The sequence below is a fragment of the Porites lutea genome, chromosome 4 (assembly GCF_958299795.1).
Source record: "Porites lutea chromosome 4, jaPorLute2.1, whole genome shotgun sequence".
Taxonomy (NCBI): Eukaryota; Metazoa; Cnidaria; class Anthozoa; order Scleractinia; family Poritidae; genus Porites; species Porites lutea.
In genome coordinates this window covers 14,819,242-14,948,280 of record NC_133204.1, presented here as the reverse complement: position 1 = coordinate 14,948,280, position 129,039 = coordinate 14,819,242, and the positions used below count along the sequence as shown (strand labels likewise).

General features: G+C 39.0%; 6 protein-coding genes and 1 long non-coding RNA gene across 13 annotated transcripts in view; 5 read left to right on the top strand and 2 right to left on the bottom strand.

Moving 5' to 3' along the window:
- LOC140932621 (ADP-ribosylhydrolase ARH3-like) overlaps positions 1-3,058 on the top strand; it is an 8,601-nt gene extending 5,543 nt beyond the window's left edge. The window contains exons 2-3 of the mRNA XM_073382136.1: positions 457-638; positions 2,016-3,058. Of these exons, the coding sequence (XP_073238237.1) occupies positions 457-638; positions 2,016-2,421 (588 nt within the window). The 3' untranslated portion in view covers positions 2,422-3,058. The remainder of the gene's footprint in view (positions 1-456; positions 639-2,015) is intronic.
- Positions 3,059-12,283: 9,225 nt separating this feature from the next.
- Positions 12,284-33,282, top strand: LOC140932619 (fibroblast growth factor receptor-like 1). 2 transcript variants are annotated; one of them, XM_073382134.1, is made up of 8 exons: positions 12,284-12,378; positions 18,936-19,075; positions 22,331-22,624; positions 23,389-23,433; positions 23,954-24,028; positions 26,872-27,153; positions 28,008-28,397; positions 30,401-33,282. In XM_073382134.1, exons 2-8 carry the CDS (start codon positions 19,006-19,008, stop codon positions 30,964-30,966), a joined length of 1,722 nt encoding a protein of 573 aa, XP_073238235.1. In that variant the 5' UTR covers positions 12,284-12,378; positions 18,936-19,005; the 3' UTR covers positions 30,967-33,282. The 2 variants fall into 2 exon arrangements, with proteins under 2 accessions (XP_073238235.1, XP_073238233.1); XM_073382132.1 differs by lacking the exon at positions 12,284-12,378 and adding an exon at positions 16,893-17,695.
- A 19,573-nt stretch (positions 33,283-52,855) lies between these two features.
- On the top strand, positions 52,856-60,458 carry LOC140932624 (fibroblast growth factor receptor 2-like). The gene is made up of 5 exons (XM_073382139.1): positions 52,856-52,965; positions 53,673-53,960; positions 55,788-56,162; positions 57,787-57,873; positions 58,981-60,458. Exons 2-5 carry the CDS (start codon positions 53,702-53,704, stop codon positions 59,142-59,144), a joined length of 885 nt encoding a protein of 294 aa, XP_073238240.1. The 5' UTR covers positions 52,856-52,965; positions 53,673-53,701; the 3' UTR covers positions 59,145-60,458.
- A 3,015-nt stretch (positions 60,459-63,473) lies between these two features.
- On the top strand, positions 63,474-91,537 carry LOC140932617 (fibroblast growth factor receptor 2-like). 5 transcript variants are annotated; one of them, XM_073382129.1, is made up of 16 exons: positions 63,474-63,566; positions 75,873-75,926; positions 77,040-77,184; positions 80,048-80,362; positions 81,520-81,582; positions 82,446-82,733; positions 84,001-84,375; positions 85,157-85,612; positions 86,676-86,840; positions 87,392-87,502; positions 88,246-88,430; positions 88,800-88,922; positions 89,336-89,447; positions 89,787-89,883; positions 90,029-90,134; positions 90,561-91,537. In XM_073382129.1, exons 3-16 carry the CDS (start codon positions 77,118-77,120, stop codon positions 90,672-90,674), a joined length of 2,577 nt encoding a protein of 858 aa, XP_073238230.1. In that variant the 5' UTR covers positions 63,474-63,566; positions 75,873-75,926; positions 77,040-77,117; the 3' UTR covers positions 90,675-91,537. The 5 variants fall into 5 exon arrangements, with proteins under 5 accessions (XP_073238230.1, XP_073238232.1, XP_073238229.1 ...); XM_073382131.1 differs by lacking the exon at positions 63,474-63,566 and adding an exon at positions 68,757-68,778; XM_073382128.1 differs by lacking the exon at positions 63,474-63,566 and adding an exon at positions 70,716-70,973.
- LOC140932630 (uncharacterized) lies at positions 66,383-88,604 on the bottom strand. 2 transcript variants are annotated; one of them, XR_012164972.1, is made up of 3 exons: positions 88,222-88,604; positions 68,535-68,701; positions 66,383-66,963 (listed from the first exon to the last, which is right to left on the bottom strand). It is a non-coding gene; the product is annotated as an uncharacterized lncRNA (long non-coding RNA). The 2 variants fall into 2 exon arrangements; XR_012164971.1 differs by lacking the exon at positions 88,222-88,604 and adding an exon at positions 74,452-74,576.
- Positions 91,538-94,413: 2,876 nt separating the features above from the next.
- LOC140934263 (uncharacterized) lies at positions 94,414-99,744 on the bottom strand. The gene is made up of 2 exons (XM_073383923.1): positions 98,015-99,744; positions 94,414-94,456 (listed from the first exon to the last, which is right to left on the bottom strand). The coding sequence occupies exons 1-2, from the start codon at positions 99,742-99,744 to the stop codon at positions 94,414-94,416; spliced, it is 1,773 nt and encodes a 590-aa protein (XP_073240024.1).
- Positions 99,745-100,395: 651 nt separating this feature from the next.
- Positions 100,396-121,137, top strand: LOC140932614 (fibroblast growth factor receptor 1-like). The gene is made up of 15 exons (XM_073382123.1): positions 100,396-100,700; positions 101,299-101,648; positions 101,871-101,966; positions 104,446-104,808; positions 106,114-106,173; positions 107,080-107,430; positions 107,865-108,029; positions 110,825-110,935; positions 111,865-112,037; positions 112,820-112,942; positions 114,601-114,671; positions 114,799-114,839; positions 115,419-115,515; positions 116,162-116,267; positions 117,664-121,137. Exons 2-15 carry the CDS (start codon positions 101,567-101,569, stop codon positions 117,787-117,789), a joined length of 1,965 nt encoding a protein of 654 aa, XP_073238224.1. The 5' UTR covers positions 100,396-100,700; positions 101,299-101,566; the 3' UTR covers positions 117,790-121,137.
- The last annotated feature ends 7,902 nt before the right edge of the window (positions 121,138-129,039 follow it).

Sequence of the window (129,039 nt, the reverse complement as noted above, 5' to 3'; positions counted from 1 at the left end):
CACGCTATCACTAGTACATGTATGTGTCAATAACTTACTTGTAATACTACCTTAGGCATTGGATGAGGTAATTTATTTCTGGAAGAATCAACCTCAGCCTCTGTTTTTGTCCTAGACTGATAATACTTACCAGAACATTGATTGTCCTGGATATCACAAAAACCAAATTTAAAGATTGCTCAATCATACATTGTTTTGAGCTGACGACAAATTACACACTGTTGCACGGAACAAAGTTTGAACTTGCTCTTGGAAATCACACAACTTGCATCCTACCTACAGATTAGTTGGTATCAGTCTACTAGCAGATAAGTAACTAATCTGAAGGTTGTGCTTATTTCCAAAATTAACTGTACCCTTTTAGCCAAAGAGAAGGCGGATAGTAAGTACAATGTAAAGTAACATTTATTGTATTGATCAAGCTTAAATACTAATTTTTCTTCTTTGCAACTACAGATTGCCAGGAAAAATGCCCTTATTACACATGCTCACATTAATGGTATAAATGGTGCTATAATGCAAGCAATGGCAGTGCATACAGCACTGTGTATTGAACCTCCAAATCTTGAACCCAGCAGCTTTATTGATCAGCTCACTGAAGTGGCAGAAAAACTAGAACAGTCAACTACTGAAGAAAGGTAAGGATCTGCTTCCAAACAACAACAACAACAAACGTTATTAATAAACAGATAATATTACAGAAGCATTGCCCGCAGCTAGCAAAGCTTTTTTGGGCGGGACAATGCGTACAAAGTATGAAATTAGGACTGATGCTAATTAAGGAAAGTTTACAGTTTACAAATTAATGAAATAAAAATCGTAATATGGATGAGGACTAGATAACACAATAAAAAAGGAAGAATTAAACAAACAAATTCTAAAAGTAGCAACTAATAATCAAGAATTTATTTTTCAACATTTTTGGCTAATTTTACCTTAATTTGTAATTAAGGTGGGCGTATCAATATAGTCATCGTCTGAATTCAAAATACCAAAAAGTAATTGGCGAAGAGTTTTTTTAAATTTATTCTTGGGGAAATGTCGGATGTGACAGGGTATCTCATTCCACAGCTTAGCCCAAAGCTAGTATTACATGTACAGTACCCCACTAAAACCAAGAGGAAACACCATTCAGCTCTCAACTACTACTGGGGGCACTTCCACTTTAAAGGATTGTATGTCACACTAATTTTTTAGAAAGCTAAAACGTTTTTCGTATCAATTGAATTCCAAACATAATGGTCCAGTGTTGTTATTTAAGACCATAGTTAAGCACTGAAACTGTTTACTGTCATCTGTTTTAATGGATGGAAGTGGATTGAAACTTGGAAAAAGCTGAGCCAACCTTTTTTAGTTTCAATCGTAGAGACTACAAGCAGTCTCTCTTTTTTCTTAGCCCGTCGAGCGAAACGCGCGAGACACGAAAATGACCACGCGTGTGACTGAAGGCACGAGTATTTTCTTCTCGGGCTGCCTCCCTCGCTTCTAGCGCCGCTCGATGCTCGCTCGCGCATGTAGTCCCCTTCCCCTAAATCTGAAGAAAAAGAGCCAGACTGCTTGAAGTCTACCATCGTATGCCTGCAATGATCGCCAAATCAATTATTATGGTTAGTGGCCCCCTGATGAAATTTGTCTGATATCACCTTTGTAGCTCCAGACTACAGGAGCATTTTGTCTATAGGAAAAGGCACTCCAGTAATGACATCAGTACAAAAGTGTCCTAAAACATCAACATTTGTGACATAGCTCCTTTAAAAATGATTGGCTGGAGTTCCCCTTCAACAATTTTGAAAACACCCTCCAAGTCTATTCAATCTCTAAGAGGTACCAGTGATTGGTACCTCTTAAAAAGTTATTTTTTTAGCGCCCAGGAAAGTGTGATACCAATCCAGAATTTTATCCCCCCTTAAGGTACAACGATTGTTGCTGCTGGGTTGAATCTAATTTGAAATAATTGTTATTTTTTGTTAAGCCTGTCGACTTTCAATGATTCAAATCATTATTTCTTTTGCCAGTGACGGAAAAGTCAGTTCTTCAACAACCACTTTCTCATATGTCAAGAAAATCAAAGAAATGGAAGAATTGCTCAGTAAAGGCGAAGCACTGGAACCAGAGACTGTGGTAGATACGTTCGGTAATGGAATAAAAGCACAGGAAGCCGTTCCCGCTGCAATATTTGCATTCCTTCACAAAGGCAAAGTATCATTCGAGGAGTCCATAAACTATGCTATATCCTTAGGGGGCGATACAGACACAATCGCCAGCATGACAGGAGCGATCAGTGGGGCATACTGGGGATTGGAGACGATTCCTTCATTGTGGCAGGATAAATGCGAGGCTGTAGATGAAGGTATTGTGTACGCAGACAGAATCTACGAACTACAACAAGAAAGAAATGAAACAGATACTAAGGAAATGTGATTAGGAAGGAATGCTTTTTCAACGCTGTGCTATGCTACCCTTCAGTATAGCACTGGCCCTGATAAAGAATAGCCGTACTAGTACTAGTTGTACCAGTTTATTTAGCTAGATCCAGCTATCCACTTCAATCAGCAAGGATTGCTTGATTAGATTAGTACCATTGATGGTGAATGCGCAATATGCGTACCTTCGGAGGAAAACCTCGTTTTGCTGCCGATTGGCCACGGAAGTCACATCGCCTGATCCTTGAGTTATGACCGGGGGTAGTCACAAACATAAGCTATTTCAGAAGCAAATAAGCTATATACGTCAGTGTGCTGCACCAAATGGAGCGGTTTTTAGCCCTTTTGGTTTAAGGAGTAAGGAATTAAAAGTATCAAGAAACGAAACAGTTGCCTCTGCTGACTGTTCTTGCTATGTTTTTTAGGCAGTAGTTCGGCTATTTCTTTTTTGTAAAACGTGTTAAATTTTCCGCCATTTTCTCTGTCACTACCAATACAGCTGTATGAACGCAACTTTTTCTCCAGGGCTTCTCGGTTACCTTGTCTATTTCTTTTGTTACCCTGCACCCTTGATGTCATTATAGAGAGCTTAAGCAACAACTACGGCGACGGCTACGAAAACGTCAGTTAAGAACTGAATTCGCGCTGCCTCATAAATATCGGATATCGCAAACTTCTCCCAGATTTGGTGAACGCTAGCTGGTTATGAATGAATAGTCTGGGAAATTGAGCTAATCAGAAACGGAAAATATTTTGAATGAATAATTATTGCTCTTTCTAGTCAGATGAATGCATCTGCTGTTGAGAGCAGCCGAGTCTTTCTTTACGGAGATATCTTCGTGATATCTTCGTGTTTCAGAGTTTCTTGACTTTGTTTTTAAGAGAACTTGGCTACTTTAGTTAAGCGTTTGCGAGTGCCCGATAGGCATGTGACGGGGATGATCGAATAATTTTTTGGGGTTTTTTAGAAAATAAGGGACTATCAGGTCATTTGTGCGGTCAGTAAAACCCAAGGCAAATGTAAGTTTTCAGTTAAATTTTAGGCTATTTACCAGTTGTCATTTTTCCCCATCCATGCCCTCTTGACACGGACAGAACAGCCGGGGCAGGAACCCATAGACTCCTGCTCTGATCCACTGCATTTGTCAGACCATAGCCCTATTACTACTTGGCTGAATATTAACAAAAGGACGAGTTACAATCACACATACTTGAAGGAGATACTTTAACGCGTTTACCGAAATAGTTTCCGTGGGAAAACGACTCCGCTCAAAAATTCAAGGATGCTCTGAGGTCTCCTCGTATACAAACACTAATACGCGATAATATTGCTGGCGACACATTCAATGAAAATACTGAGCTATCCCTCGAAAAGGTTGAAAACATTTTAATCACAACGGCTAAGTGTTGTTTAAAGATACGAGCAGGTAAAACGCGTAAGCGTATCAAATCATTATCAAACAAAAAATGGTTCGATAAAGAATGTCGTTTGAAAAGGCATGAATTACGAAAACTAGCAAACAAGAAACATCAAGACCCTTTGAATACTATCATACGTGAGCAATACCATGATACTCTGGCCCAGTACAAGAAATTACTTAATTCTAAAAAGAATGATTATTACAATGCCAAGATTTCTGAGCTAGAAAAAACTGCAGACAATTCAGACGCGAAAACTCTCTGACAATGCCTCAAATCGATGGACGACACTAGAAAAAGAGAGGATGTTCCATCAATCTCGAAAGAAAATTGGCTACAATATTTCCACAATCTTCATTCAAATGAACCTCTTAACCCAACGCAGCAAAACATTTGCAATGAGCTACGACAAAATGAATGCTATGGTCAACACTCTCGTCCTTTAGATTTTATGATAACTGAAAGAGAAATACGTAAAGCTGCGGAAAAGTTAAAGAGTTAAATAAATCACCATTTTCCAATAAAATTAGGAATGAAATGATAAAAGCTGGTGTTGATACACTGACGCCCGTATATGAAAAATTATTTAATTCAATTCTTAACCAAGGGACGATGCCACAGACTTGGTGTGGTTCGCCTGCGTAGCATGGCGGTTTTGTCGAGCCGGGCGCAAGTTGCTCCCGCCCCAATGTCCTCGCGGTTTCTCTGCCCTCGCCCGCCTTTATTACTTGGCGCGCCTAACCAAAACCGCTAAGCTACGCAGGCTAGGTGTGGTGGTCTTATTACTCCCACTTATAAATCGGCCGGACGAAGCGATCCGGCAAACTACCGGGGTGTCTGTGTCTCCAGCTGCCTGGGAAAACTATTTTGTTCTATCTTAAACCAACGACTTCTCGAGTATATCGTTTCTTTGAATATACTCCACAAATCTCAAATTGGCTTTTTACCAAATAACCGCACAGCAGACCACGTCTTCACTCTCCGAACCTTGCTAGATTAGTACGTTCATAATCACAACGAAAAGATCTATGCTTTTTTTGTAGATTTCAAAAAAGCTTTTGACTCGGTCTGGCATGACGGGCTCTTGAATAAGCTGCTGCAAATTGATGTTGGTGGTTCTTTTTATGACTTAATTAAAAGCTTATATCACAACTCTTCCTGCGCAATTATAATTGCCCAAAAACAAACGCGATCATTCCGTTATGCAGAGGTGTGCGGCAAGGCTGTATCTTAAGTCCACTGCTTTTTAATCTTTATATTAAGGACCTACCTTTTGCATTTGAAAACACATTATCTGATCCTTTTGTTTTGCCACAATGGTGCAAAACTAAATTCTCTATTATATGCAGACGATTTAATCATTTTATCACGATCCAAAACAGGACTACAAAATTGTCTCGATAAACTATCTTCATTTTGTTCTGTACTTTATGAATGATGAAAATCAATCCCAAGAAAACAAAAGTTATGGTTTTTCAGAAACGTGCGAGAAAAAATGCCGATTTTCACTTTCTTATAGATAGTCAAATAGTTGTACAAGAGTACACTTACTCAGGAACTCGAACGTTCTCATCGGAAAATTTTTCAGTGTCACGTGAACATCTCAAGGAGAAAGCTCTTCATGCCCTCTTCAGCTTGAGACGATACACGAATCTTAGCAAACTAAAAGCAGCTCTCGCCTGTAAAATATTTGATACTATGATCTCCCCTATTCTAACATATAACAGTGAAATTTGGGGTGTGTATGTCAAACCAGATTTTAAGATCTGGGACGGCTCACAAATCGAGAAGCTACACCTTCAATTTTGTAAACGATACTTGGAGTTAAACAACAAAGCTTCTAATATAGCTTGCAGAGCAGAGCTTGGTCGTTTTCCTTTAAATATCACAATCAATCAAAAAATTGTCAAATACATTTTGCATATACAGTCTAAAGGTGAGGAATCTCTCGTCAAACAAACTTTTTTAGTGTCATTCGACTTACATTGTAATGGCAAAAATAGCTTCCACTCTTACTTAATGAATATGTCAGAATACTTTAAGCTTCCTGACTTTAACCCCGATTTATTAGATGTAGCCATGGTAAAAAGCTATGTAAGTTCAATGAAACAGGAATATATCTCATATTAGCAAAACACCGTTCAACATTCTCAAAAACATGAATTTTATAGATCTTTTAAAACCGATCATACCTCCTCTAGTTACCAGCGCCGTAGCTAGTATGAGGCCAACCGAGGCACTCGCCTCGGTAAAATTTTGACGAATTTCGCCGATCATTTTTATTTTACATAAGCGATCATCGGATATTTTTAACGCATCATGATATTACAAAGAATTCAGCAATTCAGTCAATATACTATGAAAAAATTACCATATCATCGATCTCAAGGGGCTACGTACGTTAACCCAAATTTTTTTTGAACAAATACTGATCAAAACCATTGGTGAGGTTAACGGTCACCCAGATTATGTAGCTTGTTTCTGATTATTGCTTTTTAAATTCCACTTAAATTAACTCGAAAAAAAGTTACCGAAAGGCCCAGAAAACGCTGCAAATCGCATTTCCGAGAGACTAAAGTTCAAAATTTCTCGGGGGGGGGGGGGGGGGGGGGCATGCCCCCGAACCCCCCTAGCAACTCCCGCCTGCCTCCGTTGGCCGTTTGGTATGGCTACGGCACTGGTTACTCAGACTTAACATGCGAGAGGAACAGCTGAGAGAAGGGCTTTAGTAAAACTACGAATAAGCAATCACAAACTAATGATAGAAATAGGCAGATACAATCAAACTACGAAGGAAAATAGGCATTGCCCTTTTTGTGGATGCAATGTAATAGAAGACGAAGTTCACTTTCTTTTTCAATGTCCTACATACTCTATGATTTATTTAGGAACAAATTTTACTATAAAGTCAAGACTCTGATTCCAAATATTACCCAGTTACCTATAAACGTTTTGATCAATGAACTGATGAACTCTTCTAATTACTTTATCAATGTACATAAAATATATTTTAGCTTGTTTTGATGTTCGTGACAAATTATTATCAAAGTAACGTAATTGCCCTGTGTTGTAACTGTGATTCCTAAACATAGCTTTTGCAATACTGTATGTGTTTGTATGGTCATGCAAATAAAGCTCGTTGTTGTTGCTCTCAGCTACTCCCTGCCGCACACCCAGGTACCCCTTCATGAAGCAGAGAGAGCTGTTCACGCGCAGGCCCGGGAGAACAGCTCCTATTGTCCTTACCTCTCTTTAGGGAGTCCACCTTAGCCGTGATAAAGACGTGAGGCTGCCGAATTTCTCTCTCTGATGGTTGGTTGGAAATGTTGGACTGCGGCCAGCAAACTGAAACGTCCAGGGAGTGGAGGAGAATAACGGAAGACTTGAAAAATGGCGGGCCACTTGAAATCAGTTTTAATTTCGAATTTAAAGTTTAGTGTGAATTCATGTGCCTTTTAAGCAGTAAATTTGGCATCAAAAATATACAAATAACTGGAAATACGTGTATCGCAGAACCTAGCGAACCAAGGCGGGGGGGGGGGGGGGGGAGGAGACGCCCATAAAATGTCAGGGATGAAATGGGGAGAGGATTGGAGTAAATTGTGTAGCTTGGGAGGGCGAGTTTCAACACTGGCTTTCCGAGCGAAGAGAGTTTATAATCTCGTCACACGGGAATCTGTTATAGAGAGATTTAGAGCAAACCGGTTCCAATAACACCCATTAAATGGCCATAAATCGGTTCGGAAACCACACAGGAAAGAAGAAACATAAGTTTTAAGGTTAGCCGATTTTTATTTAATCCTTTTACATTCGTAGGCTACAGAAACAATTGTTTTTCTCCCATACAAATCCTTATGTTTTGAACGTTGTGCCACCTGTGGTATAAGTCAGGGAAAATTTAACTCTTTCAAAGAAGTAAGATGGAAGTAACATATTCCTGCACGTTCACCGAAGTTAAATGTGTTTCACTGGCAGGATATTGTTTCAAGAAATTAAACGACAAGCAGATGATAGGGTTTCCTATAAGATCAATCCATTCTGCACTTTACATTCACGATAAATTCTTGTAATAAATGAGTGGAGAGGATGGGAGTTTGGGCATTTATTTAAATTGTCTAGCGGGCACAGATGACAGAAAGCAACAGAACAAAAACCATGAAGATTTCCCCTGAACAGAAAACAAAGTAGTCTTTTGTTTTAAGTCATCTTTGTCCAGTATACGAAGTTTTGACTGGAATTTGGACTCCTTAAATATCTGGACAACTTGTGAATTCATTTGGTTAGGGAAAGTGTACATTTGACTGTCAGTCTGGGAATTTCAAAAACTATGCCTCTGGCAACCATGTCTCAACATTCTCATGCATGTTGAGAATTGAGAAACTGTTCACCTTCAACATGAATTGTAACAGTTGTTGACTAATGCATCGGTTTGACAATCAGTTAAACTGCCACTCAGACATGTGGCCAATAATGCCAACACTCGAGTGGTTCTCTGTCTGTTGTATTGTATCAGAACAATAGCGTGACTTCAATGAGAGCTCCCTAAGTTACTTTTAGGGTATCGGCATGAATACATTGATGGCAACAGAATCGAAAGGGTCACAGTTTATAAAGCTGCTTGGAATTGATGTTAGCAATGATCTGAAGTAGACCCATAACTGACCCATCATGTAGACTATACATAATTAAAAGGGAAATGACAGGCATGAGTCTCTCAGAGTTCTCAAGCAGTGTGACGATCTACCGGTTGAAACCCTCTCAACGCTTGAAACCCTCGCAACACTTGAAACCCTTGCAACCCTTAAAATCCATGAAAACCCTCTAGAATGCTGGTCTAAGGAAAACTAAATTAACTTATTTTAAAACGTGTGACCAGTTTACTTTGATAACTTAGCGCTCTCTCCACACGCACGAAAATTATGAAGGAAGCGGAACGAACGTGACACCATATGAACAATATTATTGGTTTGAAACTCTCGCAACCCTTCACACTCTGTGAGCCAATCACAGTAGACCTTAAGATAGCTGCTACAGTACTGCTCAAACCCGCAGGACGATCATTTTCAGCTTAAGATTTAATATTTGATGTAAATTTGCCTGACCCCGTCAAAAATCTGCATATTTCCACAGCAATCGAGATCTAACACGAGAGAATCAGCAATTCATCACGAAAGACTTACGTATTTCCATACTTATCTAAAAGTTCTTTACACAAGAGTTGCATAATTTAATTCTTTACATGAATAATTAGTTTCTTTAATCTTATAACCCTCATGAGAATACACAGCCGGTGAACATCTATTCTTTGTTCGCACCTCTGCTATTTTGAAAAAGGTTTGCTAGTGGGTTAATAGCTTATAGTTTAACTAATTTATGCACGTGACTCTGTTAACAATGACTAAGTTTTAAACTGTTGATGCGAGTGCTAGCGCGCTATTCATTAAGTTTCCTGACTCGTTCTTCGTGTCAAGGGAGTTGTATGCCGGCCACAAGCCAAGGTAGTATGTTCAATTCGACGCGCTGATAAAAGATCTCTTGTTCGGGCGAATCTTTTCGTTGGTTTGGTTCATTTAACAGCCATAAGTTGAACGAGGAGAGCAAAGACCGCGAGAGGTAACTTCACTACTTTAAAACGGTGAACTGTGTCGCAAGCTGCGCAGTAGAATTTCAGCAGTATTACAAGGGCATGTTGTAAAATGTATAAAGTTCCCTTACTTTAAAAAAAATAATAATAATAAGTAGTTAAAACGAGCCAGGGGTAACAGGCCCTAAGGTTTTCAAACATTGTCTAAGGATTTGACAGCTATCAAATTGTAATCCGTCACAATTACACCTCGACAAAAGATGGGTGTTTTTCCTTTTCCGATTTATTCTTTGTATAGTTTGAACAAACCGTTTTATCTTAGATAACCGAGTCACTCTCAGCACTGATCGCTTTGTGTTAATTCATCGATCTGATCCCAACGGCTCAGTTTGTTCTCCAGTTCAAGTTTTCTTTTGTTTTTATATGCGAACCGAAAAGACCTCACGTTTTGAGAGCTTCTATTTTGTTGTTTGATTTTAGCTCGTGATGCCCTCGGGCATTTTTATAGCTCGCATTTCAAATGAAGCTTAAAAGAGTGTTATTTGTCTGCTGATAAAACTCATTTTGTTGTATGTTATAGCCAACTGAAAGTGACGACTATCCTGATGGATTTCACCTGCACATAAACGTAGATATAAGCTGATGAGGGAGGTCAACAAGGATTAAACGACCAAGTGACTCGAATGAAGTAAGTGGCCATATGTGTCCGTTTGTTGAAAAACTGGCTTTGCTCATTTCGTCTTTGTTGATTCTTCGATGAAATCGAACTATATTCAACCGCAGGTAAATCAATTCAGAGTTCTTAACGTCGTATTTTGTTTATTCGTTTTCTTTGCTTTTAATTTAGCAGGCCGTTAAGTATTTCATATTTGCTTTTATTCTTTCAATTATACTAGTTCACCTTGAACAGCCTATAAAATGCAGAAATAATGGACCGTCTCTTAGCATAAAATACCAATTCGCTGCTAGACATTTTTCCCATAAAAATGAATCCAGAATTGACTTTACGCCGGTTTGAGCAATAGGCTATTGTTTATAACCTCCTAGTTCGCAACTCGTTCGCCTCAAATTCGGGCGCAAATTACTTTGTGTAAACCATTGTAAAATAATCCTTAATCCAACTAGAAAAAAATTTTTTTATATATTTTGCGTTGTATTAAGCCTGGTCCTTCGAAGGTACAATTTTTGGACTCTGTTAATATAGCATCGACCCTGATATGTCAACAGGTAGCGAACTCGAACTAGGCGATTTTGACAAGTAGCGAAACCGGTTAACAAACTAAAAAATTATACATACTACTACGGACACTGTGGAAAACCGTCTACATAAAGCATAACGAAACTGCAGAGCACCAGTGTTGTGTCTCAAACAAGTAGCACTGTTAGGGCCTGTTTACATGGAGTTTGGGCGCCCCAGTTACTTGAGGCAACCCGCTTTGGCGAGGTAACCGGCCTGCCTGTGCTTATAATCCTTCATTTTCAGGTGAGAGTGGAAGAGGATTAACCGCCAAAACGTGTCGGTTTTTTGGGATGGTGGGGTTGTAAGATTGCATGTAAACGCAGGTTACTTTTCTACTCCACTTAAGCTGGTTACCTCACCTGCCCCAGCACCCCCCCCCCCCCCCCCCCCACTCAATGTAAACAGGCCCTTAGTCTTCTAAGAAATTTGTTATAGATGAAGCTTTTAACAAGTTCATGCGCAGGTGTTTCTGTGTGTGTGTGTGTGTGTGTGTGTGTGTGTGTGTGTTTTTTTTTAACGTAATTAACTTTTGTACTATTTCAACTTAAAGGGGTTATGTCACGCTATTAATTTGTAGCTATATTTTGAAAAGCTCCTGAATAAGTCTTCGCATCGACTGAATTCTTAAGATAATGGTCCAGTTTTGTTAATTAAGGCTATATTTAGGCATTGTTACTGTTTCCCGTCATCTGTTGCAAAGGATGGCAAGGATGGAGATGGATTGAAACTTGAAACAGTTGGGCCAACTTTTTCGAGTTTTAATGCCATTTCTGCAAAACTCACCCCCCAAAATATCATGTTTCATGGTCCCTGATGAGATTTGTTTGATTACCTTCTTCACAACTCTACAGGAGAATCAAGTACCCGTCGCCGTCGTTTTTACTCAAGCTCCCTATTATTCGCCACACTGCTCCCACCAAAAAACCAAAAAACAAAACAAAACAAAGAAACAAACAAAAAAGATAAATTTTCATTTTCAGGTTTGTTGGGGGCATTATGAGGGGGAACGGATTTCCGGACCCTCCCTACTTCTAGACCTCGTCCCCAGTTCTCTTCACTTCCCCTCTCGCTGAGCAATAACCTGCGAACGAGGTTGTAATCAAGTTTTTCAACAGGTTTTATTGTGACTACTCCATTATGTTTTTTAAAATGCAAGAGAATATATCATATGATAAAACTAGTTCCTTGGTGATTCAGGAGCTCATAAATATGCACTTTTGTGGATTACGTGTTTAAATTGTTAATGTCAACAGATCCATTTGAATGACCTGTCGCATGGCCTAAAAGTGTTTCTTTTAATTCCAAGCTATCTGTCACTTCTTCAACAAAGGATTATTCTGTCATTCACGAAAGCCCATTCTTCCCTATACACACTAGTAATGAGTCTAATTTTGCCTCCTACAGAAGTCTGAATCACTTTGACGATGCTGCACTCACATCACAAAGTTTTTAGGGGGAATTGTTATGTCCTACGTTTTTGCAAAATATTCTTTGGATCGTTTAGTATTTGGGAAAAGGTCAGAGAGCATTTTTCTAAGTACTTACTTTCCGTCAAATAAATTATGCACTGTTTATTTTACTAATGGAAAGTGTGCTAGTTTCTAATCATAACAATGTTCTGTACCGCTGCAAAGCACGCTACGAAATAAGAACTGGAGGATGAGTCCTTGAATAGTTGGCATAAAAACGTCTTGTATTCCAAGGAAAAAGAAGTAAGTTGAACGAATATTTATTCATTGATTACCTCGATTTCTTTTAATGAGAATTCAACGAATGATCAAAGCGAGTACCAAATCCTCTTACAGCTACTCAATGGAACTCTTTGTTGCTACAGGCTATTAAAGATGTGTTGAAACCAACCATTCTTATATATACCGCTTAATCCAGCGATCACTGTAGCAATTGCCAGAAACTTGGATTAATATATCCGGTGAACTGACTGATTACTGGGACCTGTTTAGTTGTATTTATTCACCCGTTAACGTTAAAAAAAGATGGCCGCACAGCGCCAGTTAGCGTAGGGTGGTGTTTTTCTTCCCACCAAGGGACTGCGAAACGACAACAAATCAGTTGCTTGTTTATAGAGGTTGTTTCTAGGCGTGCTTTCGGGATTCAGCAACTGTAAATTGTTAGCTGGTTAATTATGAGTGCCTTTTTATAATCAAAAAGTAATAACAAAAAAGGAACAGAAATTCAAAGTGTCTGAGTATTTTCAGTTTATTGCCCGTTGCGTCATTATGTTGCTCCTCTATGAAGAACTTATTGTATCGGGCGTATATTAATCGATCGAGTTCGAATCACCTGTCGACAGCTGGATATAATCAGTTCTTTAGTTGTCGAATGAACACCAGGAAAAATCATTGATCAAAATTCATCTCGTCTTAAAACTGATCACTGTACAAATTTAATTTGGCTTGTACGTGAACTATTTTGCATTTTTGAAGTGAAGTAATAAATCAATCGAGTGCGCCAGATTGTTGCTTAAACCAAGATTTGTATTTAAGTGTCAAGTAAGATTCTTCACTGACTTAAAATTAGGAGAGTCGGTGATGGCAATGCTTTCATAAGTCCTTTAGTTTAATTTTATTTTTTTGGCAAATGGGCGATATTTCAGTGACACGATAAGTTCTGAGTTGTACACACTGAAACAGAAAGGGAGAGAGGGAGAGAAGGAAGAGAAATAGAGTGAGTGAAAAACTCACCGGAAGGAAACAGAGAGAAAGGAAACGTGAAAGAAAGTAAAACGAAATATTAAGAACTTAAAGAACGTGAGGAGAGAACTTTGTTTTGGGAGTAATGGATGTACTTTTCCTTACAAACAACTGCATGCTTAAAAACCATGAAGAAGTCTGCCATTTGGTGTGTGGCCTATGTTGGAGAACAAAAGATCTCACCTCCTATCTATTTTTTTCTCGAAAATGTTACCTAGCCTGTTAACAAGACCTTCCTCTTGGTTATCTAGTTTTATTCTATTGCTACAATAGTCCGTGAGCTCTGATTGGCTGTTTTCTTGTAATGACCGGGCATTATAAGATGTTTCACTTGATACTGGATTTTCTCATGGACATCTATGTTATGGTTAATAGCCCTTATGCATGTTTTACGTCACACAAGCAAATTTCACCACCAAGACTCGTTATGAAATTAAAAATTAGCGAGTCCCGGGCAGAGTTTCACAGAAATGAATTCCCAATGCGGTAGAATTGAAAAGAACACCCACGCACAAAAAGTGCAAATGCAAAAAAAATAGTTCACAAACGATGCTGGGTCATAAAACACCTTACGAGCAGCTTCTACCAAGGTCTACAATACTCACTCGGCACTAGGCTTGGTGGTGAAATTTACTCGTCTGACGTGATCATGCATAAGGGATATTGACAGCTATGAAAAACAGCATCCGCTGACCAGTGCACCTGACTGATTTGCGGGCTCAAGCGTACAACTCATTAAAGCGACGTGTTTTTGAAAGTTATCCGCTGATCAGTTGTTGGTTTTAATTGATCGCATGGCTCAGGTCGGTAATGAAAAGGCCATATAATAAAAAAACTTATTAACCTCGTCCGTTCGGTCATTACAAGGAAATCTCAGACCGAGGCCTTGATGTATTGTAATGACCTCACTGTCGGTAAATAAGTGGTGTATAACGCTAAAAAGGGATCAAGCAAGGGGGAATAGGACTCTCCAGGTGTCGGTTACCCAATCGGCTCCTACGCCCCTTCTCCCACCTTTACTATCCCATTCCTCCCTACCTTTTTCCCTGTGTTTTCTCTCTTCGTTGTCTTTGCCTTATCTTTTCACACATGAGCTTACTTTGCAGGATCAGTTCTCAGGGGCATCCAATGAGAATATAGTTCAAAACCACTTAAACATAGCATTGTTGAACGTATTTTAGTATTTAGATATAGGCATATTTTTGATCCTCTAAAAATTTTTCATCTGTTCGGATTTCCTAGCTGAAAGTCTAGTGATCCGAAAATTATAGCGATCAAAACTTACCTTTTCGAACATTTCAGCCAGAAAATAGGCTCCCGAAAATTCTAGGTGACCTTTTTAGGGTAAAATCCGTTAAAAATGGGCTATTATACCATTATACCATTTTTTAGATGTGCGAAAATCCTAGGACAGGCAGGCAAGCAAGAATTGAATTTTACAACAAATGTTCCGAAAATTCTAGATGTCAGAACATCTTTCGAACAGATATTTTCCAAAAATTGACGTTGGGTGCCCCTGAATTCTGAGCTGCAGTCATTACTTAGAGCCTTTTCCCATACATAAAATGCTTTTGTACAGTTATGAGGGAGATATCACTCAAAATTTCATCAGGGAGCGCTTTATACCATATATTTTGTGGTGATTACTGCAGGGATAGCATTGAAAAGCAAGTTATTCAAGTTGTAGTCTATGTCCACCCTTGGCATCCTTTGCAACAGACGACAGGAAACAGTTCAAGGACTAAATATAGTCTTGAATAACAAATTTGGACCATAATGATTATTTTTAGTTAATTGATTCGAGCAATACCGCGACATAGCATCTTTATTGTTAGAGAGGTTAAGCATCACGCTTACGTCTCAGACGGCAAACGCGAATTTGTACTATGTGGCTAAGTTTCCCCTTAAGATGTCGTTTACTGTTCGTTATTTCAACACATAAATGAGTAGTTTCACGCAATTTTTTACCCATAAGAATTGTTTTGAGCTGTTTTTATCTGCTCATTTTCTATTTTGAAAAATTCTCGACTTGAATCTGACGTTTGCCGTATAAGTGATGCGTAAACTATCTATTAACTGTTCCTATGGCTTCTCACGCAGATGAAAAATCTGATTTTTAGGGAGAAAGTCTGCCTGGTCACAGTTTACAAAGTAGAATCGCTCTAGCGCTCACAATGCAAGCTCTGTGTGGCAGCTAAGGCTTGGAGAAATGCTACGCAGGGAAAAAATGTGAAGCATGTCACGAGAGTTTCTGAGAAATAGACTGGGTTCATACCTGGGGGCGGAAGGCTTCCAGTATACCCGTCGGAAAATTAGAATTAAACCCCCAAGGGAGACCAATTTAGGTGTAGTCTCCTTCGCAGCCCTTATAAGGGTCGTCACGCAATGCTCATACCTACTAACGGCCGTTAGTGGAGAGGAGCGTTGCGTGACGACCCTAATAACGGCTGCGAAGGAGACTAATTTAGGTGTGGCTCCAGCTTAAACTGACTCTAAATGAGATTTCTGTGCGGTCAGTGTCACGACATTTTTTCGTAAATTTCCTTACGCACAGCCCTAAGCGATATCTGAATGAGCAAAATATAGTGACAAACGCCCTGAGTGAGAAAAAAATCTGCAATTTACCCCCTTAGCAAGACGACGAGTATTTCCGTCACTTTTTTTATTATGGGAGTCCCTTTGGGGTTCATACGGGGTTCGTTATTGAATATTCCTTTTTGAGATCGAAGACTAAAATGAGTGTTTTCGTAGTTTTGGTATTACATTCAGTTTTATTCATTTCTAATCTAACACAGCTTTCAATGATTCGTAATTTGGTCATTTCTTTCTGTGTGTTACCTTAAAATTTTACTGAGCCAGTCATGAGTTAATACTCTTTTTTCTTTTTAACAAGAATATATTTTATAAGAATATACAGGCTGAAATTTGCGAAATTTTAAGAATATTTTAAGAATAAACCCGAGGCTGAGAGATTTTGAAAAGGGTATAATTTTGTGCGTTGAAAATTTGTAAATACAATGCAATCACTGGCAATGTATATGGTTTTAACTTAACGGTAAAAAAATAATTATTCCTTTCTCTGAACGGCAAAAGACGCCAACAATGCGAAAAAACCCTGCAGATCTGTTCTGTGATACGGTACCCCCATAAATTCTAAAACGGGGAATCATACAAGAGTATTTTTATCCTAAAATCGGCAGAAAAATAAGAATGTTCAGCCTAGGCCGAAAAACAACATTCTGAAAAAGGAAAGAGATTACTGCGCTTCGATGAAAAAAAAAGGGCAACCCGTGATGTACAAATTTTAAAGCGCAATAAACCCGTTTGAAGTTGATCACTTGTTTAGACCCACCCCCGCCTCGCTAACAATTCTAAATGAAATAACGTCAAGCTAAATGACCAACTTGCCAATGAACGAGTTTTGAACATGTCCTTTGAATTTTGGGGGGCTGAACCTTTCAAAATTGTGTTGATAATATCATAGTAATCTTCAACTGTGTCGCGATAAAAATCGGCGCGATGTTTATCGCTGTGCGAGTGCGGTACCTCAGAGAAAGCGATTTGCTCGTTGTGGACATTTGTAATTACGTTAATAAATTCGCACCTGGTTTTAGCTGCACCTGATTGGCTGTAGACTGTCTAAGTATTTTCTAATTCACATCAAATATTTGCGTATACACGAACAGAAAAATTCTAGCGGATTCGATTACAGTCAACAATGGCTCATTTTACATTTTGACGCACCGCTCAATTGCTTGGTGGAAAATTCTACTCACGCTAATCCGTGCGATCGACACTTTCGTTATCGATGCATGTTCTCTTTATGTAATTCATTTTCGCCACATCAGCTATTCGGCATCTGATCTGACCTCCAGACTAGCAGTGGAAAGGCTGAGCGATATTGGTCGGCCGTGTATGAGGCTTCCGCTGTCTATGTGACATTTAGACCACCACTCAATATGTGGCCACGAATGCTTCAGAATCTCTCTGCTGGATCTTTTCATTTGCGTCGATGCTCGAAGTCTCATTAAACCGCTCTCCTTGTTTATTTACACACTGTATCCAAGAACGCAAGGAAAGAGAAGTGTAGGGAGGGAAAACACGTTGGATAAAGGAACAATTTGAGAACAATAGGTTATCTTTGTGTTGTAATCGGTAACTTGACAGACAGTAATTGTCGAAATGATTGGCGTGTGCACTGCCTTTGAGTAGCGAGCAAGATGTGCTCCTGTCTGCGATCGAGAAGTGCAAACCTGGGGGACAAGACCTTTTATTTTAGCTCTAACAGTTGACTCAAGAACTCTTTGCAGGCGACCGAGTGAGTATTAACGCTATTTGCTTGATACGGATTTCCGTGCTGCAGGCGGTACTGTGTGAGGAGTCGGCTAAATAACACATAAAGCGCAGCTCGAATTTGTAGTCGAGCGCCGGCGCTTTGTATGCATCAGTTGCCCGATACTTTCTTAAGGATCGCTTGAAGTTGCTCAGCTGTGCAGGTGAAAGTGTGTTCCAACCGAGCGAGAGTGCTTAGCATGACTAAATACAAGTCAGAATTTCATCAGGACATTTTTCATGTGTATATGTGAGAGCTTTTCGAAAGTGCCATGAAGTCATGTACTTATGATTGATGGCATTCCTTGATTACCGACCAAGCACTTGTTGTTAATGTTACAAATATGCAATATATCTGAGTTAAGCTTCTCTAATTTACAACGATAACATTTGCTTTGAAGTTGCAATGTATTTTTTTTCTCATTCCTTGTCTTACGACTTCGGCATTCAGACACCGTGGAGGTTTGCATTTCCATGCAATCTGTGACCTATTAGGCCATGTTGAAAGCATGGGTTAACTTGATTTATTACACTGGCCTCCGTCCTGTCATTGAATTACATCTTACATGCTTTGTATTTGTCAGAATTTCCTCATTCTGGAGGCTAAAGTTATTGTGTACCTGTTGGCCAACCGAAAGCGGAACAAACCTTGAAACTATTAGCAAGGAAAATGGTTTGCATGCAGAAATTGATGGGAACTACAGTTAACTTTCTCTTTCAACGCGAATCTTTTTTTCAGGAAACAGGATTAATTTCATCGGCGTTTTGAAAATAGAGTATAAATTCCCTAGCAAAATGGTTTTAGATTTCTTCTCTGTAGAATTTTGAGCCGTATTATCTGAGCAAGCGTTTATAATGAAAAAGCTCATGGAGCTTTAATCATTTGTTCAAATACTCATTTGTAGCTCTGATTAAATTAATAAATTTGGAAAAGGACGGTCGATCTCTTGCTTCCATGAAAATATGCGACCGCATCCAGGTGGTATAATATGCTAAGCCGTGCTATTGATCTGACCTTGCGAAAACAAATGTTAAATTTCTCTTTGGTATGACTTAATTGGCAGGGTTCATTGGACCGAAATGTTACCTATTCTCAGTTGACGAATATGCCTTGCTGCATACGCCCAGCTGTGAGAACGATCAGTGTCGTCAGTGAAGCGAGCGATATCTCTACTCAGCCATAACTGTATATTTTAAACCAACTTTGTTTCTTTGTTCTTTATCAGTCAACAGAGTTTCATCTGAGACGGACCGCAGCTTTGCTTGACGGCCGACAGAAACCTCCTTTTTGGAAGAATGTTACTTATCAAGACTGTCTCCCTGGAATTTGTTTTTGTATTCCTTTTTATGGCTGTTCATTGTCAAGGTATGCAATTTTTAAACCACCAACTATATTAAGAGAATTTTATACACGTTGTGACGTTAACCAGTAAGCGGATGCTTTTTTCTAGTGCTCGCCTTTCATTTATTAGTAAGTAAGGTTGATCGACTGATGGCGTGCAAGCTCTACTTTGGTTACCTTTTTTGTAGGTAGTTGCTTCAGCTTTTGTTAAAAGTTAACTTGTACTGGAAGGGGTTACCCTATCGCACAATTAAATCGGAAACACGTAACAGAGGCTAATTTCTCTCTGTGGAATTCTGTTAATTAGCGACCAAATGGGAGGACAGATAACATAATTTAATCCACTAGTTTTCCCTTCAATTTCTGACTCGTTAGTTGTTGCTGTCAAGCCACGTTGCCATCAAGAAAACACAAAAATGATGATTTATGAAGTTACAAGCATGCAATAAAGTTAACATTTGTTATTATTGTCCCAGTCAAGATCATACTTAACTTAACACGGCTGATAAGCATTGCGATAAGAAGTGTTGTACTGTTAAGTACCAGCTATTAAATTTGCAATTTGTTCGGGAGGGAAAAAACATTTAGAAACATCAAGTTGGAGTTCAACTGGAAAACATGCGCGTGAGGATTTATTGAAGATGAAACAGAAGTGGAATCTTCGCTTTGCAATCCAATTTGCACCTTAAACACCCTGGGTGTCGGGGCAGATTGCTAATTGTTTTTGAATCTATTTCATATAGCTCAAACGTTCAGGGTGGGCGTACCAGTCGATTGTTACTTTAAATAGCCTTCTTTTATGCACATTCAGTACTGGAACTCTTAACCTGAACACAGATTACTCCATGACTATACAACTAATTGCTACGATTTCATTTCTCTTTTTTTTTGTTATTTTATAACAGCCAAACGGTTTCTTTCCTTGACGGTTGGCCAAAGAATTATTTCAGTTGATATTTTATTAAAAAAAAAAATAGTCCCGATAACACAAATTGCACTCATTTGCCCTGAAAAACGCGCACCTTTTGAATTCAAATTCGCCTACAGGTCATTGTTTTGAACTGAGTCTCTTTCTTGTTGTTTTTATAAGACAAAACTTTGGATTCTGTTTACTGCCAAGGTTAATTTTTTATTTCGTCTACCCACGGCTGGGGATGACACTTCAAAAATATTGTGTATGTATGGAATCTTAGTTTCCGTTTTCCCCTTTGTTCCATCAAATGAAACGAAAGAGCCCTCTTTTGATTGCTTCCAATATGAAACCATATTTTGAAGTTTGGATTAGATAACTGAGCTGTTTTGAAACTCTTGAAACTGAAAGCCCCTTTGCTATTTTGCGTCACGCTGAGAAGCGGTAACAAACATTTTAACAACGTTGCTTTTCTTATGAAAAATGTTTTCTTTTTCAACTTCTTTTTAAAAGTACTCATGCGCATATTTCTGACAGTCTGTTTCATTGATACTGTTTTGGTAGTAAATTGGACAATAATCCCGTTGTCTTCAGGTTGTGTTTCAGTGAGGGTTTGAAGCGCTGACTCTTTGACAGAGCAGATAATCTCTCAGGCGTGTAAACCTTTCGTGGCTTTCAAGTATTTTAATACGCGTCGTGGTTACCTATACTTATTCGCTGCTCTTTAAATCCTAATTCAAGTTTTTATTACTTTCAAGTGACTGCTAAAATTTTGTTACCGACATCGAATTTTTTTTTTTTTTTGACATGGAGGCCAGCTCGACCCGTTTGCTTGTACCTCGTCTTAGTATCCCACTGTTTGTGCTTTGAAACAGAGTTCCGTTGTATGAGATCCGACAAAACATTCATTAGATTTATTCTCTGTAAAAAGTTGGTCGAAGAGTTCAAACCATTAAAATTGGTTTAGCTTTCTTATAACTGATACTAGTGATGCTTCTTTTTATGGCATTGCTACAAGTAACAGAAATAACATCACTGTACCGTCACTCAAACAACTACAGTTGATGATCACTGAGTTAATACTTCTTCTATTGTGATTCGATATGATTGCTTTTAAACATAAAAGCTGTAGATCAATTACCTCCCTGCCCCCAACTTTGCTGCTGCCCTAAGGTCATTGTGGAAAGCAATTATGTCTAAATGCTTTTATCTTTCACAACTCTTAATTAAATTCATTGTTGACCATTTTTGATATTGTTTTCGAGAAACATTCATAGGCTTTTCTATTTTTTTTATCTTTAGAACTCTGAAAATCCGTTCGCTACGGAGTTTTGAGTCTTTTTCCCTTGCGATGCATGTGCTAAATTGGCGCTTCACTATTGACATGGGCAACGTTTCAAATCCCAATGAAGCAGACAGATGAAAACTGAATCTTTTAGGATATTGCTCTCTAAGCATAGAGTAGCTTCTCGTGCCTTCTAAAAAACGATTGTCGGCCAAGTTTTCCCATTCCCAGTTCCGTTTGTCTGGCGCAGGGTCGGCTTAATAATACAGGTTTCGTTTCGAAAAAGTGAAAAACTCTTAGATCTGAGAGATCGTTTTTGTAATACGTGGTACTCTAAAAGAAAGATATCAAATGATTATATGAAGGAGAGAACAACACGTGATCGGTTTTTGATAAATTTTTTTTCTGACAACAGAGGAGTCCAATTCCTTTTTCAAATAGCAATCCTCATTTACATCTTAAATATCAAGAGCCAAAGACTCTTATAGTTGAAGTATAGGATAGGTTTAAATAAATCTGGGCCATAATTTCAAGTTCTTCTTCGATACGAATGTGTTGTTAGTGTTTCAAAGTGAGACCATAAAATCGTGATAGCTCCTTCAAAACTAACTCGTTTCTGTTTCGCTTGAATGTATGTATTAAAAAGTACTTAGGGAATTGAAGATTCCAAGACGGCGACGGCCGCGAAAACGTCGCTTAAATAGTGAATTTACCTTCTTTCAATCTCTACCCCGATTACTCCAACTCATTACCTTTGTCAAATGCAAGCGAACTCTTTTTGAGCCGAATTTCTAAGAACCATATTCAAGTTCAGAAAGAGAAGGAAAATTTAGTCGTTGCTTGTTTACATCCTCTATAAAAAGTGAAATTAGGCATTTTACACGTCCTAGTCTTGCAGTGACGGTAATGAAATTTACAAAAAAACGTGATGCACGTTCAGAGTTTCTTGTTTGCTGATTCAACCTATTACTTTTTTGAAGTTCTCGTTGTGGTCGCGTCACACGCGTTGTGGCATCTTAAAGTCCCTATCGATAAAGGTAGCGCTACGACACTCAGAATTCGCATTATCTGCCCTTAATTTCAGATCCTCCGGTAATAATTGGGACAATAAAGCCTGAATACACCGTTAGAGAGGGAAGAACAGTCAAGCTATGGTGCAAGGTTTCCGGTACAAAAGGGTCTTTGGTTAACAGAACACTTACAGCCTGGATAAAACCAACAAACGTCGTTATCACTGAAAAATTCCCGAGATTTAAGATGAAGATGGGAAAATTCCTGAAAATCACGAGGGTGAAGCTTGCAGACCAGGGAACGTACTATTGTACAGCTTACAATCCTTACGGGGAAATAAGACGACAAATAAGGCTTGTAGTTCAAGGTAAGCAGTTTCGCAAAGGACTATTGATTTACTGTAGCAGGGCACATAAGTACAGTCGAACCTCCACTAACGCGGCCACCTCTACACAACGGCCACTTTCTTCTGTCCCCAAGGTTTCTCTTGAACTTTTAACAAGTCAAATCTAATGGTCATAGTCATCCTCGTCCTAACTAGTGCCTTCCCAACGGAACTGGAGAAAGGCAAACAACTTCACTCGGGTCCATGTACACTGTTTTTTTTCGTAAGGGCTCTTCTCACGCCCCCTTTGAATTGATAAGGAAGGATAAAGGATATAAGGCCAACAGCTTAACGTTACCAGGCAATGAAATGAATCAATAGATTGGAAAAGCGTTTGGACTCTAAATCCCCTCAAATTCACGGCGCGATACCAAAAATATAGAGTTCTCGTTGTTTCGCGGGAAATATAGGGACAAGACACTTAGAAATTGATTGGGCATTGCTGTAGATTTTAAGTATAAAACGCTTAAAGAGACGGTGTTTCAGAGTTTACTCTAGTTAATTTTATTGCAATATCATTCAAATTCGTCGAATGATCTTCGACCCCTCTTCGTGAAAGTGATCTGCGCGATGCGACCTTAAACTTTAACCAGGTGGATACATCGACCCTCGTCCTAATTAGCTTAGTGGCTTGAATTTCCTGACACTGACCTTCTCAAGCCACCCTGGTCATCTCAAGATAAGAGGTGTGTGCATCAAACCCTAAAGCTACTTAACTTCTTGTGGCTAATTTGATTTATTCACAGCTTCAAACAACAGAGTTCCGACACAAACGACAACCTCAACTACAGGTAAAAACCAGATACAAAGGATACTTATACTATTTACATGGAAAAACCGGAATTTCCGGTTGGGAAATCAAATTTTCGCGCCATTCCGTTTGTATTTGGGCTGTGACTTGAGGCGATACAATTTTTGTGCTCTTTTCAGTTTGTTCAGCTGATTTGGCTATACTTTGCAGCGGGTTTTCCAAATGCACCCGGGTTGTGTGTGTAAGTAGTAAGCGCCCAAAGACTCCTATTTTTGGGTAATAAAAATCACTGTAGATCCGTTAATCTTTCCCTTGTTATTCTTTGCACCTGCCACTGTTTTCCGTTTAATTCTTACACACACTGACTCCATCTCTATATAGTTTCTTTAAGAACAGAGCCCTATTTAACCCAGTTTAACTAAAATGCAGAAGGAAAGGTACAAAAAGACGTTACTTACCAACAGTTAATTGTCTTTTAGGAAAGAATAAAAATTTTACTACATTTTACTTTTCTTAATTACGAATTTAACCATTTGGCTGTGTCCCTTTTTTTCCGACAGGTTTGAGCTCAAGCCCAAGGTTTGTTAGCAGAAGTACCGAGAAACCACCAAAGCCTTCAAAATGGCCATTAATAGGTTTGTTGCCGGATTCCATTCCTTTAATCCTGAATATTACTTAATATCTGTCATATTCAATTTAGGTCTTTTCGCCATAGACCTTTCCGCGCATTCGTGTGAGCAAAGGCACCATCTCGAGGCTTGGGATGACAAATACAGTTTTTTGTTTAGGAAATTATTCATCCAAGATTCGACCTTGCCTGTCCACCTTTCATTCTTTGCGAGTAATTTAGCAAGTGCGGAGCAAGAGAACGCTCATTAACCCACCCTCACTCTGTTGTGCTTGTGGCCAATAATTCGATTCCCCCGCGGTTTTAATTTCATACCCGCGCTCAACGATCTCTAAATAGAAAATGGAAGGTCTGCGGACAGGCTATCTTCGACCTCTTTTCACAGTGTGGCTCGCTGGAGTGGAATGCGGGAAAGGTCCATACCTGTTTAGTTTCATCGTAAGTAATCGTCTTCGGACGCGCGGTGGGGGTAACATACTTCGATCAGATATTAAATTTTAAGCCCTTGAGCATGTTATAGCGCCCAAGTGTTGTGTGTTGTTTCCCTGGTTTGGAAATTCCGTTCTCTTCACCCAGTTTATTATTATTATTATTATTATTATTATTATTATTATTATTATTATTATTATTATTATTATTATTATTATTATTATTATTGTTATTATGATCGTCATCATCATATATTGTACTCATTGTCTGCCTTATCTGTTTTCTTGTTTGCTAAAGGCGTACAATTAATTTTTGACCTCTGCGCATCCTCGGGTACAGGGCTGGCAGATAACTGGCTAGTCTGTAAGTTGCGCCCGTAATGCATGATTTCCAAGCACAATTCCGTGCGAGGGTGTTTGTGTCGATATTTTCTTCAAAACAAAGCATAATCAAACAATTTTTAGATTCGGTTTTTCGTGATATCCAGAATGATCAAGGTCTCGCTTAGTTTATCAGCACTTGGATTTCGGCCTCGGCAAAAAACACCCACCTCAACCTTGATTATTGCGGATATCACAAAATCCTCATCCAATAATTGTTTTAAACTGGTAATAGACAGAAGGTGTACGATTTGGAAGAACTGTAGTGCTGCTGCTTAAATGACTAGAAAAACCTTTAAGTTTTGGCCTTACGGACTCTCAATGACTCCTGTTTATTTCCGTTTGTCATTTTAAGAAATTGAAATCCTGCTTAGCCCAAAATTGTCATCATACTCAATTTAATCGAGTGCCTAGAAGTCTTCGGGCTCCTTAGTTAGCGTTAGGACTCCGGAAATAATGGGCAAAATGTGCCTTTTTAAACTCGCTCTTGAGATGAAAGTATAAGCCGAGCATGATTAGTAGTGGAAACGAGAACCACCCAATCCAGCTGTAACATTCCATTTCTTTAAGTGACACCGATAACCTGAGAGCTCTGGCTGGTTAATTCACGTTCTATACGAGTTTCTCTTTTTAATGGTGAAAAGCGGTTTCAGTTTTTAGTGTGTATTTGTCAGACCCTGTTCTTGAATGTATTACCCAATGAAACAGAGAGACCACTACTGCAACCCTTGACGCAAAGTGTGATTCCACAAAACATCCATACCAAGCTAAGATATGGAAGGTCATTCAGGCCCGTAGCCAGAAAAATTTTCCATCCGGGGCACTCTGCGCTAGAATCGAATTTTACAATCGAATTTGTGGTTCTCACAATAGCCAACACTGCGCTGTCAATCAAATATTTGACATGTAAATTATCTTTTTTAATCGGATTGTAATGGAGGCAGCGATTACTTTCAGGGTCGTTATTTCGAGTGAAAAAACTGCCGATTTGACGCTGCATTTTCGAAGTGAACCGAATAGAAGACTGCCACGTGCAACTCCTGAGAATTGAGTTTGTTTCACTTAGAGAGAACCACTAGCACTTTATCATGCGGGCTCTAAAATTGTAGTATAGCTTTTTCGTGGAATTCAAAACGTAGAATGCGTTTCAATAGATTCATTTACCTTTTTTTGTTATTATTGTGGCTGCTTGCTACTAAATCTACTATATACATAGGCGAAAAAAAAAAAAACAGGAAATTTCAACCAAGGCGAGAGCCTCGATTCGCCTCATACTAGCTACGGGCCTGTCATTGGAAATTTCGAGGAGCGAGCAGGGGAGGGGCGGGGGGGATCTCAAAGGACACATAATCCTAAACTAGAATTTCCAGGGGAGTTGGTAAGGAGTGAGGGTTTAAACCAATAAACCTTCCAATACAGTAGTATGGATATTTTCTGGAGTAATCCATTGAAACATTTTTACGTTACAGAAAATAAACCCAAACACTTTCTTTGTGAAAGGAGAAACTCGTGTTAGTCTAAACACAAAGGAAAGCATAAGGTTACACCTCCGTTTTCAAGGGCGGGAAGCATATGCTTGTGGTAAGTGCGACCGCGCAAGAAGAGGCATTAACACCAGAAATCCACGAGCACCAGGCGCGGTCTGACGACAGCAAAAGCGCGTTGTAACGTAGACGTCGCAAGGGAACAAAAACACAGCACTGGTCACGAAACGCCTCTTTATCGCCACACTGGATTCCCGTGTTTTTCTTGTTTTTTGTGTTTTTAATGTTTTTGCGCCATCTTAAGAAGCGTCAAAATTTGATCATCCTGCGCCTTGGTGTTACGCTTTTGTAAGTGTAAAATCCGTGTACTTTTGCTTGTGCTGGCTTGGTAGGTGTAAACCAGGTCAAGCGTGCTCTCATTACATGGAATTTCCATCCACGCGCGTTTCATTATCTTTTAATAGGAACTCGAAACAGGTGTTTTGCATCCATAAGGCACTAAAATACACCTTTTTCTTCGAGTCCTGATTATCACTAAGCGCAGTTTAACTTTTCAGGCGGCCGTCCACCAACGTTCACAAACCCTAAGAATCGTTCTTCTGAATATGCTGCTGGTTCGCCGATCAGGCTTAAATGCCATGCAGATGGAGAAGCTCCTCTTAACATCACCTGGCAAAAGGATGGCAAGAGACTGGACAGAAGTTATCGAAAGTTCATAAAGCGCGATGGCTGGGTCTTACATTTTCGCCACCTGTCTTCTAAGAACGCTGGAACCTACTCTTGCTTGGTGAAAAATGCATTTGGTAGCAGCGTAAAGACTTTCGATATCAAAGTTGTTGGTAAGATTTTTAGCCTTTTTGTCCATTCTTTCCTCATTCACCACTTAACGGTAATGCACGCATTTTTACTTTGAAGAAGCTTAGCGTGTATCATTTGGGTCAAACAATTTTGATCTTTCAAGCCAACGTTTCTGGTCTTTGAAAAGTTGCTTTCCAAGTCCGCCTCAGTTAGTGATACCCACGCGCTAGTGTCTCGTAGTAAACATCAATCTAGTTATGCAATACATGTGGTTTTTGCTAACTGAATGAGAGCAAACAAGGGGCCGCCCGCCAAAGACGGTGCCAAGGTTATTTTGACTTAAGAAGATATACCTGACTGTAAACACCAAGGTTTTGTTTATTTGTGGTAGTTTAGAACAAAGCAGTTGTGCGCTATGTTTGCTTACAGTCACGTTGTCCCTCCAAACCACCCCGAGAAGCCCTATGGTCGCAAATCGTTCATGCAATCCTAGACAAAAGTCCTTGGGATAGTAATGCATTATTCAAAATTTTCTGTCACTTTAGGGTGTCCTCAGAAAACAGTGCGTCCTTTTCGAAATTTTCTTGCAGTTCTCCCTTCCCCCACCCTACACTATTTAGAAACTTGAAAAATTGGTTGATACAGTCCAACGTTATTTGTGGGGTGGGAGAACGGGTTAGGCATGTGTGAATTGAAAACAGCCCCATAAGTGCAAAAGTGTCCCAAGACTTTTGTCCATGACCTTAGATTACCATTCGTTTGGAACATACCGATTTGCCTTTGAGGGTGAAAGGGTTGAAGGGGTAAATTTGTTTTGCCTTCTTGAACATGATTGTAGCGAAAATTTGTTGAGCTGACCTGGTCTTGCTTATTTATCTGATGTTTTCTATCGCAGATCGTGTTGGAGACTCCAACCGTTTTCCACCAGCAGCCAAACCTGTCATTCTAGAAGGAGTTTTAAAGAATCAAACGGTGGTGATTGGTGGAAACGTCACATTTGCGTGTTCGGCCCGTGGCAGAAGCTATCCAAAGTTTCACCTTCTGAAATGGAAATCACCTAAAGCCGGTTCAAGTAATCCGGATCCATTTGAATTTGTTGACTTTCGGAATCCAAAGTATGAAGAGATTCGCAAGGCGCCCAAGCCACACCTTGGCAACCGTCAAGTTTATACTCATTACTTTCTAATTCGCAACGTGACACTAGCAGATGAGGCTAAGTACACATGCGTGGTGGGTAATTCCGCTGGATGGGTTTCCGCACACGCAATGCTCAGTGTGCGACAAGGTAAGCTCGGTGTTTAAATCCTTACAAAGCGTCATCGTCATAAGTGCAAACATTTTAACAGTGTCTCAGTGACATTATTGTTTCTTCAAGAACTTGATCATCTTGAGTCTCACTTAAGGCAATGGAAATCTCTTACTATTTGTATGGGAAACCCCGTAATTCCGGTGAGAATAATAATTGAACTGTTCCGCATCCTGGTGAAAATTTTTCGAAAAATAGGAGCGCTTACCATTTGTATCGAAAACGGAAAAATTCATCCCGGTAGAATGTTTTCGGGGAAACGGCACCTTAACGCCCTTTTACCGCAATTCCCGTAAATCTCTGTGCGATTTGTCCATAATTACCAGTACCAGGCTATGTCCGAGAGGACAGTTATGCCGGCCCAAGATGGCAGAATCAAGTAATAGTACTATGCCAAGCCGTTTATGACGTTTTATTCTCGTCGCCATGGTAAACAAACTTCCTACAACACAACTGTAGCTATAGCATTCTAGCTGAAAGAGATTGAAGTTTTGGTGGTCGGTACTTCTGTTTTACTTATGCTTTCATGAATCGTGCTATGGGCCATGTCACAAGGATATTGGTGTCTTAGGTCAATTCTGCGCTGTTGTTAGTTACTGCCTCTAATATAATAATATAATATATTATTTATGGATTTGTATTGCGCAAATGTCAGTTGAGGGAAAGAAATTTTCGTCTGCGCATTACATTGACTCAACAAAATCCTAAAATCCTAGTACATATTCCAATTAAAAAAAAATTCTAAAAACAATGACTAATTATTCTTTTAAAATCCTATTTACAAATCCTTCTTTATAAAAAAAGAATAAAAACAATAAGTTAGCTGGGAAACGCCTTCTGAAATAAATGAGTTTTAAGAGTCTCCTTGAAAGCATTAACTGAAGATATATTTCTCATAAAAAGGGGAAGATCGTTCCATAATTTAGGGGCAGCCATATAAAAAGATCGATCACCAAGCGTGGAAAGAGACTTGCATGATGGAATTTTACCCATACACAAAATGCTCCTGTAGAGTGCAGAAGAAGAGTTAAGAAGTAAATTCCATCAGGAAGCACAGACCATAATAACATTTTTGACCACTTTTGCAGACATAGCAATAAAACTCGAAAGCGTGATCCCAACTTTTTCAAGTTTTAATCCATGTCCATCCTTTTCATCCTTTGCAACAGTCGACAGGAATCTGTTTCAATGTCTAAATACAGTCTCAAATAACAAAACTAGACCATTAATTTTTTATGTTCAATCGACAAGAAAAAGTCATAGCTTTTGCAAGTAGCGTGACATAATTGGCCCCTTTAATGAAGCGAGGAAAACCTGCATCCGAAACTTCGGATCAGATGAAATGGCTGGGTGACAAAAAGTGAAGTTCCATTTGTCCAAAAAAATCCATTGAAATTCCATTCAATTGGTAAGCGGTCAAGGTAATATAATACCTTCCAAGGTCATGATAGCATATATTACTTTGGATCAATTTAAGTTTTTGGGAAACTGACCAGCTACCTCTCCCCTATGCTAACATTAACACTTACTTCTCACTTAGGGCAAATGTTGGCTTAGGGGAGGGTTAGGTGGGCAGTTTCCCAGAAACCTAAAGTGATCCATTACTTTTTTCCTGCTTTTACCGAAAAGACCCAAATTTTCTGTTCCATTTGTTTGGATTAACAGTGCCAGGCTTCCTCTTGCGAGAAAGCGAAAAACTGACCGTTATTTTGTAAATGGTATATTTCAATCCCATCACTGTTTTCAGTACGAAAAAAAGTTACACCTGTACCACTTGTCGGAAATGTTCACCGAAATTTCCGTACAAATGGTAAGCGTTCCGAGACATCACACATTCTTCCACAGAAGTCAAAACCCTGAGATCAAGCGCAATCAACGGGCTTTCTAATTAATTAGGCCATCTGATGTTTAGCTGTTTTGTTTGTTTGTTTGTTTGTTAGTTTTGTTTTGGGCGTATGTTTATGCTAATGTTTTTGTTGCAGTTGAGGAGAATGGTGGCAGCACAGAGCGGAATCGTACAGAACTGACTTGGTTTACCGTAACAAATGCACCGAGTGATGCCAAAGCTCGGCAAGAAAAGCTTGATGAAGCAACGGTAGACGAATTTCCTTTGCCTGTTCTTATTGGTATCCCCATTGCGGTTCTTATACTTTTAATTGGGACAATCGTGTGGTGTTATTTTATGACAAGAAAACACTATTGTACACCACATCAATTCAAGCAATCTTCACCTCAAAACGAGCCAAATACAGATTTATCTTTACAGTATTACTCACCCAGAAGGAACGAAACTAGAAATGTTAGTTTTAATGTGTATTTTGACTGTCCCAGTGAAACGAGGGGTCAGTCTGAACAGTCGTCGCCGCGGACGACACAAGACAAGTTAGACTCTCCATTAGAAACAGATCCGCCATTAGACGGGTTAGTAGTACATCAGGAGCTCCCATGGATTCGCTCAAACAGAACTAACCATCGCAAACGCGTTGAGAGGGAAGGAATTGAACTTAGTGAGTCGAGTGGATCCGAAACGAAATGTTTGAAGGTGTAAGAAAGGCTCCAGCTATCAGATACAATGGAAACACGGTTCTCGGACAACCAGCTATTTCGACACCCTCTCAGTTATTAGCACCACTCTGTTTGAGTCAGAAACACGTGACCACCAGGTTATACCCGCGGAATAAGCTAAGCTGCGGTAGCCGTCGTTCTATATACCTCTGAGTGATACAAAGGAACGTTACCATCAAAGGCCACACTGTCGTGCGTTGGCTTGTTGACAGTGGAAGTGAGAAATGAGAATACTAAGTGGTAAGCAGTCCATGGTGAAGGTTTCTCGGAGACCTTTGGCTCAAGTTTTAGAGAGACTTTCTATCAACTCAGTGTACAAACCGCCAGTTATTGTTTGGTTTAGATATTTAATTTTATAAGGGTTTTCTTCGACTTGCCTATTCCTGATCATAAGTACACGAATAAAGCAGAGAGTCAATCAATAACTGCTTAAATCAATAGCACGTAACAGTCTCGTAGCGCCAAAAAAGTTGCCAGGTAAAAGCCACTCTGGACTAGGTTAGCGGAGTTTTAGTTACATCACTCTTGTTTGAAGAGGAATGAGGTTTCATTTCAAATTGATTGAAATAGTCTACTTCCAGGAGATACCGCGTGGCAATATATTTGTTTTTTGCATGCAACATTTTGCTGTTTATTTTAAAATACGAGTAAGACAATATCAAATGTTAAACACTTTGTACTTAGTCTCATTAACGCTACTACAGACTTCGAGCTACTACCATGCCGAATTCAAATTAATGGGATCCGGCAGTAGCACGACTATAACACGGCAGTGGTTGCAGATGTGGAGGTAATTCATCGGTACAAAATTCACAAAATATCGAAACAGCAAGGCTTCCAGTAGGCGGTTCTTACAAGTAAATAACTCGAAATAAATTGAGTTCGGCATGACAAGAGCAAGCTGTTTCAAACCAAGTCGCGCGACTGCCCTGCGATGAGATTGGGCGTTGCCTTGCAAAACAGACGTGCCCTGGTTACAAACCTCGTGCTACTGCCATGGTTAAGGCAAATTTAATTCACGACGTTTGCTGTATTGCCACGTTTTGCGCCGGTATCCCACTTGTCCTTAGCTTGCGGCGCAGACGTTATCTAGCCCCGGTTAGTAACGTCTTAACTTTGTTCCCCTGAAAAGGATGGGCTTATTAGAGAGCGAAGGGGCCAAGTAGAAGATTTACGGTAGCCAGAAGTTTAGTTTCTTATGTGTTTCAGGCATGCAAACAACAACAACACAAGAAGTAACCCTGCAAAACTATAGTGCAACGAGGTAGTCTTCCAGGTGGCTGTTGCTTGGTTAATACATTACTACGCCGCTCCGACCCAATTTACTTTGTGTTGTAGCTGAAAAATTATTCTAGAGGTGGCGGTTTCTGTTTTTACATTCCGTGGTACAGATCGAGTTTTGGGTAAACTATACTAGAACTTTATGCGCAATGACCTTAAACTGGCGGCTGGATGTTTTCGGGCTTTAGGTCACTTTACTTGTAATCAACCTGTTTGAATAGTTTTCATGTGTTAGTATGAGAGACCTTTAGATTCTAAGACGAGGACGTCTACGAGAACGGGATATCTCGATGCTAAGTAGTGCGCGCGTGAACTAGTGTCATTTTGGCGGGAAAAAAGCGATAGTCGTCGTCATTCTTTTACGGGTTTTAGTGAGAATGTCACAGTGGCGGAAACAAGCTGTCAAATGTTAGAAGTTTTATCATTTTGCGCTCGGGTTGAAGGCTTAACCTCTTTCAATAAGAATTACCTAACTTATTGGTGAAAAAAAAGTACAATTAAGCTTTCCCGGGTGTCGAGTTTTTTGAGAATACGCGAAAAAAACGTTTAGTCAAATCCCGGGCCTCATAGTTGTCCTCGTCCTCGAATCTAAAGATTTTATTGTATATTGTAACTTAAAGGAAAACCAGGCCACATTAAGTGGATTTCCATTGATACATACTCTACTTTTAGAAAAAAAAATACTATTATATCTGAAATAATTCTCTTATAATTTCATACCTTATCTTCGTTCGAAGTATTGTCTTGACCAAGCTTCATATGGCAACATATTTTGATCGGAAAATCATTCAGGTAGTCAACAGTCAACATAGTGAGCAGGATAACTCGCTTATTTTACGTTCAATGTACGTAGCTCAACGAAGGTTACTCCCACGTCATTTTCTCCCACTGACTACTAACGTTAGTTTCAATATTCAGTCATGCGCATCGAAATAGACGGCGTTGGCGCCACCGACCTTACATAAAGTTAAAATACGGTCCTTAATAAGAAATAAATATGAACTATTGTTTTGTATAACAGTAGTGTTGTACTATATAATAGGGCGAAGGTTAAGGTACAGTACCCTTTGTAGAGGAGGATGTGTTGAGTGAATAAGAGTTGAATAACCCAGGTCAATGGATTCATGCGCGCACACAGGGTTCGCACAGTCTTTAAAGTCCTTGAATTTTAGGGGAAGTCGTCGAAAAGTCCTTGAATTCTTAAATTTCTGTGCAAGTCCTTGAAATTTCTTCAACTTTGAATGTAGTGGCTTGGAAAGTGGTTTTTGATGATTTTTGGTTGTCCTAGACAGAATATGAATCATAACTCAGAGCATTTAAAGGTTATTTACACAAAGTGCTCAATGTTTTATGCAATAATTAACTATCAATTTAAGAGAAGTGAACTGAAACATGTAGAGAAGTTGGTGAAGCAAACAGTTCAAGCCTTAGAGCCTTAAAAGAAGACTGGAAATGTGCATTTTGGTACAATCTGTGAAATTATATTCGTAGTAGGTGATCCTTGAAAATCTAATGTGGCCCTTGAAAAGTCCTTGAAAAATGGTTGCAATTTTTTGTATGAACCCTGACACAAAATGTGACCTCTTGAGCGTACCTTAGTCTTTTTAAATCCTTTCTCCATTCCTCTCGCGGCTCCACCTTCCGCATTTTGCTCCCTTCAGCCACGAGGCTGCTTGCCTACGCACAGACCAAAGTAAAATTGGGTGGCAAGGGGGAAGCGGTCACCTATTCCATCCAGACCTAACTTCCTTGTGGCTGGGTTTAGTAACCTTTGCTTATTTTGGACACTAACAAATCGAAAAGCTTATGCACAAAAATGGGGCTCGGTGGAAACTACGCCTGGAGTAGCTGCTGAAGTCAAAATAACATGTGTTCACTTAAAGCTGGTCTCGTCGGTGTTGTTTGCCAAATAGCATCATCATGTTCAGAGTATCTGAACCATATTAATATTAATTAATATTAATGTTTGCCAAATAGCATCATCATGTTCAGAGTATCTGAACTATATTAATACTAATATTATTATTATTATTATTATTATCCTACGATCAGCCTTGCTGTGTCTCAGAGGAACCAGGAGCAAGAGAAAAGCAGCCAATATATCTGACATTGACATTACATCGGAAAGTGCGCAAGCCAGAATTTAAGTAGTAACTGTTTATCAGTTTGAATTATTATTTTTAAATAGTTTTTATTTTTTTTTATTAACTTTTTGATGCTTTTTATAATTGTTATTAGTAGTCTTTAGATAGTCATTTTACGACAATTCTCTTTCGTACACAAGAAGAATGTACATAGGGTATATATTTTAATATTTCATATTCTTGAATCTGTAAATAGTAAAATTTAATAATTATTATATTTATCATTGGGATGAACATAGAAATTTTCTTTTTTTTTAGTTTATAGACAGTTGTTTACATTTGCTCTATTGAAAACCACCAGACCACCAAGAAGTCTTTTTTTAACTACAGTTATACTAAATTTGTACTTAATTTTCAATTTGAGAAGAGTTTAATAAAGTATATTATTATTATTATTATTAAAAATATATATATTATTATTATTATTATTATTATTATTATTATTATTATTAACGAAAATGCAAAAATTTACGCTAGGAAATGTACGTGTGAACTACATCAACGCAAATGCAAACGCAAACGCAAGAAATGAAAAAATATTCATGTTCTTGCGCTTGCGTTTGCATTTCACAGTGTAAACCGAGGCAACGCAAAAGTAAATGCAAATGCAAAGATACAAAACAAACAACTTCTTGACGTTCCATCGTTTCCAGGCCACCACGGGGCAGCGAAGTTGAAAAAAGGATGGCGGCTTCCACTCGGACGAGAAATTGGCAGATAGTGTAAGGAGATACCCAGTGCTATATGATAAAAGTTGTGCACTGTTCAAAAATAAATCGAAGAAAAGAAAAAAAAAATGCTTGGAAAGATGCAGCATGCAAAAGATAAGGTACTTCTGGGTACATCTTCTTCGTCCTTTGAGCATTCTGTATACAAACACCACGAAAAGACCAAAGCTTCACTATCGTCCGCCATCTTGGAAAAAAGAAATTTTGACTGTGTTTGACTGCGCCTGCGTATTTTAGCTTCCTTGCATTTGCGTTCGACGTGTGAACGTCGTTTACGTTTGCATTTGCATTTGCGTCGCATGTGTGAACCAGGCTTTAAAGTTGGCCTAAAGGAGATGTGCTACACCAGCCCGCTCTTTCCGAGGTTAACCATCCACCTAGACATACCTAGCTGAATATTGACCAGAATACTGTTACCCGTGTGGACGACACTATCGTGCAGGTCCTTGATTGCTTGGCCATTGCCTTCCAAAGATCATACCTCGCCACTCGAGGAGTACTGTCGACTGGTCATCGCACACACATCAGCTCCAAGGAGACGCTACAAAGTTACGATAAAGAAGCACTCAATGCCTGCAGCATTGTTCCCAAGCATTTGACTGCAACGGCTGCCTACAGAAATGCCTGGCGGCGCCTTACCACCCACCAAAAAACTGAATCTGGAATCCACGAACAAAGAATTCAGAATCCAGTACGTGAAATCTGGAACCTACATCATGGAATCCAAAATCCAATACTGTTTTGGAATACCTTGCATGAGGCAAACTACACGTCAACAATACCGGAGCTCAAGACCCTAGCAATTTAACCTTGAGATCGGGGCGCTCCATCTTCCACTTAGCGGGGAACGTGGGAGAGTTTGCGCTTGCCCCGACCAAAACTTGCGGAAGACATTTTGATGTATACTCACATCAGCTGCTGGGGCAAACAAACCTTTTCGAGGGATTCCAAGAAAGAAGGAACCACTACAAAGTATATCCAAATAGACTGTAGAGACTGAAAAAAGGGAAGAAAAATTCATCGCTTCTTGCGACAGTCCACATGTTCTGAAGCTTTGTAGCGGAGCTCCACGCGCGCGCGAAGCGCGCGCGTGGGCGGAGCCCCATTGCTAAGTAAATCTACCCATCCCAGAAAATTTGGTAATCACGTGACCGTACACCGACCGCCGACCGACCGTCCGTCCGCACCACAGGACAACCAATGTTTACTCTCACATTTTAGCTAGTTTGGGAGCCCAAGAGAAAACTAATTTCACATCAATGTTGTGATCAATTGACAGCTGTCAAAACAGGGCATCCGCTGACCAGTATCACCTGGCCCTAGCGGGCTCAAGTGTCGACCCATCGAGGTCGAGTATTTTTTGAAGTTATCCGCTGACAAATTACCAGTTTGAAATGATCGCAGGCTCAAGTTTATTTTTTCCAAGGATTCATATCAAATATGTTGTGTTTATGTCACTATGGCCCCGCACTATTAGAATTTTGATTTCAAACTGACTTCGGAAGCGAAAATTCAGCCAGTTTTCTTAAAAGTACAGGCGGGGAAGACCTTATCTTACCACGGTCACGCGTTGGTCACGCTCTACGTCTAATTTTTATACTCTGATTGGTCAAAATTTGACAGGTGAGTTCATGCGAAAAAGTTATGCAGCATCTTGAAAATTGTTTACTTTGACAGCTGAAGCTGAAGAGTTTTGTGTCAACTTGTGATGTTTTTAACTGTCTTTTTCTTCTGGATGTACAAAATGAAATACAGCTGCTATCAAGAGTCTTCTGTTATTCATGGCTGGTTTGTTTACTGGGTTTTTGGTTGAGGAACGCGTCGCTTGTCAAAATTTGGTAATTCAATTTCGGATGGCATCGTTTACGTTTTTCACCTTGCTTAATGCTTAAGAGGGGTTAAAAGTCTCAAGCAACTGTGGCCTTCCTTGATAGCTTTCAGGAACTGAATCTCGAATGGTAAGCCTGAGTAACTATTGTATTTGATGTTTGTTTTTGTTATATCTAATTTCATGAAGTCTTGCACATTCACGCTGACAGTTTATGCGGCAAGTTTATGCACGTTTGTAGCCGAAGTTTGAGTCAATGATCTGACCTAGTATCAGGTTTGAACGGTTTGATATAAGCTTACAGAACTTTAAAAAGCCTTCAGATATATTTGCTCGCCACAGATAGAAAACGTTCCGAAGAATATTTAGTTATAAATTTGGTTGTAGAAAGAAAACTTTGAGCGATTTTCTTGCTTCGAGGAGTTCACCTTGGAAAACAGTAAACACCCGCGCCGGGAAGCCGGCTTATAAAGCTTCACGCCGAGACTCAGGATTTTTAGAGACACTTTAATACTTGTCTTCATGAATGAAAATTGTTATCTCTGTAAATGTTTCACCGAATTATTCATATTTCTTTTTTTGATTGTTAGTAGTCTCTCTTGCAATTTTAATCGCTTGTCTGTGCCGTTTGTTTTCATCGTTCATGAACTTGATCGCTTGCAGGAGTACTCAAAAATGTCGCGCGTATCAAACGCTTTATAAGATTACACATCGTTATAACTGAAACCATTAAATAACAAAAAAAAAAAAAATCAATTCGCTATTATGTTGAAGTGTAACGCTATTAAAGTTCATTCAAACACTCGACCACACTGACAGCTCGCACTATAGAAACGAGAACCGGCTAGCCATATGGGTGATTTTGGAAATTTTTGAACGGTTTCGCTTTACGATTGATCGTCCTGAATATTGACTGAGTGCAATTTGTCTTGAAAAATTGTGAAATACTGCATTCTGTCCGAGGTCTGTGTGATAAATAGTACTGTTTCACCTCAAATGTGATGTATAAAAATTATAAAAGGTTGGTTTAAACACCCCCAGATTTGTTGGCAAGAATTTGTAAAGTAAACCTCTCGAACGCAAAAAAATTCGCGTAGTTACTAAAACAAGGAATGACCTACAATGACCTACAATGATCTACAATGACCTACAATGATCTACAATGACCTACAATGAGCTACTATGACCGAATGTGTAATCCCTGTAATGAGCTAAAATGAAGATTTTAGAAAAAGACAAAAAAAAAAGATCAGGGGACGTGTGTCGTAGTTACTAAAACAAGGAATAACCTACAATGACCTACAATGGCCTAGAATGACCTACAATGATCTACGATGAGCTACTACGAGCTACAATGAACTACCAGGAGCTAAAATGAGTTAAAATAAGCCCTACAAGGAGCTACAAAAATGACAGCGAAAGATGTTTCCCGTGTGTCACGCTTGGACGTGACACTAGACTCAGTATTAAATTGCCAAGCACATTTTGAAAAGGCAAAACAAAAAATGTGCCTGATCTCAGGTAACTTGAGAAACTTGAAAATAGATTATTGCAATCGCGTTTTTACCCGTATAGCACTATTATACCCTGTATAGACGGAAGTCATGCAGGCACGCCCTTATTTGGCCTAGATGGGTATGGGCCGCTGAGCAGGATATGGATTTTACTATTTAGCGTTACAAACAGAGCACCCTGTTGGACAGAAAGCCATTTAAAGGGTCTTGTGATGTCTTATACAGGCCAGGGTACTTAAAAAAATGAACAATTTTTCTTTTGAACAGGGTCAGAATTTGAGGGCCTCCTTTGTTCATCTCTACCCTTACGTCCCTTGAAGATCCCCCGGATCGACTGTTGGGGTGACTGTGTTTGTTCAATTTGTTTGAAAAAAAGACAAGACAAAATAAAACTAGTGCGAAAGGTTGCAAGGGATGGTTTGGACAAAAGTCACAGTATCATCATACATGTATTATTACACTGTAAATTTATCTCCAAGCGTAATAATTAGAGATAATGTCATCGTTAAATGGGCTGTCATGCAGTAGACTAAACGCGTTACGTTTACACACACATGTCCCCTGATCTTTTTTTTTCGGTCTTTTTCTAAAATCTTCATTTTAGCTCATTACAGGGATTACACGATCGGTCATAGTAGCGCATTGTAGGTCATTGTAGATCATTGTAGATCATTGTAGGTCATTGTAGATCATTGTAGGTCATTGTAGGTCATTCCTTGTTTTAGTAACTACGATCTTGAATGTGATCGAAGATGTTTGCTATTTTTTGGGTGTACATATAAGGTTATCAATTCGATGTAAGATGTTTCACTCTAAAATAACTTAGCCTTTCCCTCAAAAGTCACATGAATGTGCCCTTAAGTTAAATGATTTGTGGATTAAAAGTTTATTTTTTAATTTAAATTATAAATTTAGTAATTGGAGCTCCGCTTTTAGCCCTGGCTAAATCTATATATTAAACGGAATGTCATGAACCCGGCATTCCCTATATCCCCGTGTAAATTGTAAGTACCCTGGGATAAGACCTCTGTTAGTTCAGGACCCAACCTGGAATTTGTCTTCATAGTCTCGGACCCTTGGACTTACGTAGGAAAACAGAGTACAACCTATTGAATGGTACAAAACTGACACAGGTAGCTTAAGTTTTGCAATGAACTACCAAGACCAAATTTGATGTGGCAGAGAAATACATTCACACAGCTCAACTGGATTCCCCATATGTTGAAGATGACAATAGCCCAGAGGCGTACTGCGTTTACAAGATCAATGCTGGTCTGACCAACATAGCAAAGCGAGAGCCTTTTAGTTTTTGCCTTACGAAGGCACTTAAAGACTGTTCCTGCTGTCTCTCTGAACTCGTTTTTTTCAAGCAATACGAAAATGGAACAAGTTTTCGAAATCTGATGCGGCCGCGGTCATTTTTAAATATCTTAATTTTTTAACTTCATTTGTAATCTATTCGTTCCCAATTATTTTGAAAATCCATATATTAAAATCACCAGCACAGCTCTATTTAACATACAAGCACTTCACCTCACCACATCACAGAGTTAAGAATGCAGGATAAGCCATATAAAAATAAAAAGACCAAATTAGAGATGGCAAACTGATTCCAACGGTGGGCAAAATGCGAACAAGACCTTTAAATTGACGAGACATCTACAAAAGCATGAATCACTCAGCCTTTTTCATGAAGCTGCATTAGGACTTCGAGGGCAATTCCACACAGTAATTTTTAGGGAGTTACTTTAACTCCAAAAATAGAGTAAAAATTTTACGTACTGGATAACCCCGTTTTGGGGGCTACTTTAACTCCACAGTATTAACTCCAAATCTGGGTGATTTTTACTCCTGAAAAAGAGTTCTTTAAACTCCTTTTTGGAGCTAAAATAACTCCCCAAAAAATAACTCCATTGTAAGGAGTTAAATTAACCCCACTAGAGGAGTTATTATAACTCCTTGAAAATTATTGTGCAATAATTAACTTTAGATGTTATAAGAAAGCAAACTGGAAATCCAGGGTGTGACTGGAAGTGTAAAGATTCAAATAAGCAGATTTACTTAGGAGCGAGTCAAAACGAACATGAAAGTGATCGAATGGATGGATACAGCAAAGAGTGGTTACTTACATCAGCTGTTCAGTTTCTCAATCCCGGTAGTCAACCTATTTGGACTTGTGCACTGGAGTCTATCATGGTATTTAACGACATTCACTTATAAAAACTCGCCAACCCAAGGTGGTTGATGGGTCTTGGAGACTAGAAGCTATCAGCCTACAATCACTTATCATCAAGTTCTGAATTCTGACAACAAACACGCATTTAAGCCATTTGCCCCTGAATTGAATCACCCGTAACCTCTCAATCAAGTAAGGTCAAAATGCAATACATACGTAAATTCTGTGAAATCTGCTTTCCTCACTAAGTCGTGGCTCCGAATTGGCAAACAGCCCTTATAGAGTCACTCAAACGATGAATATTTCATTTGGTGTTGAAAACGGAGACACGAAGACCATCAGAATACCTTTCCAGTGGCTAGGCCTCAAGGAAATGCATCCGTTGCAATGCAGGTGACGGGAACAAGTCATAGCCTTATGTTTTGCTGAATAAAGCCGGTAAGTAAACTGGAAAATCATTTTGATGAAAACTATTTGTCCTGCAATTAACTCTTATTAGCCCTTTAATCCTACGTGCCGACATACTAATTATCCTTATTTATGTTGAGCCTCTTCCACCGAAGATGAACCCCGATCGAGTTAAAAAAAAAACTAAAACAAAGAGTCAAGACAACATTTTCAATAAATTTCACATTTCATAAAGAGGACGCCTTACAAAGAAAATTTATTGATGTCTATAATGTAGACCTAAAACAGATGCGTGCCCTTAATGCTAGTTCGACAAAAGTAATCCTTAATGCAAACACTTTTAAAACAGCGAGTTGACACACAGCTGATGACTGCCGGACGTCTTGGTTGAGCGTAAAGCCGCTACCAATGGAGCGGTAATTAATGAACAAGTACATTGATCACGCAATTTGACATGAGCAATGTCAAAACCGTATTTAAGGTACGCCATTCGACCGCGGTTTTGCACGTTTTTTTTTTTTTTCAAGTTTTCATTCTTCTTTTTCGTTGCAGTACGTGAGACACGACTACATCTGGACATGCCTGCGTCTTCACACAGCCCGATTGCTCCTGATTAGATGACGCATTAGAAGTAATTATCGTTTCCTTCGTTTCCGCATATCTAACTAAATATTTCTGAAAAGAAATTTGTTATATATACCCGCAAATCATTTTAAACTGTGTCCTTCATCAGGTTGATAAACTGGTTTGTTGGTGATAAATCTTGAGAAGCAAGGCTGGACATTTCGTATCGGTAAGTTTTGGGATCAGTTTGGTACCTTCGCATCTTTTCTTTAAGCCGTCAACATAATAGCGTTGATTACCTTTAGACTGGTATTTTTTATCTCTTTTTTTGAAAACTCAACAGATCGATGTATTTGTTTGAATTGAAATCCACCAAAGGTAGCCTTTTTGCATAGAAGAAAAGTGTCCTTTGACGTAGGGCTCGGAGCCACGTTTTCGACACGTTCTGATTGACCGTGTTATTTGGAATACAATCACTCAATGATCCATTTATTATAGTTTCAAGCCACCTTAAGGAAAATGACTTGTTGTGACTGTATGTCATTTTGTTTAAGGCCTGTTCTGTGCACCACCGCGGACTGTCCTTTATGTGGTCTGGTGTAGTTTACACCAAAGTGCTACCTTTGAAAACTTTCCTCGGATATTCATACTAGAAGAAAACCCCCCTTTACTAAAAGATAATGTCCATCGAGCATAGTAAAATGAAGAATGTGTTCTGTAACTGGTGGGAAAAAACCCAGTGGGACTGCCCCAAACCCGCCAGTCTCGATGCAAAGAACCGAAACATATCTTTTAATTTAATATATCGTCAGAACATTTTGTCAAGATTTGGGTTACTTACGCGAGTATCGTAAAATGGATTAGAAACTAAGTCTGAGTTATAAGATATATTTTAATTAATGATTGTCTCTTAACACTAAGCCATTGTTACGAAAGATACTTGCAATTGGGGTGGGATATCTCTCTATCAGCAAGCCTTTACTTTAAGATCTTCCGCCACACCTTCGCCCCATCCCCTTTCTTATCTCTCAAGTAAGTGACACTATCATTCTCGTTGTCTGGATGGCAAAGAATTTAATACTATCCATTAAACAAAAAAAAAACTAATTTGGAGCCTCGGGCCTTTACAAATCATCGTCATACATCAGTCTAATTCATAACGGAACGCAGGCAGTAGCCTGACTGATTGAGCTAGAGCAAATAATATGCGAAAAAGCGCTCAGAGGTTTAGACAGACTAAGACCTTATGGTGCAAATCTTCCGAAAAGGCTTTGATACCAGGATCGAGTCGCATGCTAAGCAGCCTTTAACAAAAAATAAAGAGGCAAGGCTGACTGTACAGCTATCAGAATGTGATAATATACACTCTTCCCATTTTTCGTTAAGGAAGGACTGAAGTCTTCTTTACAGTTTCTTTAACCAAGAAGTGGTGATAAGCACATCCTATCGAAAGGGGTCAAACCCTTGAACCAAGAGTATCAAAAGACACGAAGAATGGTAAACCTTATCAGGACTTGGTTGCCTATGTTGTTCTATTGAAAAAAACAGAACCAGAGTATCCGAAGCGTCGTTTTATAGTCCTTTTAGAGGTTTCATATCTGTTCGTGTATAGAATTTGCTCTTAGCCATTTCTAGAAAATCCATGACGTCCCTAACGAAACCTTGAAAGAACATGATATATATTATTGCATTCCCGTAGCTGTAAAGTCAGCCTTGTTTCTTTACCGTCTATTAAGGTGACTCGACCCAGTTTTTTTTGGGGGGTACCATCCTACTTTGAAGCTCTATGGTATCCCCACCTTTACTTTTATCGTAAGTCTAACACATAGAATGGATAACATATAGATCAATCTACAATATAACATAAAATTTTTGGCGATCGGAGTAAATGTCACGTGGTTATAATGCCACGCCCCTTTGAGGTCTGAGTCGAAAATCTGCTGTTGCCGGCATTTTTTCGTGAAAATCTCTCGGCTACACATAGTGCGCATTAGTGCCTTGCGCTGAACAGAGTTTCACCAAAATCGCAAAGACCCAATTCGAGAAATTTAGCGGTTTCCAAATTTAGGTCATAATTTATGCGAAAATGATAAGCAAACTTTACACTTTACACTTTCCCAAAAAAACTGGGTCGAGTCACCTTAACATGCATACATTCTGCTCCACCAAGATCCATGCATCAGGATCCAACACCGTACCTTTGCTTAGTACTGTTGGGTTCTATTACATATTTTATTACTACGACAACAACTTATTCTTTTGGTGAAGTGGCGTGGAATTTTCCTTCTTTCCCCTCTTCATAAAAAACAGTTTTTTTATAGTATTTAAGTATCTCGGCTAACCACCGCTCTGGTCCTAATTAGATGTAAAGTAAGGGAATGGCAATCTTCAATGAACAGGGGCGGATCCAGGATTTTTTTAGGGGGCGGTGCACTCGTCTCTTGCTCTACTTCAACACCAATCAACCACAGTTTTTTTTTTGCAGAATACCAGTTGTATTAGAAAACCGCAGGTCATCTCAGGGAGGGGGGGTGGTGCGCACCCCCTGCACCCTCCCCCTAGATCCGCCGCTGAATGAAAGATAATCTAGTTAAGCGTATCTCTACGAATGAACGCGAGACCTGCGCTCTTTTTAACTCTTTAGGCTTAGAAAATCGACGCTTTGGGCAATGACCTTTTCAGTTTAGTTCAGTTAATTTATTTCGCTTTTATAAGTAAATAAAGTTGAAGCTCTCCTCAACGGCCACCTTGGGGACAGAAAAAGTGGCCGTTGTCAGTAGAAGTTTGTTTCCGGTTTTCAATCGTTAGAGGGATTCCGGATTCCATGTGCCGTATTTCGGATTTCAAAGCCCAGCATCTGGATTCCACAAGCCAAAATTTCTCAGATTCTGGAATTCGGATTCCATTACATGGGGCGCGAAATAAACTGGCAAGGGAGACAAAAGAAACCAAAATACCAGTAACACTTAAGCCACTGGTCATCCTCTGCACGTGTAAGGCAAGGTTGAACTGACGAATTTCACATTAAACAATTTGTGGCCGGCGTAAATTACTTAAGACTATTTACACCGTTAGTAGGCGAGACAGACAATTGCAATGATATTTTTAGTTAATGCGTTTTTCCATTCCTATCCTTCTCTGGTAAATTAGTTTTGACGTCACTAAAATTGTTGATCTCATGTCGATCTGTCTTAGTTCTACAAATTGTAATCCCCACCTTCTAGGAGGAAGGAAGAGCTAGAGATCAAAGCAACAGACTTCCTGCTATAACCTGACAATTCGAGGAGCAATCAAAACAAAACGGGATTAACAAATAACTCTGAGTGTACACTTCATGTTTTGTGAAAATACACCGCTCATCCAGAATGTTTGTTGGATCAAGATGAGTTTTGTTCGAAGAGCTCTGTTATATTAAGCTTCAGTTTTAAGGCAGTTTTTGAATCAAATTGTTCTATAGTTCTTCTTATAATGGCAAAAACAGTTATTCGGTGCCTTCTTTTCACTCCATTCTGCCTTTATACCTCAGCTTTCCAGCAGATGGTTTGGTTTTTGTAATTGTAGACCTGATTGAATCAAATGAAATTAAGCATGATCTGATTAATTGATTAATCTCAGTAAAGGTTATACGTTTCATCTGCTTACGCGCGCTGTTAATTAGCAGAAGCCGATTACTGAAGAGCTATTGTTTTCTTTCCTCGCGAGATGGTGATCTATCTATTTGCTGATGGTTTAAAACAGTGGAAATGATTGCTTAAGAGCTATTGTCTCTTCAGGACCGATTGCAGTTGAGGCGCTCGTCAAGAGAGCAACAGGTTTTGGAAGAAATTGAGCGGCGCATGAAAAGTAAAAACTAAACCCAAAGGTAAAAGGCAAGTTTTTAATGTTTGTCAAAGGCGTTCCTTTTTAAGGAAGAGGAAAAACATATGATTTCTTTAGCATGAAATTAGAGAAATTTACCCGGTAAATTAGTCTCCTTTACTGTATTAAAGGAAGGAATCCAGACAGCAAGTGGAATTTTCTAAAATGGGATTCGATTCAGCTATACTGATTATTGCTGCAGGTCGCTTGCAAAAAGTTGTCACAAAATGCACTCTTACTCATGATCTTACTTCACGTTAGGGCAAAAAAGCCTTTCATGGCCTTTAGAAACAATATTTATCGGCCTTTTTTATTAAGACCGGGACACATGTCAGATATATTGAAAACTTTAACAGTATGTTCTTTCATCTGAGAAAGATGAATTATTGAAAGAAACTGTATCGATGGTTTTTCAGTTACCCACACGAAATCAAATAACTCTTTGCAATATTTGCTTGTAGAGCATCATTTCGTTCGTTTTCTGTTGTATAAATCATTCTTTGGTGTGAATAGCCTCAAAAGTAAAATGGAAACGTGAAGCAATTTAGTAGAGGTTTGGAATACTTATCCTGCAGTTTACAAATAATCACAAACATGTGTAGATAAGAAATGACACTTGAAAAAAAACGACCAGACAAGCTGATAGGCGATCATGAATAGATACTGACTATTCAGGGAGACGAATTCCTCTCAGTAATAATATCATCTTATTGTGTAGAGCAACTGAATGGAATATCCAGCTTCGTTTTCATTATTTTAATTTCATAAGCTACTATATACAAATTCATGTAATATTTTCTTTTTAATTTTTATTTATGACATTTCCGTGTCATAATTAGGTATGTGCAGCTTTTTTCGTTTTGTGGGCTAGTTTTGCCGTTTAGAGAAAGGAATAAGTTAATAACATATAATTGTATTTACAGATTTTAATCGGACAAAACTGAGTCTTTTTCAAAATCGCAACCTCCATCCGTTTTTTTCTTAAAAGATTCTTAAAATTTCGCAAATTTCAGCCTCGATGTTCTTGTAAAATATATTCTGATATTAAAAGAGTGTACAGCGAGAATGCCAGAAGTACAATGTTTTATCAACTGAAGATTTGACCAGGCATCTTAATACTATATAGTTTCGTCCTACAAAACTGGTGCAGATTTGGTGAAGATTTGACGAGGCAGCATACCTGCACCAGTTTTGTAGTACGAAACTATATAGTATTAAAATGCCTGGTCAAATCTTCAGTTGATAAAACATTGTACTATGTTTTTTATTTCAATTATTCTATTATTGTAATACGCGTGTTGGAATATTTTTATTCGCTAAGTCGTGCACTATAAGTCATTAAATTATTATTTTTGTTATTATTATCATCATTACTACTATTGTAACCGACGAAGCCACGGTTCGAGGTTGTCCGCTATAGTGAGAAGTGATTCCATTTGCTTTTATTGAAATAGACGGACGAAAATTGATCGCTCTTTTTGATACACAAACCATGTTCAGTGACATACAAATCATGTCAAAGAAAAAGTAAAATCAACTATTTCAGCTGATTAATAAAATGGATTTACCTCTTACTGAAAAGAAAACAATAACTTATTAACAGCCTGCAAACCACTAAGCTGAAACTTATGTCATGTTAGGCCTCTTTCAAACATGGAATTTCTTATGAGTGCCGAACACCTATTTTTGTCGATGAAAGTAATTAAATACGGCATTTGATTCAGACGTCGGATATGATGGTGCTGAATTTAAATCCGTTTGTTGTGAATATTCCCAGTTTCTAGAAAAATGTTTTATCCAATATGCATAAGAGTTTCAATAACTAATGCATCATACTCGGCACATGAGAAATGCGACTTCTAAATCAAATGTTGAACCTAAGTCCAATTTCCGACTGTTTCAGTCGCAGATTCGAGTAAGTCGTATTTAATTTGAAACTGCCGAATTTAGTTGATCCAGTCGTCCCATCTCAAAGCAGTTACCTCACAAATTAAATTAGGCTCATGTGAAAATCGACGATTGAGCCGGGTAACTACTGATAACAGTGTCCAGTCTTACTCAAAATACCGGTAGATAGGCTATGATACATACGGTATATTTTATATTCCTGTAAACTTTGCTCTCAATTTACCACATTATCATACTAGCTATATGCACCACACTGGTTATAAAAAAGAGAGTAAAAAAGAGATTTTAAAAAAAGAAAACAAGAAAGGTTACGGAAAATTTGCTTCAAGGGGATTCGAACCCGGACCCTCAGAATCAGTTAGAACTAAAAGTTTACGCCTCAAGCCACTGGACCACTTTGTACTCCTTCTCTATGGTGATTGGCAGTTTTCAAGGATGACTCTTTACTTTCCGTGTAGAATTAAATCTTTAACTGATCGAAGATAGACGTAAAGCTTACAATAAACCCATTAATACTATTTCAGGCTTGGTGCATGCCGGGGAACGTTTAAGAAATTTATGAACCATCGATCGCGCGGCTACCGACTGAACCGTATGACCGTAACAATCTCTCTCTGCTCGTAAGGTGTCTTTTCATCGGACGAGGAAAAAATTAACACAACATTGTTCATCGTCATTTCCATTGTCTCAAGAGTAGGTCTCCTTTTCGATTTTAACTTATATCGTTCAATTTACGCAACTTTTAAACTTCTGGCTCAGTTTTCGTTTGGTTCTGCTTTGAAAATGGAATAATAATTACTCAGAGACAATACAGTGTAAAGAATTGTTGAAAAAAAAGAGCAAAAACTTGCCACCGATTTATGACAAAAAAGGTACTTTAAAAACGAACTAAAACATTCAAAACGTTTTGATCACGTGACTGATGACGTCATGTCCCTCTTTTGGTTATGAAAAAGTTATCAGTTGGAACATTATTTTCCCGCAAATTTTCTCTGCCGTGTGATATAAAGGTTGACTCTCTACAGCCCTCGGCCTAGTCGTTAATAACATCTTGTCACAGCAACAAAAAAGCCTAATTTGGGAATAGTCACGTGACTGATGACGTCATTACCTTAGATGTGACATGGGAAGATATTTTATGGCAAATGTTATCTTGTTGTGGTCTGACAGTCTTCTACGTATAAAATTGTCACAGTTATAAAGCTTTTTTAAAAAATTGCCTCAAAGTATTTTGGGAGATTCTTTTAATGATAATTATAATTTGCTTTTATAATGATTATAAGTGATACCAGTTTTCTACATTGTAAAAATACTAATTGTGGCACCCTATCAAAATAAAGGTATGTTATCTTATCCTTGATTATCAGTGAGACCTTTAAAACTTTGTGGCCATGTGGTGGTTCGGTTATTAATCATTATTAGCTTTCTTACTCCCTGTTTATATTTCAAAAAAGCCGCTAATGTAACAAACAGGACTAAAAATACATTTTATGACTACTTGTGTTGCCTTAAATTGTAACCTTTGCCATTTGGTAAAGACGCAGCATGCAAAAGAAACCACATGAAACTAAATTATAACTTTGCCTGCAGGAAACTGGTTGTGACACTGTGGCAAACTACCAAATGGAGAAGAAGACATCAATAGAACTAATCTAATTTTCTTGTCTGTTAACCCTAGTTGTGTTTACTCATCAATTCGGACGCCATAGGAGTGTCTGAATCACCTACAGAGTCTAAATATATTGGGCTCTAAATATACTGTCACTGGACTAACACTTTACACAAGGTCAAGTTCTAAAAAAAGCGAAATATTTTAATTAAAAATGTCTTGAATACTAGCATGTCTAGTTAAGATTTTCAACCAAGGTTCAATTGGTCAGACTAGCAACAGCTTTCTAGTCATTTCAGGATGTAAGGTTAGAAAAAAGATACTGTAAGTTCGAAGGCCTTAGTGTATAGGTTACTCTACGAAAAAACACGACTCATCGGCCGTTTGTAATTCGCCTAGGCGATCACATTAAATTGGAGGGGTCGTCCACTTGAAAACGCCCGCCCGCTTTCATCAGGATCAGTAATAGTTTTCATTCCATGTAACTGTGGCAAACAAATCTGGGTATGATAGCTCATAACAAACAAACCTGTCTTGATACAGAATAATGGCTTTAAAATGGGAGAAGAGCCAAAAATGCTCACCCAGATCATAGGAGGGAAAATTAGAGAGAACCCAAGTAGCGCAATGAAACTCTTTCGTTCATGCCCGTATCCGTCGAATCTTTTTCAGTCAGGCCAAAAGATTATTATTACTTATTTTTTTATCTGAAAGCACTCTTGACGTTTAGAAGAAACTTTGCCGTTTGGACATTGTTTCCATTTATTTCATCGTTTGAAGCCAAAGAGGAAAATTAGCCATGTGAAGAGAGTGCTGTCTTAAATAAACTTGACCTAGCCTCTGTTCTGACATTTCCTTTATCGATCAAGCACTGGGCAACCAAAAAATTTGGTCAGAAAAGCTACTTCGCAGCTCAATAATGAGGTCATCTGCAGATCCTGTTACCAGCCATTTATCATTGATCTGTACTGATAGCTGACGAGGCGAGGCACAGACTTCCAAACTGAACTAAAAACCAAGCCCAATCGATTTCTCAGCGGGTTTCCAAAGTGCGCGATCCATTGCAAAGCAGATCGATGTTTTTTTTTTTAACAAAATCAGGTGTAAAAAGTCAAGCCAATCTTCCCAGTTATCACACAGCAGAAGGCCTCACAGTTGACTAAAAGACACTGCAAAACCTACTTCCGTTTTGCAAAGACGGTAAGCAGACAAGTTAAGCCCGTGTAAACACTATTTGTTTATCTACATAAGCTTATTTGTCTAATTTGCTCCTTGTAACTACAACCATTGATATTTAACCTACAGGTTGTGAAAGATCACATCGATACGTGGGGCTGACGCAAGCAACGTGAACATCCCTCTCAAATCCCTCGTCTACGACAACCGCCTGCTTTAATGCAAGACTGATCTATAATAAGAAAGGCCTTGTCAAGCAAGAGGAAGTTGAGAGATCTTAACCATTCTGTATCAAGCAATGAGCTTGTAATACAGATAACTTCCTTCCTGATAAAACACGGAGATCCGCCATCTGGCGCCAGTGCGCAAGATATCAGTCCTCACACTTTTGCCTACAGTGTGCCAAACTATAACGCAAACAAGCTGTAAACGGGTTAAAAAGGAAAAGGCACTACATCGCGGCCGAAAAGATCAAGTGCTCCAGTTGGCATCAAAGGTACATTATAATATGTGTCAAGCCACTGTTTGGAGAGTTTTTTTTGCGGCAGTATATCTCACTATGCAGTTCGTCACAGATGAGGCAGGTATGATATAAATAATTCACATTTCTCATAATTTTGTGTTTACTTTCTGGATAATTAGGTCTCAGTTGAAAGAAAAAGAGTAATGTTTAGATACCCTCCCTCAGGCGACGGTACGCGGTATGAGGCGGATGCCCTTAATCTCGGTCCTTATTGTACCAGGGAGGTGCGTACGATTCAACTGCCAATGAAGTGAAATACTTGCTTTTGCTTCATAAGTGTCGTAAGCGAAAAATAAATACTCAACGAAAAGAACCATGGGTGCAATAATTAGCTTTCTTGGCATACACACAAAGTGTACACAGTATTACAGATATGACCCTTACCATCAAGTCAAAGAAGTAGATATGAAAAACGTGCTCCCGCATTTTGCGTTCCTCTTTTAAGTTGGCTGTCTTATCCTGAACTATCAATGGGGTTCTTTTTGCTTAGATTTCTGTTTCCCTTAATTAGAAAATGAAATAATTCTTGTCAAAAATAAGCAAGTTCCAAAACGTTGTTCTAACGACAAGTTAACAAGTCAAATTTTCCTATCCATCGGCTATTTTATATTACAGTGTTTTTGCGGAATGAAGAATGTTCTAGAAAAAAGATAACCTCTGGAAAGACGAATCTTAGTTGATCAGCAGGGAAGCATATGAGAAGGGGCGTGAATTTTTTGTAACAAAACTTGACAGGCTCGCGTGCAAGATCGTTCCCTATTTCTCCATTTCCTGCCTGGTTATGATTTCTTAATTTAAAATCCAAATAAAAGAGCCCAACACAAATAGCAAACGAGAGCATTCACGCTCATAACAACACTAAAATGATCTCAATTTTTCCAGGTTCTTTCCCTTCAATTTCCGTAAAAGATACTTCGAAGTAGATAGCTCATGCATACCCTGTCAGCATTAGCTATCCAATACCGTGTGGTCTGTCGTCGAATCAAACAATAATGTTTAGATCACATGAATCGCGAACATCCAGTTGTTTTAAAGAATAACGCATCCACATAATTTTCACTGTGTTCTTCTTCAAAACGTGTTTATATAAAATGAAGCCACAGAAGAAAGGAAGAAGGAAGGGGGTATGCCCCTTGGAACAAAAACTTAACAAATTTTGGGTGTGGCTTGTCAGGTAAAATCTTTTCCCCCTTTTCAAAGAAAAAGGTCCCTACCACTTTACATCAGACTGATGTCCCTAAGACAAATTACAAGTCCCTACCATCTTCAGTCCGGTTGCTTTATTGGTCACGGTTTTTCCGACCGAGAAATAAAACCACACTGGCCGTGCCACGTGTCTAAGCCGCCTTACTCAGGTATTCACACTCTATCCCGTGCCCACAAACATCATAGCTGGCACGCGACTTAACAGATATTTTGCAAATTCAATTACCACTGGCCGGAAGCTAAGCTCCGCCTGTTTGTGTGTGATCAGTAATGATCGAACATGTTCAATATGCTTACAATAAGGTTTTTATTATAATGTTAAAGAATTTGAAGTTGATGTGTAGTTGTCTACTGAGTTTCGCGATGTTTGGAAGCATTTAAACATTTTTCAAGTACCGACTGAGCTTCAACTGTAGAACAATCATACAAAACGCAGACCAGCGATGACCAAAAGAGACATTTTAAAGCTCACGACGCATCCGAGGTGTAAACCAAAAGATGAGAAAGCATAAAAATAAAATGCAATCGAAAACTTCCCCAAAATGCTCCAAATTGTGATGAACTATTCATTATCACGGGTTATAACTCTAACATGAGAGTTCTCATCCCATAAATATTGCTAGGAGTTAAACCCCGATAATTCTTTTTGACAAGAAACAAGAAGAAGCCTTCATTTTATTTCCTGAGTTCATTTACAAGAGTCAGACTTAAATTTAAAGACATACCTCGGAGAACTTTATTCAGGTTATATGATCGGTATCGAATACAAATTACTTGATTCAGTTTTGGAAAAAACAAATAATAATATCCAATCACCTATAAAAACCATAAACAACGAAAACATTAGCAAAATAACTAGGCCAAAAGTCTTGGCTGCATCCAATGAAGGCATCTGATGATCCATTTAAGGGTAATTTGTGTGATAGCATTAACTCCTCTGGATCGGTCAAAACAGACACTTAAATAGGCCTTTCCCTGTTTTTACTTTAACAGGCAATGTGCCGCGGACGGGTTACACATCAGCATCGTCATCATATAGGACTCGTGCCACCTTTGATGGTATGTCAACTGCCACGTTCCCGGCTAGTGCAAAGATTTGGAACTTCTGCATGAAAAATGATGAAGGAATGGAAATTCCTGATTCTGCTTATTAAAAAGCTGATTTAAAAATCACCGGTCAGTTTTAAAAACATTGATGCTGGGAAAAAAGACGCTCAAGTTTAGTGCGGTCACCTTTACACTGAATTACATTGATGGCGAATACTCAGTGTCGAATAAAAGTTTCTTATGCAGTGAGAATTTGGAAGAAAGGCGCTTTCTATTCAAAAACAGGACTCCTTTGTAATTATCAAAAAGTACCTCGATCCTGATCTTAACAAATTTGTAAAGCTGGTCACTACGTGCTGTGGTGAATGTGTAAAGAGTTTCCTTGACTTCCTTTGACTGACCACTAACTGACCACTGAGATTTACTGGGTCAGTTCCCCTTTTAAGCTTTCTTGACAAACTAAACCACCGATCATATTCTCTGTATGTAAGTTTGAGGTCCACTACTGCTGAATTTAGATCACAAAACTACCAACGCGTCTTAGGCCTCCCATTCGCAGAGAGAACAAAATAGTAAAATCCGGAAATTTCTGATTTCCCCGCGGTCACTTGCCGATTTCAAAGGAAAAATAGGTTTTCTGAGGTGTGAACCGCTGGAGGATCTACATAAACGTGCCTTCACAATCAGCTTTAATTCCTTGCGCATTTAATTTGCCACAGGTTTTCCCAGATTTGTGGATACAGGCCGGATGCAGCAAACGTTCATTGCGTGGCCAGCTAGTCATAATATTCGACTTAAGTGCAAGGCTAATGGCTCAAAGCCGTTAAGATACCAATGGCTAAAAGACGGTCTTCCTTCAATACAAAGACGTTTACAACCAAGGCTCAAGACAAACATGTGGTACTTAAAGCTCAAAGACTTGGTGACTGTTGATTCAGGAAGATACACTTGCGTTGTGTCAAATCCCTTTGGATCCATAAATCACACTTATACGCTACGAGTTGTAGGTATGATTTCCAGTAGTAACTCGGCAAAAGTACGTTATTAATTCGTATCGCAGCAATTCAGTTAAATCAGTTGGCCTCAAAAGCGTTTGTCGTACCTTGCATTGTCAGAGGAAAATTTAAAGCAAAAAGATTACCTGACAGACTCTTCGACACACTGAGTTTGACGACCTGTAGTAGTTCTCCTCGATAAAATTGTAGATTTCAGTATCGATGGATTACACAAGTCTAACAATTTCTCTCAAATGACACATTTAACAGTGGTTTTCTGCTCGATAAAATTAAATTTATGGGCATTTAAATGGTAAATGATACTCTACAACTCTATAGGGCGGAACCCGTTTGGCTAAGCACTTACCGTATGACTCTTTATTAGTGCTGGAGTTTAATTAGGCGGATGGGCGATTTTTCTTATTTATCAGCTCGTTGCGGTGACTTGAGTGCGGTTTTTCCTACTGGAAATTAAGTTTCGCGATTTTTGGAAACTGCATTGCATTCCAAACTTCATGCGTTTATCTGGGTCAAAGTACAGACAAACAACATCCGAAAATGCCGTGGTCATTTTAATTACAATTAAATGTAAACGGAGTCGCTTTCTGTATCACAATAAACACATACCATCGTTGTGGTTGTATTATAGCGGAATTTTTTCGTGCGGTACTGTAATTTTCTTCTGCGGATCGTATTGAAGGGTATCGTAGGGGCACCCAACATCAATTTTTGGAAAATGTCTGTTCGCAAGACGATTTGAGATCTAGAATTTTCGGAACATTTGTTGTAAAATTTCTTGCTTGCTTGCCTCTCCCAGGATTTTCGAATATCTAAACAATGGTATAATTGCCCATTTTTAACGGATTTTCACTCTAAATTTTCGGAAGAGTTTTTCTGCCTGAAATTTTCGAAAAGTTAAGTTTTGATCCCCACAATTTTCTGATCACTAGACTTTCAGCTAGGAAATCCGAACAGATGAAAAAATTTTAGGGGATAGAAATATGTCTATATCTACCGTTAAAATACTAAAATACGTTCAACAATGCTATGTTTAAGTGGTTTTAAACTTTATTCTCGTTGGGTGTCCCTTGTATTGGTGAAAATGACTCAACAACGGCAAAGAAAACTCTTGTCTGCTTTAGTGTCTTTTGGGAATGTGTACTGACGTTAAGAGAAAATTGACACTAAACGATAACTTAAATTCCGTTGATAAGAACCGGGGACAAAAATCAGGCTTTACCGGGCTCCCGAAACGCAATGTTGATTACAAGACTTTGAGGATCACGTCTATCATTCATTTGTTTGGCACCCACATTTTACTATATTTACTGTGTTACTGTAGAATTCATTTCATAGAAAAAAATTCGACATTGATTGCTAACTAAAGCGGGTTGTTAAGTCAACGTTCGCCACTTTCTTCCAATTTTGTATATCCTTGAAATTTGATTTACTACGCCGGTCAAACCTGCCATTCCAGACAAGTTACATGATTTGGCCTTTCCAGACCTTATCATTATCATCATCATCAGATACTTTTTCCCACGTAGGGTATATATTAGAGCAGGAAAGTAATTTCCTGTATCCGTAATCTCTTTTATCTTTTACATTGTGGGGTGATTGGCCCTACCCAAAACCCCCAACCAGGACGAACCGAGGCTGTCTGATTATAACCCTAGACCAATCCGACTTGGTGGCCCACCATGGGTAAAGACCCCCACCGACATAGCTTTTGGATTCACTAAGACACGCAAGCTTAACCACCACGACACGTTCGCAAGCCCAGGATAAAGGCTCTAATCCGTAAAGTACCTAACATTAAAGCTCTGTCTTCTTTTACAGAAAAATCTCGGACCAAGCCCATTCTCAAGTGTGGAGCTCCGAAAAACACAAGCGTGCAGCTTGGACAAAACGCCTCAATGACATGCGTTGTAGTCATCAGTGGAACGATACCGGATTTTCGATGGGTGAAGTGGAATTCAATCTCCAACAATTACCCCAATTCACTTGATTTTATCAATGGATCTTACACTCTTATCAATCCTGTACAGTATCAAACGGTCTATGTACAAGGGAAGCAAGGGGTCCAAGTTAACATACCGAACGTCACAGTCAGCGACTTGGGACTGTATACGTGTTACGTTAGTAATCATCTTGGCTTTGACTACAGAAGCGCATTCTTGTTCGAGAAAAAGAACGAATGGAGCCCGTCAGAGGGTAAGAATAGCAAAAGTACTCATAGGCCTACGAGTTTTGTGACTTTAATTTCGTAGTAATTTTATAGGCTATAGTTATAGTATTTATCATATTCTTCTTCTTGTTTTAAAAATTACTCATGCCCATCGCCTCCCCTAACTCACAATACAACCTTAAACCCGACGATGCACAATTTTTCTTGACTTTCAATATTGTAGCTAGGATGAGGGTAGGGGGGACTGCAAAACATTTGTTAAAAAAAAAGGAAGCGCTGCTTTAAGAAGGCATACTGAAATTACAAGTAGTTTCGAATATTGCATGACTGTCGACCAGTTGTTCCCCAGGGCTGCGCCAACATCAAAAGTCTTAAGCTAATCCTAAGTTCTAAAAGTCACCTGGGGCCTTATCTTTTTACTAAAGAACACTCCTGCCACTGTTTCCTGGAGTGTGTATCCAGAGCACTTTCATTCAAGGCCCCCTTTTGTTCTTAATCCTTTAATTCGGTAACCAAAGCTGTGTCGGGAAAATACTAAACCCCCTTCGTTAGCAAAGCGTAAAAAGAAACAAAAAAGAAAAGAAAAATCATGACTCAGTGTACCGTTATTGGCATTGTTACGTTCTAGATCTCACTTCATTTAAGCCAATGCATCTCTGAATCTTTCTCCAATGATATGTGCCCTGTTGTCTACTCCATTAATTGATATTTATAAACACCCACCGAACTTCAATCCAGGAGAAAACAAGAAATTAAAATATCATAGAACGTTTTTGTCGTTGCCTTGACTGGGCCTGAATGCAACACCCGCCTCAATGCTATACTTTCGCTCTGACGAAATGACTTTTATCAGTCATCTTTTCGGCTCAGTGTTGAGAGCAAACGCATCTAATCAAATGTTTTACTTTTTTTCTACTGTGGAGATTATAAGTGGGTACCTGTAAAGTGAAAACGTACTTATTTGGTTGAACAATCAGTAGTTAAAAATAAGTGCACTCAAGAAATCGCATTGAACAAATCGCAGTAGTCTATTTTAGGAAATCAGTTCGCGACCATTGGATAGTTCGCGACCATTGGATAGTTCGCAGGCTATTACTGCAGCGAAACTCTAAAATACTCCCACGCAGTTGCATTACAAAAAGAGGATAATTTGGACTTTCACATACCGAAAACAGTGTGTGCTGTAGTATTATATGTACCATCTCATGTCTTTGTCCATAGACTACAGGTATTCGGCCATTTATAGTATGGTTAAGTGAGCGCGGAGTGGCTGCGTTTTAACTGATTTTTCTGATGTTATTATCATAGGAATTAAAGGGGGTGTGTCACGGCCGCGGTGAGAGATTTTGGAAACGGTTCATTGTTACATGTCATATGGCCTCGAAGTAACCAATGAGAACGCATGATATCCGGAATAATCAAGGTCGAGGTAAGTGTTATCAGCCGAGCCGAAGGCCGAAGCTGATAGCACTTACCGATATTGTTATTGAAAATCATGCATTGCGCGCGCAATCAACAGATGCTAGCAGATAACAATCTAATCTGTAGGTTGCGCTGATTTCCAAACTTAGCTGCAGGCTCTTAGCCATTGAGGAGACAGATAGTGAGTACAATGTATAATAACCATAATTATTGTTGTTGTTTTAACAGATCGGCCTTCTTACACGACAACAGACCCTGGAAAACGCTTCCTCGATGGGGACGACGCAGCTGACACGAAAACAATACCCTCCAAAGGTAAGCCAGCTGAAGAAATGTTTGCCATAATGCATGGATTATGACTTGAGAATATGACGTCACGAACTTTTTGTCCTGTTTTCTTGGTGACAAGGTCGCAGGAAAGTGGCATTTTCATAGCGGACGTGAATTAATGATGCTTGAGCGCAAATAAGTACCACTTTCCTTAATCATATAAAGCTATAATTTGAACACCATGTACTTTAAGTACTTAGCTACCAATATAGCCAAAAAAAAGGAAAAAGGTATCCAACAATTTGATCGTAGCAGCACTTTAAAGGACTAACGACAGCAAAAATTTAGGTAACTGCAAATGTTCTCCGATGTTTAACTTTTACTTTTTGGAAACCTTGCACAGAAAACAAGTTAAACAGAAAATTGGTGGTCATTCGCGCCTGGGCGGCCCCCGCCGGGCATTCGCAGCTGCATCTACAGGAGCAAAGAAACTCGTAAAACCAGGTCAACAATTCACCTCAGTTTAAGTGGACATTCTCACTTCCCAAGAAAACATTAAACCCTTCTTAATTAAATCATAAATTCTTGGTTCCTGTTAATAGCGTTGCTTCAATACTGTAGATAAAACAGTCACATAACATCACACTACTAAACCTGCAAGATGAGGGCTATCTCGCCCATGTAAGGGAAGACAATCTTGAATTCTAGATTCCACACTGTGGATTTCGGATCCCAGGTATTGGATTCCGGATTCTTTGTTAGCAGAAATTAGATTATGAATTCTAATAACAAGTGGGATTCCGGGATCCTTGAGCTGTATTCCACATTCCAAAAGCCCTGAGTTTACCATTCCACAAGCAAAATTTTCCCGAAATACGGATTCCCTTACATGGGGGCGAGCTATCGTTTAATTCCCTTATTCGCAGCGTTACCTTTTGGTACCATAAGGAGTTGCAACCCTTAAGTGGTATATATCTTACTACTTGATCCATCCGAAAAAAGTGAACCCACTCAGGACCGTAGTTTCTTGGCAAATATTTTACAAAACGGCACATGTTTTCGCATTCACATTCCTAAAGTCTTAACCATTGTACCAGCTTTCTACAAAAAAAGACTAAAAATAGCGAGGCCCTAATGATTTTTTCCCTTCAGGGACAAAATTGTCGCCACTGTCTTCTCAAGAAACTCAAGTACCGCTCAGTGTATTCATAGGCGTGCTGGTCACGTGGACTGTTACCACTGCAGTGGGTTTCCTGTGGTGTCATTTTCGACAAAAGAAACTGATCACAGCTACAAAGCCTGAACTAGAGTGCTAGTACAACTTCACGAAAGGAAACAGTGTATTTGAAAGCCTGAAGTCACCCTATTCCCCATCAACCGTCGAAAGAAAATAATAGTTGCTTACTACACAACAAATCTTGTAGCTCTTATTTTAAAATCCAGCAAATTTGAAATCAATGCAAACTTTAGTTTCAAATTTGATGAATAATGTCACATATGTACTAAACATTTTGCTATAAGCCAACATGGTATCAAAAATCGTGAAAGCCGCTACTGTAATTTGTCCCCCAGGCGCTTCACAACTCGAAAAAGAATCATTCTCGAGTTCCAAACTCCCACTTTCAAAACAAGGCTAAGCGCGAAAACTTTCTTGACTAAAAATGAGTTTTATTTGCATGAGAATAAAAATTATAATTTTCAATGACGTCGCAATAAGCCTCGCTTTAAAGCAAAGGCTTGAGGCAACTCAGCTCGGAAAAGGCCTTTTTTGTTATTAAATAGAATGCTCACTCACGTGATCAGCAGCTATACAAATTCTTGAAACAAAGGAAAGAAACGAGAAAAGAGTTTAATCCCCATTGAAGTTTCTTGGTACATCAACATGGCCGCCATTCACTGTTTTGTATATCAATGTAGCCGCCGTGACGTCATGTAAAAACGATTTATTATATAGGTTTAAGTATAGCCTTGTAAAAGAGAACGTCAGCCGTCATCCCATTGATTTTCACAGGAAAAGTCGATATGACTTCCGCTCATTGAGTCCTCGCAAACTAGTTTGAATTTTTAAAACCAAATGAAGTGGTTCAGCTGCTGGTGTCTATCTGCTGGAATTGAAAACTCACCTCTTATCGAGCCAGTACAAACTTTAATGATAACACTTTCACTTCGTTCACCTATTTGATTTATCCAGCTTTTACTGTTAAGTATTCTAAAGAAATGTAATTCATGTATATACGAATATATATTTGTCATAAGGTTGGTTAAGCAGTAAATATTTAGTATGTTAATTCCAATCTTTTAAGAGCGACATATTTTTTAGCACATATGCCGCCCGATGTGCATTCACCTCAGACAGACCAGCAAAGGTGTCGTCTGCATAGTCATAGCCACTTAAAGATACAAGAATTATCCTAACGAAGTCCAAAGATTTCGTCTGCATAATCATAGCCGGTTAAAAATACAAGGCTATGCAATATACAAACTACTTTAGGAGCATTACCAGACAGCTTCTTTCTTTTTCCAAAAAAGTATTTAATCATTGACTCTCCGATTCACTTTACTTAAAAGAGGTAAAATAGAGTCATAGATCTTCCTGTGTCAGTAATCCATTACTAAAAATAAAATATAAAGACCGTTGTTAGAGTTTTGTTGTTTTCTAAGTTGAATTTACTAATCAAATCACGGCGTGGTCCCGACTGATAGTCCCTTTGCTCAACTTCGCTTTCCACGACATTTCACTAGTCCATGTGTTTCTTTTTTTTTTTTTTCAAACAAATAATGTTCCAAATGCACGCAAGTCCTTAGACCCTTTTTAATAGAAACAGGAGATCAAAGTAAAAATTAGCCAAAAATTTAGCGGAATATACCGCCCTTGTCCAGATCTTTGGCCATCTTAGCGTGCAATATTCTTACGAACAGCTTATAGTACGTATCCATTTACCCTCTTCCCACTGCCTTTTATGACCTAAACTCTCATGCCATCAACCTGGAGTAGTTGGCAAGGAATTTTTTCATTTCTTACCTATGTTCTGGTTCATTTCTTATCCTTCTCTGTCCATCTCGGTATCATCCTTCTTATATCTTTACCTATATTTTCTATCTGAGGGGGCGTAGTCCGTGGGGCCCGAGTGACCCTCGTAGGGTAGATAAAGGGATCATTTTCGGAAAAAATAGAATTAAACCAATCTGGGCGTTGTTCAGGCTTTATTTGACCTCTAAAAGAGACCTTGCTAAGACAAGCAGACAATTTCCGCAGCCATGAAGAGCTGTAGTGATTTAAATGCCCAGAGGTGTTAAAATTGAATCCTGCATTCAACATAGAATGACACCGCTTTGTTTTCTTTGTACACCTCCTTTCCCCACAACCCTAAGCGATATTCATGATTATCTTTCACTCTAACCTTTGGTTTGGATGCTACCCGCACATGCATTTTTATAGCTGTAGGTGTCTAATACACATTAGAGAGATTAAAATCGGGGCTAAGAGAGTACCACAGAGGAAAAAATGAGCCAACTAAGTAGTAGCCGCAGGATGGCCACTAGAACGGCGGTAACCGACGGGCAATTCTCGTTGATGCACTCTGACAAAGACTGCTAGGGACATAGAGACACGGGACCGGAAGCCTTATGAGGCTGTAATGTATAGGGGCTTCATGACAGAGAAACTGGAGGTCAGTCGCATTGACAACGGCGGTTGCTCACCCTCTCTTCACGCAATGCATCATTTCTAATACCCTGGGTACCAGAGGATTTCTCGCGTGCGGCGGGAATTTTCGGTGTCGGCCCAAGGCCGACACATCTTCGGCCAAGGGCCGAAGCCGCGAGAAAAACATTTCGCGGGGGTGACTATAAAGACTTGACAGAAACCAGAAACCGCGCTAGAAAAGTCTCTGGCACTCTGGGCACCCAGGATACATTTCTTATTCAGAGGCCCTTTAAAACTGTGATTAACTACGTGCAGCCGCACCCCCTCCCCCCCCCCCCGACAAAGGAAAAACGAACAGAGGTAGCTCCCTCTCTCCGTTTTTCCTTTGTCGAGGGGAGGGTGCCGCTACACGTAGACAAAACTGTGATAACGACGCTACTTTGCACATGCGGCGGGCATGACACTTCCCGGAGTAGAATGGCAACACTTCGATGGAAGAGATCGAAGGCTATTTTTAAATTTTCAAATATATTTTGAATTCGAGTTCAAGATTATGCACGAAGCTCATCATTAGACTAGTTCAGTCTTGGCAGTCCTGAACCATACAGGGAGAGATGAATCATTGGCGTCTAGTTAGGTTACCAAGGAAAGTTTACGCCAACAACCTAAATTCCATAATCTCCAGATCTTAAGAAGAAGTCTTCCTCTGCATATCCAGTGTGTGAGATGAAGCATGCAAGAGTAAAATCACATTTTCAGTATAGAAAAAGAAATTCCACTAACAATAGTGACGTTTACATGGTGAAGATTGATATGGTAAAACATCAACTTAGTAACCTCCTGACCTACCCACGGCGAAAAGCCCTGGAGACCGTGGAGGTTGTCAACTTAGTCTCTCCCCAACGGCGCCTCTTTACAGCAACGACGGACGGGAAGACGCCAGGTACTCATGGGTTTCGTTGCGGCAGTTCACAATATAGAAACTAACTATTAAAGTAAGATAATCTGTAATCCTATTCGCAATCGAAGTCGCGGCATTGCAGACAGGGTTATGATATAAGTTATTTTTACACCAAATCCCACGCATTACTTGAACCCTCAGGGAAACAATTAACACTTTAGCACAAGCAGCGAAATAATAACAACTGATATCAATCCGCTAATGTGGCTGCAGCCAAACAGCAGATCTCAAACAGGTCAAACAGAAATACTCGAATAATAAAAAAAAAGGCAAAACAAAATTGGTGAATTTTCAGCACGAAATTGCCATCGCATGATTTCATTAAAAATTTCGTTTAAAAATTATAGCAATAGATTTCCGGACATTTTACCAACCTTTTTTCTTATCCCAAAACAAATCAGACCATTTATTATTGAGCCAGAGGCAAGTCTGTTATGCCTATTCATTTTGAAAAATACAGGTAAAATGTCCCAAAAAATCTATTCGAATTTGTTTTCGAATTTCGTGTCGTCGATACGTCAGTCATACGTAATCGTGACCAAATGGAGTCATCTTTTTCATTAAAGAAATAAAGGACATTACAAAACCCAATCATCTTGAGGATTTCTTACCGGATATGTGGAATCACTGAATCGCCCAAGTTTTTATTACCTATGTATTTTAATTTATCTGTCGCAAAATACCCCTAATTTTCTTGAATGTAACTTGTCAGACTAGAAAGGGTTTTCCTTTTTTGCCAAAAAAACTGATACCAAGTAAATTCTGCAAGTTTTTGTTGTTCAAATGGCTCCGACGAGCAAATAAGTCTTAATTACTTACATATATCTCTATCATGCACTGACGAATTAACAATTCAGTTGAAGAAGTAGAATTAATTTCCATTGTTGATAAAGCTTAACGTAGGAGAGGTGATTAATTTTGCAACACCTGCTGCCCTCAGGAGAAGATAAACTCATTCAGCCGTGTTATATTTTTACGGCGCCTGCCAACCTGCTTGCAATCAATTACTGTCAGTCTTGCAGTCTCCTATATCTCCTCGTTCCGCTGCAATCAATACTAACATCGGGTTAGGGACCAGGAGGCAAACGCTAGCAGACATGATAGAGACAGACTGCGAGTTCGACTAATGCGGTAAGTGTGCTATTAAGATTGGAAAAAAGCCAGTAAAAAGCCCGCTGAACAAATATAAGGGAAGAACGACCGAAACGACTGGTTCAGTCATTAAAATCTTACAAGAACTGAGTCATAATAGCAACTAATGTCCTAACATACGTGGATTAGCCTAGCACTCGTTCTTCGTGTTTTGAAACGAATTACTGCAAATCATGAAGATGCTGAACTGATTGCGAAACGGAACTGTTTCATGTCACAAAACATAAAAATTTCATTTGGCAATGTCATTATAATAATTTACATTTTCTTAAAACACTGCTGACAGCGATTATTCCCTTATTGAAGCCAACACAAGCGGAACAACTGATACGTTTTCATGTTTTGAACAAACTCAGGTAATCGCAAGCCTATCCTTGTACTTCGTGTATTCAACATGAATATGTGACGGAAAAATGTGTTAAAAGTAATGAATCATAGCACAGTTCTGGCACATGACTGCAAAAACAAAAAGCTAACCCCGGTTCTCTCTTGTCTATCAATACAGCTTGTTTGTTTAGCCGCTTCAAAAGACTTTTTTTAAGGATCTTTTTAATACTCGCAGAAAAAAAACCCAGAAACGTAACCTTCCTCTACTTGACAAATAATGGTCCCCATTTAAAATGAAAGTTACTTGAGAAGAAAGGTGCTTTCAAAACAATTGAAGAGTGTCGACTGATTTCTGCTGAGCTCCGTACCAGCTAGAGACAAGATAATTCTTTCCCCTCAGCATTTCGAAATGACTTTCTGCGAGAGAACAAGGGCTAATGGTGGACAGATTACTTTATCGAAATCCAAATTGCAATCTCAAGTTGAGTAAAACCTTCCAATGCCCCAGTATTGATGGCTTGGCTCGCCATCTGTAGATCTATCCTGGTTTGCTTACTGACAGTAGCACAAATCGTTTTTTTTCGTTTTTTGCGTTTAGAAAAAATGCTCCCATGTTTCTTCCGAAAGAAAAGTGTCTTGAAAATCCGAACAAATTTTAGGGCAGTTAAAAAGATTAAGGCAAATCGCAAACATGACATTCGAGTTTTCTCAAACTAGGAAAGGACGTAAAAACTGTCCATAGTAATTGTTGCCTTGCAAAGTCACGCAAAAATACTCATTTTTCTCTACGTGTAATGTACAGTAAATGACAATGAAAAGGAAAACGTGGTCACTTGGTGCAAAATTGACGTTTATCGTGAACGTGATTCTAGATCGGCAACTGTTGCCAACGGTTGGAATCACCGGCTATATTTGAATGTTTGAAAACAGTAAAATGGGTACTTTTATGCGGTGGAAAAATTCAATCCCTTCACTGGATTAATAAAAAAGTCATTCCTTAAGAATAAGTGGTCAGGAAAGCGCTAAGTATTCTGAGTATAACTTACGATTAGGAATAGGGCGGGAACCAAAGGATTATTAATAAGCGAAATAACACGAAACAGCCGCCGGCAAAACACTGCTTTCACCGTTCCCCACTGGTGTGTGCGCCAAAAATAATAATAATAATAATAATAATAATAATAATAATAATAATAATAATAATAACAATAATAATAATAATAATAATAATAATAATAATAATAATAAAATCAAACGGGAATCTTAAGCCCAAAAGAACAAGAGAGCAAACTTAGCCAAAAATCTGAAGTCAATAGCAGTCGATGTTTTACAAATTAGTTCATATATGTCTGGAAGTGGAAACCTTGATCAACTAGAGAGTGCTAGATATCAGTATCGCTAATGATCTGATCTTTAAACGGTTTGTAGGTCGGAGAAGGAAACTAATTCGTGTTCTAAATATAAATACGAAAATGTAATAAGCCATATTAGATTCTACATATGTTTTTAAAAAAGTTCCTTAAAATGATTAATCCTTCTAAATGGTTTTTAAAATTACAAATGCGAATTTAGCCTGTAGGCGATTCAGTGGCGATTTAATACTTTGTCTTCCGTTGGTAATTAACGAAATGCTTGTCACAGTGAATGCCTTGAAAAACACAAATTATTTAAATGTCGTTTTTCACTGCTACTAGACTATATCACTATCAGATTTCTCGACTTCTCACCTTTTTTAGTCCGGTAACATTTTATTACGGGTTTATCAAGAATGGACCTTTTTAGCTTTTATGTTTTGTTTTCCCATTTCAAACCACGCGATGTTACCCCAGAGATTCTGAACTGTTTCTTTCTGTTTATGTCAGCTTATGCACTTTCATATTGAGCATAATTTATAAAAAAGATAAAAGGCAAATTCCCTGGAGAACATCACGTGGTCTGAATTAGGAAAACAAAACATACCAGCAAGCTAACTAAAAAGGTCTATTTTCTAGAGGTACGCACAGTTTTTCACATCCACCCGTAACTCCAAATCGCCCTCACGCGGGGTTACTTGACTTTGTCATTATTACAGTATAGCGAGATAACAAGAGAGAATACCGTTAAGTCTAAAAAAAGCCCCTCCATGTATAAGCCCCCCAAACTCGTAACGCAAAAAACCCTCCGTTAAATCGCCCCTACAAATATAAGCCCCCCTGGGGGCTTGTACTTGCAAATTGCCCTCAAATACAAAGTAAAACAAATTAAAGCAAAAACAGTAAATTTCCTTCCACCTGTAGGGCTAGCCCAATCGATTTTAAAACGCAAAATTTCCCTCCGTAGATAAGATTAACCCCTCGGAATATAAGCCCCTCCAAAATTAAAGGGCCTTTGAAAAATATAAACCCCGGCTCCTGACCCCGGGGCTTATTTTCGGATTTTACGGTAATCTCTTGGAGGTAATGATCTCTCCTGGTTGTTAAGGACCGCGTGTACTGTGTTTTCCAGGCATGTAGCGAATTTCAAGGCCCTCTTACGTTCTTGTGCCTCACACTTTATTTTAAAAATTTACTTGAAAGCATTAAAACAGAGATTCATTGGCTACTGCAATTTTTTCAGCAAAATAGCTTATTTCCTTAGCTTTGTTTTATTAATCTTCGACTCTATTGTTGGTATGTACGTGTGTACTAATGTTGAACTATTGACTACGATTTTTCCTGTGTTAGTTTTACCTTCTATGATTATCGGAACTCGCTTCTCGTCCTAACAAAACTTCGATTATCCAAATAAGATATTAAAAGAAGTCCTAAACATAAAATGCGAAATAAAACCTTAAAATACGACCGTGTCGAGACGTATTTTAACTTGTCGCGTGAAGATTGCACATGCCATTCAGGAGGCCATGCACATGTCGGCTAGCCCTTGAATTATTGTACGTAAGGGAAAGAATGCCGTGAGAGTGAGTTACCCTGCTCATACAGAGTCGCTAAACAACCCCCAGGATATGAGGGGAAGAGGATGCTCGTCATCTGATCCTCATAGCTGATCATCAGGGCTTGGGCGCGGGGAATACCTTACAAACAAACAAACAAACAAACTTTGTCACACTCATCGTAGCCTGCAGAGCAGGCGTTTCTAAAGACCCAATCTCTGAGGAAACCCGTCAACCTCTCCCGTTTGGAATCAGTTTTTGACTCGCCCCAAGTATGTCTGTTTATGTTTCAACGTCCATGATGGCAACGTTCGCACTGGCGTTCGCACTGCAAAAACACTCATCGGTGTATGGCCCCCTTAACGTAGAGGTCAAATAAAGCCCGAGCCACGCCCAGCTTAGTTTTCCTTTATCAGGGTCTAAATCAAATTTTCTATCAAGCATATGCATGCACGTCCCCTTCCTTTGAGAGACCTACCCCACCCCCCTCCACTGAATCGAACAGCGTACCTTCATATGATTCGCGACCAGTAGGAGCACAACAGTTATTGTCCGAGCTTGAGTTCAGGTGAATTTCAGCTGGCTCTTTGAATTGTTTATTCTCCCTACAGGCATAAGCTATAAAAGTTTTGTTTAATCCTTGACGAAAGGTAAGGAAATTACGCTAAATTCTGAACAGAAAAGCGGTTAAAAGAAAGAAATGAAAAGAAAGTACTGACAAACGAGCACTAAAGAAAAGCTAACAAACATTTGCCATAGGAAAATATGACTTATGAAAATTCAAATATAAATATGAAAATAGAACTTCACGGATCTATTTAATGCAGGGGCGACCCTTCGTGATTATTCTTTGAGATTCGTTGTGAGTCAATTATATTGTATTAGATGAAAGATCGATAAAAGACTATTAAAAGAAGAGGAGTAAGTGAGTTATCGGAATCAAGCAAAGCAATTAATCCTACATTTCATTCGGCCTCTGGCTCATCTGATAACCATGATAATAAGCAAGGGAAACTTTTTGTTCTGCGAAAAATCTCAGCAATAAGCCGAATACACTTCTGTGGCTACAAATTTGGAAATAGCCGTCTTGAATTTGTGGAAAAATCGGTGCATGTAGCTTGTTATGGTTTGTTTGGTGAATGAGTAGGCATATAATTTTTAGTAATGACCTTGGGACTATTTTAAGAGTCTAGAGAGGTTATAGTTAGCACGATCCTTCGTCCGCACCCTTAATTTAGAGAAACACGACATATTTCGGTCATTTTAATTCAAGGCTTCTCAGTTCCACTTTCAGCTTTTAGCTGGCGCTGGAATAAGTCGGAGGACAACAATTATTCGAAACACAGTTGTAGAATGAGTCCTTCACAGAATGCATTTTTTGAAGATATCGAGAAAAATGGGCACATACACTTTACCTCGCGAAGGAGAAAACATTTATTTACGCGAAATACTTATACTTAGCCACGACCTTCGAAGAGTGAAAGCCCTGCTAACATATTTTGCGGTCTCCCACAAATGTTGTGATCAAAATGAGTCGAAGGGTGAAGTTTCTTTTTCTGTCGAGTTCCGAAACTGGGGAAAAGAACATTTATACATTTATAATCTTCACCAATCGCAAAGCCGTCCAATAACTCTCGGAAACCTGCTTTGGTTACCCTCTGAATATCTTTTGCAAATCGCAAGCTTTCAAAAGGCACATTACAGGATCATACCTTTATCGCAGTGGAGGTGTATTGACAGCGACCGGCCGGCGCCTGGGAGGTCGCGGGTTCGAATACCCTAAGGGAATCAGACTGTTCTTTCTCTTTTAACACGAACCTTGTGACATCACGTGATCCATTCTCCATCTCGACCGCTTCTCAACCTATTTCAATGCTTTCTGAAAACAAATAAAGCAGATGAAACGATCAACATACCATGCCAATTGCGGATAAAACAAGCAGACACCTTACAGTAGTAAGTAGTTATTTCCAACTGAGCTTTATTTTTTCAAAAACAAAAAACAAAAAAAACGATAAAGTACAGGCCCTACGAGGAGCGGAGGTAAAGACCTACCGTAAAGCGTGGCAAGAAATTTTCGTGGGAGTTTGCTGTTGCAGATCGTTGTTTTTTGTACGTTGCCCGAGCTTTTTTTTTGCGATTAGGAAAGCTGGACTGGTTTTCTTGCTGGGCGGATTTATATTTGCGATTTTCAGGCAGCCGCATTCCGATTGGAAATTTGTCATTCAAGCTTTAAGTATTATTATTATTATTAATTGATTAAACCATTTTCCCACTGGCAGAGGCCGCTTCGGCTGCCCAGTAATTGAACAAACCGCTCTGAAAATTCAAAAGTAAAACGTTGGTCGGTATCATATCATGATATTAACGTCTTTATATTGCCCTTCTGTTGCTGATTGCTCCACTGATAACGTGGAATTCATTAGCAAATTGATGCACCACGATCTCCCGAGTTATCGCTTGCATTTCAAGTTCTTCTTCAGACTGGAACTCTAAATTTAGTACCACAAGGTGCACCCAATTTGAGCAAACTAGAAAGCGGGGCAGTTATCACTTCGATTGTCAATATTGTATAAGATGAAAGCAAAAGGAGGTAATAGAATGAACCAGAAATTGAAAAAAATCACTGATGCAAGTGATATATGTTTTTCCAAGAGCCATAATCTTGGTTTTTCAGATTACCACGTAGCAAAAAAAGCTCCTCGAAAATTCCCGTTGCCAAATCGTTCTCCGCGCAGAAATTATAATAGTGTCAATTGTGGATAGTCTTAAAAGACGAAATATGGACCACCAGTGCGAAAAGTCCGCAAATGACGCGTTTGTGTTCTCTTAAATCCATGATTTACGACCAATGATTTGATAAATGCAAAAATGACGCACTAACCCCATAATTTACTAAGTACAACACCTACGCATTGTGCTGAATTAAACTGGTTTTTTCATCTTACTTTGATAGAACACGGCACTCAACTAAACGCAAAAACTGAATGTTGTATTGATCTCGCCGAGAATGGCAAAAAAAGAAACTCCCAGAAAAAAAATTAAAAATCGGCTCTCAGTAATAATAGCAAAAATTAGTAACCGCAAAACGAGAAAAAATCGCCGATCCGCACAATTAAACTCCCACAAAAATTCTAACGCAACACAGTAATATTTAAGAGCACAAGTTCATATTCATCATTCGCTTGTTTTATTCGCATTTCAATACCAGCCCTTTTTCAGCCACCCACTCACCACTCATATATGTTTTGTATCAAACATTCCGCATATTCAGTTTGAAATCAAAATTACTAGATTGCCAGAGACCTTAAGATTCTGACTACGGAAACGAGATTTTCTCAATACTAAGTAGTACGTGTGTGAATCAGCGTCATTTTTGCAGGAAAACGCAATATAGCCGCCGCCATTCTACCACAGGTTTAGTCAACAAAGAAAAGGTATCGAGGAAGTTTTATCATTTTGCGATCGGGAGAGGGTTAATTAAACTCCTTCAATCTACCACGGGTTTTAGCGAAAATGTCGTAGTGACCGAGAAAAGTTAGTCGAATTTTGGAAGTTATCCAATCTAGCGGTCGGGAGAGGGCTTGCCTTCTACAAGAAAAAATGGCCGTGCTGTCTTTTCAGGTGAAAAAAAAGTAGAGTGAAGCTTTCCGGGGAGCAAGAGTGCGCGAAAAAAAACTTTAAGTTTCCTCGCCTCCTCCTAGTCATCCTCGTCCTTGAATCTAGAGGTCTTCATTACTTGTTGGACCTCACTCCAACCTCGCGTCCTCAATATGGCCGCCGCCGTATTGGAAAACGAGAACACCCTGGCTCACGACATACGGACGTGCTTCAAAGCGAGGCCTGGTGCGACAGCCGTGCCACTCGTGAGCTCAAAGGCTCAGTTATAGTTGGTTGGCTTTGATTCCAGCATTTGCACAATTTGCACATGAACGCGCATACGATCGTGACTTCGAAGGCGATATTTCCAAACCAGTCACAAGTTCATCGAAAATTCCTCGGATTTTAGACTACCAGCAGTTTCTCTACTCGCAGTCTACTCAGATTCAGCGGTCGCGTTTTAGTGAAACAATCCGCGAAATTTTGTCACCCGAAGTGTAGCCTGCGTACCAGCGACAGGAGAAAGAACAAAGCAATTATAGAGAAGAAAGGTAACTGGTCTAAGAAACAAAAGTAGTTTTTCTACATTTAATTATGGACATACTTTTACAGTCCTCTCCTTACTTGCAAAACTCTCCTTAACACAGAATACTGGTTCTCTAGTAAAATAACTGACTTGTTTGAGACCGGACCCGCTTCGATTAGCTTAAACTCCTGCGCGGGGTCGCTCAGAAAAAATGCATTTTTTTTACATTGAACCTGGAAAGCTATATTTTTATTAGGAGAATTTTAGCGTGAACATCGTGAACATAGAAAGTTCTACCTTTGTGTGCTTAAAGAAGCTTTTTTAAAAGCTTAAGCTATTTTTCGCATCACTTGAATTTCAAAAATAATGGCCTAGTTTTGGTCTATATTTAGGTATTAAAGCTGTTTCCCGTCATGTTACAACGGGTGGCAGGGTTGGGCATGGATTGAAAGTTGAAAAAGTTTATAGGTATTAATGCTATGCTTGAAAAAATCGCCAAAAAACTATTATGGTTAGTGCTCCCTGATGAAATTAGTACGATATCTTTTTCACAACTCTACAAAAGAATTTTGCGTATGGGTGGAAAGGCACGTGCTCTAACTAATGACTTCAGCACGGTGCCCTAAATCCGAGCAATATCCTCTTGCCCCTAATTTGGGGAACCCGTTCAAGCTATTCTTACTAGACCGTATCGCCGTCACGAACTAATTTATCACGTACCGAGATTTCATAAAGTAAATAACCTCGTTTGCGTTGATTTGTCCTGGCAAACTGGAAAAGGAAAGCCAAACTCCAATTCAACTAAATTTGGAAGGAAGGAGTCGCGCGCGTAGCAAAAGCCAATTTGTGAGGAGAAAGTAAATTGTAAGTAGACAGCACGATCCTTTTCAAAAACTGGAAATGAGCAATAAATAATATCAAGATTCCAATTCTCTTTCGGTTAACGCTATTTTAAAATACAATACTAGTTGGACCGGCACCTTGGCTTTTTTAAATGCATTTTTCTCCCACCAAAAGTGCTCTTTTCCGGCAAAACTGAGCGTACTTTGCTGACAGAATAAGGCTAATTTATTGTCAGCGTGAAAGAAAGCAGTACTTATATAATTTAAGCAAAAGGATCTGAACGACCTTTAACCTAGTTTCATGTGAAGGATAACAAACTTAAAACAATTCTCTTCAGCCAGCCATGGCACGATAATTTATTCAATCCACGTATGCGATATTTTGCTAGAAAGTTATGCTCCTCATTGGCGTAACTAGGAAGTTGAGTTTGCTAGCAAGCTGTGCTCTTAGAATTTACAACCGAGTTATGCCTCTCTCAGCTTTTTTCCTCTTCAGCCTACAACTGGTACGTTGTGCCTCTCCGAGCGACGCACATCTTCGCCGATGACCTGACTTTTATCTTATTCACTACTTATTGTGTATGTGGGCTGGGCCTACGAGACCCTCCTAAGTTACAGTTTTTTAAAATGTTTTCCTAGTTTTGCACCTTGAATAGTCTATTGTTTTCAAACAATAGCAGCTGTATTCAGTCTAGCAAGTTAATAAAAAAATTCCGGCTCCCGTTTGCTTGAAAAATCAACGCATTCGTTTTTTTATTTTACCAGGCCATGCGCCAGTCGAAAGCATTGTGCATTATTCAAGTAGAACTGAATTTGTTCGGGTTTCAAACGACAAGAACCATATTACATTTCATGCCTCATTAGAATTTGGTCGGCTTTAGTGTTTTTTTGGACAAATTCCAGCTCAAGTTTTAAATCCCGTCCGGCTAAACCTCACTACAATCAAAGCATGTCAAGAGATCTTTTAATAAATTCTACCCTAACTATATTTCCTCAATCGCTGGTTAAGCAGTGATAGCAACCAGTCTTGCTAAGCCATTCAAATTCATTTGTCTTTTTAACTGACCCTGTTTTCTAATGTTCTTAAAAACATTTTACGGACAGATGCACACCATAGTTAATCAGTGTTCTTTAAGTATCTTAAAGATGTATTAATTTTGGATACAAAGCTTGGTTTGGTTTCAAGCGCACGAAATGGCTAGAAGGGGCGCTTTTCTAAGTGCTAATTGCCTAAACCTGAACCATTAAAACATTTAGTAACGAGAGAATTCTACTGCACCAGCAGCTAAACTGGCTAAAGAAACGATTTAGTTCGCTCGCTTGATCGACAACAGGGAAAATAAATTCTGAGCTATTTTCTATCCTTTTTTTTTTTTAACATTCATTACCTTGAACAATGTTTGCTTTGTGCGCAAATCAGAACTTACTCTTCATGGGTCAATACGTAGTTATCTTTCCTACTATTGTCTAAAACCTTGCCCTTTTTAAAGGGATTGACATTTTCAGCTTTTAATTCCATAATTTTTTTAAAAAAAAAACATCCTATGCATTTTTTTTCAACTAACTCAGTAATTGCTATGGCAAATGAAATTTAACAGGTGTTCACACGTCACAAGTCTAATATATGGATATCCACCTACAAAAAGAATTTTACATCGTGATCAGGAAATATAGGATTATGTGAGAAATTACTCCTTTTTTCTTCGAGTCCCAATCACTGTCGACTCCCCTACAACAGATTATCACCTCGCTCTTCAAACGATGGTGTCAGTTTTTTATCATAAAAAGGAAGAAGAATGCTCACAGGACTGACCGGATAGATTTAGAGACCGAACAGCTGTTTTGCAATAGGACTGGGTCGCACAACTTGAGTTCTTTACCATCACTACATAGCGAAACGTCGGGTTTATTCGTTTGAATGTAAACAGCTTCTTTTGTCTTGAATTGAACGAGATCATCCCTGGATCATGAAAATAATAAAGGGTTCAGTTTTGCGCTGGCGCCGGCGCGGTGATTACAGATCAGCGAACTTTGATGTTCTGAAACGCCATCCATCAACACCGGGTTTCTAAACCACATTCCGAACCTTCCAAATAACGTTATCAAGGTGTGGAGGATTCTTCCGAGGGCTGTGGCTGTGGATGTTTTTAAAACGGAATGATAATTCAGTTCAGTACTTGTTTTTCAGCCGTCTTCCAAAGTGCCAGTTTTCAAACACCCAATACTTGTTCAAGTACTTCCTACTAGACCGTCAACAGGCAATTATAAGCATCTAATCACTTTTTACAGTTTGAGAGGACATCCAGCTGGTGACATTTGTAGCCTGACGTTGTTCAGATCAGTTAGCCTCCCGACTCAATGGTTTCGGGGGGGGGGGGGGGGTACCTAAGGAAAGATTGGGGAGAGGTATGCCCCCATTCCATTCGATCATCTCCGGTCTCTTAATCCGGAGTACCCGGGGAGTACCCCGGGTATGCCACCGAGGCCTAAGTTCATTTTGCTACCCTATCTAAGAAAAGAGGCCTTATAACATCATGGGTCCGTTCAACGTCAACCAAACACTTTTAAGAACTCCGGTCCAAAAAGACACGCAATACTGAAACTGTATACCAAGTTTAGACTCAAGACCCTGAAAACCATGCGCTGTTCAGCGGCACCTACCGAATAAGACAGTGCCATCCCCGGCCGTGGGCGAAGCATCCCAAAAATAATATTAGTTTCTGCTGGTAACAATTCTCTGACTGATTCCTTATGGAAAACTACTGACCCTGGAAGAATGCCTAACAGTGTCTGCTGCAAAAAATTCCTCATAGGTCCACCGCTCATTGCTGCTGTCTAGAAATTGTACATACATACACTCTTTTTTTTCTATAAGAATATATTTTATAACAATATCGAGGCTGAAATTTGCGAAATCTTAAGAATACTTTAAGAATAAACTCCAGGCTGAGATTTTGAAAAGGATATAATTTCCTGTGGTGAAAATCTGTAAATACAATACAAATATACCTTTTCAATTTATTCCTTTCTTTAAACAGCAAAACTAGCTAACTATATTTAACAAAACTATAATTGATACCTTAATATATTCTTATTCGAAAATGTCATGAGCTATTATTAAGAATAATACAAGAATATTTACAGGAGCCTAAAATCGGCGGAAAAGTAAGAATATTCAGCCTGGCCCTGGAAAACAACATTCTTATAAAAAAAAAAAATGTATATAAATAGCTGTCAATGTCAGCGACCTTCAGTTTTTAATTTACCCAATATGTGGATTCCATTCATACGTTTCACAAATGTTGCAATATTTATGGCGGCCACCCCTCCTGTATGGTGGAGTGATAATTTGGATCAAAAAACACTAAGTGACGATCTCGGCCTCGCCGTAAGTAGCGTAACAAGGTTAAAGAATATCTCACAGCGTGATTAAGGTTTAGCTCCTGGGAACCAGGTAGTCAGTTACGACAAAACACCATTACTGCTATTTCGTGAAAATTAGACCACTTGATGCGATCAGGGCATATCTGGGCACGAGTCAAGGTGACAAAACATTATTTAAAAAAATACAAAGCTGAAATGGTGAAAGATGAGAGCGATAAGAACCCACAAAAAAGGGTGTTTACGTTTACATCTCGTGTTTCTCCGCTGAGGAATTCATGCTGAACTATTTTTATCGCGCGCAAGGGTTCAAGTTTTAATTCGCGGCCCTCCTGCATGGGAAGTTAAACACACCAAAACAACCAAAGCAATCCTCGGACACCTGACCAGGCTCACATTAAGTTTAACAAGACAGCAGGAAGCAAATTAAGCTTTTAAGGTAACAAGGTAACACGAAAAATGCTACATCAAATAAATTATAGATGAAATTGATATCCGAAAAACTTGAAAAGGGCATTAGGACAGATATGCTGATCCTAAAACATTCCGCCTGTGACTCTGTTAATTTAAAATAACTGGCACCTCTGGCAGCAAACATTCGTCTTTATTTCACAGTGTTACAGCTGGTGTAAAAACCGCAACCAAAGAACAAAAATATAAACCTATTCATGTTGACATAGTACTTGATTGATTTCCTACAGCACTTGGAAACAAAACAGCCGTCAAGAGTGTGATACAACTGCGTTCCTTTCCAGGTAAGCTGGTTTCTTACGTTTACAGTAGATACACTACACGTAGTTGAAACTTACTACTCACAGTAGAGACCTTAAGATACACCGTTTGTGTGCAGAGGTGTGGGTAAATTACCCGTGAATACGGGTAGATGGCCTCGTACCCCGGTGAAACGGGTAGGCCACTGGGAGATCATAGTCGCCTTTTGTGTAACTGCGAGGCAAACATGTTCGCCTACCCGTATCCGTAGGTAGAAACGGCGTATCTTATTAGCCCCTAGTGTATGCCATTGTCCAACTGGTTGTACTCGTGTGTAAGTAAATACAGGCGTAATTGTTTGCTCTGAGTAAACAGTTTGTTGTGACACGTATTGACCATTTGGAGGGATACATGTAGCCCCTAGAGGATGGTGGAATGTTGACGAAAAAACCTATACGGCAGGAAATTGAGTGGAAGTTTTGTTAACCAAATAAACCGAACATTTACGCGAGGAAAACTCTTTGAGACAAGGAAAAGTTTAGTTGGTCCCATGCGAAATTTATAGCTCCTTGGTCAGGAAACGCCTTGTCAAGTCCGTCTACGCCACTTTCACTAAAAGAAAATAAGTGAATTTTGGAACGACACTGCTGATGTGCCCCTTAGAAAATGAACTAATTAGAAATCGAACAATAAATTGCCTGGAGGGTACTAAAACCTCAATCAAGCGGAAACGTGTGTGCTTGACTTCTATTGTATTTGTGACATGATTGATAGAGGCGGGGCAAATTGTCACTTCAAACGATTGAAATTTTTCACAGAATTCAAGCAAAGCCAACACACCGAGTCCGGCGAAGAAATAAGCCAATCAAAATTCCCTTGAACAAGAATTCGTGTCGTTGTTTGACAGTGCTTAACAATCTGATACTAACAGGCGAGAGTTCACCGTCCAACTTATCAAGGCTATCAGTCACATGAAATCCGCGACAAAGACTGTCACGACGCTAAAGAATTTACTCTTTGGCACTACGTCAATATTGTGCCATTAGATTGACAACAAGCAAATGAATGTTGTCTGCGCAGTTCTAAAACAAACCAGGCAACTTGAGACGACAGAGAAGACTCCATCCACTCACCAAGCAAATCACTTCTTTCCGTAGTTATTGCTCGACCGATGGCCGAAATTCAGCGTCGACCGGGATGTTAGTTCGGACGGAAATCTCTTGGTGGACGTGAGTATGCAGAAAGCAGAGCGGTGGATATTGTTTCTCAGCCTTATTGTTAATGCGCAGTCTGCTTCACCGGGTAAGTGGATAGCTTCATATTTGTTATTTTGCCACAAGGATATTCTAGGGTCTATGGGTTTCTAGACCTTGTATTCCTTGTTTAAACTGTTATACAAAGATCGATCTTTGTTCAAATCATCACAAAAGGCAATCGGTTTCCGCTTTTTCAATGCACTGCCATGTACGAGATCTCGTCACGCTTTGAAAATCAATTCGAAGTAATATGCCAAGATCAATGACTCTATTCATTTGAATCATGCAAGAAAACTTGTTTCTGATCACCAAGGACAAAGGAGATCTCATCAATAAGTTCAACATATAGACTCAAATATTTGCTCAGCTCTTAAATCGCGACGAAGTTGAAAGTAAATAAGTGGCAGGAGTTACTCAAAGGTTCTGTTTACCATTTCCATTGTATTCTGAGCATTGTGTCTTGTAATATTTCTGGGCTATCCAGCTGTTTAATACACGCTCGCGTTTAGTACTCATTCAGAAAGTAAGCAGGCAACATTGAATTTGGTTTTGTATTCGTTTCCATGCAAACGTTTCATTAATTTAACACGTTCAATGTTATTAGGAGGGGAACTTAAATGTCCGGTTGATTAGTTCTTTTCGTGATAATCGAAAGATGTTGTTTTCATCACTGAGGTGCCAATATCTTAAATCAGGGGAAGTCGAAAAACACTATAATTATATTCTGTAAAAGTACGCTCTCTCACTTCTACGTTAATGCAGAAAGAACGGTTTGAATTCTGAAAAAACTTCAGCGTTGTGACGTAAAAGGAGTAAATGAAGTTATTTGTTGTTGCCACCGGAAAGAGATTCAACAGCTCTGACCAAACTAGAAAAAAATGTGCAGCAATATAACTCACAAGCTTTTAAATCGTGTTATTGTGGTCAGTTCGCCTTGCCATCCTCAATGCAGGAAGACTTAAAACTATTTTAAAGCTTCCATGTGTGCCAGTGTGTATGGCCTGTGGTATGAAATACCGCCCTAACCAGTCAAATGTTGTACCGCTGTCTTTTCGCTACTATAAAAGGTCCGCCGCTTGTGTCAGCAGTGGACGCAGCGTATTTTGCTTGTTTTCGTGTTCGAAGCAGCTCAAGTCAACCACAGATGGGGGACGAGATCACGCCCGAAAGTTTTTTTTTAAGGGGTTCTGGGTCAGTGTTCTGTTTAGTAATTTTTCGGCATATTTGGCAAGGTCAAAAATCAATAATAGAGCTGCATAATTTACAGAAGGGAACAGATGGTCGCTCAAGGGCAAAAAATCTGTAATAATTATAGTTAATTCTTAGCATAAACGTGTGACGGTGCATTTATATGTGCGTGGAGGTTTATCTCGGTTCTGTGATGCGTCTTACTCCATTTCTCTTTTTCTGCATTATGTTAGCACAATTATAACTTTCAGCAAAACGCAGTTGTTCGCCCTTTTGCATTAAGTTAATTGCAATTGCATTGAATTAAAACAACTGTTTGCTGAATCGCAGTAGTGTAGATCAAATCGTTTCCCCAAATACCACATCACAGGATAGTCAGGAAACGATTTGCACGATTTGTCTACAGTTAACGTGCCACTACAAAGAAGTGCAAATAGTAGGAGAGTATGAGCACCCGACGACCGAATGTTTCCAACACGTCAGAGGTGTCTCATATAGTTTTCTCTACGCTTTACAAACCTCTTTGGTTAATTTGGAGCTGCCCTAATAACCGTATATCTCATTCGGATGTCTTAGAGGAACTTTGGTCACCACGAAAGTTTTAAGTGACTTTTTCTCTCATCTGAACTGAACTTTTAGCTACTCTGACGGTTCCGGTCAAAAGTTAGAGGACATTGAGTAGCCGTACTTTTCTTCCGAAATTTTCTGGAGGCCTTTTTTTTAAAACACTAATCGCAGTATCTTGGTAGTAAAATGCGAGAAACAAAACCTCCAAAAATGGGAGGGCAGTTGGTAGATCTTAAAAGAAAATATCCCATTATTCTTAGTAGACAAATGGAACGCTTATCCAGAAATTTCTAGCCGTTCTCGAGCCTCAGAAAGTTTTAGGCAATATTTGCTCCTTCAGAGAGTTTTTTACCGCAGAAAAAGGTCGTTGGATGCAGGTAAAATCCACCCTGAAACGGTATCTGGAGAATGTTTGTAAGCAGACATGCGTCTATTGCCTTGCGAAGGTGGATCAATCCACACAACTCAGCGGATTGCTCTTCCTCAAAAGGCGAAATGAAAATGGGGTCTTCTTTTAGACCTTGCACATCAGTTGCTGTAAGTTTTACATCTGATGCGTAAATAGTTATAGCGCAAATTCATTATCTCGAATGGTCGTTCAAATGTTTTGTCATGTCAATAAGTTAAATCACCCATCACGTTATCAGCTTTTTGTGCGATAAACTCGAGTATGTACTTTTCATTTTACTTCCTTTTCTATTCACTTTCTTACTATCAAGAGGGGAAAAAGAAAAGTAGATGCAGCAGCGACAAGTATTTGTTTTTCTGAGAAGGCAGACTGTACACATTAGAAAAGCGCGCGTTTCAGTCTCTGGAAGTAAATGAAGAGAATTTCCGGCGCAATCAACGAATGAGTTCAGCTGAGAAGCATTATCTGATGCAAGTTAAAAAATATGTTATTTTTGTAATTCACTCATCTGCACACATCAGTGTTTTTGGCGCGAGTCGTAAGTGCTGAGTCGTGGATACAGAAACACTTCTTTGGTACACAGAGTTCATTAGGAAAAGGCCAGAAATTAAACCAACAGTCGGATTAAAATATCAAGAAAAGGAAAATCTGTAGAAATTTTATACCCGTTCGAAACATTTAGGGTGTATGTGCCGAACTCAAGTGAAATTAATAACTTTGTAAAAAACTGTATTTACCTTTGCAGACAAATATCCACCTCACTGTCAAGTCAGTTCTAGCATAAAACCTCTTAAAAATGTCAAAGAAGGAACAGTCGTTCGATTAAGATGTAGAGTCAGTGATTGCTCACGTCCGACCATATCTTGGCTGAAAGATGATCAACCGTTATCGCAAGAAAATGAAAGACTAACTCTAAGGAATAATACCAATGGAAACGCCAGTGTCTTAAAGATAAGGAACGTTAAACTTGAAGACCAGGGAAACTACACTTGCATTGCGGAAAATCCATTCGGGCAGATGGCGAATGCAACACGACAACTCGTACTAGATGTTCGTCCAGGTAGGGGGTGGAAACTGAATACAATTGTGATTGTTATGGCGTAGAGTTGGCTAAGAAATAGAATGGGTGGCTAAGTGTCTCTGTTGACAGTATTGTTCACTTTTCCACATCATCTTGATCTTGTGATCAGGAGTTAAAAAACATTAAGTACTATCGGGATTTCGAAGCAAGTAACCGGGAATAAGGAAATAAGCAAAGCCTTTCTTTGAGTTAGCGGGAGGGTCGAGTTATCAAGGGTTCGTTCGAGTTACCGAGGGTTAAATTACAGAAAATGTACGAAGGAAATCCAGGGGAAATCGATTTTGGTTTAAGTTTAATAGCGCGAGGTTCGAGGTTCGAGTACGCGAGGGTTCGATTTACCGAGTGAAACAAAAAACACACGCTGTGGCTATATGCTCAGCAGCCACAGCGAAAAACATAACAGCTCAACATTAAAAAGATATAAATAACACCGAAAATAAACGCGGCACGAATGGATAAACTTGTCGAAGATTAAAACGGATTACAATTGTGGTTTTTCAAAACCTTTTCGCCTAATAGTTTTCAAAGTTTTTTTGTTGTCTGCTGGGTTTGACTTTACTCTTAAGTGATACTTGTTCGATAGAACGCTGTGATCTTGTCATTCACAAGTGATTTCTCAACCGTAATTAGCATTTTAAAACAAAATAAATGAGAAAGCCATGGCACAGAGAGTTGATCATAACCGTTCGACTTATACTGTGAAAGCTTATTTCCTGAACTTAAGATTGTAACAAATTTTCTATACTTCTTGTGTACTCTCGTCTACTTCTTACGATATTTGTCGACTAAAATCGTAATTATCGATTACTGAGTACAGACCCACCACAAATCCTTCAAACGATATTATATCAGTACTATCGATTTTATCAATTGAACACGCCGGGCAAACACAGACAAAAATATAAGACAAAGTAAGATTTCACTTCAACCATTGCTTGATTGGAAAAACTGCCGTACTTCTACTGACGGTTGTGCAAAAAAATCTTTGTTTTACCCAAGAGACACCCTATGTCATTTGTGATGAATGAACCAACACTATTAGAAGGTAGAGGTGGAACATCCAGTAATGTTGCTTGAACTGCATTTTATAAACATGATTCCCTGGTGTATTCACGTTTACTTAATATTTTTTGTAGGTACTTCAGCGACCCCCGCTAATACTACTTCGCAACCATCAACCACTCCAGTGCAATCACAAGGTAGATTAAGAAGCTGTAACCCTGTTAGTATTTTGTATCATTTACACAAGAATTTTTATCTACGAAACCCACTGATCATTTTTCAGTAATGACCACCCCTTTAAACCCATAGTGACGTACGTCCGTCATGATATGAGTAGAATGATTAGCCAAAGAGGTTTTGATTGTTAAACAATTTCTCCTTATCTGATCATAGTACCGTAGGAAGGATCAAGAAACTAATAAAGGCATAGGTAAAGGTCAAGGTCCTTATTTTACGTCGGCAACTCGCAAAAGTACTATACTGACAAACCTGAGGCTGACAGTGCGAAAATTACTGCTATATGACAGCATTTTAAAACTCCAAAAGTTGACCCTGTCACGTTTGAGAAGCGCAGATTGACGATAATTTTTGGAATTTCAAGTCACCTTCTCTTTTCTTGTTTCATAAGGCTCACTTGCCTATTTTTGTTCGCTGTTAGAAGTTATTATACAGCCTCGACTAGCAAATTGTCACTTTCGCGGCGGACGAATGTTCCCCCATTTTGGTGGTCTTGTTGACTACTGAACTGTCTTTTCTACACTTTTCCAATTCATCCATGAGCTGGCTCACAGGAGCCTGTAATTGTTTCAAAATTCCCTCTAATGGGAAGAGTGTTGTGTGACGACACAAAGATATACGCACAAAGGTGACGGTTGAATATTAGCATTGTATAAACTGTTTAAATTTTTCCATTTTCCTGTAAAGAACGGAGAGATGGAGCGCTAATGTATTGGGCGGGGGGACAACAGGTTTCACCCCAAGGTTAGACTCTGCCATAAACCAAGAAGTGGGGGCTCGACTTCTATTCGTGTTTGCTTTAATTGACCTTCTTTTTTTTTAGGAAAGCCTGTCTTCTCCGACCCAGATACCTTAAAAAGAGCATTCAAAGCCTCGCCAGCGTCTCACTCAGTTAAGCTTAAATGTAACGCGAAGGGGACACCACCACTTAAATACACCTGGCTAAAAGACGGAGAGCTTTTGAAAGGGAGACGACTGGACCCATACCTTAACACCTCAATTTGGTACCTTAAACTGAAAGATTTGGTACCTAACGATGAGGGACAATACACTTGTATAGTATCTAATCGATATGGCAGCATAAATCATACTTACACGGTCAGAGTTCAAGGTAAGAACACGGCTGCATATCTTCGGTTCCACTGTAGACTCGAAGTTTGACAGCTGATTTTTGAGAGTTTAATGTCCATTCATAACAAACTTGATACCCCATGTTAACAACTATGAACGCACTGAGGAAAGGTTGTTCTCGGTATAAAGGGTCTTATAGCAATCAACCCATGACCAGGCCAACACAACAGAGACAGCTGTAGAGAAAATGGAAGAAATACCCCTAAGTCCTCTTCTCTTTTCGAACAAAAGTCTAGGTATTTTACGTCTCCTTCAAATTGTAAAGGGTTGATGAAAGAGACAAGGCCAACGGCTTATCGTTATCGTCACCGACCAGCGACGTGATCTTCTGACCACAGCCTCTCCGATCCTACTAGACCCTTACTGGGGGTCTTGCCGGGGTTCTAACCCGTGACCTTACCCAAACTAAACCGGTGCTCATCCAACTGAGGAAAAAGGCGACTAACCTCCCGGGGGGACTTCCATATGAAAGTGACCGGGATGTTCGTTGGAAAATTAAAATTAAACCCTAAGAGAGACCAATATGGGTGTGGCTCAAGCGTAAACCGACCCCTAAAGGATGCAATTCACAAACAGACATGAGGGCTAGAGTGTGTCGTGTCGTGCCAGCGATGTCATGTTCTTTTTTAAACGTTAGATTTCTGTGCGTTCAGTGGCAAGGAGATTTTTTTAACTTTTTTATGCTCAGCCCTAAGCGATACATGAATTGGCAAATATGGTGACTTTCTGTCCCAAGCATCCGAAGTGAGACCAAAACCTGCAATGTACACCCCCAAGCGAGACGACAAACACCCCCGACACTTTTATATGGGAACCCTCCCCCCCCCCCCCCCCGGGTGGGGCCTAAACCCCAAACATTGATGCCGTTTGACAGGTTCTCTCGATCACTAAGACAGTGCAGTTTTCAGCGAACGCCTTATCTTATTGGAAAGATGCGAACCATTTGACTATGCATGGCCTCTACATCTCTCAAACTGACTCCATAAAAGTTGAAGGACAGTTGAGGCCTGGCGTGTAACCGGGTGTTAAAGTCGTGACGAGGCAAAGGTTCACGGTTATTCCTTAAAAACGAATTACAAAATGGTCGTACAGTACTATGTAAAATAATCTTACTTGTTTCTCTGGGCCAATTTGGCTATTTCCCGTCTAAGTTGTCTGTTACAATACGACTATTTCACGCGACCAACTCAGCTGTTTTAAAAGACTTATGTATATTTTAACGAATTTTCTTGATCGTTTTTTAACAGCTAAACCACGAACTCGACCTATCCTGCGAAAGGACCTTCCAGAGAACACGACTGTAGAGATAGGGAAAAATGCTACAATGAAATGCCATGTCGTGGTCAGTGGGACGCTTCCAGATTTTAGGTGGCTAAAATGGGACAAATCTGTCACATTTGTGTCGAAGATAGAAGACAGCTTAGACAACAATGGGTCATTTAAACTTATAGATCCACGATATTATCATTCTTTGCAATTGGGGGAAGGATATGGTTCTGAGGTGACAATTATCAATGTAACTGAGGACGATTTTGGACTCTACACTTGTTATGCGAGTAATCACATTGGAGCGGAACATAACAGCGCTTTCCTCAGCAGATACGTGAAACCCACCACTCCAGGTAAGAAGTTAGTTTTGAATTAGTAAAAACCAACCAAAGGTTAGTGAGTGCAGGCGGGATCGGTTCAAACGCTCTTGCTCCAACTCTGTGTTTTGCGTATTAAACCTTCGAGTGATGGAAGGCCATAACGCGCGTGATCAGATTGCCTTCTATGCATTCTGTTCACTCTTAATGCTGGCTATATACATGCATGTGTAATCTTTACAACCTGGAGATTAGGAATGCAGGCTCCTCCGGTCGCCTGCAATTACTTTTTAAAACATGGTGTTGTTATCGATTATAAAATAATTGTATACGCATTTCATCAAGGCAACTAGTATGGCTCAAGTTATAACTTCTGAGTCTCAAAATTACATGGGGAACATCAAAGAGAGCGCGTCTTCTCTTTAAAACGCTATGCACTTTTGTCCCTTGCGCCAGAGGCGTCTGTGTACGTGGTCTGTGTAAAGTACTGTCATATTTTGTGTGCAAGTTACACCTGGAATAATTACGTGATATCCTAGCCTGTTCGAAGACCCTCTATTTTCTCTTCAAAGTCCGTCGAGCGCGTGTGACCGCCAGCCCAAGGGGGTAGTGGTGGGGGAAGAAGAAAAAAGACGGACGTTCTTTATTTTTCTTTCTCGCGCGCTCGCCGATGTTCTCGAAAAGAGCGAAAAGAAAAATAAAATAACGTCTGTGTACAGGATAATGATATCCAGGTTGAAAGCTCTCAAACGAAACGTTGAAAAAAAAAATATATACATAGCAATTTGGCTAACTATTTTCTTTTGGCCTCTTTTAGGTGGAGCTCTAAATCCTACTCATGGAAATAACTCGACCACAATTTCTGGCGTGCAGCAACCTGCTCAGATAAAAAAGAAAGATGAGCCCGGAGACAACGTCGTTATTATTGTACTCAGTGTAGTTGTGTTTTTGGCTTTTGTAATTGGAATCACTGTATTCATTGTCTATCGCCGTATAGTAAAGGGAAAGTTAGCTCAAGATTCCAAACCCCAAGATAACATTGTCACTCTACAACAAATGGATATTATTCCTGCAACATCAACCCTTATTGCATCGGAACCTAATACTCAAAATCAAACCGATGGAACTCAAAGAACGTTTCCCTATCCAATTCCAAGGAGGCGATTAAGTTCTTCTGACTCTACCACACCTTTATTAAAATACAGACATGGTAGCTGCAGATCGCGCTTTTCCTCAGGTGTATCATCGAGAATTGACTCAAACATCGCTGAAGGTAAAGAAAAGGGTCGCCGACGCTTATTTCGTTTCGTAAGGACCACCGGTAGACGCGTGGCTGCTAAGCCTATTAAATCCTTGACATTGTGTTACCGTGAGATCCAGGGGCCGAATTCAAAAGGCCTCCTATGTATAGCGTTCTACCCTGCACCACAGACGGAACTAAAATTCTAACCGCGGAAGGATTAGCCAGGCGGTAGAGCGCTTGACCGGGAGGTCGCGGATTCAATGCAGGGTATTAAAATAACTGAGAAATGCGTTTTCCAGCAAAAGGGTAGAGCTTCGGTTGGCTCGGATTACCACGTAAAATGGCGGTCCCGTTCCCAGTAGGAGACGTAAAAATAATGTCTCCAATTAGAACTTTCGTGCTTAATACATTGACACTCAAATAAAGCGCTTTTTGGTTAAGTCCGTCTGCGCCGAAAACCTTGTTCTGGTCCCCAATAGAAAGATTTGAGTACGCGCTACGGTTGACGTGTTAAAAGTGAAAATGTCCATTTGCCAGTCAGATTGAAGCCGGGTAAATTCGAAACGCATTTCTAGTATCTCGTTGAGTTCGTTGGGAACCCAGAGCAAGGATATCCGCGGTGCTCGGCAGACGTTACTAAACGAGATTTGTCTCGGTACTCCCGAATTCAGTAGACTACGAGTAGTCCCCCATTTTTCCTCAGGGATAGTAGAGCGAGCGAAACGCGAGCGCGCGTGAAAATCACCCCACGCGAGAAAAAGCGACACGCGTTTTTCTCGCGTTTTTCGCATTTTTCTCTCTCCCCGCCGCGTGTCGCTTTTTCTCGCGTGGGGTGATTTTCACGCGCGCTCGCGTTTCGCTCGCTCTACCTATCCCTGAGGAAAAATGGGGGACTACTCGTAGTCTACGAATTCAGCTCCTCGCCACACTTGTAAAATAGCGAAATGGTTCTTTTCATTTATTTGATTCTGTCCTTTTTGTGGGTCATAATAAAAACTACTGGGTTACCAATTAATGGGAGACTTTTATGAAGTCACTTTTTTAATCAAATGGTATAATTACGTTGACTTCTATTCACCCTTATTTAACACAGAGCTTTACGAGCTGCCTTGTGACGAGGAGTGGGAAATTGAAAGGTCTCAACTTACTCTAAAGGAACAGCTTGGTGAAGGAGCATTCGGTTTGGTCGTTCGAGCTGATGCTGTCGGATTGCCCGAATTGCCTGCTAGATGCTCTGTTGCTGTAAAAATGCTTAAAGGTAAGAGACACTACAGCCACTACACCCCTTCAGTGCGATCTCTCTTTCGTCAGGTTAAGTTTATTCAAACAAAAGCAAGGGTGGTGCAGTGGTTAGACTACTCGCCTCTAACCAAGGTGGCCCGGGATCAAATCCCGGCGCCGAAGCCAAAAGTGGGCTGAGTTTGTTTTAGGCTCTCCTCTTTGCTCCGAGAGGTTTTTCTCCGGGAACTCCGGTTTCCCCGTCTCTTCAAAAAACCAACATTTCCAAATTCTAATTCGACCAGGAATGGTAGACGAAGAACCAGCATTTAGATATGCTACCTCTAAATCATGGCATAATTATTCTTTAACCCATTCATTTATTAAAACTCATTCGCAACGTTTTCCTCTAACCGAGGTCGGCTGATAAGACTAATGATTACAAAGAATTTGCTAAACTTGAGGAAACCGTGTTAGACTCACAACATCATCACTTGATAGATTAAAATGCACGTATGGAGAATCTTCAATTATTTGTGAGAGGGTCACTGTGCAATACAATAACTGTGGATAAAATGTGATCTCTTCTAGCTGATGCAACGGAGAACGAACTAGCTGACCTTCTGTCTGAGATGGACACCATGAAGGATATTGGTAAACACAAGAACATCATCAATTTAATTGGTGCATGCACACAAAATGGTAAGCAATACTGAAGCCGGATAAACTTACGCATTTCGTGGCCGTTCAAGCACTCTGCCCTCTTTGCTTCGGCGGCCCCCTCGGCCTACTTAATGTGTCATTGGATGAACAATAGCCTGTTCACAGACCCTCTTTTTTTTCGCTGTAGACAAGATCAAACACGCGTTTCATTTTATTTTATTTTTTTCTCGCGTCGCGCTTGTTCGTGCCCTCTTTGCCTAGGCGGCCCCCTCGGCCTACTTAATGTGCCAATGGATGAGCAATAGCCTGTTCACAGACCCTATGTTTTCGCTGTAGACAAGATCAAACACGCGTTTCATTATAGTTTTTTCTTTTTTTTTTCCTCGCTTCGCGCTTGTTCGCTCGGGCCTGCAAAATTCGGCGGGAAAACATTAGTGGACAAGCCAGATGAGGGCCTCAACGGGGTCCATTAGTGGAAAATCTAACAAGAATGAGCTTCTCTCAATGAAATGTTGGTCACTGTACCAAACTCTCCATAAAACAACAATAAAAACACCCTCCAGTATTCTTTTTTGACTGTCATGTACGCGGTGACACATAGAAAGGTTACACAAAGACAGCAACGATTGCCTGCGAATAAGGCCGCCGCTCCTCGCTCCTCACCTCACCGTTTTTGCGGGAGGGATGTCTCAGATTTCTGATTGCTTTCCTGATTATGCCAAAAAGATTTTAAACTTACAAAGGATACTTGTACTCACAAGTTTTAAACTCGGGTATTTCAGGTCCTCTGTTTGTCATAGTGGAGTTTGCACCCCATGGCAATCTCCGGCAGTTCTTGAGGGAAAGAAGACCTTCTGAGTATCAACACACAAGGCCGAATTCCTCAGGTCCTTCTCTTACTGTCAGGGACTTTGTATCTTTCGCGTTCCAAATAGCAAGGGGGATGGAGTATCTGGGAACAAGAAAGGTAAAGTAGACATTTTTTGTAACAGAACAATATAATATATATAAAAATAAAAACAGTATGCGAGTTCTAAATAAGGATTAGGCGATCAATAGAGCGCAACCTATGAACGTTTTGCTCCTCATATTACGAGAGCAAAAGGCGACAATTATTGAAAGCTTTTGGTGTGCCGCAGGAAAACCTGGCAAGTGTGTCTGTTAATCAACTGGACATCATTGATATAGGGCGTTTTTACTCGACGCCACGGCTGATATATTGGTGTTCCATGCACCTGAGGCCTTCTTCTGAGAAGTGGTTAAGCTTGACAGAATACTTGCTAAGGGCTTTAATTTTATAACAAAAAACTTTCTCTCTGTTGTTTTCCAAATACAGTGTGTCCATCGTGATCTTGCTGCTAGAAATGTCCTTGTCGGTGAAGACTATGTCATGAAAATCGCTGACTTCGGTCTGGCACGGAATATTAGGGACCTGGAATACTACAGAAAGACCACAGACGTAAGTTTGCTTTATACCTTTTCCACTTAGTGATGATGATGGTGGTGGTGGTGGTGATGTTGGTGATTATTTGCGTTCGAAAAAACCAAAAAGCAATGACGACAGTCAAAGCAGTTTTTGAATTGGTGTTAGAACCCTATTCGAGACCCATTTTGCTGATAATCACAACATAAATTGAAAGATTTGATTGTCAACGCCTCTCACGCTATAGAAAGATCGCTGATTCTTCCTTTCTGGTAAATCTATTGCCTCTGATAAGCGTGAGCTCTGGTAGTTAAAAGCCTTTTTCGTCACTGACAATGTGCTTCACCTTCGCACCACACAGACCGGACAGTTCCCCCTTTGATCTAATTTACCTATGGCATGCAAATATTCTGCGGTGTCCTTAACTATAAGCTGTTTTCTGCTTTCAGGGTCGACTACCGATAAAATGGCTGGCTATTGAAGCATTGTTTGACAGAGTGTACACGACGCAAAGTGACGTATGGGCATTTGGAATACTTCTCTGGGAAATTTTCACTCTAGGTAAGACCATCAATTTACGACTAAGTCGCTTACGTTCCTTTGTATTGTATCACTATACTCTGAGTTTTCTTTGACCGGTTACCTCTAAAAGCATCGCATTTCCTTAGAATAGTAAATACCTCAGTAGTCAACAGTAAAACTAGGTCCTCATCTGAAGTAAAACAAGTAGAAGGTATTTCCGAGAAATTGTCGACTAAAGTGGCTCCTCCACGAATACGCCATTCATTTTTTTTCGTGACTGGTGCTGTCGTTAGCGGGAAAAAATAATCATCTGTACTTCTCCTTGCGAGGAGAGTTTGACTAGGACTGACTGGACATGTACTGAACTCACTGTTTCAGGTGGTTCCCCATACCCAGGAATACCAGTAGAAAAACTGTTTGACCTGTTAAAGTCTGGATACAGAATGCAGAAACCACAGAATTGTCCAAATGAAATGTAAGTATGGCCACCCAAAGTTTGTGCGTAGTCTTCGCAAATCTTCGTCATTTTACATGTGAAAACCACAGGAACGTGGACCAGCTTTCAAAAAAACAATAACAATTCAATTTAAAATACTTGTCATTTTTTGTCTTTTAAACAGATACGATGTTATGCTGAATTGCTGGGATGAAAACAGCAGCAACAGAGCCTCGTTTACAACCCTAAAAGAAACATTTGACGCCATGCTGTCATCCCTGGCCAGTAAAGTAAGTGTCTGCCCCTGGATGGCTGTTGTCTACCGCTTTCACGACACCACTATATTCAAACATATTTTTCGCCTCTATGACACTTACACCATAACCTTTCTTTTCCTATATGAAACCTTTGTTTTTGCTGTATACCCTTGACTAATGTTCCCTGTTCACGGACTTATTGCAATAGAATTCTCACAGCACATATTTAATTAACTGGGCCTTTTTAGGCACAATTCTTGATTGTTTCCCTTCTTTTCTTGAATTATACTAGCGGGGATAGGCCACAATTTGAGTCTTCGCCACTCTATTCGAATGCTTTTAGCCTAAAATTCCTCTTCATCTCGCTCCATGCAGAAGATGTAATAGCCTGTTCAAAACCTGATCATTCCCTATCTTTCACAATAAATAGCTGATTGAATTTTATTTTGATTACAACAGGAGTACTTGGAAATACTGGCTCAGTCAATTGAGGACATTGCGCTTAGCATGGAAACGCCCATTACGGATGACTCTGACATTAACAATGATACTATAACGGAGTCTTCGTGCTAGCAGTTTCCGCGAGAGTCACAGCATATGACATTTCGTTCCATCCGATCTGGAATTATGCCTGTAGCTACTTGGTTCCTTAAGCAGGCACCCATGGACGCCGTTGTTGTAGTTTGCTGAGACACAGTTGCTGTATATAATTGATGGACGGCTCTTAGAGGTCTTACAGACTGCAAGTAAAATGTTCTGCTAAACAAGGTCACGAATTCATCTCGTCGGTACAGAAAAATTTTAAAGAGGCTACCCAAGGAGCAACCGAAGTTGCCGTTGTACAGACATGAAACCTTCAAATCTGCAGGAAGGCATACCTTAGAGTGCACTTTGGTGTTCGGTATTTCAGCCAACTTGCATGACGGACTGTAAATGTCTATGATATGGTAACTATAGCAGCTTACATGCTGTCTGCCCTCCAGAAAGATTACCAGTCTGGTTAACTGTCGATAGAGTTCAACAATACATCGCCACCCACGTCTCACTTCGGGTCACTGAAGATAAGATGTAAGCTCCGTCTTCATATCTTTCTTCAGTTCCAGTGGCGAGTACTTCCTGACGAATATATTTTTTCCAAGGCTAGCTTGATAGTATGAGAGGGCGCGAAATATTAGTGAAAATATCAAATAGATGGCCTGAAGTTTGCTATAACGTGTCCTTGAACACTTCAAGTTTACTAACCCAGATAATTGTACAGTCTTCCGTTTTACGTAGCGTTAGAAAGCCGTTACTCGTATAATTCTCATCTCCTCGGACAGGAGTAATATATAGAAGTAATAATACTCAGTTCAAAGAGGATGGTAAATATTCAGATGTATCTAAATTTTTGGAGTGAATAGTTTATGACAATAATAAAAAGAAAAAGTTAGAAGGAAGTGAGTTTGATGTGTATTGTCGGTTAGGGTGTACTTTTTAGAAAGTTGTTCCCTTTTAAGAAATAGCGGTTATAGAAAGGTTGGCGTTGGTATAGTTTCGACCATGTGCGGAAAAACGTTTCCACTGTTTTTCAAAGTCATATTTGGTGCATTGAACTAGTTGAATACAGTAAGTAAACTCCACACAAATGCCTTGAATATGAATATAAATGCGTAGTGCATACCCCGTTTAAGACAAAAAACCCTGACAACCAAACCCTGTTCAGAGCCACGTCTCCATTAAGGCCAAATAAGAGATAATCCACCCCGGTATAAAGCTGTGTCTACACAATTTTAATTGTGTAAAACAAAGCAACTGGCAAAACTGAACACTTTGCGATCGGTTTAGGCTCCTATTCCTGCAGGACGTAGATTCCTACCCTAGTTACCGAAAAATCTAGCGTGTGTAACAGCAGGAGCCCATGGCTTGGCAGCAAGCATTTCCGTGCGAATCCGTTGGAATAGAACGTAAAGAAGAGAAGGGGGAGGGGAGAAAATGCGTTTTCGCAAACACAGCTTCCTTTGAAATCAATCCTTTCTCCCGTAATTTTAATCTACAAAATGGAGAAAAACTATCAAGTAAGCAGATTTGTGATTCCGAAGCCCATAAATGCTGAGCCGTCGACTGATCACTGCAGCTGAGCCAGAAGAATCTACAACCTCGTCCCAAGGGCTTTTCCCCTATTAGTGTTCTCCCTGGGATTTTGGGAAGGCCAGGGGGTCTTCTGACTCAGATTCAATTTGCTTTGACAAGCTTTTCTTTTTTGCTCCACGCAACTTGGGTTGACTGTCTGAGTTTTCCATTGTGAGTTGTGATACTGCTTAAAATGTGAGCGCTGGAATTTCAGTTCTTACTTCGCGTTAGCTCCCTGAAGGGCCCTTATTATTGTCGGTCAATTTCAAGACGGCTGCCGTTCGGTGAAACGAGTGCATCACAGGTTTAAACATATTCATCCAACGGTAAATCACTTCTACAGTCAGCTAATTACGAGAAAACACACAAGTAAAAACACCACGGACAATATTTCATCAACGTTATTCAGTGATTTTGTCCCTGAAGTGCAATAATTTGACTCCAGTTTTCACCATTCGTCTCCGTTTGTCGTCATTTGTCTCACCTTTCCCATTTAACAAATTTTGACTGCATCTGTCTCTATTTGGATGGCGTCTACGTGTCATTTGTCACGACTTGTTTTGTCCCCTTTGTTACCATTTTCACCCATTTGTCACAATTTGTTATCAGTTGTCACCATTTGACTTCACTTTCACAATTTCAAGCTATTTCTCACCACTTGCTCATGTCTCAGTTTGACTCCATTGTTTCTATCAGTCATTATTTGACTCCAGTTCTCACCACTCGTCTTCATTGTCATAATTTGTCTTCCATTTCCATTAAACTAATTTTGACTACATTTGTCTCCATCTGTCTCAGTTTGTCAGATGGTGCCTAGGCATGTCGAGTCATTTGTCACAACTTGTTTTGTCTCCATTTGCAGCCATTTGTCGCAATTCACCGTATATTACCTTTTTACGAAAACCTTTGTCGCTGCAACGAGTCGTACAAAATCAAGTCAGATGAATTCGTGCAACTTGTTACGGCGACAAAATTCTGTTACGGAGACAAAGATTGGCACAAACGTTCTCCATAAACACGAAGCAATTTCTCGCTGCAGCGTGTCGCATTACTTGTTGCAGCAACCTATCGCCCGACCTATACACACGGAGTGATTTGTCGCAAGTGTTACAGCGATATGTCGCCTGGTGTGTACGACCTTAAACCCTAGCGAAATATTTGGTTGCTGGCCAGTTGGGATTGGGTCATAGGGTGCCTACGTATGTCACTTGTCACGACGTTTTTGTTGCAATGTGTTACTATATGTTACCATTTGTCGCCACTTGCTACACGTCACGATTTGTCGCCAATTCAAGCTATTATAGAGAGTTTTAGAAACGACGACGGCAACGAGAACGTCAAAAAGTAGTAGGTTTTTTAAGCAAAACATCAAGTTTGCACGCGCATCACACTTGTTCATATTTTTCTTTGCAGTTACTGCACGACTACGACGTGAAAATGCCTAATTTTACGTTTTATGGAGGACGACTAAACGAGCGACGACGAAATTTTCTTTCTCTTTCTAAACTTGAGTGCAGTCCCCAAGAAATCAACTCCAGGGAAATTTGCCTACATAAGACATTTTCAGCGAATTGGAATGAACGCCACAAAATCTGAAAAAACGCTAATTCATTTTTGTTGACGGAGACTGCGTAGCCGAGTTGTCAGAACATTGAATATGCAATCTGGTGGCCCCCATAATTCACGTCCCGAGTTGAAGTCCTCGACCACGCTTCTAAATGACCAACTGGTTTGCCTTTGCCATTTGGGATACCCTTGTTATGTTTATCTGAATTAATTGTTTCTGTTTCCTTGGCCCCAATAAGCCTTTGTGTTATAAATACTGCCGAGGGTAAATAAAGGAATTATTTTTGACATCATTTGCAGCCATTTTTCGTTGTTACCGTTTGTCACCATTTTTACCACTGGTCACCGTTTTTCGCCGTTTGTCGTCACTTTTGGCTGTTTGTCATCAATTGTTGCATATTTTCGAACATTTTTGCCATTTGTTAGCTTATGTCTACATTGGTCACCATTTGCAGCCATTTGTCACCCTTTGTTACCGGTCCCAAACTGAATGGATCGATTCTGTCCAACTAGAGAGGTCTACCCTCGAAGGGGCCTTGAAGAGGGGACTGTCAGGATCTGGGTTGGACCGGTCTTGTCGGAAATTTCCCGTTCCACTCGACCACTCCAGTTTTCAATAGAAACGTTTCTGGATATTTCAGTCAAAGCTGAATACAGCAGTATCATCAAGCTGCCCGTTTCTAAAAAGGAATTAATAAAGACCAGTAAAAGGGATCGAGCCCAATTTCACTGGCTCAAAGGTCACGTGACAAAGGCCCCACACGTGTGGCTTGATAAGTAAACTTTTAATTTCTGCATTCGCATCCACCAGAATCTGGCGGTAGTTTTGAGGATTTCTCGTTCTGGTCAGATTTAACGATAAATTGAAGTTTTTCAGTTTACGAGCCCGATCCCCTTCGGCTGGAAATTGCGTGCGTTAAAAATTTCAACAGGTCCGTGCTAGACAATATGAGACGGAAATTCCCACTTCAAGAGAGGACGTTCTAGTGCCAGATTAAAGTAAACCGGGATGTTTGTAAAGTATTATTAAGTGAGGACACTTAACTTTCAGTCATCACTGTTGAAAAACAAAAAGTTACGAACTGTTTAACTTCTTACAAAAGGAGTTTTTCACTAGTTCAAAATTTAATTTTGTTGGTGAGCGAATTTGTAGATGTCCTATTGTCCCCAAGAGCGTCGCTGAGACGTTGCAGACAATTCTCCCAAGGGAGGATCTTCACGAAATGCGGGCGCTCAGTGTGCAAGTATGCCCCCTGCACCCTTTCCCTTAGCCTCCCACACAGTCGTTTTTAGGGGAGCTCGTGTATCATCCCCCCCCCCACATTGTAGGGGGGTGGGGGGGATGAACTACCACACCTGGGACTACGTTCCCTACGGCTCTACGAACAGTGCGTGGGTGTGACGTCGCGCAGAATTTGTATGTGCAAGGGTTGTGAGAAAGGCCTAAGGTTTATTGTCCTTATCCGAGAAAATTAGAGAGTCCACCCGTATGATTTTACCAAGGCAGCACTTTCTCCTCAGTTATTTAACGACCCTGAGTGTTGGTCCGGCCGGCGGGGTTTGAACCGGCGAACTCCCACACTTGGCAGACTGGCACTTATCCATTGAGCTAACCGGACAGTGGGATACATGAATCATTTATCATATGCGTGGTATAAATAATGATTGACTGATTGACTTAGTGATGGTCTGAGTGATTGATAACGAGTAAAGAGGCATGCAGTGCTTCTACTTCCGTGAGATGTGCGAAGAAAAGTTAAACTAATAAAGGTATCTTCAGGAAAGGCCTCTTGAATAGCGCAAGTAGGTAGCCATAGAGAGGACATATAGGAACTTCTCAGTATACCATGACTGCGTGCTAAACTTTTAATACTGCCGCGCAAGTCACTACAAATATATTGCACAATATGCCGTACCTTGCGCTTAAACGCCCTACCACGAAATCACACCATATCACGTGCCTCGAAAGTCACAGGATTACAAATGACCCGGAAAACTTTCTCATCTAAGCCCTAATCGCCTTTATTATCTGCTCGATGATAGCAAAGATCAATAACCGCTAGCTCTTGTAGTGAGGTCATATTCTGGTGTTCATTACGTGTCTACAAACCTGCATAACAGGAGTGCGCGGGGACAAAAAGTGTTTTGTGCACGCATAGTCCGTAAATAGCACGTTACTTTCAAAAGTACAATCGTAACGTTACATGTACTTGTATCGACATATGCAGAAATGGATATATAACCCTTGATCGGCATTTTCAAAACCATTTTCAGATTATCCAAACACCCTGACATCCTCTACAGCAAACATTTCACCAATCCAACGAAATCCATTGCTTAATTCTGTCGTCGCGGATTTGGACATCCGGCGTAGAAATCAGATTTCAAAATCCGCATCCAGATTGACTCTCAGCAGCATGACTGCTGTAGGGGCAACTGTAGTTATCCCAACAAAAGATCAAAAGAATTACATCTTCGTTCTAAGATTTCCATTGTTTCAATCCAAGCTCGTGTTATAAATAATAACAATCTTTTAATAGGATGCTCCATCACAAGAGTGGTTTACATAGAGGTCCTAATTACGAGATGTATATTATATAATACAATTAAAATATAAAAAGGTTAAGCTAAAATCGATATATATGAAAAAAAAAAAAAAAACAACAAAAAAAAAAAAAAAACAAAAAAAAAAAAAACAAACAAACAAAAAAAAAACAAAACAAAAAAAAAAAAAAAAAAAAAAAAAAAAATTCAAGCTAAAATCCAGTTACAGAAATAATCAAAACATAAACACTACAAGTACTCAATTATAAAAAGCAGAAAAAAGACACTTCTTAAAAATTGGAAAACTTGCTGAGTTTCTTACAGTTCTCTCTAATTCATTAAAGTCTTTGAAACAGTGGTACCGCGAACGTTGTTTTCCCCAATTATATTTAATTTTGGGGAGCTTGATAGTATCGTTATTGCGCGTATTGTAGGAATGTATATCACTCTTTCTTACAATGTCCAAAGAATGATTAAGTTGGCCATTAATACACTTGTATGCATATATACATCGATGACATTTCCTACGTTCTTCAAGATTCAGCCATCTCAAGACAATCAATGCATCGGTGGATGAGGAGTGAGGTGATCTATCTAATATCAACTTAGCTGCTTTGTTTTGGAGAATTTGCAATTCCTTCATAAGTGAGACATTGTCCTTGTCACCCCAGACTAAATCAGCATAATCAAAAATAGGTAGCACTAAGCTATTATAAAAAAGTAACCGGGCATCATAAGGTAAATAATACTTAATCCTACGTAGAAGACCAAGGTTTTTATTAACCTTACATGAAATATACTCAATATGGTCGGACCATGTGAAAGTTGAAGACAACATAACTCCCAAATATTTAAAACTACTTACAGAATTTATATCAGTGTCAAAAATAGATAACGTGAAAGAGGAAATACCAACAAGTTTCCTATTACTGCCTATAATCATGGATTTCGTCTTAGTAAGATTTAAAGTTAACTTATTTCCATGTAACCACTGGGCAACTTTCAAGAGATCATCATTTAGTGCCTCTTCTAACAGGTGTGGCTCTTTAGCAAAGTAGTACAGGACCGTGTCATCAGCATACAAAGTCACTTCGCAATTCTTTATAACCAGCGGAAGGTCATTAATATAAACCAAGAAGAGAAGCGGTCCTAGAATGCTCCCCTGTGGTACCCCAAAGGTCATCGGGAGAGGGTCAGACACAGCATCGCTACAGGCAGTCCGCTGTTTACGATGATTTAGGTAAGACTTGAACCACTGTAGAGTGCTGGGCGAGACATTGATAGCCGACAATTTAGATAGCAAGATCGTATGGTCAACGGTATCGAATGCCTTGGTCAGATCTAGGAACACTGCACCGCACAGTTCTCCACTCTCCATATGCAATAGGACCTCATCTGCAAAACTGGTGAGAGCCGATGTTGTAGACAGTTTGGGACGGAAGCCAAATTGTTTGCTTGAAAGGAGATTATTTGAATTCAGAAAGTCATAGAATTGGGAATGGACGACTTTTTCCAGAATTTTACTCATTGTTGGCAGAATAGAAATTGGGCGATAATTTGACGCATCTCTCCTATCTCCAGTTTTGAAAAGTGCAGCCACTTTCGAGCATTTCCATATTTCAGGAAAATTGCCAGTGCGAATAGAGAGATTCAGTAACTTGGTGATCGAGGGACAAATAGCACGCGCGCCATACTTTAAAAGTCTCGCACTGATGTTGTCCAAGCCAATAGCTTTATTTGTCTTTAGAGAAAGCAGATGCTTGAGTACTGTTTTCTCATCAACTTCGTCAAGCGAGAAAGACTGTAGCATCGTGGCCGATCTGACTGGGAACATAGCAGCAGCTGATATTTTATTTGCAAGACTTCTGCCAATGGATGAGAAATAACAGTTGAGCACGGATGCAATAGAGGCTGGGGTGGTGTGTTCAACACCATCAACTACGATACATTGTGGGCTCGAGGATTTAGTCTTGCGCGAAGACACCTCATTCACCGCCTTCCAGATCTTTCCTGAATCCCCTTTAGCCTCTAAAATCAAGTCACAATAATACTTGGATTTTGCTGCCTTGACTTCACGATTGACCCTATTTCTTAACTTTCTATAGCGAGCCCAGTGAAAAGCAGAATTGGTTTTCACGGCTTTACGATGGTGAAAATCACGATCCTTCATCACCTCACTGATTGTATCATTCAACCACGGGAGCGGAACACCTCGTATTCTTCGCCTTTTCACGGGCGCATGCAGGTCAGCTATTTCAGAAAACAAGTGATTCCAAATAAACACGGCGTCGTCGATGTCTTCCTCGTTTTCAATGATGTGCCATGGGACGTTATTCAAGTCCGCTAGGAAGGTGTTCGCATCAAAGTTTTTATAAGAGCGGTATTCAATTGTCTTCGGTGGTGCCTTAATTACACCTGCTTTTAAAACACAATAGACGAGGTAGTGATCACTCAGCGAAACAGGAACAACACCGGAGTCATTGATGCGGTGATCATTGTTCACTAAAATCACGTCAAGCAAGGATTGACAGGTTTCCGTCACTCGGGTGGCCTCAGTAATGAGTTGCGTAAGATCGTGTGAAGTTGCAAATTTTTTAAGCTCTTGTTTTTCTTTCTTTCTTGAAAATGGCAGCATATTTGCATTTAGGTCGCCAAGAAGCACGAAATCACATTTTTCCAGGTTAACTTTCGTCATAGATATCTCCAAGTTTGAAATAAAGTTCGCAAAGTCAAAACCGGGGGCTCTATATGCACAACAAATCAATACTGGGCGACATTTAGTGCGCGATAGCTCAATCCATAGACATTCATTTGCGGCTGAGTAAAGATCATTCCTAACACGAAACGGCAAGCCTTCCTTTACATAGATTGCTACTCCACCAAAACCTTCTTTGGCTCCAGACCTATCCAGGCGAATGCAATTATATCCTGGAATAATAACATGAGAGTCTTCATAGCAGTCATCCAGCCAAGTCTCACTGAGTGTAAGAATATCGATCGTTCTGTTATCCAAACCCTCCAGGCGCAGCGAGTCTGATTTGTTCCTCAAGCTTCGAATATTTAGATGAGCAAGCCTCAATCCTCGTGAACTCCTAACATCCTCCAAACTCCTATATCCAGGGTTGAGTTCAACATCTCCGGCAAGCGCTATTAGAGCCAAGGCTAGAGAGCCATGAAGTATAAGCTTGCACGTAATAAAGCCTTTCTGGAAAGCTCCGACTGCTTGGTGTTTTGCTGGACGCCGTGCCAGAGAGTGAAACGATTGAATTTTAATCCTGCAAGCTTCTTGGGAAGCAAAATATAGGTTGCTACTATTGCTTAGTGGCTTCGTTGATGATTTGTTTTGTTTTATGCCATTCAAGATAAGAAACAGGCAGAGCAGGAGGCCAAAATTAACGGACAACGTGGTAACGCGTCCAGCCATCTTGGTGTTTTGATACTTCAGGAAAGAGGTGATTCCCGTGTCGACACACGAACATAGAAACTTTTGAAGCCGAATCTTTCTTACTCGTACGTACTTATTTGTAAACCACAAATTTAAATGCGGAAAAAATAATGCTACGTGACTGCCTTCCTTTTGGTCATGATTATTGTCCAGAAATTGGATTTTTCTTTGCCTCCCGTTCAGGAAATTCAAATCCGGATATTTCGTTGCCATCGCCTAAGTGTTGCGGGTTTCGTGCCGGATTACGCGCGCGTTGGCTTTCGCGCGAGGACTACAAAATCTCGTGTCACTCGCGATTGGGTCCACCATGACGGACTATAACAAGTACTGTGATCAGTTATTCTTGGTAAACATCGGTATGTATCTATGCTGGTGGAGCGGAACCAATAAAGCTAAATAACATATAAATAAAACCGTTTAAGCATAATAAACAATCCGTTTCGCTCAAGGAAACATACTCTCAACATCGGTGAATACGACACCGTGCTATGTCACATGCCAGTCGATATTGTCTTTTTGGTAGCCACGAATCATCGCCTAGAAAAGAATGAAATACAGTTCTGTATCCGTTTCTGCCGGCTTTCAAATGTCTCAAAGTGTTCCCCAAAATTCCAAAATTCTAAAAGTACTGCGTTAAATTCTGACGAAACAGTACGACCGTTCAAAAGCAATGCTGAAGAGGTCTCATTTGAAAGGTCACATCACAGAACTTTGTTCACAGACTCAAAAGTTGGGTCTACGTTTCAATAATTTGTTTGGAGTGAAAACGTTGATGCGAGAAAGACATTCATCTCACACTTTACAGAGCAACCAGTTTTTCAAAGGATCAGCTACAGGAAAGGCTGTAATAAAATACCGAACAGAGTTCACACTAAAAAATAGCTTTGGAATACGGACAAAATTACACTTTAAAAAGACGCACTCAGGCAAATACGGTAAGGGCACGTTCGAAAAGGGGGAATGATCGTTGAAAGGTGGACTGATGGGTACTTCACTTCCCCACACCTCTCAATTATTATCGCCTTTTGGTTCTAATTGCTGTGATTTTAAGATTAAAGCAGCTTAGAACTTTAGAGATTTCGTTCAAAATTTAAATATTGCGAGGAGGCATTCATAGTTTGGTTAATTGTCCATTAAAGATATTTGCCCTGTGTTGAAAAACACGTGCGGTGATCAAAAACAATTTGGCTTCGGTTTGTTTTAGTGTATATCATAATGCGAGAAATTGAAAAACCGATGGCAATAAAAAAGGGATTTGGACTCTTTTATCCTAAAAATCCCAACTTTGAAATCATTGCCTCATAAGCGGTACTTTTCAAAAAGAGTTTAACGTCATTACCCCTAATGAGCACAAAATGCCTAGTGAAGGATGGCAGTAAACGTACATAAACTTGGAACAATGCCCTATTGAAAAAATGCATTAATATCAGGCGCTAGAGCAGCTGCATTTCCGATGTACATGGTAAAAATCATACGGTTCTTACTTAACGATTTTGTGCAATATTTCTCAGTCGGTTTGTTTATCTATCTTAGGATCTACATATGACAATTGTGGCCAATCGATTGCGTTCCTCCTGACGAGTGCTTTCGTGACACAGTGAAGTCAGCCGGATTAGAGACTACCGCGCGCGCTTCATTCCAAGGGCTAGGAAGGATTACCGATTAGAATGACAAAATAGTGCGCCGTGTCCTCTAACACAGCGATTTCTCGCAGGGGTCTTTGAAATGGACGAAAAGGAAATGATACGATTATATGGTAACCACAATGAAGCATTAACAGAGCTGATGAAATGAACTAGAAATGGCCAACCCTTCCGTCGTGCGTCTAGTATGGCTTTGGATGACTTTGGTCATCGCCTTGTACGACAAGCGTAGATTACAAGGTAAACTTTGTTGCACCTCCTTGCTATCTTAATTGAACGTCAGCCTTAACATGTATCTACAGTGTTTGAATGTTTTGATAGCAAAATCGGGGTTCCTTTCGGTATGTTTGGGGTTTTAAGGCCTTTTCATGATGAGTTGTGTGCGTTTTGTCACACTGGTTTTTTCAGTAGCATAGATTTTAAGGTAATTATGACATGACACTTCGTGCTCCTCTTTGACAGCAAACGCTCAGGCAAATGAACAAGACCCATCACAGCAGCTGCAAGTCTGCCATGAAGACCATGGAAGATGTATCAGGGATGCTACATTTCAAAACTGTAAGTTACGGCGGTTTAGAATAGCAAGATACAAATGCACCACCAAACGATAACAATCTTAATTATGAAGAACGTCTAAAATTACAAATGGGTAAAGAGCTCAGCACATAATAAACGCTTGTAAGGATTTCATAGCTGCGAAGAGTTAATTCCTTCATTCAGTAATGAGTAGCTTCGAACAAATTTAATAACAGTCGCGCGCGCTTGTTAAAGTTTTCAGGTACTAAAGCACACAAGAGAAACATTTACATCCAGACAACCTTCGGTAGGGTGCAGCTGACGGAATATGATTATCACTTTACACACAGGCTAATTAGTACAGCATTAACACGCACGGTGAACGCAAAAAATCATTAAAAATCTCCAGCCATTCACTGGCTTAAAAGAACTTTATTTTTGTGCATTTAGTCTGTTAAGCTACTTGCAAGGGGTTTTGACAGCAGAGAAAGGGGAAAAAATCACGTTTGTGTTTAAATCAATATTAGCTAAGGCGGAAAGCATAAATTTACTGTTTGTCAGTGACAGAGATTCATTTCTAGAGAGCTTTTTATTCATAAAGGAAACGATTCGTGTAATCTTTGTGGAACAAACGCGTTTAGTGTTTTTTGCTGTATTTTTATTACAGGGTTTTCCGTCAGAAAATAAGAAAAAAACGTGTTTGCCTTGTTATTCTAGACCGGAACGGCAATTTCACTTGCATTTAATTTTGAGATGTAAATTTGAATTACTTAAAATGTTTACAGTCACAATTAAAAACGAAAAAAGACCACTTTATTTTCAATTTTCTTACAAGCGCAGGGATGAAAGGAAATAAACAAAGCTTCAGAGATTCTTTCAGAATAAATATATGAAATATAAAGAATTTATAAAATAATTTTACGTAATAGTAAATAATTTTAAGTAATAATATTTATAAAACTTAAAGTTAAGTAAAATACTTTATAGGATTTGCTAACAAAATTTTCCATTCTTGTGAATAAAGAGCCATAGTTTTATCTTATAGTTTTTATTATTGCAATCTTTTGCGGGCCTTTTCTTATGCTACCAGAGTGTATGGTGGAAAGCACGCATGTAACCTTGTGGCGTTTTTATCAGATACTATATATACTATGACACGTCAGTAATAGATCACAGGAAATTAAAAAGAATAGTTACAACACAAAAGTGAAGCAGAATATTGTTAAAATGTAACACTGTATAATTATGTTGTGGGGAGTTGGGTTGACAGGTCTTTTTAATACTATAGACCACCAGCAATCCATGTTAGTAAAATTAAAAGGATGATCAAAATACAAATGTTAAAATGACACCTGCTAGGGAGGAGGCGGGCAAAGTGGAGATCAGGGCATTACAAGTGGGGGAGTATGATAGGGAGGGAAGGAATCCGAGATAATAGGATGTGGAAGGGATACAGTGGGCAGAAAAGGAAAGAGTGGCAAGTTGGAGTTTTAAAAGGGTGGTAAGCGGGCAAAATAGAGGGAAATTATGCAACATTGCTTAACATTTTGCAATTGAAAAGAGCTACAGGGAGGAGGAGGAAGCCAAGAAAAAAGGGGTGGGAGCTGGTAATGCAAGGTATGGGAGGCAGGACGTTTGGCATCCCCCCTGTACCACACCCTTCACATCATAATACATGAGTAATGTATATGTTGTAGCTATTTTTTATCTCAGGTAACTTTTATTTTTCCTTTGTTTCAACTTCATTTGCAAACATTACCATACCCAAAACCAAAAGAAAAACAAAATTACCTGACATAAAAATTAACTACAACATGTATTTAAAGCATATGAAATTCATGTTATACAAATTTGAATTTAATTCCCCAACAGCGTTGCTCAGAAGGTGACAGGAAGGTCTGAAGACCATTTTCTGGTTTCAGATCTGAGAACCTTAAGGCCATTAAAAATTTGGTCTCACGTGATTCTTTGACATTTTAGAGTACTACATGTGACTACCCCCTTGGGATAACTTCTCTCACCTGCTTAGTTAGTGTGAACCCTCACTTGAGCTGTTGTTAGCAAGTAAGCTGTAATTAATTATTAAAAAACAAGAGAGAAACTGATTATGTGGGAAAAAGGCAAGTCAATTCCTAATCAAAAGGTTCTTACCTAAACATAACAAAAATGACTTAAAAAATAACTTATTCAAGTTCAAACTGTCCTATTATAGCAAGCTGCTTAATTACACTGTCCTGTTTACATTAAAATTAGTGCCACACTGCAGGGTTCTCCATTAGTGCAGGCAGCCAGCTAAAAAACCAGCTATAAATTGGAGGTTTGAGCCGTGTACTATTTGGGAAAAGAGGTAAAGTGGGAGATTGAAAGCCTGAAATTACCTACAAAACCCAGTTGACAAGCTGCCTACTTTTACATCCCAGCTGTTTACTTTCAAACTAAACGAGAACCCTCCTGCACAGATTGTAGAGTTTCAATTATTGTAGTTGATTAACCAAATGATTATATGTACTATCCTGTAAAGGTTCAGAATCACCACATGCTCCGAAGATCTCCCACAAGGACCTTGTAAATATTACAGTCACTATAAACACTGCAGCAAGTTTTAAATGCGTGCAAGAAACACTTGCTGGAAGTTTCGACCCACCCCAATTTGACTGGGTTAAATGGAACCTGAACTATGACTCTGCTCTGGACATTGACCATGGAAAATTCACCATAATTGACATGGATTCAAAGTACACAATTACTCCAGGTGCTGAAGGACATCGCCATATTTCCTATCTTACAATTCACAATGTCACACTGAATGACAGTGGTTTGTATTCTTGTGTTGTGTGCAACCAGTATGGCAGAGATTACCGGACTGTCTTTCTCAGCTTGGAAGGTTAGCAAAAAAACCACCTTAAACTTATGCTGGGCCCAGTTGTTTGAAAGCCAATTAGCGCTTAATCCAGGGTTAAATTTAACCCAGATTTTTATTTCTTTTTTTCAAAAGCATTTTCTCGGATAATTTTCTCAATTATTATTAAGAGCATCCAATCGTCAACTTGTTGACAAGAAAAATCAAACTGAAATTACTTTCTAAGCTCTCATTTCTGAATTCAAATTTCGCACTAAACCTGGCCGTTATCTTAACCCAGCTTTGAACAACTCGGCCCAGGGCTCTTCCACACTAAGCCAATATTATTGGTTCAGCTCTGCCAAAAATACAGACTGCAGCTGATTTTTCCTGCCTTTATAAATTTTTATTGTCATTCAGCCTTTACCAATAAAACTTCAAATTAGCACCTCATAGTATGAGGCTGGGCACTTTGAACTAGCCTTGGTAGGGGTTGACAATTTAGTAGGACTGAAAATCACTTTCTAAACTTATGGTAAAATGGAGCGCGTGAGATCAGAGATATTTTTTAAAGTTTAAAATGTTGGCTTAGTGTGGATTGGGCCCTTCAATATAAAGATTAAGAAATAGACCCTAACTCAACTTAACAACTGAATAATATAGAAAATAATTATTTAATTACTTAATGGTTTGTTTGCAATTAATTTGTAGAGCAACTTATATGTATAGCTATAAAAGCTTATATAGTTTACAGCTAAACTCTGTCTAGGATGGACACATTTGTGACTACTGCACTTATAACTTTTTTTATGAGAGATGCATGCTCACCTTATAAAAAGTCAAAGAAAATGACAGAAGAAAAAATGAGCATGAATCGAAAATGGGACTGTCCATCTTAAGGAGGTGTCCTTTACAACAGAGAGTTCATAATAGTACTTCAATCTGTAAAAAATGATCATCCAGCTATCCATGTGCCTTTATTTAGGTTGGTACGTGAAGTGATAAGCTGTAATAAGGTTTCAAAAACTTATTAATAATTCATAAAGAAAAAACAAAAGATATTAATGTTTAACGAGTGTCTTAATTGATCTGATAAAGACACAGCTAAACTTTATGTCCAATTTTGTTGACCAAAATGACCCCAAATCTAGTTATTAGTGCAAGAATGAGTTGATCTATATCAGAGATTTTGAAACCATTCAAAAAACTCCCAGTCGTGAATTTTCAGGTTTAAAAACTCTTGGCTTTTTCTCCTCAAGTTTTTGAAACTGATAATACTGCACTCCCGCTTGTTTTTTACACATTACATAATAATTTAATACATTAAAATAAAATATTCTTTTCCAACAGAATTTCCAAAAACAAAGGTTCGCTTCCTTGAATCTTCAACACGTGATTCAAGTAAACCAGGCAAGCATGAGACTTCCAACAGACTGTAGGCTCCCCTCTACACTTCAAATTAATTGGTTCAGGCCTGCCAAAAATCATGACTGACATTTGCGTTCAATACATTAAAATAAAATATTCTTTTCCAACAGAATTTTCAAAAACAAAGGTTCGCTTCCTTCAATCTTCAACATGTGCTTCAAGTACACATGCAGGCAAGCTTGAAACTTCCAACAGACAGTTAAGGCCCCCCCTCTACTCTTCAAAATTGGTTTAGGCCTGCCAAAAATCATGACTGACGTTTTGCATTTTAATACATTAAAATAAAATATTTTTTTCCAACAGAATTTTCAAAAACAAAGGTTCGCTTCCTTGAATCTTCAACACGTGCTGCAAGTACACCAGGCAAGCATGAAACTTCCAACAGACTGTAGGCTCCCCTCTACACTTCAAAATTGGTTCAGGCCTGCCAAAAAGCATGACTGACATTTTGCCCTACTTTTCCAAATTTTGTCGATACTTGGCCTTTACTAAACATCAAATTAGCAACAACACTGAACTCTAAAACAGGATGATGACACTTTTGAAAACTTTTTTTTTTTGTTGAAAACTTTTGAAACTTTTGAAAACATAAAGAGAATTACCCTTATGTGGAAGGGGGGGCCCATGTATTTGTTTAATTACCACCCGAATAAAATAGGGCAACAAATACTAACAACCACTTATCTGCGATTTCAAGTCAATTCTGTCAGCACAAGCACAAATGAAGTTTAACGTACATTATTATTTCTTTCCTGGTACTTGAAAGAGCAATTATTGCATATGTATCCATGTGTACTTACTTAGGGTAGCTGTAGTCTATGTGGGGTAGGTCTTGAATTAAATATGGAAAACTAACAATCATTTAAAATTTATCATTCTTTCCAACAGTTTATTCAACAAAGTTTCCTTTAATTGTTCCCTCAACACGTGCTGAAAGTTCAGGGGTGAGCCAACAAACTGTTATTATTTTGGGCAGCTTGGGAGCTATGGCTGGGCTCATTGTGATTGGGTTCATGATCTACGTTGCCTGGAAAAAGCGAGGAGGAAAAATGCAGCAGAATTTACCAGTGATTTTACAAGAGTCAAACTTAATGATTGAAGCAGAGGAAAATATGCCTCCCTCTCCTACGTACACGGTGTCAAATGGACAAGTTGCCATTGCACGAAAGAGAAACAGCAGTTACAGATCTCAGCTGTCATCTGTAGCATCTGCTGGAACTGTAATAACTTATACAGATGGTATGATAACAAGCCTACAAATTTACTTATCAGGGTGCAAAGAAAGTTATTTTTACACCTTGCCATTTGGGCAAGCTGGGACTAGCATATACCAGCCCAAATGTTTTGATGAGCAAAATTGATGTCACAGTTCTTCTGTATTTTGAATAATTTCCTCAAAAACTTCACTTGCCCATTGGGCAAGTTAAGAACAAACTTCACCAGCCCAATAGCAAAATCCACTAGCCCTGGGCTATCGGACACTGCTTTCTTGGCACGCTGCCTATTAACTAAAAATAATAGTAACGATAATGATAATAATAATAAAATTATATAATTACAATAGGGATTACCGAGAAAGAGTGTATTGGACTCATGACGCAGGGGTCTTACTGCTAAGTAAGATCCTGATGGTTCATTTAAAGTGACATTTATAATACATGTATATCTTTCAGCTGAGTTTGAATATCCACTGGATGAGAAATGGGAGGTCCCAAGAGGATCAATTGCAATTAAGGAGCTAGCTGGTGAAGGTGCATTTGGTTACGTTGCAAAAGCAGAGGCCTTTGACCTACCTAACATGCCTTCACCTTGTACTGTGGCTGTCAAAATGTTAAAAGGTTAGGTGTCATCATGACTATGTTGTCTATTCCTAAATGTATGTTTGTTAGTTTATTTCCTTTTTTTAAAAGAAATTTATCAAGAGTCACACAGGAGGAAATGTAGGCAGATTGCATAGCCACAGGGGGTAATTAATCCAAATGCCTCGCCTAAGAAAATTTTGAAAAGTACAATCATTATCATAATTTATACCATGAGTGTAAAGGTTCATTTTTTTGGATTAAAAAACCCAATTCATGCAAGCTAGGACATGTACATTGTATACAGAAAATATAAGGGCTTTCTTTCCCCAGGGACGGCAAACTGTCTGTAAAAATGAGGTGTCCTTGGTTATTATATAAGCAGGTGTCCGTAAGGCAGGGTTTGACAGTCTGTAACTGTCTGCATTGGTTAAAATTTGCCTTTTACGTTATCACCAACCCCTTTTCAAGGCTGCAAATAATTTTTTTTTGTAAGCAGGTCATTTGTCAGGTCAGAGACCAGACCTGATCTGACAAGGAAACAGTCTGGTCGGACAAAAAAAAATTCCAAGTGAAAGAGCAAAATTAAGAATTCAAGAAAACAACCTATTTCACTGCTTTAATTGCACAATATTAATCACAGACAGGAGCTTTAACAGTTGTAGATCAGTTCACTGATCATTCTTCACTGACTTCGCACTTAAAAAGACTCTCCTCAGAAGATTATTCTGATGAACGTTCATCAGAAGAATCTTCGTTGAGATGAAGGCGTTTTGTCGGAACCCTTTTTTTGTAGGCTTTCCTTCTTTTTCTTGGCCGTCTTCTTTTCGCCCTGTCCCACTGCTTTGTTTTTCCTTGCCGAAACCTTGGTCAAGATGTTTCTTCAGAGAACTGTAACAGCAAAAAATCCATTTTTGCTGTCGAACTCGAACTGAAACTCAAACAACCAAGTAATAAGATCAAGCAAACAATCGACTCATACGCGACCACCGACACAATTTTCTCTCACACTCTCTGTTTTCCTGCGCAAATGGAACAAATAGCTAGGCAGGGAAAAAACCTAGTCAGACGTTTAGATCATGCAGATTTGTCACTGTTTACAACTGAAACTGCAAACTTGGAGCAGAAGTGAACGGTGATGCAATCGTGCCTACGAAGAGTGACTTCTTGTCATTCGTGTTTTGACAAAAATGATTGCCTGTTTAGTTGGAAGCAAAATTATTTCAAAGCCTCCTGAGTGCACTGAACTACTGTTTAGGTTAAAATATACTTTGGAATCTTTTATAATCTTTTTGTCTTGGAAATCTGCAACATTGGGCCTCTTTATATACACATTATGTAAACGGAACTGATTCGTGAATGCAATAAATTCTGAAAAAAACTTGCTGATTATTGCTCTGAATGGGTCTTTTTAGTCAAAGGAACAAAATAAAATAAAATGAATAAGAATATTAAACCTGAGTCAGGTTTCGTTTAATGAAGTTCATAAATTTGGAGTCCTGATGGTTTTTCAGAAATGTGACTTCACAGAAACCGGAGCGCCCGAACCGGCATGTCTGCAATTCGTCGCCGAGAACGTTAAGCCGAATTCTTTACCAGTATAATTAAACAAAAATTTAATTCTGATTTACTTTTCGAAAGCAGATTATTATTTTTTGATTGTCAATGGGTGTGTTTAGCCAAATAGCGGAACAATGTTTTGCCACAAGCGTCATGAAAGTATGATAATTAAAAGTTTAATTTGGATCAAAAGTGCCCGGTCAGAGTGACTGACCAGACTAATATTTCGCCGGTCAAAAGGTCAAATTTATCGGACAATTGTCCGATGACCGACTGTTATTTGCAGCCTTGCCTTTTTCTATATTATCATCCTTAAATACTTACATACATCCTTCTCCATAATATTATCAATCCATACTTTAAACTAGAAAATGTACCCAACACAAACACCAAAACTATAATTATATGGCAAATTGCAACAGACATCAGCAACTTTTGAAACCATAACTAGTACATTTTATTGCGGGCGACAAGAGGAGCCGCAATCCTAATCTCCAGGTTGTTATTACGCATGCGTGGCATGTATGTAGCCAGTATTCGTTTGGACTTCCACTAATAGTGTATGGAATGCACAGAACACTCCTTGATCATGCACGTTTGGACCTTCTCTCACTTGTAATCTGATCACACGTGTTTTGACCATCTGTAACATGAAACTTATGCAAAGCACAGCGATGGTGCAAAAGCATTTTTACCAGGAGTTTTGACCTTTGATCGTTGTCGCCTGCACTCTGTAACCTTTGGTTATTACTAGTTAACTAATTACTGTAACTTTTAACTGGTTTATATTTAGGTAAACATTTCTCTACCAGCTGCTATTCCCGACACAATTTACTAATTTCTTAAGAACAAAAGTAATAACTGCAGCTATTAAAATTATATTTTTTTATAATTATTTGTTCATGTAGAAAATGCCTCTGATGTTGAATTATCTGATCTCATATCTGAAATGGAAACAATGAAAGAAATAGGAACTCACAAAAACATTGTGAACTTTCTTTTTTTTCTTTCTTTTTTTTTTTTTTTTCTTTCTTTCTTCTTTAACTGCAGCTATTAAAATTATATTTTTTTATAATTATTTGTTCATGTAGAAAATGCCTCTGATGTTGAATTATCTGATCTCATATCTGAAATGGAAACAATGAAAGAAATAGGAACTCACAAAAACATTGTGAACTTTCTTTTTTTTCTTTCTTTTTTTTTTTTTTTTCTTTCTTTCTTCTTTAACTGCAGCTATTAAAATTATATTTTTTTATAATTATTTGTTCATGTAGAAAATGCCTCTGATGTTGAATTATCTGATCTCATATCTGAAATGGAAACAATGAAAGAAATAGGAACTCACAAAAACATTGTGAACTTTCTTGGGGCCTGTACAATACAAGGTGAGGATCACAACAAAAGATAAAGCTGTCATTCATTCTTATTTATTTGCCAGGCTAAAAGTCACTATCTCAATTCAATCATTGCAAATATGGCATCTACAGTATTGCCTTCCCAGCTCTAGCAGTTTGCAGGAACCATTAGTTTTAACTAGGTTCATTTTAAAATGGCCTTACCCCTCACAAGTCTCTTGCAGCTCAGTGGTAGAGTACCTGGACTATTAACTACAAGTTCTTAACTTTGACTTACTGTTAAAGTTAGGAGAACTCAAACATTTTTTTTCAGAGTCTGTCAATATCAACCCAGCCATTTCTCAAGTTTTTATATGTTGACCTAAGTTTTTCTTTGTTAGTTTTGTATGTATATATTTGCACAGCCTACATCTTGATCATCCACATGTGGTGTAGTTCCCCACAGTACTCTTACCCAACCCCTTGAAAGGTCGATTAAAATTCTAAGAGGAAGGGAGTTTTTAGAAGTCCAAATAAATAAATTTAAGAGGTAAGTATGAACCAAACCTGAAATTTAGAGAGGGAGGGGGACTCAAACTAAAAAAAAGAAAAATGGGGCAATGAATTGGATATTCTATATAGAATGGTTTTCGTTTGAGTGTCGTAAAACCAAAACCAAAGTAATTACTCTGGCCAATCACATAGGACACAGACAATACATTGAACCAATCAAAACTCGAAGTAATTACATGTGGCTGACGCAAAGCGCGGGAAAATGCATGCGAGCGCGTCACAATTGGCTTTGGTTTTACTTCTGATTGGATGAAAAGGTGGCGCGAATCTTTTAAGCCAATCGCATCGTGTAGAAAGTGCAAAACCAATTACTTTTCGACACTCAAATGAAAACCGCTCTATGGAAAAACACATCTAAAATAAATGTTATGACTGCCACTAAAGATCTGTGAAATTTGTTTTTTCAGGTCCATTACTTCTCATCGTAGAGTTCTGTCCATATGGGAACTTGAGAGACTTTTTACGCAGTAACAGACCCTCTCTGATAGATGACAAAAAAGCACAGTTATTAACCTTTAGAGATCTTTTATCAATTGCATACCAGATAACTAGAGGGATGAGTTACTTATCTTCTAAAAAGGTAAAATATCATAATACATATATACATCTACTATTCAGTAACACAAATCCAGGGGTATGAAAGACATGTCTGCAGCTACAAGGAAATATGAGTTGCAAAGGTTTTAATTTGCAGTTGCGTCGGTGTAACTAACTTCCAAGCAAATGCTTAGGAAATATTAATAGCACATCTAAAAGAAAAATCTGACAGTTATGAGGAATGTGTCATTCCATAAAATGTCCATAATCACTCCATGGAGGTCATTTTGGTTTTACCCCTCCTTCCTACCCCTCTAAAATGGGTATCAAGGCCGTGCTCTAAGAAAAATTGAAGGGAGCCTGTAATGTACTCCAACTGTGAAATGCAGGTTTCCTGACCATGATTTTCATGAAAAGGCTAAGATTTCCTACAGTCTGTGACAAGAATAGTTGGGACACCTCCACCCAATGCTGTTTTTTCACTTCTGGCCTATCTTCGTACCCTCCCAATGTTGTTTATCATGGTTAACTCACCAAATCTTGCACACCAACATTGGGAGGGCAAGAAGAAAGCAAAGTGTCCCAATATTTCTGACTCAGGCTGCAGTTGCCCAAGAGCAAAAGAGAGGCACCAGGGGCTATTGGGTATTGCTTAGACCTAAGCATACCATGCTCAAGGTGGATCATGATTTTTGCATGTCCTAGAACATTGATGTCAGCACTGAGAACTGGTTATGGGTATACAGTAGTTTCAAAGCTACTGTTAAAGTCCAGTGTACACAGAATGATGCTTACTATCATTTGCTTTGCTTTCTTTATACCTAGTGCATACATAGAGACCTGGCAGCCAGGAATGTTTTAATTGCTGAAGATTTTGTAATAAAAATAGCAGACTTTGGTCTCTCTAGAAACCTTGGAAGTACAGAATACTACAGAAAAACCAGTCACGTAAGTATATACTTGTACTGAAGTCAAAGGAAAGAAAGTCATCTCATAGTTCCTTTTTTAAGGAAGTTTGTTTGTCTTCCTTTTTTTCTGTTGTCACCATTTTTAGCAGCAACATTGATCCTATAGGAAGGACTTTTCTTTACGGGGTTATTGGAGCTGCCCCATGATGTAGATACATTTTCCTGGATACTGTGTGCAACCTGTTTGGCAGCAACAATTTCCTCCTAATGATGGGGAAAAGGCTCTAATACAATGTTGATGGTGCACAAGAGAGGAATATTAGTCAGCTTTATACATGTCACCTATTCGGCACACATCTTGCATCTAAAGATAACCAGAAAATGACACTCATGATCTGATTTTGTCATTAATGATGTACTTTTATACGATTAAAAAACGAGGAAATAATTTCCTCATTTTTTATTAATTGTAGAGTTACTGCCAAGCGATCACTTCCAGGAATTACAGATTAGGACTGTCACTAATTATCATAAGAATGCACTAAGGAACAAGCACGAACACCATTATGAGGGGGGCATTGGGGTATATTAGAAACCACAAAACCGAAGAAAAAATCATCCAAAACCGCAAAACCGCAAAAAAATTCGGCCAAAACCGAAAACCGCATACAAAACCGTCAAAAAACGGATACAATGGTGACAAGTGGGGCATACAGAGCAAACTAAACTAACACTAATTTCACCAAAGTATTTGTAAATGTCATGGACTTTGTCTGAAGCCTTCGTATCTTTTTGTGTCTGCTTAAATCATATGCTTTGTTTCTGCCGCTCTCTTGAGCCCAGACTTTACGGCTCAATTTCCGAAAAGCCTAGTTAACTTAGGAGAATTTGCACGCAAGTCCTCTTTAGAATTGCAATTTTGCAGTTGCAAAAAGCTATAGCTCTGGAAACTTCAATCGAAAATCTCTAATTGAACATCCCCTCCTCGTAAAAAAACGCAACACAATCCACAATTGCTTCTTCCGTTGCTGGCGCGGGGGGCACGTTGGAAGCCATAGCTCGCAAACTGACCAAATGGTCGCCCTGGTCTGCAAGGTCAAAGTCTCGCCGGGCGTCAAGGGAGACGCTTGATCCCCTACCATGGCATTTATTTTGTCACGCATTCCTCTAAATAACTTTGGCATTTCGCGGCTATTCGAGATCAAGTGCTGCTCAAATCGAACAGAAACCGGAACCCAAAATAGGACAAAATAGGAAAAACCAAAAACCACATCGGGTACCAAAACCGAAAAACCGCTAGTATTTTTCACGAAAACCGAAAACCAGATGCTAAAAAACGAAAAATCTGCAAACCGCAATGACCACCAAAACCGAAAAACCGAAGTCTTTTGCAACAAAAACCAAAAAAACGATCTAAAAAAATAGCCAAAACCGCAAAACCGAAAATCCCAATGCCCCCCTCCATTACTTCAGGACGCTTAATTACCAGAATTCAGAACTGATCAGCCAGACAGGTCATTTTGAAATTAAATAAAATAGGCTTCTTTTGACAGTTTTCAATAAAAATCTATCAAAGCTATGCATACCACTTAGAAATAGACTGATTTGGCTGCCCAGTTCTTAGTAGTGGAATTTTATTAATTTTATGAGTTATATGCATTGTAGTTAACTTACAACTGAAATTCTGCTTTCTTTTAGGGCAGACTTCCAGTTAAGTGGCTTGCAATAGAAGCATTGTTTGACCAACAATACACAATAAAGTCAGACGTGTAAGTTTTATAATCACTAAATTTAGTCTACCAAACACATATAATCTATTTCATTTTTTTCCCAACTGTAACGAACATATAAAATACACATAATAATGTTGTTTGCTTTGTATACATCGAACTTCAGGTGGTCATTTGGAATTCTCTTGTGGGAAATCTTTACTCTTGGTGAGTATAGAAATTTAACTCTCAACTAGTTTTTTGAACTAAAATTACTCCTGTCCAATCTTTTCAGTTTTAAGGTTTCTGATAAAACACTGACTTGTCAATACTTATTATAATAATAATATTATTACTTTGGTGAAAAGATTGCCTGGCATCAGTTCGTTAGTTTCCCTTTACATATATACTTTTGAGGTGTACAGTGTAAAACAAATCCAGGGACTCCAAATTGGTTACTTTACCCTAGAAGTATACTTTAAAAGTTGCACTCTCTTGTCTAAACCCATTTAAATTGTTACCTTGTCAAAAAACCCTACTTTACCCTAGAAGTATACTTTAAAAGTTGCACTCTCTTGTCTAAACCCATTTAAATTGTTACCTTGTCAAAAAACCCAAGGTGGCAGGTGCTATCTATTATACGTACATAATCTACAGTTTAAGCATCTGACTAGTCAGTTATAAAACTGTAAAGATGTAGGTGGTCCCATGGGAACACTCAGTGCACAAGCACTTTTAATTACAACCAACTATTTAAAATATATGATTGTTGACAAAATGGTGTATTTTCTTGCTTTATTAAACAAGGTGGTACACCATACCCTGGAATTCCTGTTGAAAGGTTGTTCACTCTACTCAAGAATGGATACCGTATGGAATGTCCCATAAACTGCCCTCCAAATATGTGAGCATTATTGGCAAAGGTTTAACGTATTTGCATTTCAAGCTAAGGCCTTAAAAAAAGGCCAATTACCTTAGCAGAGACTCATAATTAAGATTAATTGGTAATACATAGGAACGTAGTTCGCACCTTAAGTTGCAAGTTAGTATTTTAACAAAGGAAGATTTGAACTATTAATATGGTTACAAAGAGGAGGTGTTGTACAATTTTTTTGAAATAAAGTTTCTGCGCCTAGTAATAAGTAGTTAAAATTACTGAGCCTTTCAAAAACATGAGAACTCTGAAGTTCGAAAGGCAACTGACATTTGCATTTTTTATGCTGCCAACAATCATCTTAGCGGATCTCTTAGGCAACAGAACTTTACTTAAACTGGTTCAAACATTCATGGTTTGTGATCTGTGATTGGTGGATCTCCATCCGTTTTGTGTGTTTCTGTGTTTCAAGGTTCATTGCTTGTGATCGTAATTATTATAATTAACATCAGCAAAAAAAGCAATTGTGAAGGCGGCTTTTGAACTTTAGAGTTCACGTATTTTGGAAAAGCATAATTTTGTAAGACATAAATTCAATAGATTTACAGAATGGTAAATAAAATCTCATGGACTGATTATAATTCATTTATTTTTATCTGTTGAATTTCTTTTTCAGCTATGAGACAATGCTCCATTGTTGGAGTGAACACGCCAAAAGTCGGCCATCATTTGCTGAGTTATATGAAAAGCTGGATGGATTCCTCTCAGCAGAAGCAGCTTTGGTAATTTATTTCAACTCATTGGTTAATTTTAATAATAGATTACACAAGCGAATACAAGATTGCAATACACAGTCATTATGTACTCAGCCAATACGCTTATTCCAATGGATTGTTTAGGGAAGGTGTATTTTTAACTGCAGACTGGTCCCAAAGGTGAAATGATAAAAAAGTGAACAAAATGTAGTTAAAAAAAGTTAAATAAAATATTCAAATTTAACTCGTTTACGGAAGGGAGTGTTTTGGGCCGACTGTAAAAATTGTTACAAGCAATATTAATTCTTGCCCTATCTGCCTTGGCAGTTGTTTTGAATGCCAGGTCTCATGCCACAGGACAGAATACATGTCACCATGGTAAAGATAAATATTAAACAGGACCAGAAGTGTGCTCCTAGCCCTAACCCTTATCTAAATGTTGTTTTAGATCATGAGGAAGCCATTAGTATTAGTTAACTATCAATAAAACGGTGACATGTAATCAATGAGCTGCAGAAAAAATGTGACCTGTAAAAGAAACCTGTCCCATTTGCTGAAGTTGATGAGATATAAAATATAATTTTTAAAATAAAAATTGGAAGCTGCATTGGCAAATTGCCAAAATTGCCAATCTGCTTTAATAATTAATTTTAATAATTTATTAATTTACTAAATCAAGTTACCGTATTTATTCGATTAACCTCCCTGGGCGCTTATTAAATTTTTGGACCTTGAGAGTGGGCGCTTATTCGAGGTGGGCGCTTGTTCGAGGCTGGGCGCTTGTTCGAGGCTGGGCGCTTATTAAATTTTCACCATTTTCAGCAAGTGAAGTATGTTTATTTTGCAACAAAACAATAAATGCTAATAACAGAACGCGAAGAAGTAACAAAGCAAGGTTTCTGTATAATACTCTGAACAAACCTCCGTCCTCGGGGAAGTCTCTTATTAGAATTTATTCACTCAAAGGGGTGGGGTGGGGGTGAGCGCTTATTTGAGTTTGATTGGGAGGAGGAGGGGGTGGGCGCTTATTCGAGACTGGGCGCTTATTAACTTTTTCTGCCTTTAGGATGGGCGCTTATTCGAGGTTGGGCGCTTATTCGAATAAATACGGTATTTCAGTGCAACAAATTACGAAGAAAATAGAACAATGGTCACAAGTTATCTGATCTTTGATTTGAGGGATGTAGTGAAGGACAGGCCTTCTATGAGTCAAGGCCCTGACTTTTAAACTTAACTGGACCTTCAAAATTTCCCCAAGTTTTTGTTTTCCCAAGCAATGTGAGCTGGCAATAGGGTCATTTTCAGCCGGTGAAATTAGCTGGCAGCCCACTCTTAGATATATTTCTGTGATTTGAACACCAGTGATTGTAAGTTACATTTTTAGCAGATACAGCATCTAATTCATAACTTTTTTTTTTCTTAGGAGTATGTTGCAGTATTGGCACAGTCAGTTGATTGCTTGGCAGAAACGGATACAACTGAACCTCAACAAACACCTGACAGATCCTTTCCAAAAACTTCCACTAACAAAATCAATACAGTAGTCTAAACAAAAAATTGCATTACATTCAGCACAATAATTATACATTTTATTCGCTATATGTCTTCTCATATTGGCTAAGAGCTCATCAGTCGACTGTATAGTCTACAATGCACAACCTATAGATTAGTTAGTTTATAGTGACTAATCTTTGTGTTCTGCATGCAATGCAGAATTTCCAAGAGCAATGTCAAACTATGTTTCACGTAATGCTTTGCTTGTCCTTCAGCACTTTCCTTGACCTTCATTACTCCAGGTATCACAAAAACCTCAACCAATTATTGTTTATTATTGTGCAAAAAAAATATAGGAGCTGTGTGCTCCCTTATGTAATCTGCTTCCCCAGAGGGAATGGTTTTTGCACCATTTTGGTCTGAAAATGGATATATAGACTTTGCCCATATTGGTCTGGAATCGGGTATGGTTTTTGAGGTAATTAAGTGAATGTATGAATGTATTTATCATTTTAATTCCATATGAATAAGCAAGAAAGAGAAATATGCAAATTTGAAATGGATTTTAAGAAATCCCTTTTGTTGGCGCAGGGCTGTCAACCACCCACATCTTCAAAAATTGAGAATTCAGTTTACAGGGAAGGGATAACAGATGATGTCATAATGTACAAAATACATGTATGATGTCATTTGGGCAAAAAAACATACAAAAAAGATGTTGTTGGAATTGTAACATTTGTACCTGATTGGTTTACCTCCCACTAATCACGTCAGTGCTTATATTACAATGGCATACCAGTGTTTCTGAGGAAATGTTTGATGTTAGAAGTTAAATAGCTCAAACAATGCAAAATATTTGAAATTTTATTGACAGAAAGTCATCTTCAAGAAATTGCAAACTTCGGCAATTATCTGGGAGATTTCAGACTCTAATCTGGAGACCAGGCGAAATGGTTCAAAATCGGGAGTCTCCCGGATTATCCGGAAGAGTTGACAGCACTGTTGGTGTTGTAGTCTAATTAATGATGATATGAAAATGGATGTGAAAAATGACATTTGTTGGTCCAAAATAGGATCAGGATTTGTGGAACCAGGTGGTACATCCCCACCAAGAATTCCCAGGAGTATCCCCCTGGGTCTTATAGTAAGTATAACTAACTGTTTCCAAAGAGAGCTAACTCTTTGTTGAATCATACAATGCGAGACAACTGTCACTTTGACATGTTGCTTCAAGCATGAGACCAACTACCGTAAAATTCTGAAAATAAGCCCCAGGGCTTATATTTTTCAAAGGCCCTATTTGGGGGGTTATTTTTGGAGGGGCTTATATTTGGAGGGGCTTATCTACAGAGGGAAATTTGCATTTCAAAACCGATTGGGCTAGCCTTATAGTTGGAAGTAAATTTACCATTTTTGCTTTGTTTTACTTTGTATTTGAAGGCAATTTTTCAAATACAAGCCCTGTAGGGACTTATTTTTGGAGGGATGATTTAACTGAGGGTTTTTTTGCGTTACCGGTTTGGGGGGCTTGTATTTGGACGGGCTTATTTTCAGAATTTTACGGTATTGTGATGGCCAGTAGGTCGACCTATAAGCGCCCCCCTCCCCAGTGTTCTCCTTATCAGGCGGTAACCGGTAAAATTTACCGCCTGAAGCAACACTTCTTACCGCCTGCAACTGCTTAAAGGTTTACCAAAATTACATATTTTTTTTTTAAAAAAATATGCAAGTTGTGATCCGATCCTATCCGATCCTCACAAGAACATGAATGAATATATGGAAAAGTATAGCTACCTAAGTACAAAACGTACAGTTCAAAAATAATACACGTGCAGGAACTTCTTTTTGCGTCCGCAAGCTGGCAACTTCGTGTGGCTTTTTGCAGGGCGCTTGCGCTTGAATCCAGCAAGACGCAAGAACTTCTTTTGCGGTTATAAATTTAACCACAAGAATTTCTTAAAATTATCTTGTGCAAAGGTAACCTTTTAAGCGAGGAAATGTGTACAATTTTGCAGCGCTTCAAAAAATAAGGAACGATCGTCAGGATCGTAGTATGTTTCGCAAAAGAGCCGTGTAATTTGAGACCGCACGTGCAACAGTGTCAACTTAAAGCGCTCTCGAAAAAAGAAAACATTCTAAAGTAAAGTAGGAATATTTTCACTAAAGGCTCTTTCAAATTAGCGCAATAAAGTAATAATAATTCCCATGTTTTCTTGTGGGGAGAAATTCAACGCCTTTGGTTTGTTTTGCCGGGACTATGGTATTGTACTATGAAATGATCCAAATAATCGAAATGTTCGAAACTACTGATCGTTTTGTTAAACAAACGCCTCACACGCTTTATCTAACTTTGGAAAAGCTGAACGATTGAAGTGTTCACTTTGCAGAAAAAGCAGAGAAAGCTGTTCGCTTTCCCAGGCAACTTTTTACGTGTGTCCTTTCATGATTACCTTTTGCTGCCACAGAGTGAATTAGTATCAACGCTACAAAACGGTGTTGTAACAAAAAGGCAACAAACACTACAAACTTCTTTCAGGTTAACACTTATAAAGAACTTCATGCGCCTTCTTGAGGCTTGCGGTAATTTTCTAGCTTCTTGCGGTGAAGATTTTTGACTTCTTTCGTTTCAAAGTTCTTGCGAGTAAACCACAAAGGGTCCGCAAAAATAGGGCACTTTCACTTCTTGCGGTGGCTTGCATGTTCTTGCGGCGCAACAACTTCTTACGCCACTTTTTGCGCGTGCATAATGTTGGTTCTGTACTAGTACTATATATGCAGCTTTCCTTTTTAGGGACATGCATTTTGGAAAGAGAACATTAAAGACATAGTAAAATTATTGGAATAAAACGTTTTAATTTGTTGTCTAAAGATAACGACAGCAGATTTGCGTAAAATAGGTCTTAAAATATCGGAATAAAAAATTTCCCAGTGATGGCGGATCCATGTCCCTCACTCCACTACCCCCCTCCCCCCCTCTTAGAAAAGTATATATTTTTTGCCTTACCGTCCATGAATGGTCCCTTACCTGCTGAGCTAAAATTTAGGGAGAACACTGCTCCCTGAAAACACTTTTCATGGTGAGAGGTTATTTATATATTATAATGTTTTAATAATTAGACATAACAGCTTTTTGTTCAAATGAACGTTATTTAAATGCTGTTATCGTAAAATAAAATTATTCTATAGCTGATCGTGAATTTAAAATCTTTACAACCGTTCAGATTACCTTAACGTAAGACTTCGTTTTGTATAAAATTTCTCACAACTTGTATAGAAAAAACCTTGTACATACTAGATAAAAACTAAATTAAAATCCTACTATTTTAACAAAATTGTGGTTAAGATTAAAGAATGTATACACATATGCAGACTTGGAAAAATATTAAAAGACAACTTACTTGCAGCTCTAAGTTCTTTTAGAGTTCGCCAGTCAGCTTGGCTCAGGTCAGCCATAGCGTCACTTAGCAGCAGCCATTTTGATGTTGACGACCTCCTCAAAGTCGCTCGGAACTTCTCCGGAATATCTTCGGACCCCAAAACTCGAGAATTTGTTAGATTCCCGTATGTTTAAATCAAGGACGTGACCTTTTTTTGAAATTCCCAGGGAATTCCCACGTAATACACTCAGTTTGCCCCCGCCCCAACAAATAGCCTGTATTTTGCTTAGACTGATGTTCAAATGGGTGAGGACAAAACATGGACCAGGGGTCCATGGACCCCTACTTTGGTCCGGGTCCCTGGACCACTTTCATGGACCGGGTCCATGGACCCCCTGTCATGGACCGGGTCCATGGACTTTTTTTCAAATAATTAGAAATGAATAAAAACAGAAATAGTGCAAAAATATTAGATTTGACAAGAAGCTGTTGACCGATGCTCGTGATTGTTTACAAATATTTAGTTGTGCTTACATGACGTACACTCTGCTTGCAAATGTGTGTACCGTTGCACTTATGTCCTATCTTGTGAACATGTCCTCTGACGTAATGTGATATTCAAGCCAATCAGGTCATGCGATCTATCGTGGTAGTCGCGGCATAGGACTGGAAAAGAACCTCCGTTGCAGTTTGGTCTTCGAGCAAAATTTGCAAGTTTAGCGGGTCGGGGACGGTAGTAAAATTTGTCTTGCAAGGTTAAGTAAACATGGCGGCCGAATCAACAACACAATTTCGGATTTTAAGGCTGCGAAGGAGGGTATATTTAATGTCGTTTTGGCATTTTACATTAAGAATTCGAAAAAAACAATACCGGCTGTGGGTCGTTAAAGTTAAATTTCACGTTTTTACATGTTATAAAAATATGAAGAGCGGATTGTGCGGTTTCTACTCCGTCAGTCTCATTTTCGTATCGATGAACTTAATTTTTAGCCCATATCCGTTAAGATAGCAAAGACTTTGCGGAGAGGACAAGTCAAATCGCAAAATATTTTCACCATGTAAGTCCATATACAGATACTCTGCATCTTATGAATATTGTGAACTCGAATAAAAAGCGAACCGGCTTACGACAATAAGACACTAATTGATTCTGTTCATTATGCAAATAAAGCGTTCAAAGACAGGTCTTTACTGGTGATCTTTTAAGCATAAAATGCGTAAGTTCGCTGATTGTGTTGTATTCTTGATTGGCGCAGGAAACAGTTAGTGAAGGCTGAACGGTTGTAAAATCACTGGTTTTTCTAGAAAGGTGTGTGACTTTCGGTGATTGATTGGTAGGACACAGATTGAGTTAACGCAAAATGTGACTTCTTTCCACAGTCCACAGTTTGAGATAACTCAAATCCTGGCCTGAAAAGCGAAGCCTATAAATAGTCCACGATCTGGGAACCACATTTCTCGCTGTCGCAAAATACTGACTATTCAGGGGAACCCAACGATAATTTTCTGTAAAATAGCTGTTCTTAGAAGCAAATATTGCCTAGAATTTTCTATCACTTGAGGAACGCTAAAAATTTCTTACAAAATACGAAACCTAAAATTTTCGGACTCGAAAATGTGATGGAGAGAAGAACCAGAAAAATTCTAACTTTCGTAATACGTTAATCTGCATCTTAAATTTTCGGGAAAATACCGTAAAATTCCGAAATTAAGCCCCTCCAAATATAAGCCCCCATATTTATAACGCAAAAAATCCTCCGTAAAATCGCCCCTCCGGATATAAGCCCCCAGGGTGTCTTGAACTTGGAAATCGTCCTCAAATACAAAACAAAACAAAGCAAAAATATATAAATTTTTGTCTTTGCCAAAGATCCATCACAAACCCCAAATGATTGCAGTCAGAAAGTGTCACAGTTTATTTCTGTTTGCGTAGTTTACTCCCCACTCTTGGCTTGGATTTCTTCGGTCCATATAGACAAAGTATACTTGGACTACTTGCATGGCTGTTTTTAGAAAGGTCTAAGTCCTCAAGACCAGTTTCAGTTAAAACTTTCTGCAAATTACTGACATAAATTTCCCTCCAAGTATAAGCCTAGCCGATTTTAAAACGCAAATTTCCCTCCGAATATAAGCCCCTCAAAAAGGGCCTTTGAAAAATGTAAGCCCCGCTGATTATTTTTGGAATTTTACGGTAATATAGCAGTGAAGCCCTTGCAAATCTATTTGTACTCTGGGTAGCCTAAAAAGAGCGGTTTTCAATGTATTTGGGAGGACACCGTCGTTGGGTTCCCCTGTTTATTTGGAAGGACACGGAACGACTTATCTCAAAATGTGACTCTTTACGTTCGACACGGTTTGCGATATTTTTTTGGCGCAAACCTTGGTCTTAAAACCTAGAACACAGATTGAGTTAACGCAAAATACGTCACAATTGCCAGACCACATTATGCGTTAGCGCAAACCTTGGTCCCAGTAAAGTGCTCTTTTTTTGCCAGCAATGACTTTCTGACGCCGATCGGGTCAATTAACTGGACGTGATTTTTGAGCTGAGAACAGAAGAGTTAAACACCCCGTATTTTGCAATAACGCAAAGTGTGGTATTGAAACAGCACCATAGTTTGAAATGTCGCAAAATAAGACTTTGCAACAGGCCCATCTTTTGAAACGCATATGTTATTTCAAATGATGTCTTTGTTCAGTGCAGTTGGTCGAAACGGAAAGGGTTATACCATTGTAGGAGTACATTCATTGGTTGTAAATGAGGTTAATCGGCAAATCTCACTGTTTTAAATCACAGACGGTTTAATTTTCACTGTGATGTCATTGATGTTCTAAAGGTGGGTGAATGTCCTGTCAACCATAACCTGGAAGTCTCTACTTTTTTGGACTAGTATCTTTCTCTGAATCCTGACTGCCAAACTTACATAATTTTTGCTGGATGTGTTCTGATGACCTTTCAGAACCCCTACCCCATTATTATACTATCTATTCTGAGGACCCTATAAAAGCCATCTTATCCACTTTTTGCCCTATGTAATTTACGCGATCACAATATATGTAGTCACTTTCTTTCTATGCATCTACCTTATAAAGTCACTTTTTCAACCGTGAATCTTCCGTTGAATTCCTACTCAAAAATGTGCGACACCATTATAATGTTCAACCTCATTATAGCTAATCTAGACGTGAAAATGCGACCTCGCCCAGCAGCACATCCCCATCAGCAAGAACAGAAAACAAGGAAATACTATATATAAGTTATGTTTCAATTCGCGGGAAACATAATCGAAAATGATGCTTAAAAAAACTGATCTTTTCCCTCATTGAGTTTTTCTGTTGAGGGTAGAGGGTGGCTGTACACAGGTTACTGCCAAAACTTAAACAGCTAAACACATTGTTTTGTTGATTACTTATGATGCACCTATGACTACAGGAATTACCTGCGTTTCTATAGCCACATTTGTTCAAGCTTACTTTTAGTACGGTGTTCTTAATTAGTTAATTCTATCTCGATGCATTGTTGGAAGTTTTTCAGTCAGAGGACCTATCTTCGTCAACGACAATAAAATGCTTTATTTTTTCTTTATAACAATGTCACGTCGATTGTCAGATATTTTTCTGTCATGTCAGCACCATTAGATCAAGGGACCACACGAGGTTCAATCTCAACTGGTACCCAAATTTTCACATGCTTTCTTTTTGACAACTCATTTATGAGTTTTTGCTAAACATTTGATTAACCTTTGTCAAATTCACCATTTTTGGCAAAAATTTGCCTTTTCCGAAAAATAAGTAATTGTCAAGGTAGCCTTTTTTGTTATCTCATTTGAATTTTGTTCAAACCTGTCCTGTTACATTCTTCCCAAATTTGCCATTTTCGCCAAAATTTGCCATCCTTGTAAAAATCTCTAATTACCAACAGGCCATTTTTCGTCTTCTCATTTGGCAAGCCATTCATTACTTCTTGCCAAATTCGCTATTTTCGCCAAATTTGTCATTTTTGTAAAAATCGCTAACAGTCAACATGCCTCGTTTGTCATTTCATTTAATTTTTGGCAAACCTTAAATGTATTGTTGCCAAATTTGCCATTTCTGTTATAATCGCCATTTGTCAAGGTGCCCCTTTTTGTCATCTCTTTTGTCAAACCTTTGATAACTTCTTCCCAAATTTGTCATTTTCCTAAAAATCGCCAGCTGTCAACATGCCACGTTTTGTCATCTGATTTGAATATTTGGCCAAACTCTTGATTAATTTTTGGCATACTCGCCACTGCATTTTTTTTACCGACGAAATTTGCCTTTATTGCCTATATTTGCCATTTTCTTATTAATAACGCGTTTTGTACAAGATGCCCGTTTTTGCCGTCTCATTTAAACTTTGCCAAACCTTTGATGGATTTTTCCAGAAATTCATTGATTTCGTAAAAAACGGCATTTTCGTAAAAACCCACAATTAACGACATCCTTCTTTTGTCATCTTATTCAAAATTTTTTGCCAAACCTTTGATAAGTTCTTGCCAAATTCGCCATTTCAGCCAAAGTTGCTATTCTTGCTAATTTTCAACAGGCAATTTTCCCAGTCCTTTGATGAATCCTTGCCGAATTCGCGAACATTTGTCATTTTCGTAAAACTTACAATTATCGACATGCCTCGTTTGTCATCTCATTTGAATTTTGGCAAACCTTAAATGAAATGTTGCCCAATTTGCCATTTTTGTTATAATCGCCATTTGTCAAGATACCCCTTTTTGTGATCTCTTTGTAAATGTTTGTCAAACGTTTGATAACTTCTTGCCAAATTCGCCATCTTTGCAAAATTTGTCATTGTCCTAAAAATCACCAGCTATCAACATGCCCCTTTTTGTCATCTCATTTGAATATTTGGCCAAACCCTTGATGATTTTTTTGGTACACTCGCCATATTTGTCGAAATCTACCTATTCTCAATATTCCCCTCTTTGTCACCTCAAATGAGGTTTTGCCAGACCGTTGATGGATTCTTGCCCAATTCCCCATTAATTTTCTCAAATTTGACATTTTTGTGTAAATCGCCAACTGTCAATATGCCTGTTTTGTTGTTTCATTGTCGCAGTCTTTGCCAAATTCGCTGATTTCGCAAAATATGTCATTTTCGTAAAACCCTCAATTATCGACATGCCTCTTTTCTTATCTTGTTTTAATTTTTGCCAAACCTTAAATAAATTTTTGCCAAATTTGTCATTTTCGTAAAATCGCTATTTGTCAAGATGTCCTTTTTTGTCATCTTATTCGAATATTTGGCCAAACCCTTGATGAATATTTGGCACACTCGCCATTTTTGCCGAAATTTACCGTTCTCGACTACATTTGCCATTTTCTTATTGTTATAGCCATTTGTCCGGATTCCCCCTTTTGACACCTCAATTGAGGTTTTGCCAAACCTTTGATGGATTCTTGCCCAATTCCCCGTTTTCTCAAATTTTCCATTTTCGCGAAAATCGCCAACTGTCAATATGCCTCTTTTGTTATCTCATTTAATTTTTTTGACAGACCTTTAAAGATTCCTTTGCCAAATTCGCGAATTTTGCAAAATATGTCATTTTCGTAAATCTCACAATTATCGACATGCCTCTTTTGTCATCCTGCTCAAGTTTTGGCCAAACTTTTTAAAATTTTTGGCCAAATTTATAAACTTTATAAAATTGTCATTTGTCAAGGTACCCCTTTGTAATTGGCCAAACCCTTGAACTCCCCATTTTTGCCCAATTTTTTTCCTTTTTCGCCTACATTTGCCATTTTCTTTTTATAATCACCATTTGTCAAGATCTCCCTCTTTGTAACCTCATTTGAGTTTTTGCCAAACCTTTGATGGATTCTTGCCCAATTCCCCATTTTCTCAATTTGCTAATTTCATGAAATCGCTAACTGTCAATATTGCTGGTTTGCACTCGCCGTCACGGCGGCCATGCTGGTGCTCAAGAAAAAAAAGAATTTCTCTCCTCTGGGAACTTAACTCTATTTTCGTGTTAATACTTTGAGAAAAATACTATTGTATTGACCCCCCCACATGGTAGCCTTGCCACGTGGTTGCAAACCAAGACGGCCTCTTTTGTTGTTTCATTTAAAATTTTTCGCCAGATCTTTGATGAATCCAAATTCGCCAATTTCGCAAAATTTGTCATTTTCGTAAAACCCACAATTATCGACATGCCTCTTTTCTCATCTTGTTTTAATTTTTGCCAAACCTATAAATTCTTGCCAAACCTATAAATTCTTTACTGGTGATCTTTTAAGCATAAAATGCGTAAGTTCGCTGATTGTGTTGTATTCTTGATTGGCGCAGGAAACAGTTAGTGAAGGCTGAACGGTTGTAAAATCACTGGTTTTTCTAGAAAGGTGTGTGACTTTCGGTGATTGATTGGTAGGACACAGATTGAGTTAACGCAAAATGTGACTTCTTTCCACAGTCCACAGTTTGAGATAACTCAAATCCTGGCCTGAAAAGCGAAGCCTATAAATAGTCCACGATCTGGGAACCACATTTCTCGCTGTCGCAAAATACTGACTATTCAGGGGAACCCAACGATAATTTTCTGTAAAATAGCTGTTCTTAGAAGCAAATATTGCCTAGAATTTTCTATCACTTGAGGAACGCTAAAAATTTCTTACAAAATACGAAACCTAAAATTTTCGGACTCGAAAATGTGATGGAGAGAAGAACCAGAAAAATTCTAACTTTCGTAATACGTTAATCTGCATCTTAAATTTTCGGGAAAATACCGTAAAATTCCGAAATTAAGCCCCTCCAAATATAAGCCCCCATATTTATAACGCAAAAAATCCTCCGTAAAATCGCCCCTCCGGATATAAGCCCCCAGGGTGTCTTGAACTTGGAAATCGTCCTCAAATACAAAACAAAACAAAGCAAAAATATATAAATTTTTGTCTTTGCCAAAGATCCATCACAAACCCCAAATGATTGCAGTCAGAAAGTGTCACAGTTTATTTCTGTTTGCGTAGTTTACTCCCCACTCTTGGCTTGGATTTCTTCGGTCCATATAGACAAAGTATACTTGGACTACTTGCATGGCTGTTTTTAGAAAGGTCTAAGTCCTCAAGACCAGTTTCAGTTAAAACTTTCTGCAAATTACTGACATAAATTTCCCTCCAAGTATAAGCCTAGCCGATTTTAAAACGCAAATTTCCCTCCGAATATAAGCCCCTCAAAAAGGGCCTTTGAAAAATGTAAGCCCCGCTGATTATTTTTGGAATTTTACGGTAATATAGCAGTGAAGCCCTTGCAAATCTATTTGTACTCTGGGTAGCCTAAAAAGAGCGGTTTTCAATGTATTTGGGAGGACACCGTCGTTGGGTTCCCCTGTTTATTTGGAAGGACACGGAACGACTTATCTCAAAATGTGACTCTTTACGTTCGACACGGTTTGCGATATTTTTTTGGCGCAAACCTTGGTCTTAAAACCTAGAACACAGATTGAGTTAACGCAAAATACGTCACAATTGCCAGACCACATTATGCGTTAGCGCAAACCTTGGTCCCAGTAAAGTGCTCTTTTTTTGCCAGCAATGACTTTCTGACGCCGATCGGGTCAATTAACTGGACGTGATTTTTGAGCTGAGAACAGAAGAGTTAAACACCCCGTATTTTGCAATAACGCAAAGTGTGGTATTGAAACAGCACCATAGTTTGAAATGTCGCAAAATAAGACTTTGCAACAGGCCCATCTTTTGAAACGCATATGTTATTTCAAATGATGTCTTTGTTCAGTGCAGTTGGTCGAAACGGAAAGGGTTATACCATTGTAGGAGTACATTCATTGGTTGTAAATGAGGTTAATCGGCAAATCTCACTGTTTTAAATCACAGACGGTTTAATTTTCACTGTGATGTCATTGATGTTCTAAAGGTGGGTGAATGTCCTGTCAACCATA

Excerpts from the sequence above, each read along its gene's own strand:
- LOC140932617 (XM_073382129.1), top strand. The coding sequence starts at position 77,118 with ATGCAGAAAGCAGAGCGGTGGATATTGTTTCTCAGCCTTATTGTTAAT. Across the intron at positions 84,376-85,156 it reads CGTGAAACCCACCACTCCAG|GTGGAGCTCTAAATCCTACT; the intron begins GTAAGAAGTTAG and ends GGCCTCTTTTAG. Across the intron at positions 89,884-90,028 it reads CAGAATTGTCCAAATGAAAT|ATACGATGTTATGCTGAATT; the intron begins GTAAGTATGGCC and ends TCTTTTAAACAG.
- LOC140934263 (XM_073383923.1), bottom strand. The coding sequence starts at position 99,744 with ATGGCTGGACGCGTTACCACGTTGTCCGTTAATTTTGGCCTCCTGCTC. Across the intron at positions 94,457-98,014 it reads ATCAGTGCGAGACTTTTAAA|AAACGGGCAGCTTGATGATA; the intron begins GTATGGCGCGCG and ends ATTCCTTTTTAG.
- LOC140932624 (XM_073382139.1), top strand. The coding sequence starts at position 53,702 with ATGCAGCAAACGTTCATTGCGTGGCCAGCTAGTCATAATATTCGACTT. Across the intron at positions 56,163-57,786 it reads CGAATGGAGCCCGTCAGAGG|ATCGGCCTTCTTACACGACA; the intron begins GTAAGAATAGCA and ends TTGTTTTAACAG. Across the intron at positions 57,874-58,980 it reads GAAAACAATACCCTCCAAAG|GGACAAAATTGTCGCCACTG; the intron begins GTAAGCCAGCTG and ends TTTTCCCTTCAG.
- LOC140932619 (XM_073382134.1), top strand. The coding sequence starts at position 19,006 with ATGTTACTTATCAAGACTGTCTCCCTGGAATTTGTTTTTGTATTCCTT. Across the intron at positions 22,625-23,388 it reads AATAAGGCTTGTAGTTCAAG|CTTCAAACAACAGAGTTCCG; the intron begins GTAAGCAGTTTC and ends ATTTATTCACAG. Across the intron at positions 28,398-30,400 it reads AATGCTCAGTGTGCGACAAG|TTGAGGAGAATGGTGGCAGC; the intron begins GTAAGCTCGGTG and ends TTTTTGTTGCAG.
- LOC140932614 (XM_073382123.1), top strand. The coding sequence starts at position 101,567 with ATGGCCAACCCTTCCGTCGTGCGTCTAGTATGGCTTTGGATGACTTTG. Across the intron at positions 104,809-106,113 it reads TGTCTTTCTCAGCTTGGAAG|AATTTCCAAAAACAAAGGTT; the intron begins GTTAGCAAAAAA and ends CTTTTCCAACAG. Across the intron at positions 114,672-114,798 it reads TACACAATAAAGTCAGACGT|GTGGTCATTTGGAATTCTCT; the intron begins GTAAGTTTTATA and ends ATCGAACTTCAG.